This window comes from Cololabis saira, chromosome 5 (assembly GCF_033807715.1).
Source record: "Cololabis saira isolate AMF1-May2022 chromosome 5, fColSai1.1, whole genome shotgun sequence".
NCBI lineage: Eukaryota > Metazoa > Chordata > Actinopteri > Beloniformes > Belonidae > Cololabis > Cololabis saira.
Window position 1 is genome coordinate 36273590 of NC_084591.1, and position 122060 is coordinate 36395649.

The window sequence follows — 122060 nt, forward strand, 5'->3', positions numbered from 1 at the left end:
ATGTGCGTGTGTTTGCGTGTGCTTGTGTAGTGTAGACAACCAGGGCCCTGCCTCTGCTGAACTGTGCGTTTGTGCTGCTAACAGTGGGAATGCAGTGCAGCTAATCCCAGAGGAGAGCGCAGCACTGCAGAGGAGATGCTTGGCAGATCTCCCCTCATCCGTGTGACTCCTGTTGGCGGCTGGTGTGGAGAAGAAATCCGGAACTGGATCAGAAGGCGAGCCATCCGTGTTTAATATGCGCGGGACTTCTCGGTGTCGAGGGTAGGCAGGGATAACCAGCACCAAAGCACACAGAGACGTCTGCCGTCCTTCCTCTGCCCACTGCATGCCACAGGCGTGACTATAGATAACAATAAATCACGGTCAGAGACTGGCACATATTTGTTCATTCACCATGAATGATCCTGATTGAAGAGATTGTTGCAAAGACAGCTGAAAAAGTAACTTTTATAACTTTATTTTCCAAATGTTGCCCCTTTTGCTCTCCGTATTCATCTTTAAGGTTCTTCCTGATGGTGTCAGCACGCCCCAGCTCTTTACTGAATCTGAAAAACTCAACAAAGTTAGGACGCAAGTTTAAATGAGAAATGCGCCCGTGGAACACCGTTTCATGCGAGGTTGATATATAGAGATTAGTTGTTGCACATGGCTCATCTCTGCAGGCACCATTGATGCTCAATAGTACACAATAGTTTATACACCTTTGTGAAGTTGCAGGTTTTTAAAACAAATAAACAGGAAAACATAAATGTCAGACTTCTGTTATATTTTGTGAAATGTCTCAACTAACATAAATCAAGGAAGAAAAGAAAATATTTTCATTTATCAATAACATTTTGAATAAAATACAGTTTACCAGAGCTTGTTTGCATAAACCTGAACCTCAAATACTGTAGTTCTCCATGGAAGCACCTTTTGAATAAGTCTCTTTTTGACTTCACACATTTAAACTTTGTAATTCCTTCTTCTTCTTCTGGTTCCTGTGTACATCTTTCCACTGGTTTTCGATCAGACTGAGGATTCTGATTGGCCCAACCCAGGACTTTTCTTTTATGAAGCCATGTCTCGGTTGATTTTGATGTGTGGATCACTTTTAGAGTGAATGCTGAAAAATCTCTCTGCATTTTTATCGTTTTTACAAAGTACAGAAGGTTCTTCTCCAAAATATCTTGATATTTAGTACATTTCATTCTCTCTACCTATTGAGCTGTATGCTGGTTTAGATCAATCTTCTCTGTGACGTCTGCAGTTGATTGAAAAGGCAGCAGCTCTACATTTAAATGATGCCAAGAAGCACCATCATGTAACTCCAGTCTTGGCAATTCTCCATTGGCTCTCCAACTGATTACAAATTGTTTTAGATGGATTGGCACCCTCTTACCTGTCAGAACTCCTGCAGATCCACACACCTGTGAGACCACTGCGGTCAATCGACCCGGTTCTCCTACACGTTCTGCAATGAAGATGAAAGCATAGAGGTGATGAAGCTTTTGCAGTGGCAGTCCCAGAGCAATGGAGTGGTGCGTCTCTTTCATATTCGCACTGCTCAGACTTTAGATTTGTTCCAATCAATATTAAAAACCTATTCCAGGTCTTTGGCTTTCAATTGGGTGGAGTATGACACATAGACAGATGTTGGACTGTTTTGATTTTATTATTTCTTAAATGCTTCCTGAATGTGATATATAAATACATTTGACCGTGACCTTGATCTTGGCAGGTTGTCCAGGTTAAGAGAAGCAGCTCCAGAACATAGTTCTACGTCCACCATGCTTCACTGCTGGGATGGTGTTCCTTGCAAGACCCTCCATGATGACTCCGGGACAAACATGTCAATAAATGTCAGCGTTCATCTTGTCAGATAACACGTTTTTCCACAGGGTTTGGGGTGAAGTATTTTTGTTTGCCCAGACGTCAGCAGGATCCGGGAGATGTGAGTCACATGTGAGGAGCGACCGGTACCTGCCACAAATTCCAGTAGTTCCTTCAGCGTTACCGTTTGCTTCTCAGTAGACTCCCTGATAAGCTTCCTCCCCGTCTTCTCGTCAGTTTTGAAAGGTTGCCCTGATCGTTCCACTGTTTCTGTCACATTTCTCTCCACTTGTTGATGGTGGGTTCAGCAATATCCCACGGTACATTCATTGTCTTTGCATTTCTTTTATATTCTTTATTCTTTTATATTTCATTTATGCATCATGGGGATAAACAACCAGCCAAAACGTTGGACACACCTGTCCATTTATTAAATCTTTATACTGTAAAAACAACCAGAAGTTGTAATTCATGGGCTTGTCTGTGTGATAGTCTAAACGTCACATTCAGGATATGGTATAGATTACAAAGAAAGATTTTATTAATATGGTTATTTGACAGGGAAAAATGCATTAAACATTGTCTCATAAAATAATATAAAGTAGACGCCATGCATGCAGGTCTAGCCGAGGCTAATTTGCAACCCCTGTCTCTGGGCACCCTTCCAGGCAATAAACAGATTTAATAAGATATTGGATTTTAAAATACTACATCCAGTAAAATAAATTAATACAATGAAATGTTGTCCTTCAGCGGCGACAGAAGTCAGCACAGGATTATAGAAAATGAACATTTTAGGTTTGAGGTGTGTGTGTTCGTGTATTACAAAGTAAATTAATTTGTGTCCGTGAAACACTGACACTTTGGAAGGACAAAGTCCCTCCTCTTGAGCGCTACATGACAGAGCCTGTGCGAAGATAATCCGGGTCCCCACTTTCAGCCAGTCAGATGAAGGATGGCACCAGGGATGAGGGGGGGGCACAGGCTCATAAAACCCTCGGACGTGTCCTCAAAGTTAGTTTGCCTGTTGGATTTCGATCAGTGCTGCGATGCTGAGTAGAGGTATGGATGGACTACAACTACTGCTGGAAGCCTCTCTCTATCAAAACCTAGTGATTCTGCAATCAGCTTCCCGTGAGGACGTCTCTGCTTCTCAGCGTTAGCTTGTGAACTATTTCAGTGCTTTGGAAGTGTTTTGTGAGTTCAGGTCTTTGTCATTCGATGCCATCATTCACTTGCTGTTTTATTACCAAAAGCTGTTCAGGTTATAATGTTGTCAAGCACATCTCCTTATCACTTTTCCAGCCCAGCTATCTATCAAATGTTTGTTGGACGGAGAACTGATAAGGCTATGTGTCTGGCACTTTCCTTCACTGATAACTGGAAACAATATGCTGCCACTAAGAGGTAAAACGTTTAAGAACCAAATAATGACATCAGGACAACCAAGCTATTCCCAAAAACTGCCTTTCTGCCTCAATATTCCTTAACTATATTCCTTCCCCTTCTCTTCCCCTTTCCCCTTCCCCTTTATATGAGATAGATTAGATTAGATTAAATTAAGTCTTTTGAGTATGATATAAACAGTTTGCTTGCATGGTGCTAAGGTCTACATACAACCAAGTTGGACATAAATTGACCTTACTTTTGCTTAAATACTTATTTTATACTTTGTGGTGGCACATTGTCAAACCACCCAGTTTATCAGGCTTGACATGAATGCTGGGGATTTGTTTTACATTGATTGTGTGATTTTCAGTTTGTTTGTCAAGTACAAATGCTGAAAAAAGCAGCATGCTAACAAATCATGCTTTTATGGGGTTTGCAACTCAACTGTGGTGATGATTGTGACGAGTTGCTGCGTATGTAGGGTTGTGATCACAACAGGATAAAACCGTTTCCCCAATAAATTAATACATTTAAAAAAAAAAAAAGGACGCTAAGGTAAATTTTGCATGGCTATGCCACGGACCTCTTGATTTTGTACTAGCTGTACTTAACATGATTTTCAATAAATATGGAAGAATTTTATTGCCTGAATGTTTTTGTCTCCTTTTTATGTGAAACCTTACGATTGGGTTGGAAATCCATCCACGCTTTATCCATGCTCGCTTCTTCTTCTTCTATTCAAGCTAAAGACTCAGCTCTTTAAGGGGCAGTTCTGCATCTAGTACAATTCTCTGCTCATCAGAACTAGTTAGAAGATCCAGCTCTCTGCAGGAATCAGCACTGAGTAAGCTGCAGGCACTTATGACAATATGATCGCAGGATGGTGTCTTTTTAGACTTAGCTTTCTTGTATAAAGGGACTGTTGGGTTGTGTGGGAAAAAAAAATAATTCTGGCAATGGCATTGCAGCACCTGCGTCCAACTGGACTCACAGCAGTCTGACCAGCACTGATCCAGCTGGACCCTCCTGTGAGATCTCTTGCTTGTGTTGTTCTCTCAGATGTAAGTTGCTTTGGATAAAAGTGTCTTCTAAATGACAGTAGTAGTAGTAGTGGTAGTAGTAGTAGTAGTAGTAGTAGTAGTAGTAGCAGTAGTAGCAGTAGTAGATAGATAGATGGATAGATGATAGATACTTTATAAACCCAGAGGGAAATTCAAATTCAATTCAAACATCTCAATCTTGCTATATTTCCTGACATTTTCTTCATACATTGCAAGCCAACGCACTCTCCTTTTTTTTCCCAGTGAACTGGAATTTCACATTTATGTGTTTTCAGGGTGTGGCAGATCTGAAGGAAGGTTGTACTTGAAGGCTGTGAGTTATCAAGTGTATCAATGAATCAATCCGTGTTAACTGACCTGTAAATAAAAACCTGTGGTTCACATTTATACAATTAACCACATCAATTCTCAATCATCAAGACTCAAAATAACTCAAAACTTCTGAATCTGGTTGTACAGACATACAATTACACTTTCCCCCCTCCATTTTTATTATTTACTTACAAAGAATGTATGAAAACATTAAAAACTCCAAGACAAAGTGTAAAAACATGTCTTAAATGTGCTCAGTTATGGCTGATTTCCTGCTTACCTTGAACAAGATCAACATGAAAAACAGTATGAACATAATCAATCACATGTAAATCTAGGTTTACATCTGTGCAGCTAATTCCTGGTTTCAGCAGTTCAGTGACATCAGATCTCAGCAACTATTGAATATTGAATATTGAACACAGCAATATGAAAAAAAGTGCTGGAAATCTGTTTAGACGTCTCAATGAAATGCACACCAAATACACGAAAGCCGTTGCTCTATAAAATGAAGAAAAAAAAAGAAAAAAACATGAACATTGAGTACAATACATTTTCGTCACATGTTCAAAAAAGAAAAAAAAATATCACCGATTCTTTTCTATAATTAACAAATTGAAACCATCTGCCAATTACAGCCAATCATAGCTGCCAAACAGCGATGGTGCATGCCATCAACACTTTGATGTGGTGACACTAGATACTTGCTATATGTGTTTGTGATGTCTGGTTGCTATGGTGACTGTGTCCTGCCAAACTGCCTATGCAGTGCTCTAAATGCATCATGCTTATTTTTAACACACTTTTGAAAGTGTAACCCTTTTGAACTATAATTCCCCTTTGGTTACCATGGAAATCATCAGTGTATGTGTCAAACCCCTGTGACTCTGGTTTGTGTGAAAATGCCCATAAACCTGCAGATGATATCTAAGCATAATAAAGAGTCCCAAAAGTCCAGTCAGAAAAAATGTAACTATAATATGATGTTGAATACATATTCAAGGAGTATTCCTAAATCTAGTTCAATATGTAAATGTTTTTTAAAACATGAAACATTTAATGTCAATAGGTCCCTGACTTTCAGGTCGTGTGGGGGGTTTATTTGTCAATGAAACCTGTATGCAAAGAAATACTTGATTTAAATGTTTTTAAGAAATAAGCACATTACTGAACTTTTCATATAGGCAGCAGACTGGACTGGAGATACAACAGTGATGCTGTTTACAATAAAAGACAGCAGACTTTACTTCTCAAAGAAGCTTAGTTCCTCCAGCGTTTGTAGTAAGATGTTGGCTATCTTCTATAAGTCTGTTGTGGAGACTGCAACCACAAAGAGACTTAAATCATGAAAACTGTTGTTGCAACTATTAGATTAATAAAGTACTTGGGGAGTTGAGTTGAACTGAACATTGTGTCATTGAACTGGTTGAATGCTTTGCGAACAGTTTATGTTATATTTACTTTCAGATCTGTAAAAATGGCAGTAAAGGTTGAGTACAGAAATCGATGGGAATGGCTAGGTTTCATTTAGGAGCATCCAAGGAATACTTCTCAAAACATAATTAAAAATCTTTCTATTATGGTTGCACCTAGAGGCCTGCTAAGATAATAATAATATTTATAATTCTGATTCTGGTTATTACAGAGTATTTTCCTGCAGCATCTTACATTAGGTAACAGTTGAGAGAGCTGAGATCGAGTGCAGCTTTGTCCATCGACACAAGGGGGTATTGTTTCACTACTTTTGTAAAGCAGCTCTCAAGCTGGGAGACTAAAGTGAAGTGAATGTCAAACACAGAACCCACCAATGATACATCCAAAGCTGTATAAAATCATATCATTAAGAAGAGTGAATGTAGTCTGCTCAGATAAACTGACCATCAACCACCTCATATGCACAAGATCACCTCAATTCAATTCAATTCCTTTTCATACTGGTCTATTACAGTACAAGTTGTCTCTAGGCGCTTTCCAGAGACCCAGAGCATGACCCCCGACCTGAACCTGATCTGTAGACAGGCCAAGATGTCAGATGCCCACATTATCAATATCTTACACCTGTCACCATTTTGTTCTCCTATTAAAAAAAGAATTCAAAAGAACTATCTACGAGGGCTAGATGGACATAATAGAGCTGTTTTATTTTATTTACAATATTGTTCAGCTGGTATCGTGACGAGAGGAATTCCAGCCTATTACAGGATAACAGCAACAGAACAAACAAACGTGTCTCATTATATCGGAAGATAATGTAGGGACACATTATCTTTGTGACTTTGAAGTCTTTCTTTTGGCTCTGTTGTCATTATGAAACCATTATTTGTCCTAGTTTGGAGACAATTGTTACTGGGTTTAAATTTGCACAACAATAGCAAGTTAATTTGTCTCATCATTAACCCTCCTCTCTCATCTTTGAGCTCTCTCTCTCTCTCATCTATCTGGCACCTTAGACTTTTTATTCAACACGAAATGTAACTACAGTTCTCAGGAAAGATTGTCTGATGTGGTAAAAAACAACAACAACAATTAAGAGTTGGGTTCAGCTCTAAAAGGGCAGTGCTGTCTGTCAATGTCACGTTCAGATAATCTTGTTTTAATCTTTCACAACATAATGTCTGGAAAATTGTCCAAATTGAAAATGAGAATGTTTTCTCCATGGCTCCTTATTCTCCTGGTAACCATGGGAACTATGTGTTTTAATCAATAACTCTTGGGTAAATGTGCCGCTTTTCATACTTTGAGAGATGAAAACAAACATATTTACTGACACTTGTTGTATGTCAGTAAGCATGAGAGTTCATTTGTTTGTTCACTGATAACTTTTCTAAAAGTTAAAGCAGATCAATAATAGCTTAGATGAATAAAACTTTGGGACAGCTCTGTCAGTCTCTGCTGCTGCCCACATGTACTCTGAATGTTGCACGTGCGCGCCTCTAATTAGAATTACCCTTTCAGTGACGACATGGCGAAAGGTATTGGAAGAGAGGTGCTCAGTGAACTGAAATAGTCAATACATCTCAAGCTCTCTCTTTAATTAGAAAGATGAAAAATCATCACCATGACGACACAATAAAGTGATGGAGGAGAAGGAAGATGGGTTGGTATGCATCTCTGGGAAGTAGAGATGGCCCAGCATATGAACATACACTCGGTTATAATTTTGTGATATGATCTCTACGTCTTTTTAATATCTGCTGCTAATTTATTTTTAGCCTGGTTTACAAATTAGATGTGACCACATCGTTTCACGCACATTGTGTATTTGAATAGACGGCACCATCTCACATCAAAGGTCCATGATGGAGGAAAAGATGGAAGAAACCTTGTACCGAGAGGGTAACACACCGGTATGATCGGACTCGCAGACCACCCACCCACGTGGAGCTCCCAGCCATCTGTTACCGTGTGTTTACCAAGATATCTCATATGTTCCAACCAATTCAGCCCCGTCAGATCTGCATCAACTGGCCACCGGCCAGGGAAGGGTCAACTGATGGGCTCGGGACTGCTGCGCGTCAGGACCGGCACGATGGAGACATTTATACGGAGCAGCAGTGGCTGTGGTTTGACATGTGGCGAAGAAACTGCTTACACTAACTGCTGTGTGCCTTACGTCCGAGCGTTATACTCGTAGGAGGAATATTTGTAGTTGACAAAAAGGATGTAAAGAAGACGTCACGTGACACGCCTCGTGTCGTGCCATGCGTCGTGGAAGTGATAAGAAACATCCACACATGAATCTGAATCATCACACATTTAACCACTGTCCTCAAAATCTTAGTTTTCTTTGCATAAATTTAATGAATGTTGAATGATGAAAATTGTTGAAAATTCAATGAATTTAATGAAATTAAATGTATGAATAATTTGTTCATCCCCAAAGGGAAATTATATGTTTCAGTTGCAGGAAGGATCTACAGCCACTGACTGACTGAAGTATGAAGATGTCCAAGTTGCTTCTCATTTCATGAAGCATCTGTCATTGCACAATCAACTCTAGAAGCTCCAGAACCATCCCGAGAACAGAGCCAGTCTTTTAAAGTCACTGGCTCTGACAACTATGCAGATGTGATTGGACTCTCTACAACAGACTTGCAGAAGAGATGCAGCATATTGCTATAAACACTGAAGGACCTAAGGTTTCTCAAGAAATGCAGTCTTCCCTGTTCTTTCATGTAGACGGCGTCACTGTGGGATCTCCAGTCCTGTCTGTTGTCCAGGTGAACACAGAGGTATTTCCTCCACATCTTCGACTAATTCCTGCTCCTCCTAAAACTCACGATCATCTCCTTTGTTTTGTCCATGTTCAAGATAATATGATAAGATATGATATAATATGTGCCATAACGTGATCATTCAACATCACACAGGCCGTCTGGCATCACATCCTCGTGCCTCTACACGTCAGGTTTGACAGTTTCTGACAATGTTTCTTTACGACATGTGAGGTTGTGAAAATGTTGCAAAATGTTATTATGTCATGATAAAGCTAATAAAAAAGTGGGATAAAAAAACAATTTTGCTGATCCATTTTCAAAGTTGTACAATAGATTTTTTCTTTAAAAAGAGAAAAAAAGTGCAGGTTATATATTTTCCTCAATTTTCTTTTCTATTGGGTCCAGACCTTTGATTGTCCACTTAAGTCTGCCAAATATCAGTCAGATTCACTTCAACCCATCTGTTGTGGCTCGTTTAAGCAACAACAAAATGAATCACCAGAAATGTTTTTTGTATACATTCTTGTCATAGAAACTAAAATAGCACCTGAACACCCGAAAGAGGCTCCAGAGAGCCAAGCCGTCAGGTTGCGGTGCCTTTGCTATTTAGCTTATTGACCTTTTAGAAAGCGAAAGCGTGAATCAATTCCCCTTTTTCATCTGCATACATACACGGCACAGGAGACCCAGTTGTATAAACACATAATGTTGTCGAATTTGTTTTGTCAGGCTGTGACAAAAAACAGATATGAATTGTGGAAATGTCAAAAATACAATCTTGGTAATGACTGCGAGCAATAAAATGTTAATTCCCATTCCACGTTTCATTCAAACTAACTGCTGCATGAAGAGTCGGTCCCAAGAAAGGCTCAGCTCCCACCTTCATGTGGACAGTGTTCATTTAAAAAAAACATTTATTCAACCTTTATTTAACCAGGTAAGTCAATTGAGAACAGTTTACAAAGACGACCTGGGCGTTAAGATAAAATACGTTAAATAAGTACACAAGAAACCAAATCAGTAAATGGATTGTGAATCTTTATCCTCACATTAAATGATAATGACTCATTTCGGAAATGTAAAAACACATGACTAATACACATTCAAGTAAATATGTATTATCTGTATTCATTAGATTCATAGAAATAAGCATTTAAATGAAAATGAAAGGTTAATTTTTTCCCAACTAGGGTCGAGCCTACAGACTCCCACCTCACCATCTACATGAGTGGGAATTAAATAACTGAATCCATGCTGGCTTGGACATCATCCGGATTAACAATACTGTTGGGGGATCAGTGCATGCTAATGAGATGTGGGACCCGGGAACGAGACATTCATGCACTGCAGCAGAGTCAATACTGAAATGCTGCTTCATAGTGCCAGTAAGACAGGTTACACTCAGAGAAAAGCTATGACTAAAACAATAAAAAGGGATTCCTTATTCACTGGTTTAATACATGCAAAACAGAGTTAACAATCACAACTATTAATTAAAGCTGCAAGCAGCGATGAACGGGCCCTCGTGCGTGCATTTTTCAGCAATAAAGGTGAAGGACTCAAAATTAAGTCCAATGACACCACCCACGACTCTTTGTGTCAAACCATTGAAAAGTTATGGCAGAAATTAGGAACTATCAAATATGGACCAATCAGAGGAAGGGGTGGGGCTAATTCACACCAATTATGGTCAAGGACTCAAATCCATGTCCGATGACACCACCCAAGAGTCTTTATGTCAAACCATTCAAAAGTTATGCCAGAAAGTAGGAACTATCAAATATGGACCAATAAGATGAAGGGGGGGGGGGGGCGCCCTTTTTGGTGTCTAGCATCGCCACGGTAACGCTTTTGACTGACAAAAGTAATGCGCGTCGTCGCAGGATGGACATTTTGATGTATAACACACCTGGGTGCACGTTACGGTTCGGGCGAAGAAGCGGCCGAAGAAATGGCATAAATTACGCCAAAATTACACGATTAATTCAAAATGGCCGACTTCCTGTTCGGTTTCGGCCATGGAAGACTTTTCTTTAAGTTGCGACATGATACAGGTGTGTACCGATTTTCGTGCATGTACGTCAAACCGTATTTTGGGGCTTGAGGCACAAAGTTTTCTAGGGGGCGCTGTTGAGTCATTAGGCCACGCCCATTAATGCAAACCATTAAATATCAAATTTTTTGCCAGGCCTGACTTGCGTGCAAAACTTGGTGACTTTTGGGGCACGTTTAGGGGGGCAAAAAGGCCCTCCTTTCATCGGAAGAAACATAAAAACGAGGAAAACATCTCCTACAGATACAATAGGGCCTTTGCACTGTCAGTGCTCGGGCCCTAATTAGATACGATAAATAAACAAAGAACGCACCAGAAAGGTAATCCAGGACAAAAGATGAGAGAGGATACTTCAACATCATCCCCACTACTGTCCAAGTATTGGTGCCCAGCTCTACTATCCAGCCTTGACCTGAGACCGAAGATCTCAACCAAGCTACCTTAAACTTTAAACTTGATTTATTTATATAGCACTTTTCATGCAGGTAGAGTGATAAGAACAGAACTAAAAGGAGTGTAAAACATACTAAAAACAGCATAAATTAATGTTAATATAAAAACTTATGGGAACTACCGTAGTTCCCATAAGTTATCTTTTATATTAACATTAATTTCAGCTAGTTCAACTACGGCCATCTATCCAGGCCCTGGAGCAGGACCCCCAACTATCCAGGCCAGGACAGCAGGACCCCCATTAACATTAAAAAATAAATAAGCAAATATGTAAGAAAATAAATAAATAATTAATGAAAGCTTTAAGAGGAAGTTAAGAGCAATAAAATGACCTAAAGGAAAAATAAGTGAGTAGTGCTAAACAATTAAAAGGTGACTCAGTTAAAAGCTAATTTAAAAAGGTGACTCTTGAGCCGGCCTTTAAAAGCATGGACAGACTCTGCGGCCCTGAGGCCCTCCGGCTGATCTCCGTCACTCACCGAGACTATGCAGCTTCAGAAAGCTTGATGTAAGATATGAACAGACTGCTGGGACCGTCACAGAGATAAATACGCTGATGGCAGCGTCGATACAAGCAGGATACAAGCAAAACATTACATGCTATAAGGATTAGTATCCCCCCATGGTGACAAATACGTGAGAGTGACATCAGCCTTTACCCAGCGTAGATATTCCTAGATGTTGTAAATACATTATACGAACAGCACATGGCTGAGATACTGGAAAACAACCAAACAATGACTCATAGCTCTGACTGCTTTTATAACATAAATTAAATCATTCAGAAGTTAATCTTTTGGATTTTATTGTAAAATATATAGTAATTCACATGTACTTGAAGGTTCCAGTAGTTGTAAAACCACTGGCAGTCACATTATATAAGTGGAGTCTGATACCAAGCTAACAGGAGGTGAAACCTGTGACTGGGAGCCCTTCACGCCTCTGAAGATCTCCATTTCTGGGAAAATGAGAGCACTATGGACTCTGCTTAGTCCTCTTCATGTGAAAGGCTGAAGAGAGTAATTTGTTCAGTGGAGCACAGCCTGTGAGTTTCCTTGCTCTGTGCTGTTCCTCAGGAATTCACTCGCTAAGGCTATGCTCAGGTCGCAGCATCCATCCAGTTTTAAGCATGTACAAACAGAATGCACCCTTGCTGATTGATTACTGACATTGTATATTGCGAGTGATCATATCTGATCTGCGTTATTGCTGATATTCCTTCATCCACATGGTTGCCATGGTAGCCTACATGCATGAAACCAATGCAAACAAACCAAAACATAGGGTGGTGATCTTGCGTCGCTGATTCCTCATAAGCACATGACCAGCTGAATCTGATATCAGCTCATATCTGCTGGGATTAGATTCAACTGGATATGTAGAGTCGCCTTGCAAATGTTCCACAAGTTACAAGAAAACCCAAGAGACAGAGGAGGCTTCTGGGTCTAAAGACTGTAGATGTCCCAAAGCCACGGGTCAAAACGGAGCCAGAAACAGAGCAAACTAAAATGTTTTCACACTCTGAAAAGTATTAAGTAGATCCTCACTTCTCTCCTCTTTTTTTACACCTAATACCTGCAGTTACGTGCATTTTCTCATCAGCTCTGAAAAGTATAAGCAGTTTCTGAAAAACAAAAAACAAAACAAAACTACAGACTTGGACACAAAAGGAGGGAGAATATACAGACATTTTGGATGAATTCAGCTTACAGCAGTCCGTGTCTGACAATTGTATTTCATTTATAGAGATGTGTAAAATCTTGGAGGAACAGCTGTCGTTTACCAAAATATACTTAATCATTTCTCGCCTCGAGGTAAATGAGCAGATTTATACTACTGTTCAATAGGCTTATTAAGCATGCAGCTCGGTGATTAGTGGGATTTTTTTTTTTACCTCATTGTGGTATGTTAAATTGTAATTGGTCTCATTCCTGTCTCCACAGCCATAAGATCAAAATACCTCCTGGTATTAGTTGATCGCAACTGCGGTTGTAGTCTGATGTGTGGAACGCTCCACCCCCCAAGGGGGAAATTTTACATCAATGACTCAAATTAATGCAGATTCATGTTTGGGCTTCGGTATAATTGGGTCCGAATACAAAGAGTTTGTAGCCTGATAAATCAGCTTATAGCTTACTTTATTGTTACAGGAAGTTTACCAGATGTCTCTTATCATTTGTTAGTGAGATGCACCTCATCTACCTACATCCCCTAAGAGATTGCTGGCCAACATGTTCCACCATTTCATCTGCAAAAGCCTTGGCTCAGGACTGTCGAATATCAGCTGGCATTTGGCGTTTGGAATCTCACCCTCATTGTTGATGGCAAGTTGCAGAGCTCTTTCACTTGGTTCTACATCCGAGCGATCAACGGGGAGACTACAACCACTAGTGGGTTTTCATTAAGTCCCATGTAGCTACCAGTGGATCTAACATTAAATTAAATTAAACTTTTGCCATAGTCTCTTGACACCAAATACATACCTCACAAATGAACGATTTGAATGCCATCTTCTTTTTTTTTTTTTTTTTACCTTGTCTGCACACATATTAATGGTTAATACCATGCTGGTAAAAACCTAAGGCATATATATGTGCATTGTTACTATATTTAATATATGTACATATATATATATACGCATACATAAATTTTTTTTGGGGTGGGGGGGGGGGGTGACATCCGGTGCTAAACCATGAAGCAAGAACACATGGGGGCACACGTCGAAACACGAAACCGACCAAAACACGAGCAGCAATCCTCCCAAATCTCGAGATCCAATCACAGTCTGAGCTAAGCTACCGCGATTAACTAACCCGAAAAACTACAGAGCAAGCATGCAGGTGAACAAGCCAATGTGTGTATGTCTATGTGTGTGTGTGCGTGTATGTATATGTCTGTGTGGCTATGTGTGTGTGTGTATGTGTGTATATGTATGTGTGGCTATGTGTGTGTGTGTGTATGTCTGTGTGGCTGTGTGTGTGTGTGTGTGTGTGTGTGTGTGTGTGTATGTGTGGCTATGTGTGTGTATGTGCGTGTGTATGGCCCAGTCCCAAAACACCCCCTACCCATACTTTTCAGCGCTACCCCTACATTTTGCGCGTTCCCGTGAGGGTAGTGGTGTCCCAATTCCTCTTTTCATCTATGGGTAGTGGACATAACGAGGGCTAGTGAGTATCAATCTAGCCCTACAGAGCAAGGGTTTTCAGATGCTGACTTCGTGACCTATGGCCTGAGAAAATTTCCCAGAATGCTTTACATCATCATTTGCAGACTGAATAAAAAAAAAAACATGGCAGACATTTCTTATTTTTTAGTGAATAAAATCAATATTTTGAGTTAGTTTCTGCATAAAAATGCATTTTGATTACATTTCTAGCGAGAAATATATATTTTACTTTCATAATATTCACATAGTGAATGTACATAATCACTCGTTTGCCCGTTGTTGCGAAGATCACGCCAGAATAAAAGCTGATTTATGGTTCCGCGTTACACCAACGCAGAGCCTACGGCGAAGGTTACGCGGCGACGCACGCCGTACGCTATACCCTACGCCGTACCCTACGCCGTACCCTACGCCGTAGGCTCTACGTCGATTTAACGCGGAACCATAAATCAGCTCCCCGGCCGGCAGGCTGTTCTCATCACGAAAACGTCGGAGCAAATTTCTTAACAGGCATTATTTGGATAAACTGAGTCCAGGTTGGGGATCTTAACGGTTACTTTTACGCCTGAAAAAATATTAAAACTTAATAAAGTGGCATATTAACAGCGCTACAGCTGAAATTAAAACTTGCTTTTAGCTCTCCGCTTCCTGATATGGCATGACGTATGTGCAAACGTAGCTACGCAGTCGCTTACGTACCCGAACGTAAACCACGTAGTGACGTAGCAAGTGGTGTCCCAATTCCTAGGGAAGATTACAAGGGCCCTACTCATTTTTAGGGCTAGTGGTAGTGAGTGAGGGCTAGTGGTAGAAAGTGGGGGGTGTATTGGGATTGGCCCTATATGTATATGTCTGAGTGGCTGTATGTGTGTGTGTGTGTGTGTGTGTGTGTGTGTGTGTGTGTGTGTGTGTGTGTGTGTGTGTGTGTGTGTGTGTGTGTGTGTGTGTGTGTGTGTGTGTGTGTGTGCAAGCGTGTATATGTATATGTGGCTATGTGTGTGTGTGTGTGTGTGTGTGTGTGTGTGTGTGTGTGTGTGTGTGTGTGTGTGTGTATTTGTGTGGCTATGTGTGTGTATGTATTCATGTATGTATGTACAGTATGTATATGTGTGTGTGTGTGTGTGTGTGTGTGTATATATATATTTGTGTGGCTATGTGTATGTATGTATTCATGTATGTATGTACAGTATGTATATGTGTGTGTGTGTGTGTGTGTGTGTATATATATATTTGTGTGGCTATGTGTGTGTATGTATTCATGTATGTATGTACAGTATGTATATGTGTGTGTGTGTGTGTGTGTGTATATATATATTTGTGTGGCTATGTGTATGTATGTATTCATGTATGTATGTACAGTATGTATATGTGTGTGTGTGTGTGTGTGTGTGTGTGTGTGTGTGTGTGTGTATATATATATTTGTGTGGCTATGTGTGTGTATGTATTCATGTATGTATGTACAGTATGTATATGTGTGTGCGTGTGTGTGTATATACTGTATCTATGTGGCTACGTGTATGTGTGTAGCTATGTTTGTGTGTATGTTTGTGTGTGTGTGTGTGTGTGTGTGTGTGTGTGTGTGTGTGTGTGTGTGTGTGTGTGTGTGTGTGTGTGTGTGTGTGTGTGTGTGTGTGTGTGTGTGTGTGTGTGTGTGTGTGTGTGTAATAGTCCTGTCAATCTTGTCAATCCTGTGCCATCTTCTTTTCAATTGTTGATTTTTATAAGTATGATATAAAATATTATGTTAACTATAGGTGGAGGCACCTGATAAGCTCTTTGAGTTTTCGCCTCTTCCTGCACTTTAATTTGTAAAGTTGTTACTTTTATTTGTGTAATTTTTAACTTTGCAAATAAATAAATCTAAAAAAAATCTAAAAAAAAAAAAAAGTCTGAATCTTTAACTGTCGATGCCAAAGCTGCTATTCCTCAGCTACAGCAATGCACACTGTTTAGATCCAAATTACATCAACCGCTCTGCAGTCATCGTGTTAAACCTGCCCAGACTGACTGGGTCCCCGTGACCTTTAGGCGTAGTTAATGAGCTCCAACGGATGGTAGCGAGATTTACCTGCAAAGGACATCTAAATTTGCTAATGGTACGTCAAGATATCTAGGCTAAAGAGTTTCTCCTCACCAACACAAAATAGCTTTAAAATAACTGAAACATTTCGTTCAACTTTCCAAATGAAAAACGTGTTTAAAGGTATTCTTAACAGTTTCCTAACAGTGTAAGTTTAGTTTTAATACAGCAAAATGCAAAAGCTTCCTCTCTCCCTTCATTAGCGTTCATCATGTCCAGCGCTGCCATCAATGTCCGACTTTGCCTGAAAACACAAGCTGAAGCTGCAGCTTACATACTGCAGCTGAGACTAAGCATAGTTTCCTCATTTGGCTCATATTGCTGTGGAAAAAAAAGGTTAACCAGCAGCTGATTATCTTAGGGAAAGCAGTGGAAATGAAGTAGAAAAGTTTTGACAGTGCTGAAACACGTAATGAGCCAGACACTTCGGAAAAGCAGATCTATGTCAAGTTCTGGCCCCGTAATGGATTGGAAACCTGTCCACAATGAGCCTCATTTCTTGCTCGATGACAGCTGGCATGGGATCCATTTTTCTATGACCCTGAGAGGGAAAGAAGGGGGCATGGAAAAGAAACAGATGAACAATATGAACTGCCGCTGCCACGCGTTCCTTTATGATGATGTCACAGTGGACAGTTCGGACGTTTCATGTCTAGGATCTGACACAACTCCATCATCTCTCATGGAAAAGGATGAGGGTGCTCGTCTGGGCACGATGCTGAAATATACAGTTCACAAAATAAGATAACAACTGCTGCTTAGATGCACCCTGTGGCATAAAAGACGTTTCTGTAACTGAAAAGGTTTTGTTTTTTTTTATTTCTGAATTTCCCTACAACCCACACCCCCTCCTCAACCCCACTCCACCTTTAAATACCTCTAACTACCTTTAACTACGGCCATGTTTAATACACTGGCAGCCCACATCCACGTTTCAACATATGTAGATCATATCTTCTTTGATAAAGTAAATTAGCCTGTGATCCACGTGAACATAGTCCTGTGGCCTCACAGTGAAAAGGTTCCCGGTTGTAATCATGTTTCTTGTGGGTTTTCACTCAGTGTGGTGCTGCAGCGGTGTGCCCCACCGCAGGCATGATTAGAGCTCCCTCTCTCTAATGATGCCGCTCTGAGCTGACTCACCTCCCAGCTGACTTATAGTGTTTTATTAGTTTTTTTAAGGACAAATGTGTGCCTTTCCAACCCTTCCAAAGCGTCATCTTAAGGGTCACTGACGACATACGCCATTACTTGCTTTATTTATAAATCCTCCATCCAGCTGGCTGTTCGTGACCGTCCACTGATCAGGCCTGACCAAGGACAAGCACCTAAAAACTGCAGCACCGGCACGTCTTGAATACCTCAAATATAGTGTCTTATCTTTTTTTTTTTCATGGCTTCTTAAAACAAACTGGCACTGATCAATTGCTCCATTATTAGGAAAACATAGTATACAATGTTTCTAGGCATTTTGTAATTGGTAATTTGTAATTTATTTATTTATTTCAAAATAGCAATGAAATCCAGCATTTGCATACAACGTTAACAAGACCAATACCTTTCAAGGAAAAGAATGCAACATACCAGGACAGTGCATTAAGTGTACAAAAGATAAATAATCGCTACTCCATACTCTGTAACCTGCTAACAATGTAGCTTTTTGTCATGAATATGGATGATGAGACACATTTGTTTTAGTCAGTGATTTTAAATGCATAGAAAAAGAAAACAGAAAAAAAGACTAATTAAAAAATAATTATAATAATAATAAATAACAAAAAAAAATAACAAAGATCACGTCTTGTGACACACTCTGTGTTTATCGGTGTCGTGCTAGTTACTGAAAAGAGTTACTTGCTCCCATTAATTTCCTTATAACTTTATTTCAGTGTTGTACAAAATATAATGTGAATTCAAATACAAAGTACTTTTTCAACAATAATTTATTCAAGTCAGTACAGCAAATGATTTGAAAAATAAAACAAATTTAAAAAAATAACATAACAGCTGCTCAAGAATGAAATCTATGAGTAATGTTCACCTTGCATGCCAGCAACTTATCTAAAGTAGGCTGTATGTATTAAGTGGTTTCAGCACCATACACATGAAGCAGTTATGTCCCAATCCAACACGCTCGTCATTACCTCTCCCCGGGTCATGGCCTGGCTGACGGTAGAGGGGCGAAGCCAGTAACGGACAAATCAATCAATCAATCAATCAATCAAATTTTATTTATATAGCACCTTTCATCCAGGTACATGAAATACAAGGTGCTTTGACATTTTGATTGAAAAATAAGCATAATAAACAAATAAATAAAAACTGGGAGACCAAAAAATAAAAACTGGGAGACCAATGCACCCTGACATACAATATAGAATATATAAAATGTATAAAAAGATAAAAGTTCAAGGATTAAGGCTAAAAAATAATCAGTCCACAACAATAAAAAAAAAATAAAAAACATTATAAGAGATAGATAAATAAATAAAACAGATACCTTTAAAAAATGTTAAACAGAATAAAACTATAAAAATGTGACCATAGGGTAACAGTAACTGAGTTACTTTATTTAAAGAGTAATGCATTAGTTAATTTTCAAAAAGTCACACAAGTGTCTTTTTGTCCAGGATCTAAGCTTCCTTCTTACGGTATATTTAAACCTCATTTCACAACAGCCACCAGACATTCTGACTTTATTCTGTATCTTGTGCTTCTGTAAATGAGGTCAGTATGTCCCACTGACCTCTGAAATTGCAGTAACAAGGCTCTCCACATTTCTTGCAAACACACAGAGCAAAGATCTTGCAGGACTTCCAAACCCAGACTGATAAACCGGTGATGGCCGACCAACCGGTCACAGTGGCGGTCAACAAACTCCAGAAGAGAGCTGTAATGGTAGATGTAATAAAAACAAGCAACGTCTAAATCAAGAATCAACACCAGAAGGAGAAAAAAAATACCAAGAGCTGAAGGAAGAAATAAAAAAAGATTTAAGACGAAGGCAGCGGTGGCGTCAGTGGTGATCGGAGCAGTTGGAGCTGGGAGATTAGGTCCAACAGACCCCAGGAACGGATATAGAGGTCTCTATCCAGAAGATAGTAGTCCTAGGAATGGCAGAAAGGAGTGTGTGTCTATTGTTGCTCCATGTAAAATCACAATAATATCACAATAATGACGCAATAATATCTCTCTATAACTAAATATGAGTTTCTCCCCTGAGTGACCAACAGAGAAAGAGTCATGTTAAGTTAATTTTAAATAATTGCATACAAACAATGGCAGTGTAAATAACTCATGTGTTATTCATTTGAGGCTATGTTTAATGTTAGAGTGCACCTATCAAACATCACAATATGACATTATGACCTGCTGACAGAGCCCTGACCAGTTTAGGACTGAACAAAGAGCATCCAAGGTTGTCCTGCAGAGTCTAGCAGCTGGTAACAGATCCTTTGGGCCTTGTTGGTTATAGGATGGAGTCTCTGTGGATTGAGATTGCTCCCCACAGATGCCATCAGGTCCCATCAGATTGGTATCTGGGTATTTTGGAGAATAAATGAACACCTAAGACTCATTGTCCTGCTCTTAAAGAGTTGCTGCGAAAATGAAGGTTGAAATAACAATTTTATGCCAATGAAAAACCGCGGACACCACTGGACCTAATTAACTACAAAAGTTGACTTTTGACATTAAACATCAGCTTTCAACCGTATGAAGTCAAACCTGGTAAATTCACTCTTCTGCATCTGTAAACATTTACAAGAACTACGGTGGCATTCTTTCCTTCTGATGACCCAGTTCAGCTCTATCCCCAGTCCCTCGTGGTTCGTGTTCTCCAGTTGGCTGTCCTGGATTGAGTATCACATAAATCATCCCTAAAAATACACAAGCATTCGGTTGCTTTTTCGCACCTTTGCTGTTTTGAATTTCATTCCCATTTTTCTTTTGTGCTCCAGTAATGGTACTGTTCAGCTGCCAAGACACCCGTTGCGTGCAGGAGTGAAGAGTTGTGAAAGTGAACAAGAAGATCATGTTATGTCTTAGCAAATATATTTACACTTTAATGCAATATGAGATCGATAACATTGGTGGAACCAGGTTGACCAGGAAGTCATCACTGCTACTTGCTACGCTATGTTTTCAGGGCAAGTCTTTTCATCTGTTCGCTCTGAAAGTGACCGTATTTACAGCATCTCATTTATTCTTTGGCACCGCTAGTGTAACTTTGCACTCAGCAGAGCTTTGAGTCTGTTATTAATCAGGAGAGAATCTTCCTGGAAACAAGCAGATTTTTGCTCATTAACACATGCAACTCCTTTGGTCTGTCAGGTACAGACATGTTCAACATATGCTGAAAACCTCTCTGTCTTTGTGTGATAATCAGTAAAGTTGATTTTTCTGTCCTCGAGCATCAAAATGTACCCATGATGACAACAACAACTGAACACCTGAACACCAATCACAAACATTGTTTTTTTTTTTCATAAACCAGTCCTCCCTGCAGTCTCAAGACAAAACAAATACCTTTGCTCTGTCGGTGGTCCAGAAAACAACTGCATCCACTGGTCCATGGTCGAGCAACTTGTTTCTCACAGCTACAAACACGTTTCTTTGGAGACAATAAAGAAACGGTTATAGTCCATCGCAACAACACTGTAGGTGTGTTCAAAAACACAGAAAAGCATAATAAAGCCTCATTAACTACTCCTAAACTTAAACATTCCTTTTTTATTCTAAATATTAAGAAAAATAGGTTGTTTCTATCACGGTGACACTTGTTTACTACTTAATGGATATGCTCACAAAAATCAGGGAATCACAGGTATTTTCCCTTTTTTTAATCAGACAAAAATGTTTTAAAAAAAGGAAAAGAAACGTCATTTCGACGGATTTGTGAACTGAAAGGGCAAGTAAACAATCTTGTGCCGAAGCTTTTACTCTTACTTTATTTGCATGTACGTTCTGTAGTTTGTAAAGATGCCGGCTTAAAGCTTCCACCACACCAAAGAGAGTTTCAAAAGTGAATAATTAGGGAGTTGACTTTTTTTTTTGCAGAGAAACCGTGATTGAAAGCTGTTCGACTATTTCATGAGAAAATGTTGTTTTTGTCTCACAAGCAATAGTTTTCTTCCAATTCATTCTGTATAGGATCTGTTGCAAAAGCGTTATTGACCCTTTTACTTTAATTTAGTTTATGACACATTTTATTTGATCCAAGAGTCCATATATAAATGTTATTCCATCTTTGATTTTAAAATTGGGTTCCCCATTCATATCAACTGCCTTCAAATGTTTAAGTATGGCTATCAAGAGCGCCGTGGTGATGATAGCATTTGATAAAACTGCAGGGTTGGGAGCTGTTGTTATTGATTTCACAGTGACAGCTCCAAATCTGCCTTCATTGGATGTATTGACCAATTTAGGTGCACTGGCTCCATCTGCTCAAAGACAAACACGACTGGCCGTGCGCACACAACACCCGTCTGCATCTTTAGAGGACGTGCCAATCACAAGTGTGGAAATATTAACTGTTCTTGACCCCGGTGTGTGCATGTTTGTGCACACTTTTCAGATGAAAACGAAAGAAGTAATGCACAAAGTCTGAATGAATGAATGAGACTATTTTCTATGTTCAGCAATGTATTGCATCCCCTCACAAGAAGCACAACTCTTTGTCCTCGAACACAGATCAGATCTGTTGTTACGATATCACAGCTGCTGCAGATTATGTTTTGAGACTATTTTGTCGAGACGCGCATGGACAATGAAAAGAGCTGCGAACCCTTTGATCAGCCCTAATGAAATCAGCTTCCCCCTCAATTCAGTGTTCATTGAGTCCCACTGAATGGAGACGAGTATTGCAGCTTGAGCTTGAGCCAGCAAACGGCACTCCGCTAACGTGCAACATACAGTCAGATGTTCACAAAAACAGATTTATGTCAAATACTGTTGGTTTGACGTGAATCGATTGAATACAGTTTTAAACCAAGGCACACTTATTAAGCTCCATATTGACAAACACACAGTTTTTGACCACATTCCTGAAACCTCACATGAGGAGGAGGCACAGCAGGAGAGGATATGAGAAACATGAGTCACCGCATCGTGATACTGACACAGTCCTGTCATGGACGGCATCAGAGCAGCAGTCTGGGCGTCTCTAACTCATTGGGTGGGTGCCATTAGAAAAGTAGCTCAAAATATAAAGAAAATTAAGAATCCTAAGAAAGAAATAAGAGATTGTATCTGTTTTTCCTGTTGACATTTGAATTTGAGAAATAATTAATAAAATGACAGAAACAACAAAGCTGAAATATTCAACAATTGCTTCATTAAACTATACTATAAACTATAAATAACTATACTACTATATACTATACTGCTATACTACTATACTATACTGTATATAACTATAAACTTGGTATACTTGTCTGTGTTTCTGACTTATGTTTATTTATTTTATTTTATTTATTTATTTAGCCTTTATTTTACCAGGTCGGTCCCATTGAGACAAAATGGTCTCTTTTACAAGGGAAGCCTGGCCAAGACAGCAGCTTTAAAACATTGAGTTTCAACAGTTAAAACAGACAGTACAGAATTACCTAAAACACCAAGTCAAACAACAATAAAATAAACCGAATATAATCTGATCAAATCAGTAGAGCTAGATAATGGGGCTTTCATGAACAAGAACAAGAACGGTATGAGGCCGACTCTTTGTCACTCATAACATTCTTGAATGATCCCAAAGAAACAAGATCCCTCAACTTCAGGGTGCTCTGCAATGAATTCCAGGCAAAAGGTGCAAAGTACATAAAAGAGTGCTTGCCGAGTTCAGTGCGAACCCTGGGGACACTCAACAGATAACAATCGTTGGAACGTAGGGAGTAAGTGCTCTGTTTTCTTGAAATATAACCACACAAATATTGGGGAAGTACACCTAAAATGGCTTTATATACAAGAATGTGCCAGTGTGAGAGACGACGTGCAGCCAATGAGGGCCACTCAACTCTGCGATATAAGGTACAATGGTGAGTGAGGGCTTTACAACCTATGACAAACCTCAGGGCACCGTGATACACAGAGTCCAGAGATTGCAGACATTTGGCAGGGGCATGCATACTGTATAAAGAAGGTTGCCATAATCCAGTAGGGGAAGAAAGGTGGCACCAACCAACTTCTTCCTGGCAGCAAATGTAAAGGATGTTCTGTGGCGATAAAAGAAACCCAGCTTAAGCTTTAATTTCTTGATCAGGTTCTCTATATGAGATTTAAAAGAAATCCGATCATCAATTAAAACACCCAGATACTTGTAGCAAGGCACAAAATCAATCACATTTCCTTGTAGGGAGAATACACTGGGAGGGGGCTCAGGTATCTTCCTGCCATTTGAAAAGATCATGCATTTGGTTTTGGAAACATTTAAAACAAGTTTCAGTTCTACAAGCTGACGTTCCACAGAGTTAAAAGCAGTCTGTAGATAGCCAAGAGCCTCAGCAAGGGTTATGTAGTGTTAATGTGTTGATTTATTATCTAAGATGGTTCTAAAACTCATCGTAGTATTCCTGTCAGAATTTGAAAATAATATTCATCCATCCATCCATCATTTATACCTGCTTATTTCTATTTCTAGCCTAAACCTCTTGGAAGATAATATATTTTTTAATTTCAAAATCTGCACATAAAATAAACCAGGTGCTCTGTGCACAAAAAGGGATTTCAGGGTCTGTCCTTCTGGAGAGTTTATTTGTTTTTTTTTCTAACATCAGCTCACTACGATCTCATTTATGGCCAAATTCCCTTGTATGGTTATATTTTCCAGGCAGTAAAAGAAGCTGTTTACAAACTTGCAACAGAAATCTTGCATGTTTTATCAAAGCTAGCTGGTCCGCAAGTACTTCTCACAAAAAGCTACATACTTTCTGCAAAGAAATGTAATCTTTGTTGGGAGGGAACATTGGTCATGCATGGCTCAGTGGATGCAGTTTATTCTATTTTACTGGGCCACCAATGGAGGAAATGTTTTGTTTGCGTGCACTTCTTCAACACTTCAATGCATCTCACAGAAAAAAGCAATCAACTTCACTCCAAGGCAGCTTTGATTGTTGGTAACTAGGGTGTCAAAAGTAGTTGTATGGTTTTCTGACTTAGTTGGTTGGAGGGATTTGAGGTGTTCAAATAATTTACAGTAAATGTTGAAAACTCAGCATTGATGTGTTTAAAATGTGTGTACCTGGAAAGCAACCGGAGTTGTGTACATGTGTGAGCCATTCGTTCTTCCTGTTAGCAAGCCCCCAGGAACCAGACCAATCAAAAACATACCAAAGCCATCTCTGTTTGATTTCAGAAACAGCTTTCCCTTGTGATTCTCTGTCTTTGTCATTCATGGCTAATTATAGACTTATTGAGTTATGTTGGGTCCAAAGCTTCTCTGAAGTTACCAGAGATTAACATTAGGCGCCGCGGCTGAAAATGAGAAGAAAATGGTCCCTTTAGACCCAACTTACTTTAACGTTTACCCTCGAGGCCAGTTTTGAGGTCAACGCCACGATTAAGCGCCTCTCTGACTTTGCTGAATGAAACGGTGCCCCGAGGATACACTGAACAAAGAAAGTCATCAAATAACAGAAGCGTTTACCTCTGAAAGCCTTTCAAACCACGGCACACGGCTGTCATCCTCCTTCATAAGACATTGTTCTCAAAGTGTGCCAGCTGGAGAGATGTCTGCGAGTTTAGAGCCAAGCTCAACTGATTCCACACAAATGCTGGGAGAGCCCAGCGTAATAGAAATGGCATACAACAGTTTATCCTCCATCTGCTCAAATACTGAGTCATTAAATCTCCTTCCAACACTCAAGTCTCTGTTCCTATTATAAGTTAACAAAAATTGATCAAATGACTGCAGGAGAGAAAATTCACACTTTTTCTTATCTCCATGTAGCCTTATACAATGTTTGGTCTCATTGTTTTGGTACTAGAATATATACTAGTGTACAGGAAAAAGTGGTATAACGCCTTCTAAGGCTGCGGAAGGAGCTGGATGCAAGAACTGATGGGTGTTGTTTGTGCTGAAGACCGGAGGTCTGAAAAGGGAAGTAATCTGCGGTATGTGAAGGAAGGAAGGTGTTTCATCTGTGGCCCAGCTTGCAGGACACATCCTACAAAGATTCTGGTGATGGACTGTGGGTAATATTGGTACCGCATTTGGATAGGTTTTGATATCAAATCATAGACACAGATAAGTATACGTGGACTAAACCAGATCATGCCCTTTATCTGCCTGGAATTATTTCTTTCTATTTGCTAATGTGTGGTAAATTGATAGTCCTCAAATAAATGTAGCCCCTGACTAGCATACATGTACGTTTTTCAAGGTACATACACTCACAATGAGCATCAGCAGCTGCCGTGTAATAGGTGTTTAATACCCCAATAGATGTGCACAAGATGTGTCCGTTTTCCATGAAGTCTGACCGCTCCGCAGCTCTCCTGCTGCACACATCAATGCTTCATCATTGTTGTGCATCTTCTGATTCAATAAACAAGACCTCAAAGTGTCTGACTCATAGCAAGCTACAATCAAATATTACGCATCTTACTTATAGAGCATTTGGAGCAAACTGCACCACAGGCACCACACATAAGCTGTGATCACTAACAATTAATTACATTTTAATTCACTCGTGGCTCTGAATTGACTGTAGATGAAGGGCCTAGAAAGACTCTGGTACTATTCCGGTCTTGTTGAGTCCCAGGATGCTGTGTCTATGTAGAGTACTGATCTCCCTCTGGGATATGGAGTGCTGTGAGGCAAAGATTACTGGTTCTTATCTCGATCTGCTCAGTCAGGTGCGAGAGCTCCTTGCCCTGGGGAACACCGGCAACAAGCCTCTCCAGCACGGGAGCATGTCTGTTTCAATTATGCCTATTATCTTCTTTTGCCGGGTTTCTTCTCACAGACCTGGATGCGTGTCATTGTCATGCCAATTTTGAACTCAAATCCGACAGCAAAACGATCACAAAGCAGCTGAGTTGAAATTCAGCCTTTGCACACTCGGCCTCCTGTTGGAACCTCTGATACGAGTCGTGTCTGGTCTCTGCGTGCAAACAGCAGGACACTAACGCACCCAGATCAGCCAAGTGTGTCAGCTAAATGACACACATTTAGAGAAGGAAAGATAAACAGGTGATACTATGCGTCCAGTGCAATGAGGCTGAGTGATGCATTTCTTCTGAAGCTTATTATTTGCAAGTACATGCTGCCATTCGGAAAAATAAAACGTCATAAGATCAGGTGGCTTGTATATGTTTGGTTCAGTTATTTGCTATGGGCACTTTTCTAAAGATGGTTAAATCATAACTGGTTTTCACTTACATGAAATATGATAGTTTTTTGTTTTTTTTTTGTTTGTTTTTCAATCACCATAAACCTGGAAAACCAACTCCCATCAACTTAAACTGTATTTGATATATTTTGCTAAATTGCAACTGTACACCTATCATCCAAAAACCTAGAGGCTATCTGGCTTACAACAGAAATAGTTTTTTAAATCACTGCTTTTTAATCTTTTCATGCTACCCTTGCATTGTCGTCAGGGTGTGCAGCAGCTAACAGCTATGCTGATGAATTTAAAACTCTATGTAGCTCAGATAGCAGATGAAGTAAAGGTGCACATTCATAGCCGCAGTGTGTTAGAGAAATGCACTCCACAATGAGAATAAGATGTGTTGGAAGAACGTACGAATGGGTGGATTTGACTTGAAGTGCTCTACGTGACCTACTAAACTATTTAAATGCCGTCTATTCTATCTCTGTCTCCTTGACACCAGGGAGATGGATGCACATGTTTACTGTGCTTTGTTTGGCAGAATTACTGACAGTTCAACTGGAAAAAAAGAAGAGAAAAAAAAAGAATCTGTACTTATTATTGGTTCAAAAGCCTCTATGGAAAATCCAAGCCAAGAAGCTAGAAATAATGGGGTGATGTTTAACTTATGTGATGGGTCTTAAAAATAACCTTTCATCAGTGGTGGCATATCTCCAAAGTGAGGTGATCCTCATCTTTGAACAACACTGGGAGAGTGAGCCACGCTTTTTCAACTAGTAGGTTACACTGGACTAATGGATTTCTTTTCGGTGCGCCGAAAAATACATCAAACGCGTAGGAATACATTGTAAAGTATGCTGTAGGGATGTTGATTCAGAGGGAAACATAAAATCAAAGGAAAGCAGCCATCCATCTATTGTCTACACCTGCTTTGTCCTGCGGGTCACGGGGGTTCTGGAGCCTCGCCCAGCCAATCATATTCATTCTTTTGAGTGTAAATAATTAGTCTGGTTTCAATGAATTTAACTTTCATTTCCTGGGGGGGGTTCAGCACCAGCAGATGCAGAGGAAAGCTGCCCCTGTATGCCATTGGGTAGGTGTACAACCACAATAAAACAAACAAATAAAAGCCCCACCCTGTTGATATTGGTTTGGTACGTTCTGTACCAGTGGAGAAGGCAAGGTGAGTGGGTACAGATGGCTGGGCTAACAGTAGAAGAAAATACATAAAACCAGTGGTCTTCACAAGTCTGATCTTTAACCTGATCTTTCCTCCAGATCTTTGGTGGAGTTAAGTACAAAATCAATTAAAAAGCCAGGTCAAATTAAAAACAACATAGTTGAACATAGTGGATAAAAAAATGAACTACTTTGACTACTTTTTCTCTGCAAGTATAAACCAATATATTTCATTCTTAATCTCGTATTTTCATTTTTTATTCAATTTACATTTTTTGCATTTAAGATCTACAACACGTGTAAAACTGTAATTCTTTCTCGCAACACTGACGCATGTTTGGGCATTGAGGGCACTGTGGTGGTTGTGTTCTTGGCTCAGCTGTCGGGCGGTGTGGCAGCGGTTCTGGTGATCACTGCAGCAGCAAGTGGACCAGCTGTCATCAATCAGCCTATTAACATCTCCTGCATTTAAACAGGGACACCTGGGACCAGAGGGACGACTGATGACCCTACGACCAGTAGCCCGCCATAAACTGTGATGGATTTGATTGCTCTGTAATTGCTATGCATTGTTATCCATCCATCCATCCATCCATCCATCCATCCATCCATCCATCCATCCATCCATCCATCCATCCATCCATCCATCCATCCATCCATCCATCCATCCATCCATCCATCCATCCATCCATCCATCCATCCGATCACCTATCCAGCATGTTTTAGATGCTGCCCTGCTCTCACCACACCGTGATACAAGGAGCTGTGTCAACAACATAGATGTACAGACCTTAATGACAACCATTAATTAGAATCATCTGTGTTAATGTTGGGAAACATCTAAAACATGGTGGATAGGTGCTCAGACCACAGTGGGTGACCCCTGGTCTAGATGAACCCTTTCTTCTGTGGTTTCCTGGACATAGTTCATGCTCCAACCCAGACGCCACCATTAAATAAGGTTTTACAAAAGGTTTATTTTTTTTCCAGGCAGACATGTTTTGAGTGGATTTTGTAAATGTTGCTGTTTTCCCAAAAGATCCAATATTAATCCCTTGCCTGTGATGGTTCTCGATGCAGTGTGCCTGAGGGACCAGACACATCTCGGGGATTACACCATTGCTCTTTACATACTAAAATTGCTGAATCATAACTGCGCTGACATCTTTGCTGCATCACAGCAGTGCACACCTGCCATGTGCCAGGTGCAATTCATTCACGTGTCTCATAGTGTAGAAAAATCCCATTATTCTTTTATATGTCTTTCTTTTATATATATATATATATATATATATATACACACACACGTGTGTGCATATAAATCTGACAGTACAACATAACTTGCTGAAAGGTAAATAATAAAATAATAACATCATGTCATAATTTTAATAGCACTGTAAAACGTGGCTTCACAGTATCTCGTTGGACATCCTTTACAGGCATTTTGGAACCAGATATTCAATGCATTACCGGCTCATCCGCGGGGAACAACAATACACTCACTCTGACAGTTTTCAGTGTCTCTCCGCTCCATTCTTATAGCACCCAAGAATAATTACTGACTTGTGTTTGCCCTCTGATACTTGCCAGTTCTTCCCACCTACTAAACAGCTGATAAGAGCCAGCTGCAACATTCATGCCGCCTTACACACGCCACATCAGGAGCTCAATTTCTGGACAAAATCTCTTCTCACCAGCCTTTTACTGCTAAAGCAGAGTCGTGGCTAGACAGTCACTTCAATTCATTGGAGTACATGTGTAAAGAGATGTTAAATATTTAGCCTACTAGTTGCTGAGGCAGTTTCTTAAGTTGCTTAGTCATTTATTATGGATGAACCCAGAAGAGTATGATTTAGCCTTCACTTAACAGGTGGCAGGTGTCCTGCTTTACAGCCACATTTATGAAGCCTCACCTCTGTTGCTAGTTCTGTCACCAAGAGACACATTTTGCAGAGGCCAGGAAGATCCTGTTTGGCCCCGTCACATCTGATTGTACTCATCTACAGACCTCCTCAAGGACGGAGCGGAAAGTTTTGACGTCACAGACAAAAACATACACAGAAAAAGCTCTTTCCTCACCTTTAGCTGCAGAGGAGGTGTATTTTGGTCAGAGTGCCTCCTGGTGTCAAATACGTCACAGCCTCTTGGGTGTGAACCACAAGCAGCTAAGTGAAGCTGTCTAACTCACTGTCAAAACAGACTCTCATCCGGGCCGATGAACCCACGTACTCTGACAGCCCCGAACTTCTAGCACATCTGAAACACTCTGTGATGACTTCACAGCACAAAACACTGCTCACGCTCAAATCTGTTTCAAACCACACAAACATTTTCCAATTTATTCTCCCGACATATGACAAAAATTGCACCATTTCAGTTCCAAACGTATTGTGCGTTAGGACATAAATGTTAAGGTCATCTTGACACAGCCTCAGATGAATGACACAACATTTGAAAATGGGTCATTTATGATGTAACAAAACATAGACTGAAATGCAGAAATAGCATGTGAGAAAACTATTGAACAACATACAGAGCCTCCTTCAGTATCAACACCACAGAGTCATTATCACCTGTACGCTGCCATTAGTCTCTCACATGGTGTCTTCAGTTGACTGAGGTTTATGGGTATTTGTTTATACATGGCTCTCTTAAGATTGAGCTCTGCTCTTTTGTGTCCAGTCTGATGTACATTTGGTGTCGTTCTTTGGATCAGTGTCCTGTTTCATGAACCAGTATTCAGCCAAGTTTTAGCTATTAGACGGATGGTTTCATCATCCTGAGACGTTTGTGCTGATTTGCGTTTGGTTTTCTGATGATCATGACAGTTTGTGTTACAGCAAAACATTCCACTTCAATCTTTTCTGTCCAAAGGACATTGTCCCAGAAGTCATATAGTCTTATTCAGATGCACCTTTACGGAATTAACCCTTCCTGCTATGTCTTTGTCTTTTTAGAAAGAAGAGGTTTCCTCCAGGAACCCCATCCAAACAACCCCCATCTTTTCTAATTATATAGTTTACCAGCATGCTATTGATCCTTGGGTTCAGGAGTGTCTCAGAGTATCCACTTCTCTGAGTATCCACTCCTGGAAATATAAGCCACTGTTCTGAATGACCTTCCTCACTATTAAGTGAGGAACTCCACATTATTTGGAAATGCCACGTCTCAATCCCACTTTAAACGATGGCGACAATTGCTTCTCTAAGGTCATAATTATGTTTTTCTCCTCATTGTCACTATGTAAACACATAACTGAATGCTCCAGACCAGCATACTGCAAAATATCTGCTTTTACAGAGGTCTGCTGATGATTATTTTATGGAGCTACTGTTACTTTTCTTCATAATCACTATGCTAAAGGGATGCACGTGGTTACTCACACTCTGGGTCTTCATTTTGGCTTTGCTTTTGTTAAATAAATGATGAAATTATGTAATGTACCACATGTTTACCATTTCAGGTTGTCTTTTAGCTAAAGAAAAGATAATAATTTTTATGGTATTGAGACAAAGTATTATTTCTAACAAGTTATTGTTCAAAGAGCTACACAATTGCAAAGATAAAACAAACATCAACAGCAAATATTAAACTAAGAACAATAGCACTGCCACAGTAAAGAACTAAAATCCCAACAATATAAAAAGTGAAATAGTGTTTGATAAAAAAAAACGACAAATTGCTCTACTGGCACTAAAAGCCAACGAAAATAAATATGTTTTCAGGAGAACTTTAAAATGATCCAAGTGTGCTAGAACTGCAGTTTTAATATTAAAACAATTCCAGATATATAAAATGTTTTTCACACAACTGCAAATACGGCAGTCTCTGGACAGTCCAGATTAGAAAAACTGTATTCTCACCACAACTAATACTCTTGAGATGGTTTTCTCAGGAGGTTTTAATTCAAATATTCATTATGGCAGAGGGTGTCGGTCATTTTGGTGGCATAAAGACAGACGTGACAGATCCTACCAAAACATAAATTTAGCATTGGTGAAATAGCTATATCAAATATACCACCATTACAAATGTATCCCTGAAAAATAATCAAAACACTGATTAATGCACAGAGCTTTAATGCTCAGGTGGGATGCTGGTGGTCAATATGCATATTTAGTTGTTTTTTTAAACAGCAGTGTCATCAGGGGACATACATTTATCACTTGATTACTGAAAAACAATTAAGGTGCTTCCTATTTCAGCATCCAATTAAAGTATTTACAAGAATATCTAATAAGTGGGATTTAGAGTTGATAAGCAACCAATTCTGAGGCCTCGAGCTCTCTGCTACATTAGGGGGATGTTGAGCTAAACCAGAAAATTCAACACGCTGGACATCAAAGTGCCCACTCAGCAAAATGAGTAACAAACTCCTTATTAGATATGCACCAATCTCCTAGGATACAGCCAACATACACAATGATCACCCAGCAAAACTGTAGGCTGTATAATGCTTTTGAATAATGCTCAACTCAATTACTGCTTGCCAGAAGGGCAGGTGTTGGTTTGCAATGCTAGATGTGAAAGAACAGACAGAGTGAAGAAGGAGAAGGAGACAGAGGAGGAATGGAGCCATTACCACATTTTACGTATGAGAAAGTAGGACTTTTCAGTATGAAAAGATCAGTTTCTGAAAATGTGTTATACTTCATGGCCTTTAATCATGAGCCGATAAGGGGGGGTGTCACTTGAAGCATATGCGAAGGGGTGTCAGTTTTCCTTTTTGTTGTTTTTTTCTGATTTATCTTTTTTATTTTCTGTTGGACAGGAGGTATTTTCCTCCTGTCTGAGGAGCAAGAGAAGGAGCAATCCAGTGCAAAGCTGCAGGAGGGTTCGTGCCAGTTTAGTGCTGTTGCAGCCCACATGTTTGCTTGATACAATCGCAGAGACACCAAATGCCATGAGAATGTCAAACTTGGTCTTTAAAGAGACAACTACCAGAGAGGAAGAAAATGCAACAACGCCACAAAAGGAGGTGATAAATGTGCTGAAGCAATCTTCCTCCTTGTTGTGATGAAACTGGGGGTTTCGAACAGAAAATAAACATTCATCTCTATGTTATTAGCTTCTCCTTGGGAGTATTTGGGTATATATGTCATCTGCATGCGAGATATGAAAGTACGGACAGCGCTCGGCTAAAAGCCTTGTTCAAATAATGGAAACAGGTAGAAAAGCAATGTGTGAAAACAACAAATCAACAGTTTTGGGTGAGTTATGCTTCGGACTACTTCTTGGCACCTGGCAGTTTCCCAGCAACCAGCAGAGCTCCAAGAGGTGGCTGCTCCCAACCATCTACCTCAACGAAACATCAATTTGCCGTGTTCACGGTTTTCATAGGATTTATGGAGGGACTGAGGAGAGGAATGTTCTCGCAGGTGAATCTTGTCACTGTTGAAGAAAGCAAACTGATCCCACTATTTAAAATGTTTTGGTCTTTGCAATGTAAACTTGAATAAAACCTGAAGCTTTTACATAATTTACCGTTTGATTTTAGTTGTTCCTTCCAAAGCTATCAAAAAAGTCCTCACATCTTTTATGTTTTGACTATGTAATAAGCTGATCTTTTAGAAGACTCTTACGTATATTTTTAGGCTATATATGTCCCCCGAATAACCTTTTACAATATATAAACTCAGCATACCATTTTTTAAAGTAATTCATATTTGATGATTTAATTGTTTCAAAAACATGGAAGCAGCATGCTCTTAAGTTTAAGCACATTTTTCCATCTTTGATAAAAACCCTTGTTCATTTGATGTGATCATTGTTGATTCACCGATATGTCTGCGAAGCCAGACATTTAGTTGGCATATGATTTTTGAAATAGATGTGGTGACCTAGAACGGAAATAATCAAGTTCAGACTGAATTTATTCATTATGATCTTTATTTTCATTTCATTCTGAATAATTTCCTTTTTATATTTTTTCCCTAGAAATCTTGACATGTTTTTTTTTCTTTTGCTGCCTGTTTGAAGATATTCGTCATCATATTCTAAATATGAAAAGCACTGATAACTTAAAGGTGCTCTTTGCCTTGAGTATAAATAGCCCCAGAGATGAGCTCGCGCCTGATGAGTAAAAATCTCACAATGCAGACAGAAGAAAAGGTTAAATTTAGAACGATTGGGGGAAGAGCAGCAGCTGCGACGCAAGATATCTGAAAATGGAAAGTGCTCCCAGGGGTGACAGCGCTTACATTATTTATTTCCCCCTTTAATATACCACCAACAACAGCATTTCAGAGCAAAGATCAAACCATCTTAGAACAACTGACGTCCATGTGGCTCTCAGTGTTAATGAATGTGTCTAAACCAATGAGCTTTTGGTCTTGTTATGATCCCTGGTCTATCATGTCTCTGCAGACTGCAGCTTGGTGCACAATACAGATTATTTTAATCAAAAGGTACAATAAAAAATTCAAAAAAATCTTGTGTTTTTAATGAACAGAATGGAAAACAACTGCTGCAATTTTAAAGATACAAATTACAAATAAAATACAATAATTTAGAGTAACCAAATGAAGATTGTTGGCTTTTGCATCTGCATTTGTATCAAAATAGCTCTTGAAGACGTGGAGGAATCGGAGATAACTGTGTGCTCTGTTGAATAAAACAACCTTCTCCACGTGCCTTGTAAACAACACATCCTCAGGGACCCAAAAGCCAATCACAGGTGAGAAATCACTGCCGGCATTGGCAAGTGGAGTCCTGAGATGTCAGGTGTTTGGATGGATAATAAACTGATTAGTCTAAGCCTTTGAGGAAGGAGTGGAGGGGTCAAATAAGAGATGATTAAACACAGTGGTAACATACTCGTGAATGAAAGAAACCAAATGTACCGCTTTTGGAAAAAAATCATCAGCGAAAAATGCCATGAAAGTCTTGTGTCTTTGGTGGAATGTTGTGTGTCTGATTTACCTGTTCCTCGCAGGGCTGAGAACATCACTGTTCTCATTAGAAACTGCCTCTGTGCTGTCTCATAGCAACCTAAAAATAGAAATGTCCCTATTAGGCTGTATAGCTGCAATAGCTGCTACAAGTTTTGTCCTCTTTAATTGTACAGTGTACAAAGGGTATACACATATACATATATATATTTAGTTCCATATCTTTAAGGGGACATTTGAATGAGAAGAGAGAACCGGTATCAGTTAAATTCAATTATTTATTCAAATAGTCCCCGTTTTGCTATATTGTGCTTTTATTTTAATGATCAAGACAGCTCAGAAGAGTGAGAATTTCCTATAAGATGTGTGATGGAGATCCAGACACATTCCTTTGCCATATTCCACAACCAAACTGTCTTTTGCTGTCCTCTTTATTATTACATGACAGGTAGCCTTCCCTCCAACACCATGTTTCACGCAGCACAAACATTTTTCTGTGGCACAGGACGCAGATTCACAGTTTGTTCCAGATGCAGCAGAGCCAGCACAGCAGCCACTTGTTTTTCGCGCAGGTTAAGCTGCGTCCTTTTCATTTAAATCATTCTTTCGAGATCATTCAAATCAAGACAGACGCACGTCTGGAGGAGGTGGCGCTTTGCGGTTTGTTTGTGTTCTGCAGATTTAAAGATCAGGACAGAGGTTTTCATCAGACGCAATTTATTTCGGTCGACTCTGACGTCAAAGAGAATACACGTTTCATTCAACAACCAAGAAACTAAGTTATTTTTAACCCGCTGCATCTCCAGGTTGTGATCCTTGAGTGCGCAGTGAGAGGAATACTCCCCATTGGACGCGGCTCCGCAACAAAAGCCACACGGCTCGTGTGTTGTGTGAGCTGCGGCGACAGAGAGGGACGGATCTAGGACGCACCGATGGGAGCCGCCACGGCAGAAAAATATATTATATAAAAAAATATAAAATATAAAAATATAATATATAGATATTAGAAAGAACAAACTTTCCGTTTTCACTCATTCGTTTCTCCTCCATCATTCTTCCACTTAAATGGCACTGGGCACTTTGAACATGGAGCACCTGTCCTCCGACCAGGTAAGAGAAGAAGGGGACAAAGTTGGTCTGTGAAAATGTGAAATTGTAAAATGATGCTGCTAGAAGAGGCTGGCGTGCCAGATTAAGCTCTCGTATTGAACACATTATCAAAGATGAACGGCTTATGTTCTCAAAATAATATTGTCTTATGAATAAAACTTACGCTGTAGAATTTTAAAGAGAATTGAGCGCAGCTGTAACAAATCTGTGAAGATGCGCGTCTCAAGTTTCTAATAATGAGCCGCACTTGCGGCTCTGTTTGTCACTATTTAATGACACCAGATGCTGCTTTCAAGCAGATGTACATCACCGCACTATACGCTGAGCTGCTTGTACAGATTTTTCTTCACCTAGCAAGGAAGATGAAAGGAAAGGAAGATGAACACGGCTCGTGTTTTTGCGTACCTGTAGTGCGCAAAAACACCAGTTCTGTGGATATATCTGTGGAGGCGCGCAAACTGCGCTCTTGGTAGAAATAAACGATCACCTTTCTTTTTAATGTCCAAATAAAGCTACCTAAGCATTCATCAGTGGCGTGTTTTACTTTTAACAGGCAGTGTTGCCATGCTGTCCTTTGAATGTGCGTTTTTAATGCATAACACAATCAGCTTATGGAAATAGTCTATGTACATCTGACCGTTCGAAAAATGAATGTATTACCTTTACAAAATATATATGAAATATTTGAGTGATGTTTATATTTTGTTGTTGTTATAGACTGCCATCTGCTGGCTGTAATAATTTAACAAAATGCCTAACCTGAGTCTGAACTATAAGATTTTGTGATATAAACTGAGCTAATTCCTCAATTTGTTCAAAGGGCTGTGAGCTGTAAATTCGATACAGAGAAGATCTGTGACTGGCTGGGAAATGGCAGATATTCTGGAGCTGCGCACGGATGGAAACTCACTCCTGAAGGCGGTGTGGCTCAGACGCCTGAGACTCACCAGGCTTTTAGTGGAAGGAGGTGCGTATATCAATGAGAGCAATGAACGAGGGGAGACACCGCTCATGGTGGCCTGCATGTCGACACACACTGACCAGCAGAGTGTAGGCAAGTCAAAGCTCGTCAAATACCTGCTGGATAACCAGGCAGACCCTAACATACAGGACAAAGCAGGCAGGACGGCTCTGATGCATGCCTGCATCCATAGGGCTGGGCATGAAGTGGTGGATCAACTGCTGAGCAACGGTGCTGATCCAAGTCTGGAGGACAGGAGCGGGGCTTCGGCTCTGGTCTACGCCATCAATGCGGATGATAAGGAAACTCTAAAATTACTCTTGGATGCATGTAAAGCTAAAGGAAAGGAGGTAATCATAATCACCACGGACAAGTCACCATCTGGCATGAAAACTACCAAACAGTATCTCAATGTCCCTCCATCCCCAGAGCTGGTAGAGAGGTCTTCTCCAGAATATTGTGCCTCTCCTTCTGATATTGATGTCATTGCATCTTCTACATCCGAGCATGAGCAACAGAACACAGTCTTCAGTTTCCAGACGAAGCTAAAAACCTCCAGCGCAGCCGCAAAGCTCACAAACGGACCGTCGTCTCCAACGCGCCGACCGACAAACCCCAAGCGTGCACGTTTGCCTCAGCTGAAGCGGCTGCAATCGGAGCCCTGGGGGTTGATTGCACCCTCGGTCCTGGCCGCAGCCGCCGCCCACGAGGAGAGTAAAAAAGCCAGCTCTGATGAGGAAGTTGTTGCAGGGGTGAACGGGCTCTGTCTGAGTAAAAGGTCACCGTTGTCCCGACAGAACAGTGTGGATGGAAAGGACAGCTTATTCCCGTTGGTGGGTGAACAGCCCTGCAAAATGACAACTTCACTCTCAGTTCCTCCAACATCCAAACAGTCGTATGAACGATCTCTCGGCCAGCATCAGCCGCTGGCCCGGCGCAGCACCGTGCCCATGGAGCAGGAGAGCAGCAGCAGCTGCAGTAGTGGACTAGTCAGTCTGAGAGACACCGTGCACAGGAGACGTCTGGGAAACGACCACTATGACTCAGACTCACAGCTCTATTCAGACTCGGCCATGTTGGACTCTCCTAAAGTCCCCGTGGAGCGAAGGAAACTAAACACCTCTCCACTTGCGATGCTTACCAGTTCCAGAGAGTCTCTAGACAGCAATGCCAACACACCCTCTCCCAACACGGCACGCAGGCGTCCACATGGCCTCCTGGAGAGGAGGGGCTCGGGCACACTGCTGCTGGACTACATCTCCCACACTAGGCCCGGCCACCTGCCGCCTCTCAACATCAACCCAAACCCTCCCATTCCTGACATCGGGGCCAGTAACAAGCCCTCCTCACCTTTGGCCACAGGTATTAGATCCATAGCTCCGGTAGCACCAAACACACCAAAGAGAGCAGGCTTTAAGTCAAAGAAGAAACTAGTGAGAAGGCACTCTATGCAAGTGGAGCAGATGAAACAGCTCTCAGATTTTGAGGAGCTTGCTCATTAATTACTGATGAAGTTGAAATGTAAACAGCAGTTTATCCATAGGTTCAATTGTGTAGACCACAACCATCTATACATATAAATATAAATATATATATAAACTGAGCAATATAGATAGATTTCTTCCCTGTATTATCAACCTTGAGTTAATATCTTTTGACTTCATATCTGTTGTATATGTGATACACTTTTGAATGTAAATGCCAAGACATGGTACTTCTCCTCCAAACTATCTCCCTTACGTCATCACTTGATATTTAGGAAACATACAGGGTTTACTTGTAGCCAGCAGGCCACTAGGGTGCAACTTGTGCATATGTAATTAGTACCATTAATGGACTTTCTCTGGAAAAAAAAAACAACACAAAAAACACAAAAAGGTGACATGTAGCTTTGAGTGAAATGAAATTTGACTGTTTGTAGCGATTTTGTACAAAGTGCCTTCAGGAAGTAGTAACGTACAAGAAAATGAGAGAACAAATACATTTGCTGTCTTCAGGCCATCTGAGGTCACGTTGTCAAATCAGTGTTTTATTTCACCATTGTTGGTGTCACATAAAACAAAAACAAAGAAAATCATGATGAATACACATGATGTGAATCAACATTATGCCTTAATTACAGGTAAAACAATGGGCTATGATGTATGTCAGCACTTTATTGTCCAGGAAGGAGGGGGGAAACAAATGAAAATATCACCATTAACAGTGTTAGAAACACATGTTAAAGAATATGTTATTATTGTGGGTTTATACAAAGTAACAGTGAAAGACATGCAGGTCTTGTCAGTTAAAGAGTCATTTCACTAAGATGGTAAGCTAAAGATCATACAGCTTCCATGTAACTTACCTGTGAAGCAGTGATTCTGTTCAAAAAGGAGACATAGTTTTATCCATAGTATTTTTGCAAGTAGTTTGTTGTAAATTCTAAAATAAATGTCTTTCACCTGCGGTTTCCTGTGTTTCGTTTGTCAACTCACTCCTCATCAGCCGGTGCTCAACCATTAATAGCCACAGAGGCTCGCTGGGAAGAGCGCAGGTACGTTCTCAGGCTGCACGACGGTCCTCAGGTACTGCGATGATGACGGTGTGTCTTTGTCGTCATTATCGGTGTCACTGTGACTGAGTCAGGCCGACCATAGAGGCGCTCAGATCCCACAGCTTCTTGGCGGCTTCGTCGTCCTGTCCCTGAGGGGCGGCGGCCTTAGGGGCACAGTCGCTGCAATCGGAGCAGAATTCAGTGTTTGAGACGCAACTTGATGTATTCTTACTATGCTCATTAGGTCACATGAGCAAGTTAACGATTCAGGGCTAAAGGATAAATACGAATGGCAGGCACATGGTGACATACAGGGTAATGGGAACATTTGTGCATGATAATAAAGGTTTTACACACAGATTAGTGAAAATAAATGGATTTAAATGTATTAGTGATGTGTTGAACCTAAGGCTTATGAACGTAAAAAAACAAATTACAGGAAGACGTACCTGTTTTTATATCCTGGGGAGGTCATTGTGTTAACATGATTTGAAATTGCACTTTTTTTTACATATATTAAAATTACTTATTTAACATATGCATAATGTAAAAAAAAAAAAAAAGAAAAAAAGAACTAATGTATCGTTACTTTCCAACCACCTCTGTAATATTGCTCACCTTTACAGGGCCTTTAAATGTATTAAGATAATTGCTTTGGTTTTCCAGCCCACATCCCTGCTCACGTCTCTCAGAAGGCAGCTATTTTCTGCTTGGAAACCTCCGTTGAGTCTATTGTGCTCCACCTGCACCACGCAGCCCCAGACGGTTAACAGACACATTTAGCGAGAAGCTGGTAGATCACAGAGCAACTAAAAGACAGTCTGTCTCTTGGGAGTCAGCTGAGAGGAAAAGGATGGCAGATGTTGAACTAGCATTCTTCAGACGGTGAGATACGTGACACGAAGTGAAGTCTAACGCTGCTCTGTATCTGCTGGGTGGGTTTTAAGTACGCCGGGTCCGTGCTTATATCAATCTAAAGTTTGCCAACATTTTCTTGCGTTTCAAACTTCTCTTCATGTTTTTGTTATCCACCAGGATACACACAATCCTCCACAATAACAACAACAACAAAAGGTTTGGGGAATGTGTGCATTAATGAGTTGAGACATTCAAGCACCTATTATACAGATTTGAGTTTTTTTGGCATGAGCTTGGCACGCCTTCTTCACTCTGCAATCAGGGTGCAGATGCACGATGAACTCTCACACACTGGTTCATTTGGCTGGTGAGGGTCCTCAGCTCTGTGCTCAAGCTCGGCACGTCTCCTGGCCTCTGGCACAGTTTGAGGCCGGAGCATGCACCTGTATGCAGAGGAAACGTGCAGATGCGGCTGTTCCGCGTGACAATCATTTGGCGACACAGTAGTGTAAGAAAAATTCAAAGGTGTGAAGGTGTGCAAGGCTATTCTTCCCCTCAAGTTTGGCTGGGCAGCCAAATATAAACCAGACGGGGGAAGGTGCGCAAGTGTGCAACTGTGAATTCAAATAGGCACACGTGCAATCCAATTAAAATGGCAGAAGCATCTCTGGTACCTTGACAGTGAGAAACGTGACCCACACCACTGCTAAGGGTCACAGGGCCTGAACAAACTAAACAAATATTATTAACAAATTAAAGACAACACTTCAAGAAATTATTTGTTATTGTGGAAAAGTGTGTGTTAATGTTAATGAATTCAGTTGCACAGCTTTCTGAAACACTTCCAAAAAAAGGGGGGAAAACTAAGAAAGATCTGAAGATAGTCTATCTGCACTGTCGCAGACCAATATTTGGAAAAACGCCATCTCAGCTGAGGTGTCAGATGCTGAACTGGGAGTGACAGATCATAACGCCACCTCTATTAAAAGATGATGTTTCAGACTCAGTGCTGAGTTTTTATGATGCACTTTTGCCTGTACATGGCCAAACTGACTATGCTTAATGATGCACGTTATGGGGTTATGTAGACTACTACAACATTAGCAAGGACTTTTAAACTATACAGGCTCTTATACACCAAGCCGACATGAAGAACTAATGACAAAAGGCCATGTGCTGTGACTCTTTACGTTACCAGCACCTGGACATTAAAACAAATATTGAACTCGAATGCTGTAAAAATGATATCACAAACGTACAACCTACTTGTGTGTGAGGACATGTAGCTGCTTTGGGGGGTTTTGTGCATAAAATTATACAAATATCCATTGCACTTTTAGAAACCAACCAAAAACCGGCGTTTCAATATAAACCAAAACATAATAGATGGACTTAATTGTCATAAAGATCATACACAATGGGGTAATTTGAATAAACTTATGTTGTGCTGACTCTGAAAGGTAAATGTTTTCGGTTAAAAAAGAAAAAGGTAAAAAAGTTGCACCACAGCATAATTATCTTGCACTTCAGAATAAATACAATGAAAGTAACCCAATGAAAATAAGAGCATTTGCAGTAAAGTCCTGAGCAGATGGATGGATGGTACTGGAAACGGACCAGTAATGGGGGATGGGGCGAGTGGGTGTTGAGAGTTCATATGGATTATTTTGTGTATTTTTGCTTGTATTATGCATTAAGGCTCAATAGCGTCTGAGGCCGCCAAATACATTAGAAAAAAAATATTTTTTTTTTTAAAGAAAGAGATTTTCATTGATGTTCTGACAGTAGATTATCAGCTTGGTGTAAAAGTGCAACTCACCTGTAGTAGAGTCCGCTCTCCTTCTGCAGGCTCTCCTCCACAGCACAGTAGATGGTGGTCTGCGCCCCCTCCGTTGGAGTCTTGATGAGAAAAGTGAGCGGTACGTACACAACTCTCTTCCAAAGCGGTATATTGGGCCAGAAGTGTCGACCTAGCTCAGTCCGAATTACTCCAGGGTGAAGGCTGTACGTCGTCACACCAGTGTCTAAAAAAAGATGTAAAACATGGTAAAATCTGGAAATGAATACCCAGAAAGTCTCCCGAAGTGGACTTAAGTCGGATATAGCACCTTGCAGTCTGTTGGCTAGCTCCCTTGTAAAGAGGACATTGGCTAGTTTACTTTGACCGTAGCTTTTCCAAGGGCGGTAATCCTTCTCCTGATTGATGTCATCGAAATAGATTTGACCTGTTGATGGTAATTAGCAAAAGAAACTGAAATGAAACTTTTTCTCAGACAGGGTTTATACAGCAATCCTTATGTTAAATTTAATACCAATTTAATACCTTTTTCACTACCATCAGATTTTTTTTAAAAACTGTCACAACAAGTGTTAATCACAGACCTTTTAACATTAATACAGATTTTGAACTATAGAACACTATACAGAACAGATTTATAGACTCATTGATGTTGACCAGATGTTTCACATTTATTTCACTTTGTGAATGACAATAAAATAGACTGCTTAAAATGTAAAAGGTAAAAAATAATACCAATTTAAAAAAAAAATAATACCTCTGACAGTGAATTTAACTTTTAATGGCCTTAAATTTGGCAATTTTCATTTATCACTTTTTAATACTTTTTAAAACCCCACGGAAACCCTGCTCAGAAATTGAAAAAAGAAAAAAGAAAAAAGAAAAAACATCCACAGCTTTCACAGAGAAAGTGAAAAAGATATCAACCTTACCTCTTTCATGTGCTAAACTGGAAACATTGACAATGCGGCTCGGGGATGATTTCTTCAGGAGATCCAACAGGCAGTTTGTTAAAAGGAAGTGGCCCAGATGGTTCACCCCGAACTGCATCTCAAAGCCATCGTCAGTCTTCCACTGCGGACAGCTCATTATACCTCAAAATAGAAACACCACAGCACATTAGTTTACCACCATCACAAACGCAGAGTAAAAACTCACAGCTTCTGTGATATTTTACATCACACCAGAGGGCCCGATGTGACATCGTCATGCACCTGCATTATTAATGAGGACATCCAGCCGCTCTTCACTTGCCAAGACATCTTTGGCAAGTTGTCGCACCGACTGTAGAGATCCCAGATCCAACTTTTTGACGACCACGTTGTCGTTTCCGGTCTTCTTTCTCACATATTCTGCTGCTTTGTTGGCTCTGTCCATGTCTCTACAAGCCAGAATCACCCTCGCACCTACAACACAGTCACACACGATTCAGTAGACGCGTCATCCTGTAATTAAAAATATAAGCCGGGATAAATCGCCAACCTCTTCTCGCCAGGTCAACAGCAGTTTCTCTGCCGATCCCCGTGTTGGCTCCAGTGATCAGTACGGTTTTTCCATCCAGCCGGGCTTTGCTGCGGCAGACGCCCCCTGCCATCCATTTCTTTACACCAAAAAGTCCCACTCCTGTAAAGATATACACAGGAAGAAAAGGAAATAACCACCAACGACATGTTTTGTTTGAAATTTCAAACAGACGCAGCGTCATCCAGAAGTACTCCAGTTTTATTAACAGAAAAACATGATACAGTTTTGTTATTATTGTTAGTAGAGATGTAATACATTATTTGTTATCACACTGCTGTTTCCTTTTCACATAATGATTTACCATCGCCAGCACCAGGAAGAATAGATGACCTTTCACTTTGTGTTAACAGAGGTCTAAATTAATAATGCATCGTAACACCTTTTTGATAAATTTGGACACTTCATAGATTATATGATTCATGGACAGATTGAAAAGAAAAATAATGACATCAATTAAAAAATCGTGTAATAGTTAATTGCATCCCTGAAAACAAAAAGGCTCAAACAAAGGTTTCTAACACATAACACACATACAGATCACAATCAAGGTGGTCTTCCCATCTAACGCTTATTCAAACTAACATGTTAAGTTACCTGAAATAAGGTTTTGACAGGTTTAATTCACAAATAAATTAAATTTCCCTCTGACAACTGTTTTCCTATGTACCTATTTACTGGTAATAATCATCTGTCACTTTAGGTGCTTTTATTTCAGCTGTAAACTGTCACAGAATCTAAAACATCACACATATATCCTTAACTATTTAATGAGATACTCTTTCATTTCCCACTTTGCCTTCACAGTCTCTGCATATTTACCTGTTAGTGCGACAGCAGCGATACTTTTAGGATACTGGAAAAACATGGACTTTGTACCCGCTAAGGTCTGCATCTCTTCGCTAACACTGAGCTGTCACAGACACGAAATACGTCTTAAAAGTTAGAGTAACTTCTCCATCTCTGAGCTAAGAAGATCTGTTAGTTAAATGTGTAAAAATAAAAACAGGAAAAGCGTTCAATGACACTTGCTGCTCACGCTGCGTGGACATGTAACACCCCGGAAGTCCCGCCCACTCCGCCACAACGGAGAGATCCTATTGGTTCCCTGTTGAGTGACGTCTTCTTGGGATTTACAAACTAATTTTGCACTTTTTAGATTTTGCAAAAGTCAATACGAAGTATTATAATAGTATTAATACGTTAATAATAGTATTATTACGTTTTGGACGTTTTTTTTCCTAACTTTGTATTTATTTTATTTAATAATTCTGGTTAAATAGAACTTAATTTATAAGTCTGTTACCATACTAACACTTTAATAAGTCCATTAACACTATTAATTATAATTAATACAAATATTTAATCAACAGAAAGATTCGTTATAGAACAAGCAAATCACTAAGAATTCAATCTGTAAGCTAAGATAAAAAAAGCAATATTGTGCATGAACTTAAGAATTTTTAGCAAAAAAACCTTTTTTCCTGTGTGTGTGAATCAGTATTAGGGACTCACACTATGTTTTCTCAGAAAACATTGACAAGTTTTCTAATTGTCAATAGGGCTTGAAAGATTCTCAACTTTTAAACTTGCTAATACTATTGAGGCCTGTTAGTTTTACATTTGATGGTAAATATACATAAATACGTCATATCTATGTTTCATAGACCAAGTTTCCGTCCCTTCAAAATCTGTGTGTGAATTCATGAGCTTTGAAGATTCAGTCAGAAGAAAATGGCTTTAATTGTTGAGAAATGTTGAAATTTTGTGCTTTATACTATATATATTTGTTAACGTTTATATTTGTGTCCAGATTCAAGACAAGTTCTCTTTGAGGAAAATAAAGTTAAAGCAGTTATAATTGAGATCCTTTGTGAATGTAATTTCAGTTTAATGATTTATTTATTGCCTGCTTTTCCATTTTTGAGGCCTGCAATTTTTTACCTTGCACAACCAGGCTGTTTTGCAGCAATTTTGTTCTTTAAACCCACTTAATTGTCTTGTTTTTCAGTTTTAAGTTCGTTACTGACTGCACGCAGCTCAAATGTTCAAATGTCATTCAACTACATTACATTGTATTTATGCAGAAAACAGGAACATGCATTATTTTGTTGCATCTCCCATTGTGATTTTGCCATCAATGCCTTGTAGATAGTTCCAGTAGATGGAGCCATTTCTGAGGTTCCAACCTGTCATCCTTTTACTCCTGTCTTTTATCCTGTCAGTGTTACAGCAAAATTAAGAACTCTTCTGCTGAGGACACATAAAGTGCTTCAGAAAATTATATTTTTAATTCCTGTGAGCACCATGCGATTTCATAATTACGCAAGAGACGAAACCCACCAGTGAAATAACAGTAATGACAGCTTCGGCCTGCACTTTCTAATCCAAACTGAATCTGGACCGGAGCAGCAACTGAGCAACTGGCTTTTGAAATGAAAGATTTAATTCCTCTGTTATTACAATGACTTAATTATACAGCTTTTCCTTTTTCAACATATCATGGCCATCTTTGAACTTTAAGCTTTGTGAAGTCGTCTTATGAGTCTGAATGAGAGCTATGTATAGACATCTGACCTTGACGTTTACAGGATGACATCTGAAGGTGTCTGAAGGAGAGTTTATGTAGTCCAAGGGTTATTGTTGAAAGGAGAGGATTATGTAACTTTGCCTACCTGAACAAAAAATACTGTATTCTTGATTTCGGTATCTTATTACACATGCAGGATTAAACAGCGCCTGAAGGGAAGGTGGGGTGGCGTGGCTGGTTTGAGACTGACCTTCATCTACCTCCTTTATAATTAAACAAAAAGAAAACAATGAAGTATATTTCATCAAATATATTATATTCTCTAAAATAAAAGGATTTGGACAAGTCTTATTTGTTTTTTGATCAGTGCAGCCACTACGCTCTGAAAGTACTACAGGGGTGACTTGTCTGCTGGCTCGCCACCAAGCCCGCCATGTGACCGTTCTGCACACTTCCCAGTCTTTCTCCCAGTATGGTAACCCTGCTCTGCTATAATTAGAGGGCCCTCTGCTGAGACTTTTTGGAATGTGACGTTCCTCTATCCGCTCTGCAGATAATTCAGAATATATATATATATATATATATATATATATATATATATATATATATATATATATATATATATATATATATATATATATATATATATATATATATATATATATATATATATATATACATGCATGTAAATGTATGTATGTATATGTGAATAAAACCTGAAATAGCTAACTAATGCCAGTTTGTATAGAAGGGCTTTTATGAGTCCAAGAGGTTAGGACTGATAAAAACTATAAACTGAATACAATAGAAACCATATTTAAATAAAAGTTAATGAAGTTGCACAGAAAGACACACGTCTGAGGACATTCAACAAGCTATACTCTAACTGCGTTTAATGAATAGATAAAGAAAAGGCAAAATGTACCCCAAAAAAATGTAAAAGCCAGAAAACCCTTTAGCAGGAAAATATGTTTGTGCAAGAAAAACATGTAAATGTGCTTTAGAGCTGCTGTTTCTTTGTAATTCTTTGATATATTTACAAACAGACACACTCCAGTGAAAGCGTTTAACATTAACACGTCTTTACGATATCTACTTTGAGAGCTCAACGTCATTTTTGAGACAGCTTCTTTACAAATTTGACTGAAAAACAGATAACGTTTTTCTACAAAATGTAACAGAAACATTTATTAACCTGCATGTTTCCTGCGTTCTGTTAGTTTGCAGTTCCTGCAGTCAGGTGGTGAGAGTTTTGGTCCACACAGCAACACGTGGGGAGTTGGATGGCAGCAGTCTGGCTTCCTGAGGGTGGTTCAGATTTGAATGCCAACTTCTTTGTCAACCTGATCAGTCTGTCATTGCTGGTGGGCTGCATACCACGGGCCTCTGAGACGGTTTTAATCAAGCCTCTTGTTAAAAAAGCCTCCTCTTTACTTCTGAAATCCTACTTGTGTACAAGTCATTTAGGTCAGTTATGGTGTTAAGTTGCAGAAAGGATTAATAACACAGACACAATAAGAGTTATGATGATTATTATGATCTACTTATGGAGTGTCTGAACTGTACTAACATTAATCTGCAGAAACTGGAACTTGTTTAAAGGATCTGGACATGGCTGCTAACAATCACAATTAAAACAGATTAAAAGCAGATTCCTACTATTATGATAACCTTTCTCCTAGTTCTGTTAATTGCACGTGACTGTTCTCAAGTTACACTGTGGCAACATTTATAGTTTCATTTGTAGGCATAAACGAAAGTAAAGGTTATCCAAGGGAGTCTGTAAGCAGAATCTGCATCACAGCAGGAAGGCTGGCAATGTGAATACACAGACGAGGCCATGAGGTAGCAGCTCAGCAATGCACATGGAAACCATATGTCATGTGTTTGGTGTCAAGATAAATAAAAAAAAAGAAAGATATTTATGCTTACGTAATTTTGCAGCTTGAATTTCTATGTTACCTATCTGAGGTTGTGTCTAATCCAGAGAGTTAATAAGTATCCATGAATGTCAGAAATGCCTGAAGAGCTCATCATTTCTGGTTTCTGAATTTAATTAAGACATTAATGGTTTTAATCGGTCTAAAAACACTCATTCTGTTACCTTGTTCAAATATTGTGAATAATCCCAGAATTATTTTTCATCATAATATGTCCTTTAACTCCCACACCGAACAGGTGTCTGGTCTTTTACCAATACAATACTCAAGATTAAGAATATTTTGTCTGAAGGTAATGCAGGAAACATAGCCCATGCTTTGGATGCTTCAGGATTGGGCTACTGCAAATCCTTGTTCAAACAAATTTGCTGAAAAAAATACAAATACTATGAGAAATTACACTTTGAGATTTATGGTTGTAATATTTTTCTAAAAAGCATTAAATTGGGACTCACAAATATACATTTTACTAGGCGTATCACTCTGTTTTCTTTTAGAGCCTTTTTGTTTCCATTCTGTGTCTCTTAGCATTCAGATTACAAGGTTTATGGCTGTTTTGTGTCTTACATTGACTTTCATGTTGTTCCTTTTGTTTTCTTTTTATTTCACATCTACCTTTTGGTTGTTCTCTGTCTGACGTCATGATGCTTTTTGTTATGGTTAGAAGTGTTTTTTAATCTCTTTTGTCTTTTTTGTGGTGGATTGCGCTCTCAGTTTGGTTATTTGCCACAGCCTTTGTAAATTTCAAATTTTTTTGTTAATTACCTGTAGCCTATGTCTTTTCTATGGAATTGTAATCATAATTGACTCATTTATCTTTCTTATTTTGATAGGTTAAACATCTTGTTTTATTTCTATATACATTTCAGTTAGTTTTTTTTGGCATCTATTTGTGGCCATTCTCTATCTTTTTTGTGTTTTCTGTTAAAGTGATTCATTGATCTAATTTTAATCCATGCGTTTACTTATATCTTGCGTCATTTTACAACTCTTTTTTTTTTTTGTCATTTTGGTTTCTTTATGTCGCTATACAGCATGTCGATGGATGGATGGATGGATGGATAGATGGATGGATGGATGGATGGATGGATGGATGGATGGATGGATGGATGGATGGATGGATGGATGGATGGATGAATGAACAAATCCTCTATGACTCTTTTGAGTGGGTTTAAAGCAGATTTTTCAGAGCCCTCGTTGAAGCCATATTGACATCCAGAAGCCGACTCCCTCCAACAATGTTAACAAATGGGCACAACAAACAAGCCTCTCTCTTGGTTGAGACAAGCCTACCTAACCTCAGTTACAACTATTGACTACCAGAGCTGAAATGAGGACTCCCTGAGCGCCAACTGAGTTCTGTCAGGGAGGGCAGCAAATACTGGCCATTCAGGCTATCCACCCTGGATGGGTGGAAGGGTGAAGGATGCTCAAACAGGCTGTAAAAGTGGCTCTGCTGCCAGAACCAGCGTCCAACGAGATGCCAGCTTTCCTACAACGAGCATTGACCAGCAATCTTCATGGAGGCAAAGGTGGCTGCTGTCAGGTGGTCCTGCTCCTTCCCCCTGGAGCTTAGTGGGTTAACCCAGAGCTGCTCAGTGGTCTTTTAGTACAATTAAAAGCAAAACAAGCTGTTTTTTTTTTAAATAAGAAAAAGTATGCTCCTTTCAGTCTTTATTCATAATTCGGAAGACATATTCAATGAAAGTGCTGAATAGCTAAACATGCCATTTGACTCCATAGACTGGAAATCAGCTGTCAGCCACAAAACCATACTCCTAATGATAACTTTAAATAATGAAGTATGTAAACATTCACCCCAACATTTCATGGATATGAAATCTAGCAATGGAGGCCAAAACTATTATTGTCATTTCATGTTTTCTTTGGAGGCTGTAAGCGTGTTTATTTCTGTTGAAAAGTTGGACATCTTAATAGGTGTCAGTGAAAAAAGAGGCTCACTTTTGGAGCCAGCCCCTAGGTGAACTGTAAGTTTTGGTACTTATGCATTCACATCAGCGTTATAAACCAGCAAATCAGCATTTTTTGGATAAGACCTGAAAAATGTCAAGTGGTCCAATACACATGCACTTGTTTTGGCTCAACAAATTCATATTTGAATGTGCCGGTTTCATTGTCTTGGTGCACGCCTCCTGGACCCTGAAGTGTGCAGGAAAGATAGCGGCAGACCCCTCCCACGCCGGACACAAACTGTTTCAGACTCTCCCCTCTGGCAGGAGGCTACCACAGACTGTCCCCCACCCCACTCTACATCACATACCGTAAAGACTCCACTCCTGACCTTATGCGTCACATACTAGGTCACCTCTGTACAGACTCATTACTCCGGCACTTTAAAACCAGTCCATATTGTACTTTTTTTTTCTTTTAATATTATTTGTTCTTTTTTATTGCACCAATCACCACAACAAATTCCTTGTGTGTGTAAAACTACTTGGCAATAAACTTCTTTCTGATTCTGATTCTGATTCTGATTAAATAACAGTTAATGGAGTCGCAGAGAAAGACACACGTCTGAGGGCATTCAACAAGCTACACTCTACATAATGAATAGATAAAAGAAAGGCAAAATGTACCCCCAAAAAATGTCAAAGCCAGAAAACCTTTCTCTTTTAGCAGGAAAATATGTTTGTGCAAGAAAAACATGAAAATGTGCTTTATAGATGCTGTTCCTCGGTATCTACTTTGAGAGCTCAACGTCATTTTTGAGACAGCTTCTTTACAAATTTGACTGAAAAACAGATAACGTTTTTCTACAAAATGTAACAGGAACATTTATTAACCTGTATGTTTCCTGCTTTCTGTTAGTTTGCAGTTCCTGCAGTCAGGTGGTGAGAGTTTTGGTCCACACAGCAACACGTGGGGAGTTGGATGGCAGCAGTCTGGCTTCCTGAGGGTGGTTCAGATTTGAATGCCAACTTCTTTGTCAACCTGATCAGTCTGTCATTGCTGGTGGGCTGCATACCACGGGCCTCTGAGACGGTTTTAATCAAGCCTCTTGTTAAAAAAGCCTCCTCTTTACTTCTGAAATCCTACTTGTGTACAAGTCATTTAGGTCAGTTATGGTGTTAAGTTTCAGAAAGGATTAATAACACAGAGACAGCACCAATAAAAGTTATGATGATTATGATGATCTAGTGCAGGGCGGTATACCGGTTCATACCGAATACCGGTGTTTATTTTTCTTATGATATGAATTTTTCATATACCGTAATACCGGTGAGTATGTACAGTAGCGTACACAACGTTGGCAACGCCGCGCGGCGGAACGTAGCGCCGCTGGACACTGTTTGTGAGGGGACTGTTTAGCAGTAGTGATGCACCGATTGTTCGGTAACCGAAATTGTTCGGCCGAAAATGGCAAAAAAAAAACACTTTCGGTGTTCGGTGGAATAAGTGGGAAAAAAACTAACAATTAATAACGGCGTTGTAATATAAGGAAATAGACTGGCCGCTCCCGTACCGGCGCCGCACCACAAACATAAATCGTTGGCCAACCAAAAAGTAACCACATAAGAATTTTACCTAACATTCACCAGGAGGTGGAACCAAAACAACATAATGCTGGGAAATTAAAAAATGTTCAGTTTTTTTATGTTCAATAAATATTTTCTACCTTGTAATTTTGTAAAAGATTGTTTTCTTTGAAAAGCATGCCTAAATCAAATTTATTTGATTTAGGCATCCTCCTCATGACAGTAAAATAGTCCATTCTAAGCCAATTTACTGCAGCAATTCCTTTCCAAATCATTAGAAAATGTGGTTAACACCCAGTTGTGCATGAAAAAAAAATACAGTGATATACCGTGAAACCGATATAATTTTGAAAAATACCGTGATATAAATTTTTGGTCATACCGCCCAGCACTATGATGATCTTCTTATGGAGTGTCTGATCTGTACTAACATTCATCTGCAGAAACTGGAACTTGTTTAAAGGTTGTGCACATGTCTGCTAACAATCACAATTAAAACAGATTAAAAGCAGATTCCTACTATTATGATAACCTTTCTCCTAGTTCTGTTAATTGCACGTGACTGTTCTCAAGTTACACTGTGGCAACATTTATAGTTTCATTTGTAGGCATAAACGAAAGTAAAGGTTATCCAAGGGATTCTGTAACCTGCATGTTTCCTGCTGTCTGTTAGTTTTTCTTCCTTTCCTTTCCACACAAACCCCTTGTGTGTGTTAAACTACTTGGCAATAAACTTATTTCTGATTCAGCAGTACACATTTTAAAACACTGGTGATGACATTTAGCGTCCGTCCTTGGAGGGAGATCAGTAGGTGAGTTCACACAGCTGTTCACACTGTGTGACACCTCAACGAGGTTTGTGGGGAGAGACATTTCTGCCCCCCCTTCCTCCCATCAGTGGCCGCTGTTTGACTCTTCAAGCCTGAATTATGCTTCCGCGTTAAATCGACGCAGAGCCTACGCCGTAGGGATCGCGTCGCCGCGTAACCCTACGGCGTAACTACGCGTTGGTGTAACGCGGAACCATAAACCAGCCTTGACGGGGCGGAGGGCGGCGCTGCGCCCGGCTATATTGCCGGCGGCCTCGGAGCTCGTCGCCCCCTGTTTGCTGCGCGTTTCAAGCACCAAGTAGTCCCCTCGGCTCGGCAAGACATGGCTGGATATCTGAAAGTGCTCAGCTCGGTGACGAGGTCCGCTTTGAGCAGAAACCCCGCAGTGCTCGCTCCGGCTGCAAATGTCCAGACTTTGCAACAAAGGAACTGTGAGTAAAGAGAGAAGGAAATAAAGAGGGGGTCGCACCAATATGTTAAGCAGCATTTGGTGTGTTGACATGGTGGGGGGTTTTCCACACAGGCCAAATAGGATCTCGTTGCGGTTTTAATGGTTTTTCCGAGCTTAGAGAAAACTGCAAATCAAACCACTCACAGAGTTTCATTTACAGCTCATAAACAAGTCAAATGCAAGTAGTTTTGGAGGATAAAGAACATGCACAAGTGTAGAAACCCCCGACGGCCGACCGAGCGTCTTTGTTGTGCGCCTGCAAACTTGCAGCGCTCGAAGGCAAAGTGAGGACTGATTTGTGAAAGGAGAAGTCATTAGTCCTCTCTAAAATCTGCCAAACCAAACAAACGGCGGGGAAAGGTTACGCGAGGTGATGCAAAACGAAAGTAAGAGTAGTATATTTGTGAAAAGTGGCTGCAGGAGGACGGTTTTTGCGTTTTTACGCAGCATTTGCGGAAATTTAGACGCGCGTCGCTGGAGGTGTCGGAGAAAACGCTCCTGCAAACCAAATGAAAGCTGCTCAAAACCCAAACTGGGGAGCTTGCTCTTCGACTGTCCTGTTATTAGTGCCACAATAACTTGTCAAACTTTTCTTGTCAAGGTCAGCCTGCCACGGTCTACGAGACCCGGCTGTGTAGAGCAATGGCTGCCGCAGCTGCCACATACCGGTTTCCCTCTGGGTCCCATCCACGAGACACAAACCCTCCACTTTTACCCCTTTTTAATCTCTAAAATCAGACCCAGTGGCTAATTTTGAAGCTGGCTCTAAATTTAAAAGGAAACGCACACAGCTAGAAAGACCTTGGACGTGTATGACTGTGGGCTTTGGCAGGGGCCCACACTTCTAGTCTGATCTCTAACTTTCATACAGCAGATTAAAGTCAAGAGACACTGATTGATCTTTACTGGTGATGATGATCGTTGGTTTTTAGTCCAACAGAAAATGAAACTAGAAGCTACTTTTATGTGTGCTGAAATGAGAGAAATCGGATAAACTTTCTCACAGGACAGTTTTGTTCTTGATCATTCAAGCTGGATATGAGTGTTTATTGCAGTCGTATGTTGTGATCACAATCTACACAGAAGCTTCTTTATACTGCTTGTAAAATTGACTTTGAGTGTTGTTGGAAGTCAAAAAGATAAGGTGCCAATCATATTATATGGTTTGTAAAATCCATTAGTTCCTCATGGTTTCCATTTGTGAGCTTGTGGTGAGCAGTTCATTAATCAGCCTTACTTCAACTCAGTCTCCTCTGGATCTTATGCATGAGCTGTTTTTTTTACTTTGCAAATGTCTCCTGGGTATAGGATTAAAACTGGCTAACTTTCTACACTGACTGTCTGAAAACTTTGACGTCATCTTGAGAGGCCGCAGACTAGTGTGTCTTTGACCGTTTGACCTCAAGTGTATGTTGCACGTCGACTTGTGTCCGGTGCATAGACTTTGAGTCTTAAACTTAAGCAAGAAACTTAAGTCAGTTTCTTGCGCTGCAGGTTTTTTAAAATCTTCTTAATACTAAAGTTGGCACTGATTCTTGTCTTGTTTAGACAACTTAAGGATTTTGTACCTTATGCAGGTGAGATCGTGTACACATTTACAGCATCTACAATTTACAAAACATACTAAAGACTTGAGGTGACTGTAACCCTTCGTAATGTTTCAAACCATTGCATTTTTTATTTATAGTTACAAACTTCTGCCTTTCTCAAGCAACAAGTGGAAATGCGTATTGTGCAGAGCAGTTCTCTACTGCATGTGCAAATGATGTGGCAGGCGGGCTCACATGACTTGTTTTCAGCTGGCCCTTCACAGTCCACATTCAGTGGTTACATAACCAGCATGGCTCATTTCTGCCCTCCCTCCCCCTGCAGTGAGATGGAAGAGGCCTACTTTTACAGACTTAGAGAACACTTGTCAGGAATAATGCCAGACCAGACGGTATCCAATAATGACTTACCCATAATGCACTATGACAGAATTCTCAACTTTTTCCGAAGCACATGGGAAAGGACGAAGAGAGTCATGAAATTAGGAAAAAACTCCAGCTCATCTTATTTTGTTGTTTGAGAGCAGAATTATTGAACCCGAGGCAGTGTCACACACCATATATTTAACCATATTGGCAGTACCAGCTGAGAAATGCTCTTTGATTGTGTTTTTATAATTCCATTTCAGTAATGACAATGAAAGGGCTTCTCATGATGATTACTTTCATTAATACATTTCCAGGTCATTTGCAGGTCATTTCAGTTTATGAAACATGAGTAATGTCTGCCATAAATACCTGAACCAAATGCAATCTTCAAGTACGCGTTTGTCCTGCCAGCAGTCGATATGCTCAGAATAGCCTGTCTGTTTGCACTCTCAACATATGAAAAGCGGCGCATTTGAAATGTTATATGGGGACAAGAAAGTCATGTACTTGCTAGAAAATTCTTTTTGAGTTTATAGATTATTAAAAGACCTGATTTTTCTTGCTGCTGATAATTTATTTCTAATGAGCAAAAAATATATAGTTACTTAAGTCCCCTTCTGGTGGAATCATTTGCTGAGAAGTTGATTGTCACACTTCCCTGTGATGTAGTCTCCCAATATCCACATCGCCCAACTCACTGCTGCCCTGCAATTCAAAAGATGTGCATGACCAAGACCAAACAATATCCAGTACAAAATGCTCAGGAATCCATCCTGGATTAGACAGTGCTGTGACACTGGCTGTTATACTACTGTTACAAGGAGATCACAGCTGTTTTTCCTTGGAGGTTATTTTCAGTGCGCGGTCACCATGCTGCCAGTGGGGCTTGTGTCATGTGTGAAGGTTGGGAGAGGAGCTCAGGGTGTTTGGACAGGTGCTACGCCATCCCAGCGAGCTCAGATATCTTCACAAACCCACGTGGGCTTTTAGGTTTGAGTAGATTGGCTTTTTAGTCTTGGACACTAAAAAGTGTTAGTTGTACAGGATTTCCTCATGACTCTGATTGTTTGCTTGCATTACTCTGGGAACTTGGCTTTGATAGGGTTCTAACTTGGCTGGGAAACCTGACACTCACTTGATCCTTCTGCACCTCCCCTTGTACTTTTCAATTCACTAAAGATTGGCCTGCTCTAAGGACTCTCACACACTGAGCAGACTAAGAGAAGATATGATTAAAGTTACTAATCCATGTTGGTCCTGATGGAAGGTAAACAAGTCCAGACACAATCTTAAAGAGTGAAAATAAATCATGCTCAATAGTTCTTCAAAGCTTGTGATTTAAAACATTAATGCAGGTTTTTTTTTCTATTTTTCTTTTTTAAGCATAAAATTGATCGTGTTTTTAAAAAGATTTATTCATATAAAAATTAAAATGTTCGGTTTGTTTCAAAAGATTTAAGCTTGAAGTTTTTTCTTCTTCCAAGTGTGAATTGCAGTTACTTATTGAACATATTCTGTAGGTCATGTGATGCTCAGTGTTGAAGTGAGCAAGTTTGTACGCGTTAGTGTGTGTGATACGACTCAATGCAGCACCTGATCAGCCACTTATGGTTATTGGTAGTTGTTCAGTTATCGGTGTGTAACATGAAATGTTTTGTCATGGTTTTCCGGACTGTTGGACTCGGACATATTATATTGTTGAACCTGATTTAATGATGTATTTATTCTGTCACAGATGCCGACAAACGCATCAAAGTGGCCCAGCCGGTGGTGGAGATGGATGGAGACGAGATGACCAGGATCATCTGGGAGTTCATTAAAGAGAAGGTGATGAAGTGGCTTTCAGATAGGAAGACGATCCCTCCGCTGAGCTTCCTGGGCCAGTGTCGGGCCAGTGTTTCTCCATCCAGATCCTCAGGACCCACTGCCCCACATGTTTTTAGATGTTTCCTTGCTCCAGCGTAGCTGTTTCAGATATATGGATCCACCTCATCAGCTAGTCATCAAAGTCTGCACAAGTCCATATGTTGTAGCTAAGAACTGTCTAAAAAATGAGGGGCAGTGGCTCCTTAGAACCAGAAATACTGGTCTGTGACTGTATTAAAAGATGGGCCGACTGACATGTGGGAAGGGTTATGCAGAGGTAGGGCTGGGTGATTTTGGACAAAAATAAAATCCCGATTTTTTTTTTTTTTTTTTTTTTCTCTGAAAACCTGATTTTCGATTTCGATTTTTTTGGTAAAACTACGAAAGACAATGGAATAAATTGTTTCAAATATTTTATCTTTATTTTTAAAGAAAAATAGCAAACAAATTTCCCTATTGGGAATGAAGTGCAATTGAAAGACACTGTAAATCCTCCTTGAGTTTAGTAAAGTGACAACATTTACACTTTTTCTTGACCAAACAAAGATAACTAGACGAGCTCTGTCTGTAATGCAGCCAGCTGCAAAAAAGGAAAATCGATTTTCCGATTTTCCTTTTTTTAACATCGTCTTGATTAATAAATCCGATTTAGATTTAAAATCGATTAATCGCACAGCCCTATGCAGAGGATTATGCATGATGTCTGGGTGGAGGTGAGGGGATAGATGTTCTTACCTCCTGGAGTAAAACAGAAGCATGAGGTTGTTTGCCTGTAAGCGACGCCAGAGATGGTTTTCTGAAGAACAGAAGCTGGAGAACTCTGTGGTGAATTGAAGATTCTAATTCTTCTCCTTTTTGTTTCTTTTTGGATCTTTAGCTCATCCTGACCCATGTAGCTGTGGATCTGAAGTATTATGACTTGGGTCTGCCGTACCGTGACCAGACTGATGATCAGGTCACCATTGACTCGGCCATTGCCACTAAGAAGTACCATGTGGCGGTTAAATGTGCCACCATCACACCCGACGAAGCCAGGGTGGAAGGTCAATAGAAAGTCTTTACTTTCTTTTTTTTTGTTTGTTTGTTGCCCAATGCCTTGAAGCCAAATTGATTTAGATATAACTGAGTCTCACAGGTATAGGAAAAAGAAAAACGCCTTCATATTTCACACTTCGGGTGATTCTTACAGTAGGTGTAGGAATATCGGTTTATATTGGCAAACAATAGTGGCTCGCAGGTCAGGATGGATCAGGCAAAAATGGTCTGATTCCAATCACCAGCCTATCCCCTCGCAAACCAAGTGCCATGCTAAACCAAGTACCATTAAGAGGATGTGACTCTTGAAGGTCCTCCAACGTCAAATCTACATCAGTGCATGCTCGGGAACCACCGCATCCACAAATCCAAACTAGGAGCAGTCTTGTCTAAAGGACTGCTTCAGTGAAGAGTAAAAATGCACAGCAGAAACATTGGCTGTGGTTTCATATTTCAAGGCAGATTTTTACAAAGTAGGGCTAATTTTGTTGCAATCAAATAACATTGAATTTCACAAACAATCTGATTATGCCTGAAATGTCAGACGGCAGGTTACCACTCTGCTGAATAACCTTACAGAATTAGAACTCTGTAGGTGTTTTCTGCAGGTAATCGAAGCCAATGCATTGAATAAAAATTAAATGAAACATTTCCAAAATGAAAGCTCATGAATTACAAGAAAGAGAGACATGTCATCAAAGTACTGGTTATAGACTTGGAGCAGAATTTAAATGGTACATACTGTATTTCAGCGTGTTATGAGTAGTCAGTGCTTTCAGATTCTGTGTAAGACGAATGAGGATTTCCCAATCCTCGCTGGTTTATTTCTACACTCTTCCTTCATCAGGAGACCCCTTACTGTGTTCTATTTTCATGTCACATGTCTGTTCTTGTGTTGCAGAATAGATGTTGACATGGCATCTATAGTGCAGAATGTGGTTAAGCTTAAATGAATTGGCAATCAAAGCGTGTAATAACTTTGTGGTGAATGTTGCTTTGCACTAATCTGCAATATCTGCAGTTTAATCCCTGACCCTCAGGCATTCCTGCATTGTTGTAATATTTTGAAGAAGGCAGTGGTACAAGATATTTACTGCCACATTAAAAAGATCTTTTCAAAACGCAACATAAAGTGATACTCAGACGTTTTGGTTGGTATAAATCACTGAAAACAACAATGACACTGTCAGGGAGCGAAGCAGAAATGGATTGTCTCAAAAACAAAACTGAAATTAAATGTCAAACGTGCTTATTTGGTTCCTAAATTTTAACTATTTCGAATTCAAAAGCCACCAGAAATTCAATTACGCTGTTTATGAATCAAGTGATGTTTTGGATAAGTGACCTCAATAGTAAAAGCAATCGGATGCTGAAATCTGTGTTTAAAAAAAAAAAAAAAAAAAATGTGATCAATGGTGCGTGTTATTTTTTCAATTTGTAGAATTTAAGCTGAAGAAAATGTGGAAGAGCCCCAACGGAACCATCAGGAACATTCTTGGCGGCACAGTCTTCCGTGAGCCAATCATCTGCAAGAACATTCCCAGGCTGGTTCCCGGCTGGACGCAGCCCATCACCATCGGCAGACACGCTTTTGGTGATCAGGTGAGTGTCAACGCTGAGGAACGTGTTGCAGACTAGATGCGTCTCTCCACCTTTCTTTGAAATGAGCTCTCTGTCACTTCTTCTGCAGTACAGGGCAACGGACTTTGTTGTGGATAAGCCCGGAAAGTTCAGAATCATCTTCTCTCCTACTGATGGAAGTGCTGGCAAGGAATGGGAGGTGTTTGATTTCCCTGCCGGTGGCTGTGGGATGGGCATGTACAACACAGACGAGGTGAGCAAATTATTCATCCACAATGGATACCGTGGCCTTCTGTATACTTTTACTGTCAACGAAAATCAAAATATACAAGCAACATTGACATTTACTTACTAAAATTTAGCTGCCAAAGGTGCTTTTGTAAAGTTTGAGCCCCTGCAGTAGAGCTACTTACTTTCAGCCTGCGTCGCTACTGTTGTGTTTGCCTTCGTCAGCCCGGTCTGTTTGATTTAACAACATCAGAGGTCATTGTCGACGACTTTCATTCTGACAAGGGGAAGGCTGTTAACCCCTTTACAACTGATAAAACCCGCAGTAGTCATGAGCTGTTTGTTTTCCCTCGACACCAGTCTATTACAGGCTTTGCACACAGCTGCTGCCAGTACGCCATCGCCAAGAAGTGGCCCCTTTACCTGAGCACGAAGAACACCATCCTTAAAGCCTATGATGGCAGATTTAAAGACATCTTCCAGGACATCTTTGAGAAGTGGGTATCTTCTACAAATGGACTTCTGCTTACTGTACTTTTGAGGTCTATAAATTGTAAAAAAAAAACAGCGTGGGAACACAAAAATAAAACTCTTTTAATCCCCTCCGCAGGCATTACAAGCCACAGTTCGACAAACTGAAGATCTGGTATGAGCATCGGCTTATCGATGATATGGTTGCTCAAGTGTTGAAGTCCGATGGAGCCTTCGTGTGGGCTTGCAAGAACTATGACGGTGATGTCCAGTCTGATATTCTTGCACAGGGTGAGATATTTGGAAACCACATCTTTCTCTTTGTTTGCATTTGTAACTACTCAGACCTATAAACAGAAGTGTGCTTTCCAGCTTCAGGGCCGATCTGTGTGGCACTAAGAAAGGATTTTGTTTCCCGTTTCAGGTTTCGGCTCCCTGGGACTGATGACATCCGTCCTCGTCTGTCCTGATGGCAAGACTATTGAGGCTGAGGCAGCTCATGGGACTGTGACAAGGCACTATCGCGAGCACCAGAAGGTTTGTAACCATCAGTCCATGTCAGCCTCACAGTTTGGTATCAAAGAACATTTCAAGTGGGGTACCAAAGAGAAACTCTGTGAAGCCACATAGACTACGTTTACATGCAGTCAAAATTCGGGTTATTGCTAATATTCCGGTTACTGAAACATTCGGAATATTCCGTTTACATGGTAATTAATCATTTGGGATATCTCGATCAAACCAGCGACGCCTGGAGAACATCATGACGCAATTCCCGTCATTTCCGCTTCTTCTTCCTGTATCCAAATTCAAAACAAATGCTGCTTCGTGCAACTTTTCGCTCACCTTCTTGTAAATCTCGCTATCCCGGTACTTTCTACTGTCTACTAATGCCAAAATGTTCATATCCTTCATTACATTTATGAAGTGATTAGTCTCATTATGTTGTGGAGCAGAAGCTTCTTATAAATGATCAGAACGTGTGGCTTTAAAAACGGACATTTATTCTCCTAAAACAAGTTGCTTACAAAGAAAAACGGGAGAAAACCGATCTTTCTCCGTCAGCTGTCAGCTGTCAGTTAGAGTCTAAAGCTAACGTTTGACACACGTTAGACCACTTCCTGTAGACTTCAAAATAAAAGCGAAACCGGAAATAGCGTATTTTCAGTACAATCCATTTAACGTTTATGTTCATGTTCACTTTACTGTAAATAGCTGTAAATAAACTGTAAATACTAAATGTAAATATTTTTAACATTTAACAGCTCTAAGTAAACAGGAATTATCTGTTTAAATCCCTAAAATTAAAACAATTCACAACACCTTACTCCAAAAGTGTGTCGGGGTCTTGCGTTTCTCCGTGTTTATAAGAAATTCCTGGACTCAAAAGTCCAAGATTCCTTGCGAAAAGAGCATGCGCAGAAAACAAATTCCTGTTCCGTTTGATGGGGATATCCCGTTTGACTTATACATACATGACCAAATATTCTGGTTTTAAAAGGAGTAACCCAGGGGTCATATTCAGGTTTTTAAAAACCCGGATATGAGCAAATTCGGGTTATTCAAAGGGGTTATTGGTTACATGGCCGTGCAAAACCAGGTTATTGCTAATATTCAGGTTTTAAAAGGGTTATTGACTGCACGTAAACGCAGTCACAGTCTTGCTTCACTGTTTAATTTCCGGAGCTATACTGCCACCATGTGGTGAAGATATAGTATGATACACATGTTCAAAAATGGTACAAAGTTGGTCCAACACAAGATATCGAGAGAAAAAGTTTCAAATGTTAACATTGTTCTCATCTGTACGTTCAGGGCAGACCCACCAGCACCAACCCCATTGCCAGCATTTTTGCCTGGACCAGAGGCCTGGAGCACCGAGGCAAACTTGATGGCAACCCCGACCTTATCAAGTGAGAGATGTAGTTGTGACTGGAGTGAGATTGCACTTAATGTGGAAAATGACAGAAATGTAAAACTCCATTTTATTTGCAGGTTCTCACAGACTCTGGAGAGAGTGTGCGTGCAGACCGTCGAGAGTGGCGCTATGACCAAGGACCTCGCAGGCTGCATCCACGGCTTGTCCCAGTGAGTTAAATTCACCGTCAACACTTTGAAATATAGTTTTTGCCTCACTAAGCTGATAGTGTATTTACTTGTATTCAGTTAAGATGAGTCATGCCTAAAATCTGGGCCTAATATTTCATAATTGGCATGTAGGTTTACAGCTACTTTGCTTAGTTTTCATATAATTGCTACATTGACAATTAACTAAACTATGACTTTGTAAGTAAACACTGCTGTGTCGTGCAGCATTTGCTGTGGGTCATGACAAACATTGTATTTGGTTGCATAAAATGTTTTTTGCTTCTGAAGGTTAAATGAAGGGTTTTCCTGGCTACAACAATTAGACAATTTCAAAATCTTGACCGATTTGTCAAAACATGCAAGTCAGCAGACATCAGGCCATCCTCCACCCGTTTTTGATATCATAAATCTTCCCAACACAACTCAGCAGTTTCACAGTGGGAATTCCAAAAATTATGCAAACTCTCACAGAAATTCCCATGTGACCTCACAAGAAAAACAAATGTGACCCTTTAGCCGTTTTGTCTTGCAAAACGTGTCTACTAAAAGATATTCATTGTATTGCTTCAACTCTTCAAGAAGGTCTTATTTTGTTATTTTCCATTTGGTTAAGATTGGTCTGTTTGTTGCAGTATTTGTTTTAGTTTTTTTTTTAGCTGTAGAAGTACATTAAATCCAGTTGGCAAGGCCACCCCGTCTGCTCGCTCTCACCGGCTCTTGCTGGTATCCTCTCTAAATATCAGCCATGTGAGATATTTGCAGTTGGACTCCAGCTCAACTGGAAGCATTAAAATAATTTGACACCTCACACGTGACAATTATTGCACAAATAACTTGCAGCAGTCAAGCTATTAACAATAAGGAGCGGAAAGATCATTGTATTTAAACAACTTTTTATATATGTACATCAGTAGTGGAAGTCACTGCTGATGTGTTTATACGTTTATATACAGTACATACTGTACTTATATATTTATATACTTTATGTATATAAACAGGTGGGTAGGGTGGCCTTTTTTGTTTTATTTAAATATAACCAAATGAAATAAAAAGCAAAAATCTCAGACACCTAGCCAGTTTAACAAGATGTTTAAGATCAAAAGACCTTTTCTGATTCAAGCCAAATCTGTTATCCTTTCTTTGGAGGATTTACATGATTTCGTTTCCAGCAAAAGGCTTTTTAAGTTGACATGAAGTTCCAGGAACTGTAAGAGGCACAGCGAAACCTTCACCTTGCACTTCTTTATGTCTTTCCTCTGCCTGTGAAATAGTTCATGTGCTTCAGGCAGTGACGCACAAAACAAAAAAAGGAAAACAAAGAAAAATTGACCAAGTCTTGTGCTTCTAAAGATGTGGCGCGGTTCTTTTCATTAAATTCTACACACTCCTCTCAAAACATTTCACACTGAGCTTTGTTTTGAGGAGAAGGGAGAGGTTTTCATGACTCTGTCACTGCTGGATAGAGAAGCTGCTCAGATTGCTGCCGTGTGAAGGTTCGAGGGAGTGGCTTATTTTAAAATGCTTTGAAATTTTGATCATGTGGCCTTTAACTCGTGCCACGGCCCTTACAGACAGAATACAGGCTCCTGGGGTTCATAAAGGTTAAAGAGGTTTGGTTTCCAACAATCCTTTTGTCTTTTTTTTTCTTCATTTTTTCTTTTCCTGACCCGTTTTGAATCTCCTATTAAGAACTTTACAGGTGACGCATTCACACTGGATTAGAATGATCTGGGGACCTGCAGCAATTTGTAATAATTGCGAAGGACATCTGATTTTTAATCCAGTGTCAATGCACCATGTCTGTAAATGGTAAAATACAAATTTTACTGTAAATTACCTACCGTAATTCAGTGAACCCCGAGATCATAATTTTAATCCCATGCGGATGCCCTCTAGCAATTTATTTCTTTTAAATCCCTTTTGGAGCTTTTTTTCCTGCTTAACTATTTCAGATCCTGTACACAATGTTGCATCGTATTAAGACTTTAATCTATATCAACCACATACAGCGTGATGATCTGATATTTTTGGTGGGCAAACAAAAATAAATGAATCAACATCAAGCTTTACAAGTATCAAGGAGCTCTGGTCAGCAGAAGAGTCACAATGACATGGCGAGTTGCTGCAGCTCGCAGTAAGAAACGATTCTTTCATCAAACACACAGCCTGAATTACGGCACAAAACCTTTAGGCTTCAATGAAACCTGCGATTTAAGTTTACCATTACCACGGCAACGTAAACACGTAGCCAGATGCATTATTTTCCACTTTTGTCAAACTTTTTCTCCAAACTCTTAACTGTAGTTTCTGATCTGAAGTTAATGTTAAATAAAAGGTAATTGTTTGTTTTTATTAAAACGCACGTCCTCACGTCACTTCTGGGATCATTGTCTGTAAATTATAGTAAACAGAGTTCACTTTTCCAGGGGAAATGTGCTGATGTAAATACAGATGTCAGGTCCAGAGGTCATTTTTAGTCCAGTTCAAATGGTAAATGACGTGACTATTAAACATTCTCAGAAGCAGAGGAAAAAAAACATTTTAATAATAAAATATTATTCCATCAAAAACACAAAGACCACTCATCTGTTTTTATTTTTTTATTCTGGGCTGCTTTTCTTCTTTTTTTTTTTCCAAACAGTTTGAAAATGTCTAGAACTCCTACAAATGGTCACATCCTTTCTCTTTACCAGTGGAAAATATATTTTATGAATCTTACATTGTCTATAAAAAATAATTTAGATTAATCATACAAAAGCTCATTAGGTGCTGTTCTAATTTGAAGAATGTGTCAATTTAATCTCTGGAACGTCTTTACTTTTTGGGACATTAAGCTGATAATAGCACCCGGAGAAATTAATGAGCATTTGGTGCATCCAATGTCAAATGTCCTCACTTCAAATTTTCAATAATTTCCACGTGATAAAATGTTAGCACGGGGCAAGACCGCATTTACCCAGACTCTAGCCTGCTAGCTCTTGAAGAAAACTAGTAGTTTGCAATAAAACGTAAATGTCAACATGCTCACACATTAACGCTCGGTTTTGTTTAGACCTCAGACAAAAAGTCCTGCTGTTCTTCCCCCTCACGTACGAGTTATCTTCGGCGTGTAGCTGCGTCCACATAACAAAATGTGGATCCAGGCGATGTTGAGCTTGTGTAATACACAGACTGCATCCGTCTTTGTCCATGAGCAATTACGAGTCTTGGTATTTACGAGCCGCCGCTTCACTTCGTGAGGCTGTTTTCTGGATACATCTAGTTTGTATGCCTGGTCACGTTGTTTCACGTAGCTTGAGCTAAACTCGCGCCTTTGGGCCAAGGATTTAAGGTTTAAGGAAAAGTAGACGACCGTCTTTCAAATAGCAGAACTTTGAAGTACTAACACAAAACTTGTTTCCTTCACATTCTTATGCCCACTAACGTGATTTGATAATGTTGCTTTAGTTAGCAGTCAATTAGTAACCTCTCCGAGTCTCCCCGAGTGCCATATTGTCTCATTTGCTTTTTGTTCCACCTTTTCAGTGTGAAGCTGAACGAGCACTACGTGAACACCACAGACTTCCTCGATGCCATCAAAACAAATCTGGATAAAGCCCTGGGCAAGTGAAGGACTTGAAAGAACATAGCTGGCATAGAGATGGCATTGTCTCTCTTTATGTTTTTGTACCTCATTTTTAACTTAAAAGGTCAATAAAATCCACTTGCATTTCACCGGAAGGGAAATACGATGCTGTCCGTAAAAATATGTTTTCTTCTAAGATGTTAAATGGTCGAGTCGTCCCTCCACCCGACGGCCCCCTAACTACCTGCTCCATTATGTGCAAGGTTTTATTTTTGTAACGTGTACTGTATTCAATAATGTGCCTTCACTGAGCAAGACTGAAACCTGTGTCACACATACTTGCCAATAAATCTCCTTTTGACCCATCGTCTGTGTTTTGCATAGGTCTTTTAGACAAATGATAAAGGCTCAAACTCTAAAGGTAAATAAATTTATTTTACAGCTTTGCCTGGTACACAACATTATACATACAACTCTATTCATATTATCTTCACACTAAAGTCTAATACAGAAAGCCATGTAAGCCGAACATTTCTCCCTTTTTGTATCATCACTGAAATAGTGACGCTGAATACAGAAACTGTTGATAAAAGAAAAGGAAAAAAAACAAAATTAGCATTTTTATTTTCAATGCACGATATCATTTTCAAATGGACGCCTTGTTTGCAGGATACAAGTTTGAAAAGCCAAGCAGTGGGAAACTGAATACATTGAGCATTTCCAAATGATTTTCCACAAGGTCCACGGCCCTGTCACATGTTGGGAGGTTGTCGTTCATCACTCGAGACCAGCGTGCAGGGTGATGGATGGCGTGCTCTCGCAGACACACCGGGGCACTTAATATTTCTGTCCGAGTTTGGTCTTTTTTTTGGGAGGGTTTTTGTTGAGATTCACACATTTAACAGAAAAAGAAACTGCAGAACAAATGCTGGGTTTACATTTATTTATTTATTTTTTAAATAAAAACTGCGGCGTTACCTCGTGAATATCCTGATAAAATGGTGTAAAATGGTGAGGTTCGTTTAGACGCCCAGTCTGTTCTCTGCGTGAATCTTTTGATGAGATTTGAAATAAATGGCTCGGAGGTGAATGTGAATGGGATTTCATGAGGTTTGCAGTCGGACCCCGGTAAATCCAGTGTGTCCAGCGAGAGAGAAGGAGAGAGCGCGGCAGCACCCATAGGTGCAAAAATTTGATCCAGTTCTTTGGTAAAGGGATCCCACCATTTTAAAAGACCTATTTCCATTAGCATCTGAAGACATTCTACTGAAACTGTTACATTCATAGACTAGAGATCAATACAGTGATGCTTGTAAATGTAAAAAGTAGACAAAGTGGTCCTCAGTGCGGTGCACCGGTTGAGAGTACCAGCCGACATACAGGACTGATACACTGTACAATAATATACAATAAAGCACAGGTTGCAAACCAAACCAGAGTTTCAGTCATTTTGCAGACCTTTTTAATTTGTCACAGTATAAATCAAAGTGTATCTTTCATCCTCTCGATGAGCTTTGGCAAGTAAAAGAACGCTTGTTCCTTTCCCTCACGCCTCACATCGGTTCAGAGGAAACGGGATTGTCTGGGTAAGTGCAGTGTAACAGAACAGAAGCAGTTGACGCTCGTCGTTACCGGACATGTGCTTTTATAATTAGGCTCAGATGATCTCGTTAAGCCGCTGACAGCTTGTACAAATTCATAGTTTTGTCAGGTTTTTTTTTTTCCTTTCATTTAGCTAAATACTTCTATTTTAGACTTCCCCTTTTTTCATATAATCTGATACTTGCAATGTTTTGGATGAAAATATGACTCGCATAAAAAGTATAGATTTCAAACGCTAGCAGTGATTCCAGTGCATAATGATGTGCAGTGTGCTGGGCCTCCCGGCCCCCTGCAGGAGTCCCAGCTCTATGCCTTTAACAGCATGAAATAAAATAAACAATCCTGTTTTTCATTAGTTCAGACTTCTGTTCAATTTGGGCTCATTTCAATAATTCATGCAGTGCTGAAGCGCCCTGCACTCTTTCCATAGGTGCTGTAATACTCCATTTGAGAGATTTTGGCCACATCCGGTGTGTTGTTGTTGTTCGCCCGGTTTTCTCGCTCGCTGAATTCAAAGCTCTCCTCTTCATAGTCCTCCTGCGCTTCTGTCTCTTGTGGGGGTTCTGACAAAACAAAACAAACAAAAAAAAAAAAGATAATTATGATCCTGTGTTGCCCTTAATAACATGCAAACACTCCTACAGACGTGTGACCACATTGAGGACACTATTGTCCCTCCCCCTCCGTATCAGTCTCCACTGACAGCCACGTCTAATCCCGGAACTGCTATATTTACTAAACACACATGGAGGGGGGTGACAGAAACATCCAAATGCTCGGCTAGTAACACAAGCGGAGTGGAAGAGCATCAGAAACGGGCTGAGTGACAGTAATGTGACGTGAAGCCCTCAGAGCGGTGGATATTTGTAACTCACGACCCGCAATCTGCAAAGTGAATCTGTTCCAAAGCGGCGTCTAATTAGAGCGAAAGACAAGGTTAATCACCGTGGCCGTCTATCGTGGCGTCCATGATACCGTGTTTGACCTTCATGTGTCGACTGAGGTTGCCCTTCAGGTTGAACTTGCTGGTGCAGTAAGGACACTTGAAAGGCTTGCTGCCGGCGTGGAGGTGCATGTGGCCGAGGAGGTTGTACATTCTGTTGAAGGACTTGCCGCAGACCTGAGAGACGAGAGTGCAGCGGTCAGTGCAACCAGCAGGCCCGAACGGAGAGCGTAAACAAGTCAACTTGTGGCGTACCCACCTTGCATTTGAAAGGCTTGACTGGAAGGTGGACAATCATGTGCGTCTTCAGGGTCTGCTTCTGGACGAAGGTCTTGAAGCAGACGTGGCACTGGAAGGGCCTCACGCTGGCGTGGATCAGCATGTGCCTCTTCAGGTTGGCAGACAGAGTGAACTCTCTGGCACAGACGTCACACTTGAATTCTTTCATACCCTGGGGAAACAAGGTGGTTGAAACTATTAATTAATTTGTCTATATATATGAGGAAAATAAATAGTGAATCACCAGGAGCTTGCATGTGTGTGTTGAAGATTAGAAATCTAACAATGTAAATAAACTTGTTTTTGTAAAGATCCCTCTATTATTTCCATGTTAAATAAAACGTGTATGAAGAATAGCAGTTCTCAGACTGAATAGGTGAGTAATAAAGAAAAAATAAAGAGGAAAACAGTGATTCATGCATGCAACTAGGTGTGGTTTGAGCCAAACAAAAACCCAGATGCTTTTGAAGGCTGTGTTTACAAAGCAACTGGTTTTGTAAGAAGAAATACGGGGATGAAAGCGTGTCTTTTACCCCACTCCCTGTGATTCATGCAACAGCCCAAGTAAAGACAAAAAAAACCTTGAAACATTTCCTCCTTTTTGATATATTTGTGTGATGATAATGGGATTTTTTTTTATTGCAAAAAGATGCTTTGGTCATTTAGTATATCAGCACAAGTTTTGTTTCCAGCACAAGCGGTTGAATGAAGGTGCGTGTCAGGGCGTGGGTACCTTGTGAGTGAGGGCGTGCTGACGGAGGTGGTGGATCTGGACGAACTCCATGCCGCACTCTGGGCAGACGTAAGGCCGCACGTTCTGGTGCTTCATCAGGTGGTTCTGCAGCTGGCTGCGGTAGGCGAAGGACTTGTGGCACTCCGTGCACTGGAACGTGGTGGGCCCCTGGTGGCTGCTCAGGTGGCGCTTCAGGTGAGCGTACGTCGGGAACTCGAGGCCGCACTGCGTGCACACGTGGCACTGGCCGTTCTCGTGTTTGTTCTCGTGGGTCCTCAGCTCGCTGGGGTAGGCGAAGCCGCGGCCGCAGAAGCGGCAGCTGTAGGGCTTGACGTCCGTGTGCTGCAGCATGTGCCTCTTCAGGTGGCTGGTCTGCGTGAAGGCCTTCTCACAAACGGTGCACTTGTGCGGTCGGGTCCCCTGGTGGGTGAGCAGGTGAGTCTGCAGGTGGCTCGGCTGCTTGAAAAGCTTGCCACAGTGCAGACATTCGTGGGGCTTAATTCCATTATGGCCCAGGATGTGAGTGACCAGGTTGTATTTCGACGTGTACGACTTCTCGCACATGCGGCACTTCCAGCGTTTCAGACCCTCTCCCACATCCACGCAATAAGACTCATCGATCTGCACGTTGATGTCCAGTCGGTCGATCTGCATGCGTCTGGCGAGGCCCTCGGGGTCCGACCACAGCATGGCCTGGCTGCTCTCCTCGTACTCTCCCGGCATGGCGATGTCAGCGGACTCATAAGCGGCCTCGTTGGGTTCGTAGAAGCGGTTCTCCAGGGGACTTCCCGTATCCGTACTTGTCTTTAGGTTCAGTGCCTCGGGTTGTTCTTCCTCTTCTACCACCAACTCTTCTTCCTTCTTCTCCTTCTCCCTTCCACAAGTGTCTTGCCGCTGTTGTTCCGGCTGTCCGTCCGTCTGCGGCCTGGGAGCGTCTCTCACGCACGAGGGGCAGTTCCTGAAGGGTGGTTCCTCTTTCAGAGGACCTTGCTGAGCGGCCTGTCCCTCTGACTTGTCGGGGTTGTGCCTGCTGTTCGTGTGAATGCAGGACGGGGTAGTTTCAGTTTCAAGTCTTTCACCTTTAACCAGGGCCTGAGGAGCAGGTTGTTTGGGCGGTTGAGCGTCCGATTCTTCGTCGCTCCTCGGCCTCTTGGTCCTCCCGCGGGGTCCGGGCCGTCTCCTCTCGCTGCAGTGGGGCTGGGGCTCCGACTCACCCGCCGGCTCGGCCAAGTAGTCTCCGTTGGCCCCTATCAGCTGGTCGGCGTATTCGTACTCCAGCGACTCGGGGGGAGGAGGGGGACAGTCCCTGGGCTCCCCGGTGTAAAAGCCGTTAGGGGCGATGGTGGCCCCAAATATTTCATTCTGGGAGATGAGGCCGAGGACAGCAGCCTGAGCCAGAGACAGCACCACCACAGGCTCCGTCTGCGTGCCCACGTCCACGTGGCCTTCAGTCATCTTTGGGTAGGAACGCACCAAGTGGCCACTCTCTTCCTCCTGGAAAGAAACAAGAAAAAGACAAAACATATAGAGTGTAAAGCTAAAGTAACTCTTCTTTGTTTCTGTTGTTGATAAACCTGCTTTCCTCGTTTAACCCCATTTCTCCTTGGCAGCCTTGTAACATTATAACTTGCTGAAAACATTTTAGAAATTCAGCGTTGCAGCCTGACGGAAACTAAAGTCATCTTTCATGTTTGTCAGGGCTACTCTGTGAAAAAAACAACACACACACACTCAGGCTACGCCTCACGTCTTCTCTCTGAATCCACATTACATTAGATTGAGGAGATAAGCCAGATCTGTGTTAGCACCCGACTTCCTTCCTCCACCGGCTTTACAATAATAAAGAAACACAACAAGGGATGCAGGTCCAGCCAGGAAGCTGACTTCCGCGGACTGTCCTCGGCACTTCCTGTGGGGTCCTGGGACAGCTCTGACTCGGCTCCAACTCAGCCCATCGTTGGAGCAAAGTTGCACTAATGTGATGATACCTGCAGCACGGGGCTTCCTCAACAGGATGATAAATGCCAGCAGGAAGTCTCATATCCATAACAGATACGAGCCTCTTGCTCATTCTGTATTCCAGACCGGTGCTCAAGACTCCACCAACATAATAACTGCGTGGCTCAGAAGGGTTTCAGATCCACATGTTTACTTTACTGCTCATGAAAGCATAACAACAAAAAAAAAAAACAATCTACTTTGGGAAGAAACTGCAGTGCAACTCAAACTGGTCCTTGTGTGGTGACGGAGGAGTGAGCGTGCGTGGCTTGCTACTGGTTTCAGGTTGTTTCTCAGCGTGGATCCCACTGGTTGGGAAATGTATAGCGAGCAGCTCTGACCCCCTGCTTTCCTTTCAAGCACTTTACCCTTCACTGTGCCATGCAAGAAAGAGCTGCTTCCCTTTCTGACACAACGCTGCAAGAAAAGCAAAGATACTGGGGAAAAAAGGGGAGAGGAAGAGAAGATTGAGTGAAGAAATAAAGGTGTTTGTATGTGTGTGTGCGTGTGTGTGTGTGTGTGTGTGTGAGAGAGAGAGAGGGAAGTAGACCTGGATGCCCTGATAACCACGTCATTTATAATTACTGCTTTTAAAGTAGTCAGACAGAGACAGACTGTGTGTTTGTGAGAAAGAAAAAGAAAAGAGACTGGGTGTGTGTTTAAAAGCGTATGTGTGTATTTGTGTGTGAGTGTGAGTGAGTGAAAGAAAAGAGAGGGAGGTATGAAGAAAAGGAGAAAGAGCTGTGGGCGGGGGAGGAGTGGAGGGAGGGAGACGGAGAGAGAAATGAGATGGAGGGTCTGAAAGATAAAGAAAGAGGGGAGGGAGGGAAGGGGAATGAGAGATTGAGCGAGCATGTGAGAGGAGGGAAGAGAGAAAGGAAAAGGAGAGGGGTGTGTGTGTGTGTGTGTGTGGGGGGGGGGGGTAGAGACAGAAAGACAGAGTGAGTAAGAGAGAAAGAGGGGAAGGAGGGAGGGGGAGCTGTACAGAGAATAAAAAGCACAGCAAAATGAAAGGCTGACAAAATGAAAGAGAGAGAGACAAATGACAAGTAGACAAGAGAAGGCAGGGTAATAATTGCAGGACTGCGTATACTTTCACATTTAAAGTTCCTGTGAAAGACACCTAAGGACAAACAATCAGAGCAGCGGCAGGAAATTTGCAGCCGACGGAAGCACAACAGTGTTTTTTCTTCTTCTCTTTCTCTTCTAAAAGCTGTTCCCACTGCAGCACTCAAAGTAACCCGCATTCGGACAAGAGTGTAAACACCTCCTGAAACTACTACGCAAGTTACCAGCAGACTCACCCCGGCACCACCCCCCCCCCCTCCCCACTCCCCGGCCCCGAACAGCGTCCTCCACCTCCAGTTCCCAAACTCACCACATTGTTCCTGGAGTGATGTTTGAGGTGTTTCAGGGATCTCATCCTTCAGGAGAAATGAGTGGAGTAAAAAAATCCACCTCCTATTTATATCTGTGGGAGAGTGGGGCGGTCCCACGGCTCATCCTCCTCCTACTGTTGCTGTTATCAGAACTGACTGTGCCTGCCCCCCCTCACCGGTCCTCCACCCCGCCACACACACTCACACACTCGTACACACACACACAGACACACACTCATACATACACACATAAAGCATCACCCCATTTCTTTCTCTTCCTCCCACCCTCTCCTTCCCATCTCACTTCTCTTTCTCTCTTCTTTTCTCTTACAAACAAACACACACGCACATGCACACACACACACACACACACACACACACACACACGCACACCCACATCTTATCTCCCTTTCTCACTACATACAATTCAGCATGACCCTTCAACACACATTTCTCTTTAAGGCACACAGGCTCTATCTTTTCTTGATCGCACTTCATACTTTGCATTTCCTTTTTTCTTTTTCTTTTTTTTATGACCATGCGCTCAATTGCACAAACAAAAATGAATCTAATCAGCAGTTCCTCTGTGAGCGTGCTGTTAAATATCTGTGAATATATGTGAACACGCACGCACACATGTATATACATATATACATATATATGTGTGTGTGTGTATGTATATGTATATAATATGTAGCATTTGGTGTGTATGTGTGTGTGTGCAGCACACAAACACTCTTGCGCACTACAGGTGGATGTACGTCTGTCCGAGTCGACGCTGTCGGACGAATAATGTTTAAATAGAGAAAAATACAGAAATGTTAACTTTCCTGGGAGGGCGAGTAGTTTGCATGCCATTGTTTTAGGATTCAAAGTAATTAAGTTTTGACACAACCTGAAGTATGTGCTGTCTGAGAAATGTTGAAAAGGGGAGAAAAAAAGAGTGAACAAGTGACAAAAGAAAAAAAGAAGCAGAAAAAAAAGCAGTTAGAAGGGAGGGAGGAATACAGTCGTGGGGTAGAAAGAATAAGGAAGAAAGAAAGAAGCGGTTGGGGGGGGGGGTGAAGCTGAGTGGAGGAAGTGAAGGAGGGGGTGTGAAAAGAAAGAGACAGAAAGAAAAAGGGAGATAGGAAAGAAGGCTGGGGGTGGGGGAGGGAAGAAGAGAATGCAGCAAAGAAAAAAAAGGAGGAAGAAGGGAAAGCAGAACTGGAGGAGGATGAGGGAGGAGGAGGAGGAGGAGAGTGGAGGGGGTTTAAGAAAGGATGTGGCAAAATAAAGAGAAAGAATAAAAGAGAGGAAAAAGAAAGGGAGGGGGAGGCGAGGAGGGGGTTGGGAAGGGATGGGAAGAAAGATAGAGGGAGAGTTGAAAGAAAATGCGGTGAAAGAGAAGAGTGGGGTGTGTGTGTGTGTGAGGGGGGGCGGGGGGGCAGAGGAAAGAAGAAGAGACAAAAAAGAGAAGAAAAAGGGGGATGGTGGAGTGTGAAAATAAAAAAGAAGAGTCCATCAGCAAGAGAAAAGAGAAAGGGGGGGTGCAGAATGAAGTAGGAGAGGAGGTGGTGGAGGGACGGAGGCGGGGGGGGGGGGGCAAAGGGAACTGAGAGAGGAAAGGAGATAGAGAGAGAGAGGGAGAGAGGGAGGAAAAGGAAAAATAGCAAGGGAAGACATTAACTATTGAACTTCCAGATTTCTTGCAGCCAGTCGGAGAGCCGCGCCGCCGTGCAGAACCTGCGGGTGAAGCCCGGGTCGCTCGTCCGTCCGCACCAGACACGACTCTGATCATTACACTGCTATTATACACTGTCTGCCTCCCTCCACCTCACCTTTCCTAGCAAACACACCGGAGACGAGTGCAGGAGAGGGAAAAGTGCATCTGAGACAGGCGTGAGTAGGTATAGGCACAGGCGGTCGCAGCAGCAGCAGCGTAAGCGCACACATGCCAGTTGTGACTGTGAGACTCAGGACTGTGCATAAACATTTCCTACTAAATAACAGGAAAGGGCAAACCTTGAAAACCCTGATCAATCAGCAGCAGCTGGGAGTGCTGCGAGAATGAGAAAGATAGAGAGAAAGGGGAGTGGAGGGGGAGGAGGGAGAGATAGGGAATGAGAGTGAGCGTGATGGAGGGAGGGGGAGAGGAAAGAGAAGGAGATTGAGTGAGGGTGTGAGATAGCAGGAAGTCGAGGGAGAGAATGGGAGTGAAAATAGAAGGAGAGCAAGGGGAAGAAACAAAGAGATAAGAGGCTGAAAGACAAAGAAACCACATGGAAGAAACAACAAGGGACACGTACATAAAACAACACAGAACTAGCCTATGGGGAAAATGAAAAAGACACAGACAACAAAAGTTTCGGGGGGGAAGAAGAAATGCTCTGGCTCCTCTCCAGGCCCGAGCGTTCATGACGGCAAAACCTGCTCGCTTGTCCATTTGCATGAGTCGGGGCCCTGGGAGACCGACGGTGGGGGAAGACCACGGGGATAATCAGCCCGACGTTGCCGACGCTTTGTAGATTTCTACAGGTTAACTTTGAGATGTGAGAGAAGGAGTGAGGGAAGCGAGCCGTTGCCCGAGCTCAAGTGTGCTAACGCTCAGCTGGGATTTCAGATGTGTTTGTGCATTTGTCTGATGTCTGAGATCAGGGACGAGCAAACACACACTCACACACACTCACACACACTCACTCACACACAACACAAACACCAGCGTGCTTTTTCAGTTCTCCACATCCCTGAGACAACACACTTCTGACACTGGATTCTAATTTTTTCTTCAACCAGCAACTGCTTATTGCCCCCCCCAAAAAAAAAAAAAAAAAAAACTGGGGGCCCGGTTCAGGCCCGGTTTCTCTACAGGACAAACATGCAGAACATCTTCTCTGGGATGTAGGTTAAAGTTAGGAATTACTGTTTCCAGTGAGAAAGAGGGAACAAGTCAAGGAGGGGTGGAGGCGGCGGGGGGGTGCAACAGTTTCGGATATCAGCTGTTCGGTTGTCTGTTTCACCCCCTGAGAAAAGCTCAATGAATCATGCAACTGCAGAAGACTCATTGATGACAACTCTTTCTTTGTGTGTGTGTTTTTAGTTGGTTTTTCATGGCAATAACCGTGTATAAGACCATTGAGTTAGCATCGCCCAACTGCTTGAGCTCACATTGTCAGTGTTGTTTCTTCATCCAGCCAAGTGACAGGCTGCATACAGCCCGAGTTTGCTCTGGCTGTGTGTGTGCATGTGTGTGTGTGTGTGTGTGTGTGTGTGTGTGTGTGTGTGTTCATGTGTGTGTGTGTGTGTGTGAGAGAGAGAGCCGCTGTGCTGGGTGATGGCTATAATTCAACATCCTCTCACTGTCAGGCAAACTGGAAGCTGTGCAGGTTTGCGTGCAGGCATGTAATCGCTTCTCTGTTCAGGTGAGGATTTTCTTCGAAGGACGAACTCAGTGGAACCAGTTTGTTCACTGTTTTGAACTTTGAGCTGTCGTCAAACTGATGTCTGTGTGTTTCTTTTTTTATTATTATTTTTATTTAGCTGGACATCACCTCAGACTCTTTACAAACACCTCCTGTTATTCCCGGCGTAGGATCTCTCTCACCCCTGCATGGCAGGCTGATATATCAGTTAGTCTCAAGCATGATTAGCTGCTGTAATTAAGCCTTCACACACACCCAAACACACACGTGTGCACACACACAAACAGACAAAACAACACACCAGGCTTTTTTCATGAGCACGGAAAAGATAATCACACAGCTTGAATCTAAGCGATGCAGATGGAATATAACAAAACTGTATAAACGCAGCCACACCCTGCTTGTCGCACGCCTCCGGGTTCTTCCATCACGGTCAGTGGGAAGAGACTGGACAGACAGACACAGGAGTATTCATCAACATCACCGCTCTCACCCACCCCCGGGAAGCAGAGCAACTTTTAATGCAAGGTGTGCGTGATCAGACCGTATAGGTAAATCACTTGCAACTTCCAGCGCCGTCTTGCACATTCCTGATTCAATATTGATGTTTTCCGTGTTTGCTTGCACTTCCACCCTCATGTACTCTAATATTGAAACAATTTTCCCACTCAAAAAATTATTCTTACACAAACTGCGAGACAGGATGCAGAGATTGCCAGAAAAACAAAAAGCAAAACAAAACAAAAAGAGAAGAAAAAAAAAACCCTGAATAAAAGATTACTCTTTCCATTTTGCAGTGGGGGTACTAAATGGAAAGACAGAATATTAGCAATGAAATAGCTCTGCTTGGAGACAACATTGGAGAAAGGAGTGTGGGGAGAGCTTGAAAAAAAAAACTGAATATAAAGGAGAAAAGACAGAGTTGAGGGAGGAGAGGAGAAGAGCATTCAGCAAGGAGGATATAAAAGGAACAGAGAGGGGGGCGCGGGAGTGAGACAGAGAGCTGTGGAAGGAAATAGAGAAAGAGAAAAAGAGGGGGGGCATGAGAGCAGGAGAGAGAGGAGGAGAGAGAGATCAAGAGAAAGAGGGGGGGAGGGAGGGGGGGGAGAAACAGAGACAGAGGACGAAAGAGAAAGACAGAGAGGAGAGAAAAACAGAGAGGGGGAAGGGAGAAGGAGGGATAGCCACAAGAGACTCAAAAACCACAGAATAAAAAACCCCTCTGTCTGTCTGTAACTCTATATAGATATACAAATATGAATCCTAATATATGGGCGCATTGCATTTATTCATTGGGAGAGGATAGCCAACGGTACTCCGTTCAACATGCACCTCAAGTTCATTCAATAAGTCTGCAAACACAATGTAGGGCCACGGAGAACTCATATCTTCTTATCAGGAATGCAGTTTTTCATTGCAGCAAGGTGGGAGAGGAGTCTCACCAAGGTACTTTATCCTATTTCAGTCAGTCTGAAGACTCTTCCTACTACGTGATTCATGGAAAAGTAATGCGTATAAAACACACCGTCCGTCCGCCGGCACCGAACGCTTGCATGTCCGCAGCAGAAGTCCGTGGGAGACGGACGGGAAGGAAACCTGCGATTCTGTCCGTCTTGTAAGTGTCCTACATAGTGAAATGGCCCCAGATTTATTCAAGGTGAGGCCCACAATGAACCACGGAAGCCTATTAACACTAGAGGTCTCTGGAGTGCCATATACGCTTCTCAGAGGCGACCACATTGGAACTGGCTGCAGCAGGCAGCAGGGACGCAGCCCCTGTCCCTCCATGGCCGTCACTCCTTTGTATTATTCCTCCACCTCCCTGTAACAAATTTCAGTCGGAATTACTTTTCTTTCGTCCAAGTTTCATTCTTTTAAATCAAACCCTTTGTCTATCTCTTCTTTTGTACCTTCCTCTTGTTTCCATGGTTACCTCTCTCTCTGCTCTGTACACTATCTATCTCTTCCTTCGTTTCCCTCTCTGTCTCTCTCACTCTGTTCTTATCTTTCTCATTTTGCTTTCATCTCTGCCTCCCTTCCTCCTGCTTTATCCCACACCCTCCTCACTCCGGCTTTTATCTCTCTTCACTTTCATCTGTCTTTCACCTTTCTCTCCCCTTCAAGCCTGCCATTCCATCATGCCGGTTTTGGTTCTTACTTATAGAGGGAAAGTTTTATCGGTTTCCCTGTCAATTCTGCATTTTTAATCATCTCCAATTTATCCAACCCGTTTTCAATGCCATTGAGTCATGCATTAAATTGTCTTGGGCAGAATGTGTGTGTGTGTGCGTCTGCCAGAGGAAAACCTTAGCTGCAGGAGGATGTAGCCTTTCACTGTCTTAAAGACAGAAGTGATTTCCGTCATGACATCTAGAGATTAACTGGATGCTGTTGATTGTCTTTCAGGTGTACAGTGATAGATTTTTTTTTTCTTTTAAACCATTTTGACATCCACAGCCAGGGCACATCAGTGCATTTACAAATGGGCATGTGAGATGTTCTTTTTCCTTGATTTTGCTAGTGGACTTGTGCTTATCTGAGTGGGGTCCCACAGAGACGGGCGCCGTTGAGGAGGCAGCGCTCCTCGACATGGGGCTGCCTCCTGCAAGGTAGCCTGTCATATCTCTGCAGTGATGAAGATGTTCCTGTGAAGCACGCATTCCTCCTTCTACGCACCTCACTCACTGGAGTTAATCGTATTCAGACACAGCTGCAGCTGGTTTGAACGTGAGCACCACATCATGCATGTGTCACCGTGTGCAACTGCACTCACGAACCCAACCACAAACAGAGGCCGGGGACACCGAGGCTCCTCGCAGCCCCGCTGATATTTAAGAGGACAACTGTCTGCATGGAGGCATGTTCACGTCTGCTGGCCTCATACCAAGTTGGTGCGAGAGTGTCATCCACGGTGGTGGATGTGTGTGTTGGGGGGGGGGGGTGTCTTCAAGTCAGTGACAAACTCATTCCAAGAGACACTGCATGTGGTGTGGGAGGAAGTTTTGTTCTGCAGCTTTGACTGAAACTAACCTCCCTCCCCTCACCCTCGCCTTCCCCTTCCCCTTAAAGTACCACAACTATTCAGAAAAGAGAATAAAGAAAACCTGAATAGAGGAAGAGAAAAAAAATGGGGTCCCTAGGCGAGAGAAAAGAAAAACAATGAAAGAAAACAGAATGAAAAGAAGCCAAAGAAAAAAGGAAGGAGAGAAAGAAGGACAGCGAGAGGGAGGGGAGGCTGAAAAAGATACCGAGCAAAAAGGAGCATAAAGCAGGGAGGGAAAGAGGAAGAAAAAAAAACACTGAGAGCTCTGAAAGACTCTGAAAGGAACGTTTTAGTGGAAATGCAAGCAACATACTGGGAAGAAAGGGATTTATTTGGAATTCACCAAAATTGGTTTGAAGAATTGATCAATATTTAAGATTGAGCCTTTCTTCTTCTGTGTGATGAACATTCTTAACACAGAAAAACAGTCAAAATCCTTTCTTTCCCCCATAATAACATTATCAGAAGAAGAGTTTCCTCATTGTGTTGTTGCCAGTCCACATTAGCGATCAAGAAGGATCACTGTTGACGGACGGCGAGAAGTGATTACTGAATCACAACACGGTAATGATTAAATCTTTGAATAAAAGCTTTAAATAACAAGTGGATATATTTGAGTATTTATCTGCAAACAGAGTATTCCTTTGAAGCATTTCATAATACACATGAAGCAATATCACCTGTATTCATGATCCTATATTTTGCTCTTGGTTGGATGGCTTGTAGGATAAATTCTTCTAAGACACACGAGTACTGCATGAATATATCTTAGATGTATCTTAAATCTATACAATTCTAATGTGAATAAAATGTGATTTTTACATGTAGTCATGCCTAATTATTTAAATAGATGTTTATTTTTTTATTATATGGACATAAAATAATAGCATTATACAATGATCCATCCATTATCTATACCCGCTGTATCCTTTGCAGGGTCACGGGGGTCTGCTGGAGTCTATCCCAGTTATTTTCAGGCGAGAGGCAGGTTCACCCTGGACAGGTCGCCAGTCCATCACTGAGCCACATATATAGACAAACAACCAGACACACTCACACCTACGGGCAATTTAGAATCACCAATTAACCTAATATGCATGTTTTTGGACTGTGGGAGGAAACCGGAGTACGGTACCTGGAGGAAACCCACGCAAGCACAGGGAGAACATGCAAACTCCACACAGAAAGACCCTGCTGGGCCTGGGATTCGAACCGGGAACCTTCTTGCTAACCACTAAGCCACCGTGCTGCCCCATTATACAATAATAATAATCATAATTCATTTTTTTTCAATTAAAAACTATTAAGTTGCAGCAAGAGATTGGTGTGCTCTTTAACTCTCTCAGACCAAACACATGTATACAAATACAAAATCTAAAATTTGATTTAAACCACACTTTGTGCAGTATGTGACTAGCAAGGTTAGTAGTTTGAATCTCCTTCTGTGTGAAGTCTGCGTATTCTCCCTGTGCTGGCATGGATTTTTCTCCAGGAACACGGGACTGGTGATCTGAACAGGGCGTACCCAGCGTTTCACCCAAAGACAGCTCGGATCATCCCCAAAAGCCCTCTGGGACCCTGAACTGGGAGGAGCGTGGGTGGATGGATGGCTGGATGGATGGATGGATGGATGGATGGATGGATGGATGGATGGATGGATGGATGGATGGACGGACGGACGGACGGACGGACGGACGGACGGACGGACGGATGGATGGATATATGAATGGTTGGATTGATGGTCTCTGCAGGGGTTTCACCAGTAGGGTCATGGCCTATCAGTAATATCATCTGGAAGGGAAAGCATGTGACGAACAGAGACATGCAGGAGTTTGGTTCCAGACCTGCAGCAGATACAGGACACTGTTACACCTTTAGGCTCATATTCATCCATTCATATTCATTCATATTCATCCTGGATTAGCTTTTAAACTAAGGGCAGATCCTGCAGGCTGACATCACAAATCCAAATCACTTTGATCATGTATGTTTTTGTAGCTGATAGATTTATTAAACTCTGCTACCTTGGTGCTGTTCGACTTTGCCGGCCATTAACAGAGCTAACACACCAGGAAGTGTCCTCCTTTCTTGTAACTTGTTGACAATGTGCACCAAATGCTCCAGGTAACCATTTAAGACAGCAGCAAAGCCAGTTCAATGAATCTTGATTTGTTTACATTTGCATTTGATAGGTTAACATAGCAACCATGTGGACTGAGTCAGCACAGTCACAACTTCACACCTTTTTCTTCTAAAATTAACATCGCAATGAAGTGTTCCTAAAACAAAGACTACATCGACACCTTGTTATTGTGGCAAAATTAGAATAGTTAGAATAAATAAAATAAGGTGAATGAAGGCTGCGTGTGAAAGGGGGAAGGTTTGTGTGCGAAACTCCCTTTTCAATACAGTTGCAAGAAAGAACAAGGTGTAGAATGAAAGGATGGATAAACAAAGTAGCATCCAAACAAGTACAAATTATCAGCCGCATTTCCATTTTAAAGGAAATGGATGCCACATTTATTACATGTAAAACAACTTTAACGGGAAAATATTTTCAATGAATGGAAAATATTCTTGGGAAATTGATCTGGTGAATGTTAGTGGCTAACAAATTCTTGTGTAGTTTCCCTTGTTGCAATGAAATACCAGTGTGTCAGTTGCTTTTTGTTGAACTTTCAGCTCTCAGAGCACTTGGCTGGAATGAGTTAGACGCTGAAGTCACAGTTAACCCTTGTACCGTCTTTGGGTCAAAATGACCTAATTCTCCTATCCTTCTTTCCTCCTGCCCTCTCCTTCCTTCTCCCTTCCTCTTTTCTCCCTTCCTTCCTTCTTTTCTCCCCTCGTACATTCTTTCATTGTTTTCTCACTTCCTTCCTTCTTTCACCCCCCCTTCCTTCTTTCCTTCCTTCCTTCTTTTCTCCCTTCCTTCTTTCCTCCCTCCCCTCCTTCCTTCCTTCCCTCTTTTTTCCCCTCCTTCCTTCCTTCCCTCTTTTTTCCCTTCCTTCCTTCCTTCTTTCCTTCCTTCCTTCCTTCCTTCCTTCCTTCCTTCCTTCCTTCCTTCCTTCCTTCCTTCCTTCCTTCCTTCCTTCCTTCCTTCCTTCCTTCCTTCCTTCCTTCCTTCCTTCCTTCTTTTTTCCTTCCTTCCTTATCTCCTTCCTTCCTTCTTTTCTCCCTTCCTTCCTTCTTTTTTCCTTCCTTCCTTATCTCCTTCCTTCCTTCTTTTCTCACTTCCTTCCTTCTTTCCTCCCTCCCCTCCCTCCTTCCTTCCTTCCCTCTTTCCTCCCTTCCTTCTTTTTTCCTTCCTTCCTTATCTCCTCCCTTCCTTCCTTCCTTCCATCCTTCCTTCTTTTTTCCCTTCCTTCCTTCTTTCCTTCCTTCTTTTCTCCCTTTCTTCCTTCTTTCCTTCCTTCCTTCTTTTCTCCCTCCCTTCCTTCTTTTCTTCCTTCCTCCCTTCCTTCCTTCTTTTCTCCCTTCCTTCTCTCCTTCTTTCCTTCCTTCCTTCCTTCTTTTCTTTCTTCCTTCCTTCTTTCCTCCTTTCTTCCCTTCCTCCTTCCTTGACCCGGAGACAGCACAAGGGTTAAAGCCCCTTTGTTAGGGAAACACAACTACAACCTGCACACAGACCCCCGTCTCTGCTGTAAATCACAGTCATGAATGACACACAAAAGCACAAAGATGCGTGTAGTTTATACTTTGAGCTGACTTACATGCTTTCAAGTGATAAATAAGTCTCCCTGCAGCATCAGAGACGATTGAAGTTCTCTGCTTTTCCGTAACACCTGACATTAAATCCGTTTAATTGATTGGATTTCAAGTGTTAATAACTTAATGATTACCAACTTCAGAAGTAATAGTTTATGCATTTGACCAGATTAACCAATAATTTGATCCATCTCCCGTACATACAGATTCTGGACAACACAGGTTTGAGTTTAAGGGCAAATAAGGGCCACATGAAGGTGGAGGAGAAGTGAAATACAGGGCATGGGGGTGTAAAATGCAGAGAAAAGCAGTCCTGACTTTGTAAAGTCCAAATTCCTGACTTCATGAACTCAGAAACTTTGACTTTATTAAGTCAGATTTCTGATACGAGCTCATGCGTTTTTCGGAAGACGACCTGTTCCCTACCTTCGTTACTATTTCAACGGTCAGCTGCTGCAGGACCAAGTATCTGCTTGCACACAAATATCCTTAAAATCTTTTGAAACACGACTGCATTGGTCACAGCCGTCTCTCTCTGACGTCCAGATGTTGATCATGATTTATTGATTTGCAGCGTGAAAATCTACAGATTATCTTGTTACTAAATTATGTTGCAACGTTTACATTGATAAGGCTAATAAGTGAAAGCATTACCCCCCAGATTTGCATCTTTGTTGCGATCTGAAAGGGTTTTCTTTACAGATTATTGAGAAATCAAGTTTGCCCACTTATAAAGATTTTTTTTCTTTTTATTCCTCAGATGGCTCAATTACACCATTGTGTGTGCATTATTTCATTAATTATGGCCATTCAAATAAACCTTTGTTTCATTATTCATTCTGTTGGATGAGAGCAGTGAAGGACGAGACACCTTGTGCAATCAGATTTCAATGAATGCTCTAAGGCTTCTGTAAGAATGGCCACTTTTGGTGCTAAAACCAGCAAAAATAGCAATTCAGAAAGGGTCTTTATGCCCCTTTTATTCTTGTAAAAAGTCCATGTCAACAGTCGACATTGTTGGTGTAGCGAAGTTACAGTTAATGTTGATCTTTCTTTGCTATTGAAACAAGGAACATTAACTTTGTACTTACAGATCTCATTACGTGACAGGTAAAAGCAGCAGTTACAGTCTTACTCCGAACTCTGACGGGGTTCAGTGTCCTTGAGAAAAAGGTTGGACTAAGTCACTGACTTGGTCTTTTTAGTTTTGATGGGGTGAATTTGTCTGTTAGATGTTTATTTTCTTTCATACTTCTTTCCCCCTAACTGTTAGTTGTTAAAAAAAAGAAAAAAGCACCCTGATAACAACATACCACAACACTACTGACTCCCTAACTTCTCTGTTCAAAGCAGCTAATTAATTATAAGGTGATCTTTTCAGCAGAGGTCCTTATCACAACTGAGGGGGCTACAGTGGACTTCAAAAATCTGAGACCCCTCCTGAAGATACTGTCAGGAGCAGTTCAAAGGCACAGCAGGCAGGTGTAAACTAGAAATAAAACCTAATGACTAAAGAAGTGAATGGATCAGATGCCATGCAAACAGAATGATCCAGTGGAGGAAAAAAACTAAACAAGAGAAGTCCAAATCAACTAAATACACAATGAACAGACGGCTGAAACAACACAGGTGAGGATGATCTGTGGTGAGAAAAACAAATAAAATGTTTTTGCTTGAGAATAAATATGCGATTGTTTGAAGGGAGCATCAAATAAAAAACCTTAACATGACATGACGTAAAGTAGTGTCCGCAAATCTTTGAGCGGTCCAAATTCGGTGTTGTGGTATGGGCTTGTAGGTTGCCAGTGTATCAGAAAGACCCACAAACAAGCATCCGCTGGAGGTCTGAAACTAGGAAACTAGCAGATGTGTCAAAAGTATTCACATTCATTACTCAGGTAGAAGTATAGATACTACAGTGTAAAAATACTCCTGTAGAAGTTGAAGTATCAACTCAAGTTTTTTACTCAAGTAAAAGTATAAAAGTACTGGTTTCAAAACTACTTAAAGTATAAAAGTAAAATTAATGTAAGGGGGAAAAAAGCCATTAAGGACAAAAGAAAAATAGAAAAGAAAAAATGAATGCATCTTTGCAAATATATTAAAGAACCATATATGTGTACTATTGAGCATTAACATGTGTTTCAGAGAGCAGCAGATATTATGACTAGTTGCCTATAAGTATTGTAATGGTGCAAAAAGTCAAACTTCAGAGGCATGTTATCATTTATCCTAACCTTTATTGGAATGTACATCCAAGTTTAGTTGCAGGAATCTGAGGGAACGGATGTAAGAACAAAACTGGACTAGAACATCTGAAACAACCACAACCAAATTCACTCTATCCGGATGGAGCAATTTAACTGGATAGTTTTTTTTAAAGGCCGAAATGAAATAGAGTAACGAGGCTGTTTTTAAAATGTAAGGAGTAAAAAGTACAGATAATTGCGTGAAAATGTAAGGAGTAAAAGTAAAAAGTCGTCTGAAAAATAATTACTACAGTGAAGTATAGATAACCAAAATTTCTACTTAAGTAAGGTAACTAAGTATTTGTACTTCGTTACTTGACACCTCTGGAAACCAGGAACGTGCTCGTTCACAGCTTCCAAACATTAGGCGGTTGTTGGCGGAAAAGGATTTTAATTCGAGTATTAAAAATTATTGTTTCATATACACTTTTGTCACTTTGTCAAAGTTCTTTTGAGCACTTAAAAATGTAGATGCTTTGGTTAAAAACTGCTGCTTTCCCTGATTGCAGCATTCCTAATTACTTCCTGGTAAATGTCATATTTTTTTTGTGAAATCTCTTAAATCAAACTGAATCCACACTTGGACCACATCTTGATTCTTTTACTTAATATCCATCGTGGTGGTGTACAAAGTCAAAACTATAAAAAGTCCGTCATTGTCCAAACACATCTGGACCTAAGAGCTCTGGAAATTACCCACGTTCTTCAATATATGCGTTTCCTCCATTTACATGTCATTCTTTCATTCTCCAACATGTTAAACAATCTAGTTAAATACTCCTCTCCCATCTCTCCTGGATACTTTCGTGCCTTTAATGATATGTCATCAGGACCAACTGCCTTTCCATTATTCATCCTATTCAAAGCCGCCTTCGCTTCAACTTCACTGATTCTTCACATTTCTTGGTTTGCAGGTCCTCCAACCCTTGTCCAGCTCTAATTTCCTGCATTCATCTGTTCTCTGAAGTACTCTCTCTATCTTGCCCTCACACTGTCTTTATTTGTAAAAACATTTCCATCTCTATCCTTGATCACCCTAACCTGCTGCACATCCCTCCCATTGCAATCTCACTGTTTCGCCAATCAATACAAAGCCTTCTGTCCTTCCTGAGCGCTCAGCCTCTCAAATAACTTGTCACAAGCCTTCCCCTACTCGCTATTTACCTTACATCACATCTCTTTGTACTCCTGCCTACACACACATACACACACACACACACACACACACACACAAATGCTGTAAGTGTTTTCAGACTGCAGGAACCCTTTTCCTCCTCTTTTGTGTCTGGACTGCAGCTGATTGTAGGGTCTCTTTTTAAGGTCCTGAAAAAAAAAGAGCAGGACTTTTCTTTGCACGAGTGGAATCGTTTTTGAAATAACTGCATGCTGATTGGTCCAGATGACGAAAGTGGATGTATATAGTGACAAGTAAAACATATCCAAGACTTTTAATAGTTTATTTGGCTTAAGCACTATGAAAACAACTTTGGTGCCTTGTTTGATCCTAAAATGTAAATGGTATTTTTTACTGTATGTTAACTTAAACAGGGAATTCAGAGGACAGAAAAACAATTCAGGTTTATCTGCATCACGTCGTACAGTAGAGCTTGGAAGGTGGTCTTGTACTCTCTGAAGTCAGCTTTTACATCTCATGAAACCAACAGGAAGCATGATTAAAAAAACAAAAAAAGAAAAGGTAATTGGCTGATCTTGGTGGTAACTTGTTTTTCAGGGGATAAAAAGCACATTAGCGGGTTCCTGGTGGGACCCTAACATGAGACAGACCACGTTTCAGGCTGGCTGGCGGTACATTAGGACAAGGAGTGAGTTCAAACATTCCTGAGGTCTTAGGTTGGCCAATTATGACGACTTTTAAAGAGAAGAATGGGAGGCAGTCATGCTGAGGGGGGACCAGCCGCGATACTCCATTCCCTTCAGGAGGAGGCAGGAACAGTTGGAATCAGCCTTAACCATAACTGTGTCCATTTCCACGCTTTCAGCACGTACAGGAGAGCCCAAACTCAAGACCTGAAGCAAGAGCATAGTCAAGGTTCCTGGGAACGAGGTGTGCCTGGGCGTTCATACTTATTCATGTTTTATATGCTCCATTTACTCTGTATGCAAACATCTATGCCTATCTATCTCTCTTTCTGTCTGTCTATCGAGTAAATAATATTTTTAAATGATATGCTGAGCTGAAGATCACAGTTGCATGTCATTTCCAATCTGTCTCTACACTAATTTCTTGTCACATTAAAATATTAAATGAAGAAGACGGAGCTGCAGGGCACCTACCCAGACCACCATAGAGAGGGAGACATTAGTTTATTATAGATAGATATGAAATGTGTTCTGATGAACTACAAGCAGGAGAAAAAAACAAAAGCGGAAGATCAAGGTCTTCTGCAGCGCGTCCTCTGAACCTGGTCCCCCTTTGTGCATCGCCCTGACCCGCCTGAATCAACCTGATCTCACAAAAATCCGTGAAATGCCCACGACCTCTCACCACTATTTTCCGTGGTACCAACACGGAAACTGGTAAAATTACGTGTGGGCACCACGGATATTGTACCATGCAAAGTCAATGGGATCCGTGGTCGTGATATATACACGGATTATGACATTATTATTATTTATATATTATTCTTTGTTATAGTGGCTAAACTATGCGTTTTTGTCGCGCAAGGTACGGTTTTTTACTGTCAGTTTGTAAAAACATGTTTTTAACGCTGTTTTAGCAGTGTTTTAATGAGGTTTTAATCTGAGCACCACGGATATAGTACTATGCAAAGTCAATGGGGGCGTGGTCGTGATATATACACGAATTATGACATTATTATTATTTATATATTATTCTTTGTTATAGTGGCTAAATTATGCGTTTTTGGCGCGCAACGTACTGTTTTTAATGTCAGTTTGTAAAAGCCCGTTTTTAACGCTGTTTTAGCAGTGTTTTAATGAGGTTTTAATCTGAGCACCACGGATATAGTACTATGCAAAGTCAATGGGGGCGTGGTCGTGATATATACACGAATTATGACATTATTATTATTTATATATTATTCTTTGTTATAGTGGCTAAATTATGCGTTTTTGTCGCGCAACGTACTGTTTTTTAATGTCAGTTTGTAAAAGCCCGTTTTTAACGCTGTTTTAGCAGTGTTTTAATGAGGTTTTAATCTGAGCATCACGGATATAGTACTATGCAAAGTCAATGGGGGCGTGGTCGTGATATATACACGAATTATGACATTATTATTATTTATATATTATTCTTTGTTATAGTGGCTAAATTATGCGTTTTTGGCGCGCAACGTACTGTTTTTTAAAGTCAGTTTGTAAAAGCCCGTTTTTAACGCTGTTTTAGCAGTGTTTTAATGAGGTTTTAATCTGAGCACCACGGATATAGTACTATGCAAAGTCAATGGGGGCGTGGTCGTGATATATACACGAATTATGACATTATTATTATTTATATATTATTCTTTGTTATAGTGGCTAAATTATGCGTTTTTGTCGCGCAACGTACTGTTTTTTAATGTCAGTTTGTAAAAGCCCGTTTTTAACGCTGTTTTAGCAGTGTTTTTATGAGGTTTTAATCTGACCACCACGGATATAGTACTATGCAAAGTCAATGGGGGCGTGGTCGTGATATATACACGAATTATGACATTATTATTATTTATATATTATTCTTTGTTATAGTGGCTAAATTATGCGTTTTTGTCGCGCAACGTACTGTTTTTTAATGTCAGTTTGTAAAAGCCCGTTTTTAACGCTGTTTTATCAGTGTTTTTATGAGGTTTTAATCTGACCACCACGGATATAGTAGCCTACTATGCAAAGCAACCTGATCTCACAAAAGTCTGGGAAATGCCCACGACCTATTTCCGTGGTACCAACACGGAAAGTGGTATAATTCCGTGTGACCACCACGATATAGTACTATGCAAAGTCAATGGGATCCATGGTCGTGATATACACACGGATAATGCCCACGACCTATTTTCCGTGGTACCAACACGGAAAGTGCTATAATTCCGTGTGACCAACACGGATATAGTACTGTGCAAAGTCAATGGGATCCGTGGTCGTGATAGGCTATATACACGTTTTTTGACATTATTATTATTTATATATTATTCTTTGTTAAAGTGGCTAAATTATGCGTTTTTGTTGCGCAAGGTACGGTTTTTTACTGTCAGTTTGTAAAAACATGTTTTTAACGCTGTTTTAGCAGTGTTTTAATGAGGTTTTAATCTGACCACCACGGATATAGTACTATGCAAAGTCAATGGGAGGCGTGGTCGTGATATATACACGTTTTATGACATTATTATTATTTATATATTATTCTTTGTTATAGTGGCTAAATTATGCGTTTTTGGCGCGCAAGGTACGGTTTTTACTGCCAGTTTGTAAAAACATGTTTTTAACGCTGTTTTAAGAAGAGACAGGCGATATTTAAAGTTTCTCCCATTTCGTCAACCACAGGGGATTCCCTGGGCGTCCCCTCTACGACATAGACTGACGAGGGGGGATCCTGATCACGTGACGGATCCCCCCCGAATAATAATGATAATGCTAATGATAATAGTAATATTAATAATAATAATAATAAGAAGAAGAAGAAGAAGAAGAAGAAGAAGAAGAAGAAGAAGAAGAAGAAGAAGAAGAAGAATGATAATAATAATAAGAATGATGATAATAATAATGATAATGATACTAATAATAATAATAATGATGATAATAATAATAATAATAATAATAATAATAATAATAATAATAATGCAGAAATTAATTAATTATTTATATTAATCATAATATTAATATTTAGTATAATAATAAATACACCTGTAGCACAAACCAGTGTTTATAGCAAACATTCAGAGACATTATCAGACAATGATTAATGACGCAACACAGTCTCACTCCGGAGGCGCAAATAGGCTCCTATTGGCTGCAATGTAATCCCGTCTGCGGCTAGATTTGACGCTCGGAGCAGGTGATCACCGCGAGCGGCTTCCCCATTCCTCTTTTTTTTTTAAAATGCATATACTTCAATTTAAAAGATGGTTTGATGACATTTCTAGCGAGAAATTTTCAGACACAAATAGAATACACCAAATTGTATGACACTTCCAATGTAATCCCGTCTATATGTGACGATCAGAGCAGTACTTCAATTTAAAAGTGTGGTTTGATGACACTCCTAAATTAAATACTTACCTGCTGTATTCTACTGCCCTTATTTTTAACAGCTTGTGCTCTTACAACGCCATATTAAAACAAATTATAAACCACATTAACACTTCATAGAAACAAAGATCGAGGGATGAGGTCTTGAAACGTTGTTTAATACGTTACGCCACTGAACGCAACCCTTCCTGTCGCCGAGATAGGCAGCAGGACAAAACGTTAAAATAGCACTAATAAATGCATATATTGATCTTTTCCATCACATACATCTACTCACGATATAAATATACATTTTATGGTCACACTTTGTCTGTTGAAAAATGAGCGGATATATTATTTCGGAACCCTAATGTCAACATCTTAACCCTAAACCGGAAGAGGTTACAGAACTACAATTTGCGCCAAGTTACAATACACAGCATTGTGCTACGTCATAGCTTTTGTAGTTCCAATGAATTAGCGCTTATATAAAACTGTGATCACGAACTTTGCAAGCTTATTATATGTTTTTAAGGGTGGGAAGCACGCCTGTTCGGTCTGATTTTGACTTTTGTATTGGTAAGAGGGTGAAATCATGTTTTTTATAGGTTTTGACCCTATTCAGTGGCGCCCCCTATTGGACTACTGTCGGGCATGATAGTAGAGGTGCAGAGCTTTCCAAAACTGTTGACCCCATGTCTCTAGCATATTTTGTTGTTGAATTATAGGCCTTCAAAAGTGTCACAGGTACAAGGTTCAAAGGGCACACCTGGGGAGCAGGAATTGCCCACACATCTCATATTGACATATGTTGCTCCTGAGGTTAAGACCTTTCCAACGATGTCTTCACTGTTGTCCTACGACAAAGTTTGATTTTCTTGTTGGTACAGATCATGGATGTTTGACTTGTATATTCAGAGACCTATTTAAGGGGCTGAGCTGGAAACAATCAGTCAAAATCTTTTAACGAGTATTTTGTGGCCAGATTTCTTTAAGATATCGATGATAGTATTATACACAGTCATACTATTCAATTTGGACCAGTTCTGAGTTTATTTTCCCCTTTAAATACTGATTGTTTCACCTTTTGAAATTTTCCCATTAACTTAACATGGCTATTTAGAGACCCTTTAACCGCTTCCCCAGTCTGACAGGATGATCCTGGATGATATAGGATGATCAAATGTATAATATATCATAGTGCTAATACATTTCTGTGTGTTTAAGTTATGCAAACACATCTTAAAAAATGTTTTTAAAAAAAGTTCAAAAGTTCTGGTAACCTCCTTCCGGTTTAGGGTTAAGATGTTGTTTGTGTTCAATAAATGGAGAGGAGACATGGAGCGTTTCTATCACTTCAGCAGTACTTTAATCAAAGATACGCTATACAGTTTATTGAACGTCTCTGCTTTAATTAACGTTCAACGGTTAACGTTCGAGACATCAGCTGTACAGCACTTCCTGTTTAACAGTCGGGGCAAAACGTTACCATGACAACACCGGAGGGGGCGGGGCCTCCCACTATAACAGAATCTCATAACAGATGTTGACATTAGGGTTCCGAAATAATATATCCGCTCATTTTTCAACAGACAAAGTGTGACCATAAAATGTATATTTATATCGTGAGTAGATGTATGTGATGGACAAGATCAATATATGCATTTATTAGTGCTATTTTAACGTTTTGTCCTGCTGCCTATCTCGGCGACAGGAAGGGTTGCGTTCAGTGGCGTAACGTATTAAGCCACGTTTCAAAACAGATCTTTCAGACCTCATCCCTCGATCTTTGTTTTTATGAAGTGTTAATGTGGTTTATAATTTGTTTTAATATGGCGTTGTAAGAGCACAAGCACATGCCTCCGGAGTGAGACTGTGTTGCGTCATTAATCATTGTCTGATAATGTCTCTGAATGTTTGCTATAAACACTGGTTTGTGCTACAGGTGTATTTATTATTATACTAAATATTAATATTATGATTAATATAAATAATTAATTAATTTCTGCATTATTATTATTATTATTATTATTATTATCATCATTGTTATTATTATTATTAGTATCATTATCATTATTATTATCATCATTCTTATTATTATTATCATTCTTCTTCTTCTTCTTCTTCTTCTTCTTCTTCTTCTTCTTCTTCTTCTTCTTCTTCTTCTTCTTCTTCTTCTTCTTCTTCTTCTTCTTCTTCTTCTTCTTATTATTATTATTAATATTACTATTATCATTAGCATTATCATTATTATTCGGGGGGATCCGTCACGTGATCAGGATCCCCCCTCGTCACTCTATGACGTAGAGGGGACGCCCAGGGAATCCCCTGTGGTTGACGAAATGGGAGAAACTTTAAATATCGCCTGTCTCTTCTTAAAACAGCGTTAAAAACATGTTTTTACAAACTGGCAGTAAAAACCGTACCTTGCGCGCCAAAAACGCATAATTTAGCCACTATAACAAAGAATAATATATAAATAATAATAATGTCATAAAACGTGTATATATCACGACCACGCCTCCCATTGACTTTGCATAGTACTATATCCGTGGTGGTCAGATTAAAACCTCATTAAAACACTGCTAAAACAGCGTTAAAAACATGTTTTTACAAACTGACAGTAAAAAACCGTACCTTGCGCAACAAAAACGCATAATTTAGCCACTTTAACAAAGAATAATATATAAATAATAATAATGTCAAAAAACGTGTATATATCACGACCACGGATCCCATTGACTTTGCACAGTACTATATCCGTGTTGGTCACACGGAATTATAGCACTTTCCGTGTTGGTACCACGGAAAATAGGTCGTGGGCATTATCCGTGTGTATATCACGACCATGGATCCCATTGACTTTGCATAGTACTATATCGTGGTGGTCACACGGAATTATACCACTTTCCGTGTTGGTACCACGGAAATAGGTCGTGGGCATTTCCCAGACTTTTGTGAGATCAGGTTGCTTTGCATAGTAGGCTACTATATCCGTGGTGGTCAGATTAAAACCTCATAAAAACACTGATAAAACAGCGTTAAAAACGGGCTTTTACAAACTGACATTAAAAAACAGTACGTTGCGCGACAAAAACGCATAATTTAGCCACTATAACAAAGAATAATATATAAATAATAATAATGTCATAATTCGTGTATATATCACGACCACGCCCCCATTGACTTTGCATAGTACTATATCCGTGGTGGTCAGATTAAAACCTCATAAAAACACTGCTAAAACAGCGTTAAAAACGGGCTTTTACAAACTGACATTAAAAAACAGTACGTTGCGCGACAAAAACGCATAATTTAGCCACTATAACAAAGAATAATATATAAATAATAATAATGTCATAATTCGTGTATATATCACGACCACGCCCCCATTGACTTTGCATAGTACTATATCCGTGGTGGTCAGATTAAAACCTCATAAAAACACTGCTAAAACAGCGTTAAAAACGGGCTTTTACAAACTGACATTAAAAAACAGTACGTTGCGCGACAAAAACGCATAATTTAGCCACTATAACAAAGAATAATATATAAATAATAATAATGTCATAATTCGTGTATATATCACGACCCCGCCCCCATTGACTTTGCATAGTACTATATCCGTGGTGCTCAGATTAAAACCTCATTAAAACACTGCTAAAACAGCGTTAAAAACGGGCTTTTACAAACTGACTTTAAAAAACAGTACGTTGCGCGACAAAAACGCATAATTTAGCCACTATAACAAAGAATAATATATAAATAATAATAATGTCATAATTCGTGTATATATCACGACCACGCCCCCATTGACTTTGCATAGTACTATATCCGTGGTGCTCAGATTAAAACCTCATTAAAACACTGCTAAAACAGCGTTAAAAACGGGCTTTTACAAACTGACATTAAAAAACAGTACGTTGCGCGCCAAAAACGCATAATTTAGCCACTATAACAAAGAATAATATATAAATAATAATAATGTCATAATTCGTGTATATATCACGACCACGCCCCCATTGACTTTGCATAGTACTATATCCGTGGTGCTCAGATTAAAACCTCATTAAAACACTGCTAAAACAGCGTTAAAAACATGTTTTTACAAACTGACAGTAAAAAACCGTACCTTGCGCGACAAAAACGCATAATTTAGCCACTATAACAAAGAATAATATATAAATAATAATAATGTCATAATCCGTGTATATATCACGACCACGGATCCCATTGACTTTGCATGGTACAATATCCGTGGTGCCCACACGTAATTTTACCAGTTTCCGTGTTGGTACCACGGAAAATAGTGGTGAGAGGTCGTGGGCATTTCACGGATTTTTGTGAGATCAGGTTGGCCTGAATAAATAAAAATGTTTAAGTGCTAGACATCCTTAAAAATGAATAGAGCTCATACTTTCAGTGTATCAGTTTGCATGAGAAAAGAAAATAACAGACTGAGTATTGTTTCTCTTTTTTTTTGATTGAGGCTTTAAATCTTTTTGATCTATTGGTGTTTAGTGCTCTATGTCACTGATCACACTTACAGACTGACATACGTACAATACGGACAGGTAATAACAGAACTGTCCTGGTAATGGTGGTGAAGACAAACACAAAAGCAAGAAGGGGACAACTATAAACCTGTAAAAGAAAAAGGAAAACAGTAAATCCGAGCGGGCGCTACTGCAGCACCAGGAGATAATGTGATGCTTCTTATCTTTGCTCTGATGGTAGCTTGCTAAAACGAAGCTAGCAGTTTCCAACAATTACATTACTTTGTATAATCGATTCATTGATCTTAAAAAAACAATGTGTTCTTACTTTGAGCGAAAAGACAACCCAGTAACATCACAAAAAACAGTAGAAGTTAAAGTAAAAGAAAATTGTGATACTTGCATTGATCCACACATCTAAAGCTACGCCAAAAACACAGATGTTTTCCTTTGGGCAACACTCACGCAACATGATCCCGAACTGTAACCATAGCCTATATTAATTGATTAAATGTATGAATGTACTTATTAATATGACTACAAAGATGTAAAGTGAACCCATCTGGACTGTGGAAGATGTTCAAAAGCACAGAAAAAAAAACGGTTCATGCTAAACAATGCATAAAGGCTAGGACTTAGCTCAGACAAAGATTAGAGCAGTCATATCATTATGATTATGATTATGATTATGATTATGATGATTATTATTATTATTATTATTATTATTATTATTATTCAGCTCAAAAAAATGAGAAAAACACATGTGAGATTCCAACTAGACTTAAACTTAAACTTTATTTATTTGTATAGCGCCATATCATACAATATAAAATGCAACACATGGTGCTTTACATGCAGAATAAAATAACAATAAAAAACACAATTTAAAACATTCCATACGACCCCACCCCCCACGCGTACACACACACTCACTCACACTCATATACATGTGCACACACTCACACGCCCACACCCACACACACACACACAATAAGTGGACTGGTGACATGGCTTAGCACTAACGATCCAGGTGAGGAAAACACTACCTATGGGTGGCCGTCCACACCGAGGCTCCACCGGCCATGACCACAAGGAGCATCGCCACAGAGACCCCCCCAACCCGGACAGACCGGGGCAGACCCCACACAGAAGGTGGAGTCCCTCCCCCAGCTACCCAGGCCTGAGGGACCCCCATGACGACACCCCCATGGGCGGAGCAGGCACACCTCCCAGTGTGGACGACCCCCCCTGAGGAAACACTGGAGCTAAAAACTAAAAAATTAAAAGAAAGTAAGAAATGCCTAAAAGTGTAAAATTTTAGAGAAATCTATATAAAACTTAAGATGAATAATAAATAACATAAAGTAAAAAGTCACTAAAATGGATTAAAGTTTTAGAGATGATAAAACAGCTAAAGAAGTAGACACAATACATAGCTAAAAACAATAGGTAAATGAGATCAGATAAAAGCCAAGCTAAAAAGGTGTGTCTTGAGCCTCCTTTTAAAAATATCAACATTCTCTGCGGCCCTGAGGTTCTCTGGCAGGCTGTTCCATAAAGCGGGGCCATAATGACTGAATGCAGCCTCACCGTGGGTTTTGGTCGCGGTTCGGGGAATGGTTAAAAGGCCGGTGCCAGAGGACCTCAGGGTCCGTGAGGGTTGATACAGTAAAAGCAGATCAGATAAATAAGAAGGCCCAAGACCGTTAAGACACTTAAAAACCAGTAAAAGAACCTTAAAATCAATCCTGAAACGGACGGGGAGCCAATGCAGCGATTTTAAAACAGGTGTAATGTGCTCCCGCCCTCTGGTCCTCGTCAGCACGCGAGCGGCTGAGTTCTGTAGTAATTGTAAGTTCTTAATACTCTTTTTAGGAAGACCAGAGAGCAGGGCATTACAATAATCTAAACGACTAGAGATAAAAGCATGCATCAGCACCTCCGTGCTGGCCTGAGAGAGAAACGGGCGGACTCTGGCTATGTTCTTAAGATGGTAAAAACCTATTTTCGTAATATTCTTTATGTGTGGAATAAAAGTGAGCTCAGAGTCAAAAATAACACCCAGGTTCTTTACACGTTGCGAAGGTTTAAAATCTTGTAGTTTTGGTAAAAGTTTCTCTCTCTGGCCTTCAGGACCAATAACTAAAACCTCTGTTTTGTCCTGGTTGAGCTGTAGGAAATTATCTGCCATCCATGACTTAATATCTAAAATACAGTTAAAAAGGGCATCAAGTGGCCCTGTGTCATCAGGAGACACGGCGATGTACAGCTGTGTGTCGTCAGCGTAGCTGTGGAAGCTGATGCCGTGTCTCCTGATGACGTCCCCCAAGGGAAGCATGTAAAGGTTAAAAAGAAGCGGACCTAAAATTGACCCTTGGGGGACCCCACACTTAATTTCATGCATTCTGGAGGAACATGTATCCAAACTTACAAAGAAAGATCGATCTGTGAGATAGGAGCGGAACCAGTTAAAAACAGCACCAGAGAGGCCCACCAGGTGCTTCAGTCTGTTTAATAAAATGTGATGGTCTACTGTATCGAAGGCGGCACTAAGATCCAGTAGAACCAAGACTGTCAGTTTGCGGTTATCTAAATTGCACCTGATGTCATTTAAAATCTTTAAAAGGGCTGTCTCGGTGCTGTGGTTCATCCTAAAGCCAGACTGAAATTTCTCTGAAATATTGTTTCTTATTAAAAAATAATTTACTTGGTTAAAAACCAGCTTTTCTAAAATCTTACTTAAAAAGGGTAAGTTGGATACAGGTCTGTAGTTATTAAAAATGCTGTGATCTAAATTACTCTTCTTCAGAAGGGGCTTCACCACCGCCATTTTAAAGGCGGCAGGGAAGACACCTGTCTGAAGAGAGTAATTTACTATATTTAAAATATGTTCCTCAAAGAATTCATAAAATGTCTTTAAAAGTGATGTGGGAATGGGATCTAAAAGGCAGGTTGTTGGGTTTACCTGGGAGAAAACTCAACCAAGTGTCCTCGCATCAACCAGGGCAAAACTCTCCAGTGTTTCCTCGGGTAAAAGCAACTGTCCAGATGTGTTAAAAATGACATTTTGATGTGGTAAAAGACTGGACCTAATGTTGTCAATTTTACTTCTGAAGTGGTCTGCAAAATCCTCACAAAGATTGTCTGTTGGTGGTTGTGGGGAATTCTTAAAATGTACATTTGTTAAAAGATCGAAGGTGGAGAAAAGAAATTTAGAATTGTTCTTATTGTCTGTAATGAGTTTTGAGAAATGGGCAATTCTTGCTTGTTTGACGGTTTTATTGTAGGATTTGAGTTGATCACGAAATATCTGATAATGTATTGTAAGTTTGCTTTTTCTCCACCTTCTCTCAGCACTCCTGCATTTTCTTTTTGATTTTTTGACTTCCTCAGTTCTCCATGGGGGTGTAGGCTTAGTTTTTATGGTTTTTGTTAAAAGTGGAGCAACTGAGTTCAGAGTGGATTCTAGTTTCCTGTTAAAATTATCAACAATAAAATCACATGATGCAGGTAAAACATCAGCAGGAGTGCTCTGTAAAATCTCAATAAAATTTGCAGCCACTTCAGAACTTAGGTAGCGTTTCCTCACCGTTCTCATCGAGGCTTCCTGATGATTAAGACTGGTGATGTTAAAAAACACGCAGTAATGGTCAGACACAGCCAGATCGACAACAGAGGACACACCGGTGGACAGGCCATAGGTTATGACTAGGTCCAGGGTGTGTCCTCTGTTGTGAGTCGGCTGTGTGACATGTTGGGTAAAATCCATGCAGTTTAAAAGGTTTAAAAATTCTCTCGACAGTGGGTCGGAGGTATTGTCAATGTGTAGATTAAAATCACCAGTTATTAAAATTCTGTTGTAAGTGGTATGTATGATTGATAAAAGCTCTGAAAATTCACTGATAAAAACAGTGGAGTGATGGGGTGGTCTATAAACAGTTAAACAAAGAATAGGAGGACTGCTAAAAACAAAGGCAAGGTGTTCAAATGAGGAGTAGTTGTTAAAAGAGACCTCCTTTGTAGCTAATATGTTTTTAAAAATTGAAGCTGTGCCGCCTCCCTTTCTAACACCCCGTGTAGTAAATAAAAAATTTAAATTTGGTGGAGAAGCCTGGATGAGGGAAAATGCAGCGTCCGTGCCAAGCCATGTCTCTGTTAAAAGAATACCATCAAGTTTATGATGCACAATAAGATCATTTAAAATAAAGGTTTTGTTTAAAAGAGAGAGCGCACGTTCAACACAGCCAAGTTAATGTCTGTGTTGGACGTGCGCTCACGACCACAACGTACCGGGTTGATAAAAACAAGATTGTCTCTGTTAAAACCAGTGGGTCTGTGGATCTGACGGGGAAAACGGGTGGTGACCAGGGGATGAATTGGTTGAGGATCTGGTGTGTGGGTGGCGCCAGATGTAGCTGGTTTTATGGAAGAATTATCTGGTGGGGGTGGCAATGATGACTGTGACCTGTGGGGGAAGCTGGAGAGGGGGGCAGTGCTGTGAGCGGCTGGCTCCACAGGTGAAGAGGAAGACTCCGGGCCAGAGCTGGGAGTGTGGGTGTGGCCAGAAAATAGTCACTCCCGTGGAGCCGACAGAACCGCGTGCTGAATGTTTGCAGCCAACACGCGGCCCCCCAGCCTATTTGGGTGAAGTCCGTCTAACTAGAGCGAATGTTTCCTTCTGGAGAGTACTTTTTGTAACTCTGGCTCTATGACATCATAGAGTCATAGAGGGCAGAGTTTCTGTCATTTTCTCCACAATAACAAGTCTGTCAGTTGTGAGTTCAAAAACTGAGGTTTACAACTTCACAGCACAGATCGAGTGTGTTTTTCGAGTACTTCTTATTCAGCAGCTTGCTTTTGTTTTCAAGAGCTCTCCAAGGAAAAATGTCTTTAACTGAGGGAAAGTTGGTCACCTGTGGTTTAGCAGATGCACTTCGTTCTGGGACGCCAACGCAGCAAGTGTGTTATGTTTGATAATAAAGATTGTTCTGATGCTCCTGATCCCATCACTATCCTGAGCTTTGGACTACAGGTTTACTACAATCGTTCTTTTCTATTGCTTTGTTAAAATTTAGTCTTTGGATCGTTGCTCTATTGTTTTGTATTCAGATTGATTTGCTGTTTTATTTTGAAAGTACTTCTCTAGTTCCTCTGTTCTCTCTTGTGGTAATTGCCTACACCTGTGTCTTGTCTCTAAATCCTCCCTTGCTTCGCTGTTCTTCGTCAGTCCTGTTTTTTATGTCACTCGCATAATTGAAATGGAGTGCAATGACGCTTATGAGATGCTTCTAAATAATAACTATGGATTGCTGAAGGAAGGAAAGGGAAAAAAGAGGACAGCAAAAGTATGGTTAGGAATAAGGGCCAAAATTAAGACTATTGCGCAGCTGCTGGTGTCTGCATCCTTGTTGCAGGAGGCTATATCCGATCCAGAGCCGATCTGAAACCAAATCTACGTTTGGATACTCTAGGAACTACGAGTAAACCTGTATTCTGAGAACGGAGAGCTCTGTTAGGAACATAAGACACAATCGGATCGTACAGATATCGTGGAGCTAGGCTGTTTTGGGCTTTATACGGAAGTGACAGAATTTTGGATTTGATTCTGAGTTTTAAAGGGAGCCAATGAAAGGCGGCTAACACTGGAGAGACGTGATCTCTCTTGTTGATTCCTGTCAACACTCGCGCCGCTGCATTTTGGATCAGCTCGAGGCTATTCAGAGAATTACTAAAAAACCCTGCTAATAATACATTGCAGTAATCCAGTCTAGTTACAAATGCGTGAATACGTTTTTCTGCTCACTCTGGGAGAGGATGCTCCTAATCTTTGCGAAATTACTGAGACATAAAAATGCTGTCTTAAAAAACCTGGTGGCCATCCAGGCCATAATGTTCTTAAGACATGCCTGAAGTTTGGCTAATGGTTCTGCTTCATCTTCATAGACAAATACAACTGTGTATCGTCAGCATAGCAATGAAAATGTATGCAGTGATTTGGGCTGCATGGATAAACTGAACAAGACTGACCCGAGCAATGAACCCTGTGGGACATCGTGCCAGACCCTAGTCTGTGCAGAAGAATCATAATTTTTATGAACAAACTGGAACCTGTCAGATAGATATGATTTAAACAGGCCTAATGCTCTCCCTTTAATCTCAACAACATGCTCTATCGCAACTGTGAAAAACAGCGGCACATATTCTGATTTCAGGAATCGGTTGATCTGATTAGTATTGTCGCACCACTAAGAAAGGAAACATTTTTGAGTTGGGATGGGGGTCCAACAGACACAACAATGATTCAGCTTTATTGACTTCTCTAATCACTACTAAGAGCTGCAGGAATGCAGGGCTCAACAGCCATATCCACACCCAAGAACTGTAGTATATCTGTGTGTGTGTGTGTGTGGGGGGGGGGGGGGGGGGGGGGGGGCACATAAGTTTTATGTTTGTTTAACGCTTTTTGTAAATCACTTTGTGTTGCATTTTATAAATGTATGAAAAGCTATATAAATAAAGTTTGATTTGATTTGATTTGAACAGAGTTGTGACTCTCTGTTAGCCTGGCTACAGTGTTGAACAGAAAATGTGGGTTCTTTATATTATTTTCTGATGAATAATAAGCTCTTCTAGCATTGTGAAGGGCTTTTATATATATATATATACTATTAGATTATCTTTCCTTGCATGCTTCCTTGTGTTGCACCTATTGTGTGAGCATTGTCGTGCAAACATTGTGTTTACAGTGACCATGGCCATGACCAAGTCTCACTTTTCTATGGTCTGATGCAAGCAAGAAAAAAAATCCCTGCTGAGCAAATCAATACATTTCAAAGCAATCATTTTCACTGATAATGGTCAATGAAATTGATTATGGAGTCTCTTTTGATTCTCGGCTTGTAATTCTGAAGTAATTACAGGCTTTCGGATTCATATAGGTGCACAGGGGTAAAAGGATTTAAAAAGATGGCTAAGAATTAGCATAATATTGACCTCTTTGAAGTCAACTGAGATCAGTAAGGAGGCTTACTAATAACTCTTAGGTAGAATTTTTCTCATTCTCAAGGTTTTCAAAACAAAACACTAATTGCTTTTTTTTCCTTTCGTCCTATTCTTCTTAAATACAAGTCATTGTATGTCACATGCTCTTGATGCAGTGCACACTTCCACTGAATGACATGCAATATGTTTTGCATGTCATTAAATACAAGAGTATGTAAAAGAAAAATAATAATTATTGAAATGTGAAGAAATGACACATGAAATGTGCTTAAGTTGGCAAGTGCATTTTTTGTACATTTTAATATCGTCCTCTTAATCTAGATAACACCACACCTTTCAAGGACCTTCTGCAGCCAGTGTGTTCATTTATCAAGTTACTGTCTACAATGATCATATAAAAGAGAGAGAAATCAGCTAAAATACTAGAGGCATAGCACATATTTGACTGTTTCACAGCCACAATAGATATAAAATGATGACTTCGTGAATTAGCAGCATTTCAAATGAATTGGTACATTTACAATACGAAATTAGATTCATTTTATTGGTAATCAAAAAATATTGTTCAAAAACAAAAAGAGGTTTGAATCCATAAGACGTATTTTGTTAAAACGGGAGGTGATGTGTGTTTTCCTGGTAGGTGTTATCATTGCCTGTAAAATAATGATGAAGAGAGGTGGTAGATTATTTCTTTCAAGGACTGAAGACATGCTTCCCCCGCAAGATAAAAAACACAAGCTCAAGATGATTATGCGTTGCATTGAACCTTGTGGTAATGTGACTTCCGGAAGAGATTTTAATAGCTGTGAGATATCACTGAGGCATTACATGAAGCTTTAACTTCATAGTATAAGGTTGCTTATCGTGAAAATCTTGAATCCTGCACATCTTGGCTGTTTCAGTTTTACAGCAGCCCTTTGAAATTCAGCACACCTCTCTTCATGCTGTGTGAATGTTTTTTTTGTTTTTTTTTTCTATTTTAATTTGTAATTCTATCTTCCCTGGTTTTGTGCTCCAGACCTACGTCAGTGCAGTCCGAATAGGGGAAAACGTCCTTATCATTCAGCTATTACTACAGTTTTGTGCACCAAATCACATTTTAATATCAGCTCAGAATGAATAAACACTGATTTTAAAAAGCCTTGCTTTTATTTTCACTTTCATATTTGAGAATAAATGTTTTTAATGTGTGAATAAAATTCTAACCATGGCAGCTATATATTGCAATGATGTAAATTGCTTCTGTGTGTAAGCTAAGAAAGGCCTGATCATGCAAAAACAAAACAAAAAAGGAAATATTATGTAGGTCTGACATTTAAAATAGGCTAATAATTATATACCAGTGTTATCCCATAAGGACAACATACAATATAAAGCTGGAACAAATAAGCAGTGTTCTCTGAGCCACTGCATGTACTGAAGACTGCAGATGAGGTGACTGAACCCAGTTTGGAAGAGCTCTGTGGACATGTTTTCAGAAATCCTCCAGTAGATGGCACTGTTACTCTGCTTAAAACAAATTGCAGAATCGGCAACAACAAACAACTCCCTGGAAACTTAAAAATAATACAGAAATTCAACACATACCTTATCGTCATATAAATACTTATTGCTATAGATGTCCATCTATAGTCATGTCCTCCCTTCAGCATTGGCAAAATAATGCTTGCAATAATAAAGTCTAATAGCATTTTGGGGATCATCATGGAGGTCGTTGAACTGAATATCTGTATGATGTCTTTGCGCAGTTAAATTTCCAGTTTTAAAACAAGCATCAAATGTTGTAATGTTACCATCGTTATGGTGTTGTTAGAGAGAAAAGAAAACTTTTACATGTTGACGATAAAACAAAACACTTCTTATGAACTTAGCAACCCACTATATTGAGAACATACTGTAAGTGCATAATATTCTCTAATAACCTAAATACCTAGTTTTGCTTCAACAATGAACATTCCTGCCATGTAACCTGAAGAAAGCTAGGACTTAGAGCTCCTGATGAAGGCTTTGTTGGAATAATACAAGTCTTTACCCCAAGTCCTTCCAGCCATCCATGATAACAGTTTTGTGGAAAAGTTTAGATGTGATGGACTGGGCAAGGGTACGAGCTCCGGTCCATCGTGACCCTGAAACAGGTGGATGTGCGTATAAAGAATGGATGAATGGAAAATTTGTCTTTTTTTCAGCGTTTCCTTAGTAAACGGTTGATTGACCTTTCATGGCTGCAGCATGCAATATTTCACTTACAAACCTTGGAAAAAGTGTAATTTTCCATGTTTGGACAAGAGGATGTGTAGTCACCACAAGTTACATCTTCCGTATAATAACACTGCGTTTAAAATCAGCCTGTCAGAGGTCGTATTTAAACACCTGCCACGTACGGTCCGGTCCTTTTGCCCCTGCCTGATGTTTCCATTCACGTGCCAACGAGAGGGTCAGCAGGTGGCCTGTAAGTAACACACACATGCAGGAGGTCTTTAACATATTCCTCATAATCGTACCCCTTCCTCGTTGGACCTGTAAACAGCTCGTGCGGTGCCAAGGACGCTGACAAGCTTCCCCGGGTCGAGACTGCACCTGGCAAACCTCTGCAGCCATGACCATGGGCTTTGCTCACACCTGTTTTACGCGCTGAAACCGCTGCTAACCACGAGGGGGAAAGTTAATTATTAGATTTTTACCGGCACAAATTAATTTAGTCTTTCCTCACATGGGTTTCTTTCTTATATAATTGCTTTCCTTTCATTCATTTTTTCATAATTGCTGGATGGATGGAGGTTCCCTGTTAATATTTATACAGTGAATTAATGACTTGACTTGAACTGTGATGGATACTCCTCAATCATCTTTCAGGGTGTCAGTGAGGAATAGCGACATGTCTGGATTACTTTTATCTGATCATTTTAAGGGCTTTAAGCTTGTATTTGTCTACAAATTTACCAAACACTAAGCCCAACACTTGGGTTCAGCTTCATGCTGCGTCCCTGACTTCATCTTAATGGCCTAATTTAAGTGTCTTCGGTGCATTACGTTGGTCTTATCACTACAAACTAATAACACTTCACGTCCTGACGTAATTAAATTTAACAGCTTCAGTAATCTTTTCATTACTCAACGTGTGAGCATTTGTGTAATGTGATGATATTTACATATATTATTTTAGACTAATCTGTTTGTAGCAGGTCCACGTTTCCCAGAAGAAACAGACACGAAAAAAACACTTCTGGAGACCCCCAGTTTCTGTTTTGTTTAGATTTTTTTCTTTTTTCCTGGCACCTAATAGCCTCTGTTTAACTCACAGTGATCAACACTCATCATAATAATTATAAAAAAATCATGAACGTCTTGTGTATATCTTCCAGAGCGTTTCCTCTTGAGACAGAGACGTACAGTAGCTGTTTTATCTGAGTGGGACAGTTTTCATATAATGATTCTTCACAGAGCATTAAGCTGGTAGCTTCCTTGACTGCAGATTGCTTTCCTTATGGTCGGCCCAGGATTTCAACACAGTGATCTGAAATATTTTTCATGTTTGTGCTGCAGTGCAGATTGCAACAGGATTAGAAAAAAAAAAAAAAAAAAATCCGAGATGTTGTCAGAGAGATAGTTCAGGGAGCCACCAGGGGGAACCCAAACCATCATCATCTCACACAATCTACTCTGGGACCGAAGGAGCTGCATACAAAGGTATGATTATACCTGGCAGTGGTGAATGCAATTGAAACATTTTTACAATGAACAAAAAGCAAGTTTTGTGCATGTTTTTCAGAAGTTATTGTCATTGTTTCTACATAGTTTTTACATAGGAAGTACTAAATATCAGGCACATCTCACTTTGATAAGAGAAACGTCTCCATCATTTTATCCACAAACCAAGGCTGAGGAATTCAGATGTTCTGACCCGCTTCTGTGAATCCAGGGAATGACAGATAAGCTGTGTGTCTCCATGATTGATGTGTTTAGGAAGCCTTTTGGTGTACATGAGACTCTGCTGAGACTGACACTGAACAGATGAGGTCGGGCAGAAGCACAGAATTCTTTGGTCTGGTTTCTCTTAAGGCACTTTTCTGCAAGTGCTTCGTTAACCTTGACAGAGGACTCCTGGATACAGAACTAGTAACATTTTCTGTTGCTGTTTGAAAATATATGAAAACAAAGAGAGAGAATATTTGAAAGCTGCATCGTTCATTCGGTTTTCATACACTGCAGTGTAATGCTCCTTACAGCCAATATTGTTCACAACGGTGCCGTCTGGGGATTGTGTTACTGTGCGTTATGTCATGGCCTACAGCACTCAGCTGTACAGGTGCAGACCTGTCCGGCTCATGACTTTGTTGTTGATTTACTCTCTGTTCCTCAGAGGGGCTCAGTGCCTTAAAGCCTAACACAATATTTACTATCTCAGAGACTTCCAAGTATGCACATGGAGCTAAAACGACTGGAGGACTTGCCTTTAAAAGAGGTTTTGAGTCAAACTATGTCAACATGATGCCAGTGGCCCTGAACTTTACTGAAGATGTAGAAGAAGTTTTTAATAAGAAGTTTTTAATAAAATCATTGTAACATATTTTGTATGAGAAAGCACACAGTTGTCAATACTGTACACTGTAAACCAAACTCTCACTTCCCATGCACCAAATTGAAAATTGCTTGACTCGCAGCTTCATTCTGAGATACTGTGTTTTTGTTTCCCTTGCATACAAGCCTACATGTTCTGTTGAACTGGTTGGGAAAACACTGCACTGCAGATAAGAGTACTCAAGTAAATGAAATAAATGTTTTCTTCACTGCTGTGTGCCAATGCAGCAGAGAGCAGCTTTCTTGGCTTTATTTCTACATAGGTTGATCATGCAAGAAACCTTACCGCGTGTTGAGCCTTTAAAATCCACAGGTAATCAATCAGAGGAGGCTGGCTGCCATGTTCATCGACTATTGGCGAGTCCCAACGCCCCCTTAGTTACTGTTGCTAAGTCTGACAATCTATCAGTATTGTTCAAAGACAAATTTTATTCATTTTGGTAAGGAGCATTCAAATGGAACTAATACCATGTACACCATCTAAAAATATATGACTGTTAAAAAGGTTACGTTTAAAATAACTTAGTTGTAATTAGTTTAATTGAGAAAGGTCTATTGTGCTGCAGAACTTCAGATCTATTAGTGAATTAGCTGCACTTCAAGAATGTCGAAGATTTAAAAGCCTGGCTGTCTTCTTGTATCATGATATGAAACTCATAAGCCTGAGGTCATTGTCTTTGCACCAGAGCATCTATCCATGCAGTCATTCTACATTACTTGGGCCTTTTTTGACCTGGATTTTACACCTAAAGCAGTTTTTCGGGACTGCCTTTTTTCACATTTGCAATATTGCCAAAATTAGGAATATTTTGCCACCAGGTAATAACCCCCCCCCCCCCCCCCCCCCACAAATTATTTCTTCTGCAACTTCTGCAATTTATTATTACTCAGTTTCCCAAAATTACTCCATAAAGCATTAAGCCCGTTTAAAATGCTGCAGTGAGAGTTCAGAGGTGGATTAACAGGATATATAATATTTCTCCAATTTTAGCTTCTTTTCATCAGCCTGTTGTAAAATCCAAGATAGAAGTTCATACTCCCCTCCTCACATATTAAAGAACAAAGTCATCACATCTTATAGACATCATCATTTTCAACAGAGAACCTTGCTCTCAGGCTGTAGGATTATTAATGATTCCTAAAGTTTTCATGAGCAGAATGGGAGGCAGAGCCTTGAGTTATCATGCTCCTCTCCTGTGGAGCCACTTCCCAGTTAGTGTTTGGGACACAGACCCCCCCCTCTACCTTTCAAGATTAGGCTCAAAACTTCCCCTTTTGATGAAAGAAGGATGGGTCAGGTGACCTGCAACCGCCCCTTTAGAGGTGCTACCATAGGCCTCGACTGCTGAGTGATGTCCTCCAGGGACATCACTCCAGGGACTTTTTCTCAGTCAAAATCTTTATGCTCCATGTTTGTATATCGGCATGTCTTTCCTCTGCCGGTCAACTCAGGACACTGCGTCTCCTAAGTCTGGTTCTGCTGGAGATGCTTCCTGTTAGAAGGGAGTTTTTCCTTTCCAACTTCCGTTCGGCATTTACTCAGGACAAATGATTGAATCAAAATGAAATGTCAATACGAACTCTTGGTTTCCTTTGGTGGGCTGCTTTTTTCTAATGAACCAGGGTGATACCGATGCAATTATTACCAATGGACTGAAGCCGGCAGGTTGAAATGGTGTAATGTGCTCATGTTTTAGAACTGGTAGAAACTTTCTGGCCAATCCATGTTGAAAATGTTTGTGATATCTTTGCCCCAAATTTATGGTCATAATTAACTTCATTAATCAAACATAAATATATTATTTGTTTTAATTAAATTCTCCCAGTCTTTAATTTGCATGTGGACTGATGTACATGTAACTGCCTGAGCTAATGCGTGGTCTCAACTCAAGGCCAGTAGCACATGTATCTGAATACTGATTTGAATCAGCTGAATAAAAATGTAAAAGTCGCTCCTCTCATGAAAGAGTTTCAGTCCTGAAGATGATCTAGTTAGTTCAGGTTTCTAAGCAAGTTTCAAGGTGCTATAGGTGGAATACACCTAATATAGATAGATAGAATTGGAATACATTTTGTTATAAGTTAAATGTAATGAAGTTTGATTTTACCGGAATATTACCTGATGATAGTAATTGGGCCGAGTTGGAGTTTTATTTAGTTGGAATTTACTGAACTTGTTTCCTGTGCACTGAGACGTCAGTTGCTGTGAACTGTCACTATCCAACTAAAATGAAAAAAAACTGAACTGAATTAATGAAGGCACTGTGTGCCTTTCTCACAGCACAGCGGGGCAGAATAAAGATACTACAGTGATGAAACAAGCTAACCGTGTGAACGAGGCCCGTGACAAACACGCACTTGGAATTTCCAACTTCCAACAAGAAAAAAAATCAAAGAAAACAGCAACAGGTTGGGTTCTTTCTAGTGAGGGTATACGATGTTAGACAAACTGCTGAGAGCATTACTAGCTCGGAGGATATAAGAGCCTCTTAACCGCTTAAGTGAAACTGAAATGTCAGCGTCCCACTTCTGGGGGTTCAGCAAATACATCATTTGAAGTCAGGTGGAGATGAAGATGAAGATTTCTTTTGAGTAGTGCATTTACATTTCCTATGAAGTTTAGTTAAAGTTGTTGACACGTACTGGGTGGACGAGTGAGTTTAGAGATCATGGGATTTAGTAATTAACACTGAGAAACTGTTTCATATTTTCTTGTGAGGACTGCGATGCTCGGGGTGGAAGCATGTCTTCAGCAATGTTCCAGCAGCTTCTTAAAACTGCCTCGGGGGCTTATATGGTTTATTATTGTGTTGTTCTGCTCTGAGTATCAAGTTGGTGATATTTACTAAGAGAAATACTGATTTATTTTTGTTGTATTTCAGTTTTTTACTGTTTCTGAAGGTGCAAAAGATTGTGAATGATGTACCAACTACCAAAAAGGACAATAAAGCACCATTAAACATAATCTTCTTTGTTTAAAAACGTTCAGCAGCAGCTACATCCACTGTGAGGTGGTTCAGTGATGTAAGATAACTTCATGATAACTTCATACAGAGTGATGTCTGTTTTCTTTTAGGTTGTAGTCACTTCACATGTCCAAATATATGCTTTAAAGATCTGCAGCGGTGTTTCTTTAAATATGGCCAGTTTAAGAAAGTTAAATGTAGAAGCTCTGCTTACCCCGTCAAGACTGTCTGTCTGTATCTTGATCAGATTTTATAAATACTCTAGAAATCTTGAATAAATGTTACATCACTTCCAGCTACTAGCCCTTGTTGTTGCAAACCAGCACAGAAAAGGCATAAATATAGACGTCTGTCATGCACAGCAACTGTTTGAACTTGGGCAGAAAATGCTGTGGATCTCGTGATTCATAGTTTGGAGAAAATACTTATAGCTTTAGAGCCTTTGAAGAATAAGAGACTAAAAAATATTTGACACGGAAGCTAAAACCTGTCATGGCTCATTAACTATTGAATATATCACCCAGCCATAATGTTGCCGCCACATTACCTTGCACTCAGGCAGACATTGTACTTTTACTTTGAAATAATCCCACTTACACCTTTCTTGTATTTTATATACTTGGAAAGACCCCAAACGTGCATTAATCTTAAGCAAACTACATTTGTTCTCTAATGCACTTCTAAATCCCCGTTTCAGTGTCTTCCCAAAGCTACTCTGGCCGGAGCCGTGCATGGATCAGCTGCTGGAAAACACCGCCCTGCAGTGCCTCACTTTCTTGGCCCGTGTGCAGAAAGACATTTTGATTGATTCGTCTTCATTTGGCGCTCAAACTTGTCTTTTAACTCGTCTCACTTTTAGACATCAGAGTGTTTATCCTCTCAGGCTTTAACTTGACTTTTGTGGTTGCGGGACGAGTAAAAAGACAGTGAGCTTTTGTTTGTACCCCTCTGATTTAATCTAGCACCTGTTTGCGATGCGAAGCCTCAAGAAGGGCTCTTTGATATAAGGGTCTCTGTGTGTGTGTAAAACCCTCACTGATGCAAAATCTGATGCTATCACTCACAAACACTTACTAATCTGTGCTTTAAGGGTGGCCACGATGATTTTGCATGTTGGAGCACATTTCTATCTTTCAATAGCCTCATAGTTAATTAAAAAAGGTCTTTCCTCCATTTCTTTTAACATGGCTTCTTATTTGTCAAGACCTAAAGGAGTCAAAACATCTCACTACTGCATGTTTAATATGAGAAATATCATGAAACTTAATTTTTAAAGTTGGTTTAACGATATTATAAGTTTTATGGTGTAATCCTTTTCATATTCTACCTGCATGTCATTTTCTGTGTAGTACTTGTACTGAAAAGTAGCGGCCCGCATTGTGTGTGGTTCTTCGGCGTAGTAAACCCACACCAGGATGCAGGTCACGCAATGCGCTCTGGGCCTCTGAGCATTTATTATTCATCGCTTATCTAAAAGCCACCAAGAGCTTTTCATTATCACCATTTCAAGTCACCAGTGTCAGCAGTTGGCCGGCTCAGCCCAAAAAGGATGCAAGCGAGTGTGTGTGCAACATATCAGTTTTCAACATACAGAATATTTATGATGTATTTGATATCCTCGCCTTTGCCAGAATACCACCCCCCCCCCCCGAATGACAAGGAGATTTGTTCTGTTATCTAAGATGCAAACAGTCCCCAGCCCCATTGTTTTCACTTGGTATCTCTGCAGGTCCTTAGGGGATTTCTTTCAAAATGCCCCAAAACATTCACTTGGACTTAATTGTTAAACACGCTCCCGCACGTGTTAGGACATTTCTCTGGAATTCATATGCTAATTGTGACAAGATTTCACACTAATTGTTTCAGGAGATTAAAAAGAAATGTTAAAAGGTCAGTCTCAGTGAGGCAAATTGAATGTGCAGAAACACTTTTCTTGCCATTATTCACTCCTGTAACTCCGGAACAAAGATGACTCAGTTGGTTCTTTAATGAATTAGTCATACAGGTCCTGCACGTCCACCTTAAAGGAATGTCCTGGAGTTGAAACAGCTCAAGGTCTATTATTAGATGGCTACTAGTATAAATTTTTATGAGGTACCAAATCAACGTGAAGTGAAACAGTTTTGAGCTTGAATGGCTATTTTAAAAGTGGCGTCTCAAAAAGAATTTCAGTCCTAAAGGTTTTCTAGTATCTGTTAGTCCGAGTTTCTATGCAGGTTTTGAGACGCTGTCACGTGACTTATCTGGAACTGTAAATGTAAATGTAAATGTACTTTATTTATATAGCCCTTTACAGCCACCTCTAGGTGAGCCAAAGTGCTTTACAGAATAAAACATACAGAAATACAACATACAATCATAAGACAGAGCAAAAAATAAAAAGAATAAAAGAAAAAGAGTAAAAAGTGTCACCACACTGCTGGGTATTAAAAGCCAACTGTGGATAAAATAGATGCCGTTAGTAGTTGACAGTCAGTCTGGCAGCTGGGAGAGTATTATGGTTTGTGAATATGGGGAGTAACAAGTGACGTCACCGTTTTATACTGAAAGAAATTCTAGAAACTTGAAAAGGTGATGAAAAGGGTGGAAAAAGGTTCAAATGATAATGATTTGGTTGTTTCGTTGCCTAATTTTGTTGCCACAGAAACATGAAAGGCATGGTTAAAATCTAACCACAAAAAAACAAACAATTTTTTTTAAAACATTTTGCAAAAGACTGCCAGTCCCTTCACCGTCATCAGCCTGAGAGTACACGAAGAATGGCCAAGCAGAAAATATGTAGTTTGATCTGAATGCAGTGGATTTACTGTGCGCTGGATCCTAAATCCTTACCTGAAGACCAAAGGTAAACGTCCCTCTGTGTCGTCTTCTTTAGCTGCACTTTGTACTTTGACAGAAACTAAATCATAAATCCCCTTCAGGCTACTGGTAGTCAACAGGCCTCTGTGTGATGCGTGGCGCTTCAGGCCCAATTCGCAGCTTTGACAAGATATCTTGTTACGTTAAAAGACTGTATCACTTTTAGATTATGTCGTGTGTAAACCTTGAGAAGAAAAAGAAATCCCCCTTTTTTCTTTTGTAGTTGTGCAGTCCCAGTGTGACCAAGCTGGATCATTTGTAGTGGGGAAAAAGTGGGGGGGTTACTACTTTAGCTCTTTGATATTTGACTTTCTGCAGGAGTTGTTGTATACAAGAATGTAATATGCTAGGATTATGCAGTTCAGTCTATTGTTAATTAGATGTTGATGCAAACTGGTTTCTCCACTTAAGTTTACGTGTGTGGCCCAAGTTGGCACATCAAGGTTTGGGTTTATAACAGTCACAGAGCTTAGTCATTACAGGTAAATCATCACATTTCAAACAGGCTCCACAGTTTTAATCAGCATCAAAGTAAAATCATGTAATGTAAGCGGGGATAATTGATATAATTTTCTGCATATGATTTATATTAAAAAAAAGGTTGGGGTTTTTTTGTCTTTACTTTTTTTAAGCTTTTGATTCTGATTTTCTCATGTTATTGTTTATAGTAACATCAGCCATGAATAACTGTGCCATCATGTTCCCACTGATTTTTATCAGAAAGCTGCTACTCTGAACTGTGTTTCACACAAGAACAAAGATATCCACACACCTGTTCTTTATTTTGGGACTAAAACAAAGAAGAGTCCATATTCAAAGCCAAGTTGTTTCATGACTCTCTCAGCTTTTCTTCCAAATGCCACAGAGTTGTCATCTTAACCTGTATCAGATCTCGCAGCTGCGTCAGTGCACGGCCTTTGTTGTTCAGCACAAGAAAAGTTAAGCACTGCGGGCCTCGGCCAGCACGACTCCCACTGCGGGGATTGATGTGGTATTATCAAAGCTTCGTCAGTAACTAAGACTTTGCCTTCTTGCATAAATGAGGCTCAGTGAGTGTGTGTGTGTGTGTGTGTGTGTGTGTGTGTGTGTGTGTGTGTGTGTGTGTGTGTGTGTGTGTGTGTGTGTGTGTGTGTGTGTGTGTGTGCGTGTGTGTGTGTGCGTGTGGTTCTAGAGTTATATGTTAAAAATGAAATAAAAAACCCTCTGAAATCTCATCTGAAAGCTGCTTCTGACAGTTATCAGATCTTGTAGATTGAATCCTTTGTTGTTATTTTATATTTTGATTCAAACAATGTAGCACCAAACAGAAGGGAAATGATGATGCGCTTTTCTATGACAGATGGGCAGAAGTCAGGAGTAACCGTGCGACACATCATGTGTCAAATACTGTAGCACAAATCGGATGAGGCATTTTCATGCTCTAAAGCAGCGTTTCCCAACACCGGTCATCGGGGCAGACTGTCCTGCTTGTCTTTCAGCAAGTAGCTGTGTCATCAACAGAGCTGTGCAGACCTTGATGATAAGCAAATGAGGACCATTCATTAGAATCAGGTGTGTTGATGCAGGGAAACATCTAAAACATGCAGGACAGTGCGCCCTGGGGACCAGGGTTGGGAAACAATGGGCTTTTTCCAGCTTTACATGTCACAGTTGTATCTTTACATGCAAGCACTAGGATTTCCTGCAGGTTCAGCTTGACTTCTATGATATGACGTAACTGCAGTCAGAAACAAGACCCAAAAAAATGCATCCTGATTTATTGCTCGCATCAGAAGGAAATTGACTAAACTTTTATTAGGAACATAATCTACATTTCCAGATCAGTCATTGATCGGGCCACGTTTCATGCTTGGTGAGGTTTACGTTTTGGACTTTAAAAAGGTATATCATCTATTGTAACTGTGTTATGACAACGATTTACCTCATAAGGAGAACAAATAACAAAATGTACATTCATACTGGTTGTTATATTAAATGATACCGTATCTCTATTTAAAAAACAACCATAATCACAATGAAGTTAACAGAACTGATATGACACAGTTTTTCTCTAATCCGTGATTTATGTGTGTTTTATTTCACAAGAATGAGTCACTACAACTGATCGCATGAGAAGATGTTAACTGAGATCTTAATCTAGGGATCTCTGGCGATCTTAGACTTAGAGTGTACACAGCACCGGTTGTCAAAGCAGTGTTGACGCTACTGGCAGGATCATATAAAACATCCAGCTGGTAAACAAAATGAAGAGCTCATAAGAGACCTGGTCTGTGCTGCCTGGGTGATGAAAAGAGTATGACTCATTGATTATTATGAGAAGGAGGCTGGTTTGGTTTCTCTCTTGCATTACTGGTTCTCTTCCATTGGAATAGGTGTGCAACTGTTAGGACGCAAGTTTAAGCAGAAACGATACCTTAAAGGCTTTTAATGGCCCTTTCTGAGTCTTTTTATTCATGTGTACAAAAGAAGGCAAATCCACTTGGTGTTTGGTCTTCAAAGGATTCCAGATGTCTTGTGTAGGTTTGCTGGACTGTCCTGTAGAGTGAGAAGTTCAGTCATCCTGGTGGGACCTTGAGAGGAGCCAACGGAGGTGGTTTGGACATCTGGTTTGGATGTCTTCTTTCAGGCATGTCCAACTAGTAGGAGGCCCAGGAGATGCTGGAGAGATTGTGTTTCTGGGTGGGACTGGGAAAGCCTTTGAATCAGTTGGAGAGGTCCTGGAGGAGCTGGCCAGGGAGATTGAAGTCTGGGTCTTTGTGGTAAGGCTGCGACCCAGACCTGGATAAGGAGAAGTGGTTGGTTTGATAGATGGATTGATCTGTATTTATATAATAATAACAATTGTGAAATCATTTTTTGGTAATTCTGTTTGGTGATACACACCAAAATAGTTGCGTACACTGGACTAACATAACCTGTAGTCTTTTAGGGACAATGGTTTTTATAAGGTGCGTTTCCATTAGCAGTGGTTCCGGGTAGACTTTCCGGGGCCAGATCGATGGCATGTCTCCATTACCAGCAACAGCCCTTCAAAAGTGGCCTTCGGGAACCTTTACGAGCCAAAAAACGGGGCTGTAGTAGAAGAACTACTCAGATTGGCCAACAGGAACCTGGCGCTTACTTCTACATTACACTCAGTATCCTCACATGAACATAAATCATGTGAAAACAACTAATTTGGTATTCTCTCTCTGGTATTATGTTTGGTATTAGCTGTGGATGTGTATTTATATGTATAGTTGGTAGGTATGTGTGTACGTGTGAAAATCTATGTGTATATGAGTATGTGCACTGTTTATGGGTGTAGATGCAGGCATGAATGCATCAATGTGTATGTGTGCGTATTGTATATACGCATGCTATATATGATTTGATTGTATAAAGGTTAGGGCATCTATAAGCTTGTTAGCTTCAGCCCTAACCCTTTTCGGTCAGACCTATGTACCCTTTTTTGTTTTTTGTCGGAAGTCTTTTTTTATTTTTTTGCTGATCGAAATAAACAAACAAACTCAAACTCAAACTCAAACTCAATTTCAACCATTTGGAAGAAACATTTTCTTATGAGTACACATGATGAAGTTGGAGATTACAGGAAAAAACAACTGATGGACCAAGAGTCGGTTCAGGCCTTGTTGGTGTATCATGTAAAAGTCTGACAGAAGAAGTAGAAGTTCCTCTTTTGCTGCGTTCTTCTTTAGTCTCCTTTCATGCTGCTGGCTGTGTGCGACCAACGAAAAATGCGCATTACCACAACCTCAGGGTCAGCTGTGTAATTTATTCAGTCAACGGTTCTTGTCAGGGCTACAGAGTGATGGAGACACGCCGTCTGAAGGAGCTGAGGAGGGGGATGGCCTGTTAGAGGTTCCTGTCTGCCGGATTAACCCTGAATCCCCACTAATGGAAACATACCTTAAGAGTGCATGTGTGTGCACAGCCGCTCTTCTGAGCCAAACCTACTTCAGTTGATCAATAAACCCCCCTCAGTTGACTGCAAGAGTGTTTATTAACTGGATGTTGGGATGAGTATCAAACAATAGACGGACAGGGTGAACTTCAGGGTGCAAACCAACCAAGATGACTTCAGGAAACAAACGCTGGTGATTATTGAGAGTTTATTTTAATTAATTTGATATAAATTACTAAATGATCCCTCCCTCCCCCAGTACTGATCTGTTTTCAAGCAAATATCAAGGCTGTGCAGCTTTGGGGACAAAGTTTACGAGGGCTAATTAGGGAATTATTTGTGCTGGCCTCCGTTCACATCAGAACAGAAAAGTGTTTATGTTTGATCCAACTAGCCACACTTAAAAACTTAGTGAAAAGCCCAGGCTACATAACAGAGGGGGGGGGGGGGGGTTGCTTGAAGCCATTGAAAAATGCTGTCATTGCGCACATTTGGACAGACTTAAAAGCAGCGCCATAGATCAGCGTTTAGACTTCAGAACCAATAAGTAGTAAAAAAACAGTCTTTATTTAAAGTGAGTGAAGCTCAGTTTTGTTCCAAACAAGCCAAATTAAAACACAAGCAGATGAGTTAAGATACTTCAGAGAATTTAACTTTATTAAGCTTCTCTGTGATGGATTAACCGTGACAAAGTAAACCACGTTGGTGTTAAAAAAGAGTTTTACCATCCTACACTGATTGGTTCGAGAGATTTTTGTGCCTGGACAGATGTGGGGTTTTTATATATATATATATATATTCCGTCATCTGGAGCTCTCCACTTCTTGTGGAGTTTCTCAAGTTTGATTCTTGTTTTGTTTTTTGTTTTTGTGCTTTAGTGTTGCCTGAGAATGTGAGCAGTTGTCACAGATATTTGTACTCTTTGAGAGATTGCCACGTGACCCAGCAGCAGCCAAACAACCCTTGATCTGGTAGGTTTCTGGGCTGAGCTAAGTTTAGAGGCCTGCAGAGAGGGGTGACCTGGGAGGATTTCTGTGCGAGGTACACAAATAGTGGCCTCTGTTTCTGCTTCAAAGTGTGTTGATAGCCTTTCATAAGTAACTATTATGTAGTCATTTCCAGCTATATTTCAGATTTTAGCTTCTGAGTCAACATGTTTCTTGTGCATGTCCATGCAAGCTGAAGACACGGCACTTATTTTTCAGCGAATGAAGGTTACCCCGGTAACCAAATGCTGTTTTACACCTTGTTCAGTATCTCACTATTACCCCTTTCATAGAGAGGAGCGAATGCACTAATTTAGCACTAAGGTGGTCCATCTGAATGTGTCCAAAACACTAAAGTGGGCACTGCTTAAAACGCGGTAGTCTCTCTGCTAGGATTTACAGTAATCCTTTAAAACGTGTTCAGTGTGAAACACAGTGTTTAGCATGTTGTGACCGGATGCTCCATCAATGCAAATAAACAATAAAAGTCGCTGTATGATGTTATCGCTGAAACAAATAATCATCATAGTCCATGAGCGTGCTCATTTAGTAACGCATCACAGTTGGAAAAAAGAGATTGCAGGCATTTAATGCTCTATTTGGTCACTTTTATTCGCTCCTGCTGTGTTGCAAACTGTTAAATAAACAGTTCTTGGAAACTGTAACCCATCGTAGCGGTGCATGGTCCAAATGTTAATCAAATTAAAGCCTGAGCCACATGCGGGTTGACGCCACATGGCTTTGCAAAGCGCTCAAATGGAGCGAGGAGCTCCGTGTACCAGTGACGATACAGTCACATCCGAGGGGCCGAACCTCCCAAGTGGATGCCCAGCCGGCAGCTGCACGGATATGCCCCACAGACACACGCCTAACATGGCCATGAGATTCGTCTGCTGGAATGTGCATGCAGGTGTTCGAGACGCTGCAGCCCTTTCCATTTATATGCATCCCCGACCGTCTCAACCACGCCCCTAGTAACTGGGGGGTAGAGGTTCCCCCATAACGGGTGTCGAAGGTGATCCGGCTGGAGCCCTTTCTTAAAGTCCATAGTGCCGTCAAAAATAGGCAAAGCTCATGGAGGAAATTAATTTGCCTTTCAATTTAACTCAGTACTCGAGTTGTGAAAAATAATCAGGGGGGATGGTGGATTTTATCATATGGGGACAGATAATTTGTGCTGATTACAAATAATATAATATATTACAAACAATAGCACTGACCAAAACACCGGCAGAAATACTGCAGGAATGACATAGCAGCAGTTAAATGCAGCCTTCTGTAAGCTTTAAATATCCACTGGGCTTACATCAAATACATCAAAACACAACAATAAAAAACAGTTTTCTGAACTTATCAATATGACTCTGTCCTTCACAGGATAAGTAAAATGGACCACTGCAAAAACTCAAAATCTTAACAAGAATATTTGTCTTATTTCTAGTTAAAATGTCTCATTTTAGTAAAAAAAATCTCATTACACTTAAAACAAGACTCATCACTGGAAAAAACTACAATTTTCACCTGTTTCAAGTAGATTTTCACTTGAAATAAGTAGAAAAATCTGCCAGTGGAACAAGATTTTTTTGCTTGTAATAAGAAGATAAATCTTGTCCCACTGGCAGATTTTTCTACTTGTGAAAGTAGATTACTTGAAAAGTAAAGTAAAGTAGTTTACTTGAAACAGGTGAAAATTGTCAAATAAGTTATTTTTCTGGTATTATTTTTTTGGTGATGACTTTAAATGTTGAAATAGCAGTAAAACCACATTCGTTGATGAAATGACATAAGGGATGGAAAGGGGGGATGATTTTGACCGTTTTTATTTCAGGGGGGATGCCATCCCCCCTAATCCCCCCTCAACTCGAGTACTGATTTAACTGCAATTTTTAAAAAGCGTATCATCTTAATCACAAATCAGACAGTATTTCCAAAACTCTGCATTTCATGAAAGTATAGTTATTATAATGTTGGTCTTGACACTGAGTTACCTTTAGGAAGAGAAAGAAATGAAAGATGATGAGGACTTCTATTGAAACGTAACACTTAATCACGGTTTTGGGGTCTATCTGTTCCTGTTTTATTTTGAAAGCTTGTGTCCTTGCGTTTTAGTTCTGTTTTGACTTCCCTTGTTCCAATCTGCCCTGATTGTTTACACCTGTGTCTTGTCTAGTCCTATGTGTGTATCTTGGCTTGTCTTTCCTTTGCTCCCTGCTGCTCCGTCCTGTTTTCTCCTGGCTGTTTCTTGTGACGGTTAGTTTCTGGTTTTTGTCAAGTTTGGTCTCTTGTTTTGATTCTTTTGGATATCTGCCTGTGCAGCGTCTTTTGTTTAATAAATCACTTGTGTTTTAAGGAGAACTTAAATAAGTGTAAACTTCACTTTTTTCGCTTTTCATAACTCCCTCTCAAGTCACTTGGAGTGGCTTTAGTTTTCTCTTGTACATCTGCCAATGTCAGGATGTATTGCATCCTAAATATTTCATAAAGTCCTTCAGGTTTGATGGATGCTGCAGTTCCTCTGAACCTCCAGTTCACTGCCTCTGACAATAATATGTCAACAAGTCTTTGCTTCAAATCATTTAATTGGAATATATAAAGAGAATTTCAGATTTATATTTAGGTCAAAAAGGATCCCCACTTGTTGAATATTGCAGTACATTTTGCCTGTTTTTGAAATTGGATAATGTCCATCCTGTATAACTGCTCTTTGATGAATTCAAAGAGTAGCTCTGACCTTCATCCACACACTCACATGCACATTGCAAATTAAACTACACTATAAATATTCAAATACTCATGTTTCACCCTTTCTAGTTAACCATTAAATGTCCCCTTTGGAAAAATAAATGCAAAATGAATTTCAAAATAATGTGATCCAGTTCAACATTTATGTTATGTTAGATATCATATGCTTCAAATTTTAAACGTGCTCGCCATAACATGGCAATCAATTAGATTTTTCTTGTTAAACTGATCATAATCACTATGTTTTCATGTGATCGGCTACTTTAGGAGTGCACCAGAAAGCATATTTAAAATATCACAGTACTTCCTGTACATACAACACAAGGTTTAAAAGGTTTTGCCAGACAGAGGTTGGAATCCTCTGAGGTGTTGAAGAGAAGTGTGCAGTTGATCCTCTTGGACTTCAAATGAAGGTGGCTGATTTGCTTTTTTACTTCAATCCCACCCTGTCATTAGAAGTGCAGCAGACAGACGCTTGGAGTAGAAAAACAGCTTCCAATGTACCTACAGATTACTGTGCTCGAGACCTACCTGCTTTTTAAGTAGAGCCCTCAAATTACCATTCCCGAAACAGCTCACCTTAGACATAATGGCTCATCTGAGACATAGCGTGTCATGTAGAATTAACTGTAGAAAAGGTTTAGGTAGAAACAGTTCCAGTTTGGGCAATGTTTAATCAAGCTTCAAGCCTTCCTATCCAGTCAATGGGCAAAGCAGCGGGACATGAGTGTCACATTCTCCTTGATAACGTTTCATCATGAGGTCATTGTAGCATCTTTTACTTATAATATCAGGCCTTTATTCATCATTCAGAATGCTTTTTTAAATTCCCAATCTCAGCCACTCACATCTGAATGTTAAAATGACTTCAGCCCATTGAAAATCTTCAACTGGTGTCGCCACGGCTTTCCACACAATTGACTTCTCTCCACTGCTCTCCCCATGACAATGAGGTATGTATTTTTTTAAATTGGTGTCAAAAACTTGTAGTACTCACTTCAGCATACTGTATGAATGAATGCCGATGATACGAAGCTGGATGGAATTAAATATGGGAAGGCAGAGCATGTCGTCAGGGCGGGGTCTGTGATGTCACAATAACCTGTAAATCTGAACAGGACATATTTTCAGTTTCATGTTGCTTGAAACTAATTTCCAGGGTTGCGTTCAGTTTTTGATTTTTATATATTTATATATTTTTTTTTTAATTTTGCACAATGTTTCCCTTTTGACACTTAAATAGGTCCCCCCTGGGTATATTAATATGGGCCCAAATGCATTTGGAAACCCATTTACCGGTACATATTTTTATTTTTGGCTTTTCAAAATAGTTCCTTTAACAACTGTAGGGGCCCTGTAATTGATTGACAAATTGAATTTACCCCCACCTCTCACTGGTATGGGCTCCAGAAGACCCCTGTGGCCCTGAATAGCATTGAAGAAGAAGAAGACGTGTGGGGTTGCGTTCAGTTCCTGCATCTGGATGAGGATCAGTCTTGTTGTGTCGTTGAGGATCGATCCTCCAGAAATTTAGTTTTAAACATGATGTCTCTGTTCAGTCAGCTGGAGGGCACTATGTTTTGGTTTGCCAGGGGAAGAAAGAAGAAATGTTGCATTTCATCCATCCATCTATCCATCCATCCATTATCTGCTTAGTTACCCCAGTTGTCACTGAGCAAAAGCCAGGCGTATACCCTGGACAGGTCACCAGTCCATGTAAGCGTCTCAACCACAGGCAAATTTTTTGTAATGTGACAGTCCTCTTTAGAAATGGTCATATGCTTCTACTATGGTATTAAATGATGGAGATGAATGTACAGAGTTGAGCTGCCTAAAAACATTGAAAACACGGACAGATGGATGGATGGATCCCAACTGATATCATCTGTTTCACCTGGCTTATGGGCTCTAAGCTTTCTTTTGGTCCATCCATCAGTGATTATTGTACCTTGCCTGCTTTTTTTTTTTTTTTTTTTGTGGTGACGTGATGAGTGTTTCTTGGGGGGACGAGAGCGGGACATGAATAATGAGGGGAACATAATAGTATTGTTGCTGAGGTAACCAAGAACATGATACCACAGTGAGAGTCACTAAACAAGGTGATTGCTCAGCCACCGCTGTAACAGTAGAGCTCAAAGCACTTACTTGTAGCCTCTTAGATCAGCAGCCAAGTGGATGGAGTAGATTAATGTAGCATTTCATTACTGTCGGGTTTGTACAGTACTGTGGCATAGCTATTTCTATATCAGGTATGGCTGAAAAGTAATATGCGAAGGAGGAAATACTCCATG

General features: G+C 40.4%; 4 protein-coding genes across 6 annotated transcripts; 2 read left to right on the forward strand and 2 right to left on the reverse strand.

Annotated features, from left to right (window-relative positions):
• Positions 1–35910: 35910 nt before the first annotated feature.
• On the forward strand, positions 35911–38666 carry ankrd34c (ankyrin repeat domain 34C). Its single transcript, XM_061721874.1, has 2 exons — positions 35911–36054; positions 36875–38666. The coding sequence occupies exon 2, from the start codon at positions 36925–36927 to the stop codon at positions 38515–38517; it is 1593 nt and encodes a 530-aa protein (XP_061577858.1). The 5' UTR covers positions 35911–36054; positions 36875–36924; the 3' UTR covers positions 38518–38666.
• A 357-nt stretch (positions 38667–39023) lies between these two features.
• LOC133444250 (retinol dehydrogenase 11-like) lies at positions 39024–44786 on the reverse strand. 3 transcript variants are annotated; one of them, XR_009782710.1, is made up of 9 exons: positions 44551–44786; positions 43690–43830; positions 43422–43613; positions 43140–43301; positions 42518–42634; positions 42229–42433; positions 39460–39731; positions 39363–39378; positions 39024–39168 (listed from the first exon to the last, which is right to left on the reverse strand). XR_009782710.1 is itself a non-coding variant. In XM_061721875.1 (7 exons), the coding sequence occupies exons 1-7, from the start codon at positions 44621–44623 to the stop codon at positions 39626–39628; spliced, it is 996 nt and encodes a 331-aa protein (XP_061577859.1). In that variant the 5' UTR covers positions 44624–44786; the 3' UTR covers positions 39024–39625. The 3 variants fall into 3 exon arrangements, 1 of the variants encoding a protein (XP_061577859.1); XR_009782709.1 differs by having other exon boundaries at positions 39024–39378; XM_061721875.1 differs by having other exon boundaries at positions 39024–39731.
• Positions 44787–52786: 8000 nt separating this feature from the next.
• Positions 52787–66092, forward strand: idh2 (isocitrate dehydrogenase (NADP(+)) 2). Its single transcript, XM_061721878.1, has 11 exons — positions 52787–52956; positions 56628–56719; positions 57636–57801; positions 59235–59395; positions 59484–59627; positions 59963–60099; positions 60213–60364; positions 60498–60610; positions 61889–61986; positions 62069–62161; positions 65687–66092. The coding sequence occupies exons 1-11, from the start codon at positions 52848–52850 to the stop codon at positions 65769–65771; spliced, it is 1350 nt and encodes a 449-aa protein (XP_061577862.1). The 5' UTR covers positions 52787–52847; the 3' UTR covers positions 65772–66092.
• Positions 66093–66140: 48 nt separating this feature from the next.
• Positions 66141–72705, reverse strand: znf710a (zinc finger protein 710a). Its single transcript, XM_061721877.1, has 5 exons — positions 72660–72705; positions 69284–70777; positions 68531–68722; positions 68274–68448; positions 66141–67891 (listed from the first exon to the last, which is right to left on the reverse strand). Exons 1-5 carry the CDS (start codon positions 72702–72704, stop codon positions 67722–67724), a joined length of 2076 nt encoding a protein of 691 aa, XP_061577861.1. The 5' UTR covers position 72705; the 3' UTR covers positions 66141–67721.
• Between the last annotated feature and the right edge of the window lie 49355 nt (positions 72706–122060).

What these genes read in the sequence shown, in the direction of transcription:
- ankrd34c (XM_061721874.1), top strand. Translation starts at nt 36,925, where the DNA reads ATGGCAGATATTCTGGAGCTGCGCACGGATGGAAACTCACTCCTGAAG.
- LOC133444250 (XM_061721875.1), bottom strand. Translation starts at nt 44,623, where the DNA reads ATGCAGACCTTAGCGGGTACAAAGTCCATGTTTTTCCAGTATCCTAAA. An exon ending in TGTCCTCATTAATAATGCAG is followed by an intron (nt 43,302 to 43,421) that starts GTGCATGACGAT and finishes TTCTATTTTGAG; the next exon opens with GTATAATGAGCTGTCCGCAG. An exon ending in GAGAGCGGACTCTACTACAG is followed by an intron (nt 39,732 to 42,228) that starts GTGAGTTGCACT and finishes CTCCGATTGCAG; the next exon opens with CGACTGTGCCCCTAAGGCCG.
- idh2 (XM_061721878.1), top strand. Translation starts at nt 52,848, where the DNA reads ATGGCTGGATATCTGAAAGTGCTCAGCTCGGTGACGAGGTCCGCTTTG. An exon ending in GACTTTGCAACAAAGGAACT is followed by an intron (nt 52,957 to 56,627) that starts GTGAGTAAAGAG and finishes ATTCTGTCACAG; the next exon opens with ATGCCGACAAACGCATCAAA. An exon ending in ACTATCGCGAGCACCAGAAG is followed by an intron (nt 60,611 to 61,888) that starts GTTTGTAACCAT and finishes CTGTACGTTCAG; the next exon opens with GGCAGACCCACCAGCACCAA.
- znf710a (XM_061721877.1), bottom strand. Translation starts at nt 72,704, where the DNA reads ATGAGATCCCTGAAACACCTCAAACATCACTCCAGGAACAATGTG. An exon ending in ATCACTCCAGGAACAATGTG is followed by an intron (nt 70,778 to 72,659) that starts GTGAGTTTGGGA and finishes GTTTCTTTCCAG; the next exon opens with GAGGAAGAGAGTGGCCACTT. An exon ending in TCAAGCCTTTCAAATGCAAG is followed by an intron (nt 68,449 to 68,530) that starts GTGGGTACGCCA and finishes CTCGTCTCTCAG; the next exon opens with GTCTGCGGCAAGTCCTTCAA.